This window comes from Panthera leo, chromosome B4 (assembly GCF_018350215.1).
Source record: "Panthera leo isolate Ple1 chromosome B4, P.leo_Ple1_pat1.1, whole genome shotgun sequence".
NCBI lineage: Eukaryota > Metazoa > Chordata > Mammalia > Carnivora > Felidae > Panthera > Panthera leo.
In genome coordinates this window covers 2,714,094-2,854,956 of record NC_056685.1, presented here as the reverse complement: position 1 = coordinate 2,854,956, position 140,863 = coordinate 2,714,094, and the positions used below count along the sequence as shown (strand labels likewise).

Here is a 140,863-nt window from a genome sequence, read left to right as displayed (position 1 = left end):
CACTAAAGATACTGGACATGCCTGTGTGTACTTACGGGACACCTCTTGGGGTCAACCTGTATGACGTGAAGTGCCCTCCGAGACGTCATGGGACTAGCACTTCCCTATGTGAATTGAACGAACTCGCAAGAAGAGCAAGGTGTGGGTGAAGTTGTAATAAAGGGGGAAGCTTGGCTGTGGAAGATGTTTTCTTGACTGTAGACCTTGGCAGAGTTTCCTGCTGTGGGTTAAGAGCCGTGATTCGTGGCAAACCCTGAAGCTGGATAGTATGTCCACCGTAAACAATGTGACAGACATAAAGCGTCAGGAGAGAGAAGTGACGACCAAGCAAAGGACGTTCTTACTCTTTTTTTTTTAGAGAGAAAGAGAGAGAGTACAAGCAGGGGAGGGGCAGAAGGAGAGAGAGAGAGAATCCCAAGCAGGCTCCATGCTTAGCACAGAGCCCAACAGGAGGCTCAGTCCCACAGCCCTGGGATTATGACCTGAGACGAAATCAAGAGTTGTCTGTTCAACCGACTGAGCCACCCAGGCACCCAGCACATTCTTATTCTCGTGTGAGACCAGGGTGTGTCCTGTCTGGAAAATTCCAGGGGGCCCTGTATGTCCCATCCCAGGACACGCAACAGAGACCCACAGGAGCCGAGCGGTCCAGAGGCGAGAGGAACTCTCACGACCAGAGAGCTTCGTGAGACATCTCGGTCTGGAAACACAACTGATGGGAAACATTTGGATGAAAGCTTTGGCTTGATCAGAGTGTAACTTTGGTGAAGGAGGGAACTTTAGATTTGAGAGGCGGTTGGAGGAATACCTTTCCATGCCACAGAAAGACGGTGGAACTTATTATCTCAGGTATCATATGGCTGAAAAGACTAATGTTCTGGAAGCACTGGAAGCTTAGGAGCTGGGGCTGGAAGGAGAAAGGAAGCACGAAGAACTCAGAGCTGGGCTACGCACTGATTTGTTACCATGACGTGCCTCATGCCCCTCTAATTGTAGCAGACAGCAAACCGCTGTGGCCAGAGCCACGAGTTGAATGTCACAATAGCACGTGGCCCGAGGGTCCGAAGCAAAACAGAGCACGTGAACTGCATGATCCCGCGTGCGTTACGGGATATAGACAAACAGCTTCTATGTCACGTCCAATTCATAGGTCTGTCACATCGATGTGGATTCATGAGTAATTAGACATGTATTAAATCTTTCTTCTTCCAGAATATGTTCTTTTCTTTATCAAGCCTCTCAATATGCTCATTAATCTTTGTCTTACACATTCCTGGGGTTTCCACTACCCCCCCAAACAAGTTTTCATATTTCCTTTTCTGTTTTCATGATACTTTCCTAGACCTGACCCCAGACTTGAAAGTGGAAAAGAGCCCATCAACGTCCATTGTAGGGAGGAGCAGCTGTGGACCGCTCATGTCAGGATTTCCGGTTCAGGGGTCCACTTGGAGAAAATACTCATCGTCTCCAATTGCAGAGGGGCACTGGGTCCTTGGGACAGCCCTTCGCTGCAACTCCGCACGGCACAAGGCACCTATCGCACATCGGAACAGGCTGGCCTCCCAGGAGAAGTGCCCACCGCATTACCGGCTGCTGTCCAGTACCTGTCTGACTCTACAGGGTTTCTGGAAGGGTACTATGTGTCCTGCAGCCCGATCTTCATGACCACAGGGTGCTTTGTCTTCCATTTATGTCCTTAAAATATGTCCTTAAAACACTCTCAGGCTGGGAGAGAAAAAGACCGTTGGAGAGAATTGCATTAACTTGCTGGGGTTTCAGAGAGTCTTGCCCTCAGGAGGAAGCCATAAATATTCATAACAAGTCTTACTTGCCCGGATCCTGATAGAGAAGAGGGCTTTGTATGTTTTTAAGACTGGTGTTTAAGACCATAGCTTTGGTTGGTAATGTATTTGTTGTTAATAAAACTCAACAAGATATATCTGTCTCAGCATCTCCCCAGGATATTATTTTAGATTTTGCTGCCGTTGTTTTCTTAATGTCTTTTCATAGACTAGAAGGAGAGGGGGGTATCATTCATTAGCAGAGAGAAAATTAGATGATCGGCCGCCTTTCTGGGGGGTTGTTAGCTGACTGGTTGGCTCTTCAGGATGACGTTCCCCATTTTGAGCTTATCTCCTTTCATTACTGCCGCGGTAACGATGCCTGATTTTTGTGTGACTCCCGTGGTTGAATCTTCTCAGGGTTTTTACTGAGGTCAAAGTAAATATTCCAGATATTCCCCTGCTATTGCCCAAGACAAACAGTCTCATTACTGTGCCTAACTTGGGATTCAGAACAATGAAACTTTTTCAAAAAGGAAGAAAAACTAGGAGACTTTCTGTGCTTTCAACTATGAGTTTCATTTTTAGTGGTCACTCCAGCACACAGAGTGTATGTCGGTGACAGGAATTCAAAGCGAAAGCAAACCAGCTTCTGAGCAGCATGTAAGGGGAACGTCTGGGAAGACAGCGTTGGCCTGAAACGCAGCCCTGGAGGTTGTGGGGCTCCCCGGGGCTCTCGCCTTCCCCCCGGTGACACTCAGTGTCGGCATTTTTGAGGTGGTGTCTCCAGCTGTCCCTGGAACCCTTTGAAGACCGTGGAATTATCGCATGTCAGATTTCATGGCCAATCTTTTCAAAAACGAAGCGTAGGTTCACCTGTGCTTCCATGTCGCCTATTTTATTCATCCTGGCTTGAAAGCATGTCCTATAGTAGCTCAGAAGGACAGTAAGGAGTGTATTCAGGGCCCTCGACAAGCATGGGCAAGGTGATGAGCCTTGAATGATGGCTGTGAAGTTCTCCGAGGAGAAGGTGGCCCGCGAGTCTGGGAGTGGGATGGGACAATCTGGTGGTGGAGGGGCACATGGCTGCAGCCACCACTCTGGGTAGAAAGTAACTTTGGGGCGCCTGGGTGGCTCAGTCGGTTGAGCGTCCGACTTCAGTTCAGGTCATGATCTCACGGTCTGTGAGTTCGAGCCCCATGTCAGGCTCTGTGTTGACAGCTCGGAGCCTGGAGCCTGCTTCGGATTCTGTGTCTCCCTCTCTCTCTGCCTCTCCCTGCTCACGCTCTGTGTGTGTGTGTCTCTCTCTCTCTCAAAAATAAATAGACATTAAAAAAAGTGAAATGTATGTATCTACTATGTGTGCAATATTTAGAGATGGAAGCACCTAGTAAGACAGTTGACTTTTTCACACTTTACTGTGAACCAGATGACAGATTAAGCTGGAATGTGACGTCCACTCACCTCCACTCCCGGTTTCTTGCCCGCTGTTTGCTTGGCTTCGATCTTTAAGCATTGATCTGAGTGCATCAGGACAGTCAATCTCCCCCGTGACCTCTGTGTTCCCGCTTGTCACCTCTCCGTCCCTCCCAGTCCTGTGGATGCTGAGACACTTGCTCTGACCCGAAATCATGTTGCAAACATCCAACAACTTAGCTCCTGCTGGACTCTTGACCGCTGACTTGACCTTCACAGCAGAAAGAATCAACAGTCCTTTGCACGGTCAAGGGCGCTCTGCATACTCACCTGCTGCCCACAGCGACCATGCGAGATGAGCAGCTCTGTCTTCAGCCCCTGAAGGTGCAGTCTGCCCTCCCCTCCACTGCCCCCCTCTCTCTCTGCCCCCGCAGCCCATCAGAGAGCCCCAGACAACATGGGGAGCGGGTAGAACGAAGATTCCTCAGCTGCAGCTTCTCAGCTTGAACACGTCTCTTGGGGTGAGCCCACACGTGCCCTGGGGTGAGCCCACACGTACCCAGCAGACCCAGGCAGGAGGCTAGGTGCTCCTCTCTCTGGATTCCATGGCCAGAAATTCCATGGAATTTCCTGAGGGCAGCTCCTTTACCGGACGTGAGGAGGTCATCCGTGATGGGCCAGGCGCCGTAAGACGTGAACAAGATGGGGCACCGGGGTGGGGGGTGGGGGGGCTCGGTCAGTTAGGCATGTGACTTCGGCTCAGGTCATGATCCCACAATCCGGGGTTCAAGCCTCGACTTGGGCTCTGTGCTGACAGCACTGAGCCTGCTTGGGATTCTCTCTCTCCCTTTCTCCCTGCCCCTCCCCTGATTATGCTTTCTCCCTCTCTCTCAAAAATAAATAAATAAACAAAAAAGAAGTGAACAAGAGGGACCTTGTCCCAACTTTAGGGACATTTCAAGCAGGGCAGGAAACACAGACAAGGCAGCTGGCAGATTTGCAGGCTGTGGTCAGTGTTGATGTGCCAAGGCCAGCACGGGAATCCACTGGAGGCTGGGGCCCGTGGTGGGGGCACCGTGGCGTTTCCCCCCCGTCCCTATCTCACAGCAGAGCCCGTGGGAGGCCAGTAGAGGAGCGTTAGTGTCTGCTTGCCTGGGCTCCCGTGTCCTTCCATTATTTAGGACACGAGCCAGGATTCCCTCCTTGGGAGCCACTACCTTCTCGGTGGGGGTCCGTAAGTCCACAGGGGGCCCATGCCACCTGCCAGGACCGCCAGCCATGGAGAAAACAGAAGGTGGGGAGAACTACACAGGGGCAGAGTGGCCGAGATGTGACAAATGGGATAGAGGTGAGCATATTATGAGATTCCCACTGGCTCCTCTTGTCCTGCTGTCTCCCTCCACGTCCCCTCCTGTGCAGTCCCCGGGCCCGTCCCCACTCGCACCGACCCCGCTGGCACCCAGGCCCATGGTGGGAGATCCAGGAGAGCAGGAGGACACCACAGGCACCCGTGTAGCCACCAGAGCTTGTTTTGCTGAGTCACCTCCTTGTGCATAGACATCAGACGGCAGGCTTCTGGAAGGTGGGTGGAGGGGGCTGAAGAAACACTGCTGGAGGCTCGTTATGCCTTTCACGGAGTTTTAGGAACTAAAATAGAAAGTTCAGGTTATTTTCAAATTACTTTGGCTGGACAGAATCCCTTCCGCTAGGCAGAACCCCACTCCAGAACCCAACAGTGGGTCTTACTGACTGTGCCTTGAGCAGGGGCTAACGGAGCCCCGCCCGGATCTCCTGGCCCCTCTGGCCGCATCTCAGCAGCTGCTGTCGGGGTGTGAGTGCCATCCCGCCTGGACAGAGCCCCCCCCCCCACCGTCACCGCCAACGCCCTTGATTCTGGCCATCACCCTAGTTCAAGCATCTCAGCCGTGGTCTTGTTCTAGAAAACATTTCCCTAAACTTCCGATGAAAATTTGTTTTGAAATGAGTTTACATAAGCTTCCTATTTTTTGCTACCTGTTCTCTCAAGGTGGTTTTATTTCCCCTGTCACTCAACTTTTCCCAAGACAAGGCAACATTTCTTTCGGGAAAGCACGAAATATATAGGAAGGGTGCAATATTGATGCCCCCAGATACTATTTTGATAGGCAAATATAGACTAATCAGCAAATGTCTAAATATGCATAGAACTAGATATAGCACATCGGACAGGACCGTGCAGAGAGTAGAACTCTCCATATGATGGTCAGATTAATATGACCAAGCATCTGACAGATGTCCCTCATTTTGCCCAGGAAATAGGTGGGTGCGTCAAACAAAAACAAATACGCTTTTTGAAGCATAGTTGATTCCTGCTTTGAAAAGCGTAAAATCTGCCACCATAGGCACGTTCTGTCTGCGTGTGGAATAGAATTCAGTTTATTCTTTTTTAATGTCTATTTATTTTTTGAGAGAGAGAGAGACAGACAGACAGACAGAGCATGAGCAGGGGAGGGGCAGAGAGAGAGGGAGACACAGAATCCGAAGCAGACTCCAGGCTCCGAGCTGTCAGCACAGAGCCCGACGTGGGGCTCAAACCCACGAACCGCGAGAGCCTGACCTGAGCCGAAGTCGGACGCTTAACCGACTGAGCTACCCAGGCGCCCCAAGAATTCAGTTTAGAAATGGGGGTGCACGTAAGTACGTATCCATGCAGATTTGAGCAGAAGGCTGGTATTGTACTACAGCGATGGATTTTTATTTTTAAATATAAAGAAATGCAGCTGAGGGAAAGAGAGACAATAGTCATAACGGGCGGACAAAAATTGAAAAGTGTTGTTAGAGATTCCATTTTCTATTGTAACAGGGATAAAAACTTGGAGATGGAAATTGCCGCAGCGTTTTCATTAATAGGGAATCTTTAAGTACCAAAATGTTAACTCTGTTGAATTGTAATCACCTAATATTCAATTCTCATTATCATCCTCTAGACCCGACTCCCAGGAGATGCTTTTGCAAGTTTGATTTTGGAAAACAGTTTGCAGTGCACCAAAATATTCAACACAAAGTCCAATCGTATTAATAGAAGTGCCCGGAATGACTCACTGCGACAATGGGGGACATGAGCGGAGAAGAGAATTCTGTCCTCCTGACCCAGAAAGCGCGGGCACCAGAGCAGGCCTCCCGCCAGCCCAAGGAGGAGCCGCCACGGGATGCAGGCGGGCATCGCTTCTGTCCGCAGTCACGCAGTTCGACTCACTGCGAACGTTCGATCCCCTTGCGATTTCCTGTTGGAATATTTTCTCCCCAAAATAATTGCGATTTGAGGAGCTCTTTATGAAAAGGAAATGTATCTTATGTTAGAAAAGCCAGAAAAAAAAAGAAAAAAAAAAAAAAGAAAAGCCAGGAGCTTCCTAGGGGAATTTAGGGTTATTTTTAATATTGAGAGAGAGGCTGTGAATCTCCAGATGAAAATGTTCTTTTGTTTTTTAATGTGTACTTATTTTTGAGAGAGAGAGCACAAGTGGGGAAGGGGCAGAAAGAGAGGGAGAGAGAGAAGCCCAAGCAGGCTCCGCACTGTCAGCACAGAGCCTGACTCGGGCTCGAGCTCACAAACCATGAGATCAGGACCTGAGCCCGAAACCCAGGGTCAGACAACTAACCGACTGAGCTGCCCGGACACCCGCAGAAGAAGATGTTCGAAGAGATCAACTAATGTTCAGCATTTCTGACAGCAGAATGGCAGAAGGGAAGGCAGGGCGGTCTGATTGTGGGTCAGTGAGGTTCACAACGCAGAATGTGTGGGGACATAGGAGTGTCAGCAGGGAGAGTGTGTGAAAAACCCAGGTCTCAGGGCACAACTTCATGTATAAGCATATCTTTAGAAGCAGGTGCATAGGCCTCACGCCAGTCAGAGTGGCCAAAATGAACAAATCAGGAGACTATAGATGCTGGAGAGGATGTGGAGAAACGGGAACCCTCTGGCACTGTTGGTAGGAATGCAAATTGGTGCAGCCACTCTGGAAAACAGTGTGGAGGTGCCTCAAAAAGTTAAACAGACCTACCCTATGACCCAGCAGCACTGCTAGGAATTTACCCAAGGGATATGGGAGTACTGATGCATAGGGGCACTTGTACCCCAATGTTTATAGCAGCACTCTCAACAATAGCCAAATTGTGGAAAGAGCCTAAACGTCCATCAACTGATGAATGGATAAAGAAATTGTGGTTTATATACACAATGGAATACTATGTGGCAATGAGAAAAAAAGAAATATGGCCTTTTGTAGCAACGTGGATGGAACTGGAGAGTGTGATGCTAAGCGAAATAAGCCATACAGAGAAAGACAGATACCATATGTTTTCACTCTTCTGTGGATCCTGAGAAACTTAACAGAAACCCATGGGGGAGGGGAAGGAAAAAAAAAAAGAGGTTATAGTGGAAGAGAGCCAAAGCATAAGAGACTCTTAAAAACTGAGAACTAACTGAGGGTTGATGGGGGGTGGGAGGGAGGGGAGGGTGGGTGATGGGTATTGAGGAGGGCACCTTTTGGGATGAGCCCTGGGTGTTGTATGGAAACCAATTTGACAATAAATTTCATATATTGAAAAAAAAAAAAAAGAAACAGGTGCATAGGGGAAACCTGGAGGTAAAAACACCCAACACTGGCAGGGGAGGAGAAAGCGCTGAAGGCTTAGGGGGTTGGTCAGGGATGCTGCCACAGGCGAGGAACGTCCTGCAGGAAGGGGGCAGGGAGCACAGTGGTCTGGAACAAGCCCACCCTGGGTGAGGGGAACAGCCAGCATAAAGCCCTGAGTGTCGGCTGCTCTTGGCACAGGACGTTGACCTGCCCGTGGAGTTCCTTTGGAGACCCCGGCTGTTCCCAAGAAGTCACAACGCCGATGGTGGCTTTCGGGCGGTCAGCCAGCCAGCAAAACTCAAGAGTCCGTTCCGTAAAGAGATGGGGCCCCAGAAAACCAGGTCCCCACACAGAAAGGACACACCTGAAGTCTCTCCTCCCGTCCCCCTGATCTCCCTCCACCTCCTATGTGATGTTAGGTGCTTAGGCCGGCATGCAGGATCAGTGCACAGATAAACCTGAGTCAAACCTCCCCCCCTGGGTTGGAAAGATGGACATGTTTCCGTGAGGGTGATGGAGCCCCGTCCGTGAAGTCTGCTACGAAATTCCCAAGCCAACTAGCGGGTGTCTCGTGCTATGACCCACGCCACACCAGGGACCTCAACAATGCAAAATGGGTGAAGGCAGCCGTGGGGTGGGCGGGCATCTGCAGGAACAAGGCACCTGCCCAAGATTACAGTGAGAAGGCGGCCGGGTCAGGACGGTGGCAGATGAATTCTGACTCTGTATCTCCAGAGGCTGGGGTGTCAGCAAGAGACCCTCGCTGGCTTAAAACGATAAAGGTGTCAAAACCCCGGAGTAGAGAGAGCCTCGGGCAGCACAAGGGCAGGGGGAAGTGGGGGGCCCGCTCTGCTCTCTGCCGGCTTCATGTGGGGAGCCAGAGCGAAGAAGGCAGCATCTTCACTCTGAGTCCCAATCTGAGATGGCTGTACGTTTGAGTCACTGTCACGAAAGCAACTTCTGTCAAAATAAATAAACCGCACCAAGGATGCATTTGCTCACAAGCAGGAAGAAGTTCAAGGGAAAGGCACCCTCTGGTGGCCGCACTGCCCACACACAGGTTCTCCGACACCTGACCCGAGGGTTTGGGAGCCGCTCTGTGGGGGGAAAATTACCTTATTGGCGAGAGGAAGTAAGGTGTCTGAAGCGTGGACACTATTCTGCGCTTGTATTATTTTTTATTTTTTTTAATGTTTATTTACAGTTTCATGGCATTTCCTTGCGTCTGTGATCACTTAAACCCTGCTCCTGGTTTACTCCCGGAAGCTCAAGTCTGCAGCACATGACTGGTGCCGTCCACGCGTCCACGACCACGGTATTTCAGTGATACAAGCAGGTGTGGCTTCCTTCATGTTCCTAAGACCCAATACCACCACCACGGGCTTGACTTGCACAGCCACTGAGGTACGTCCTGGTAACATCACAGTAAGTAGAGAGGACAAGCCCCCAAATTATCATTTTATGCTATCATATCATCTCATATGAAAGAAAGAGGGACTCTTAAAAACTGAGAATAAACTGAGGGTTGATGGGGGGGTGGGAGGGAGGGGAGGGTGGGTGATGATCATTGAGGAGGGCACCTGTAGGGATGAGCACTGGGTGTTGTATGGAAACAAATTTGACAATAAATTTCATATAAAAAAGAAAGAAAGAAGAAAGAAAGAAAGAAAGAAAGAAAGAAAGAAAGAAAGAAAGAAAGAAGAAAGAAAGAAGAAAGAAAGAAAGAAAGAAAGAAGGAAGAAAGAAACAAAGAAAGAAAGAAGAAAGAAAGAAAGAAAGAAAGAAAGAAAGAAAGAAAGAAGAAAGAAAGAACAGTTTACAATGGCATACAGGTGTAATACAAATGAATAAAAAGTAAAGCAAGGATAACATTTTCTTGGGTTGCCTGGGAGGGGATGCTCTCTGGGAACAAAATTGTTCTTGTCACATTTTAAAACATTGCAAACACACAAATGTACGTTGTGACGGGTATTTGTATGATCGAGTCTATCCATCTAGTCTATTTCTCAGCAGAATTTTTGTCGTGTCTGATGTGAAACCAGGCGTGAGCTTCTTCAGGAGGGATGGAAGGGACACGGGGGACCGAGATCTGTTTTCTGCTGATGTTTGCAGGTTTCCAAGAAGAGAGGGGGGTCCTTGTGTGTAAGCTGGAGTTCTTCCCAGCATGATCGTTGCTGTCCAACAAATTCCTCGAATAACAGAATGTTAGAGCAGAAAGAGACCTTGGAGGTCTGCTGGAACCTCTTTATTTTGTAGACAATGCAACTGAAGCCCAGAGAAGTTATGTGCTTTTCCCAAAGCCACACAGCTAAGTGGAAACCAGGCCTCAACAACCAGCCCAGAGCTTGTGAAGCACACTTCTCTGCTGCCTCCCAAACACTATTCAAGACCAGAATTATGTCCCGGCCCTTGTTCTGTGCGGCCTTGTTGACATTCAGTTGAAACTTGCAAAATGCCTGCCAAAAGCCTGGGAAAGAACAGTTTATCTGTGAAATCAGAAACAGGACAGACGCTATTTATGGAACAGCTTTATTTTGTCCGGGAACTGAACAGAACTGATGGCACACAGAAAAGACTTATTTTCCTTATGAAATGTTTCGTTAAATTGTTTCCACCCTACGGATCCATTGGCATTAGATCGCTTATATTAGAGTTTGATATAAACTTTTTTATTAGCAGTCACAAGACAGGGGCTCCTGGGTGGCTCAGTCGGTTAAGTGACCGACTTTGGCTCAGGTTATGATCTCACGGTCCATGGGTTCCAGCCCCGCGTCGTGCTCTGTGCTGACAGCTCGGAGCCTGGAGTCTGCTTCGGATTCTGTGTCTCCCTCTCTCTCTGCCCTTTCCCCATTCACACTCTGTCTCTCTCTCCTTCAAAAATAAATAAACATTAAAAAAAATTTTTTAAAAACAATCACAAGATATGTTTAAATATTCCTTATTGAACTGTGACAAAAATATCACTTTGGAAAAGAGAAAAAACGGCCTATGATATTCAATATTCATGGAAAATAAAACAAAATGATACCAAACGTGAAGAACCAGGTAATATGTGGTCAATCTCGACCCGCCATTTACATTTTAAAACACGTTTTTAAATGCTCACCATTTTGCTTTTAAAGGTGCACTAAGGTTTCATCAAGGAGAAAGCGTTAAGGATTTGCATTGCCTAGATTTTGAAAAACTTGCAACTTTCGTTCAGAGTGAAGAGGACGTATGCTCTTGTGCCCTTGACTGACTCAGCCCTGACCTTTGATAATTGGTTCAGCTTGCCTATGTCGATCACAGGGGATAGACGCACTCAGGCTTGATTATGTAAGGATGCGTCGGCTTGAGTGCCCGTGAGAGGCAATGAGGAGATTGAACCTCAGAGAAACTTTTAAAAAATCATAAGAGTCCCGGCTTGTATGGAGGTAACTGCATTATCACCCAAGGCCACGCCAAGATCCCACAAGGAGGGACCCTGGGACCCCACTCCTCATTAACATAATTCAACTACTCGGTATTCTACACCTCCCTTCCCTTCCTACTGGCTTGGCCTTTCTTTGGTTTCCAATATAATCATTAGGAGAAGGCTTCAGTAGACTCAGGTGATAACATTGATTCATCACATCTGAGTGGAGCCTTGGGCACTGAGTCGTATCACAGACCCGCAGGCAGCCTGTGAACCGGCCGTCACTGGCTGAGGGGCCCAGCCTGGGCTGAAGGATCTGGTGGTGGGACTCATTGTAGCTGACAAACACTGGCCGCCCCAGAAATGGTGGCTGTTTTCTTGAGGGGCTGTGGATACACCAGGCCCTGTGACTGAGTTGTCTCACATGTGTGTTAATTTAAGGAAGTGCATTGCGCATTCCCTGTGGAAATGCGAGAATAAGCCTTGGGGAGCAACGTTTCGTAAGGGGCATCGCTCATCTGGCCTCTTGGAGAGCATTGGTCTGGTACCTGTGTGGTTCAACTAGTATCTCTTAAGTTCAAAAGTACTTTTGTAGCAATACGTTGAAGTATATACAGTAAAGAACTAGCCATACCCAGAGAGGGCTGGCCTTTGTCCTGGGCTCCTGGAAGATGGCTTCTAAGCCCCTGGAATGTTCTTCCTGATAGGACTATCTCTGTTTACCTGAGGCCTCGGGCCACACTGATAGTCTAAGCCTGATTTAAGGTGGTGGCTGTGGGCCATGTGGTATCAGTCAAGTTCAAAAGGGTCTGGAGACTAAACGTCAGACAGGCGGACAGTCAATTATGATGGAATCCTCATAAAAATTTCCAAATACAAAGGCTCCAGAAGACTCCCTGTTTGGCAAAACTCCATGGGTATTGTCACTTGTCATTGCCAGGAGAAGGCAGCCCCGGCCACAGTTCCAGGGGACAGAACACTGCCCCAGGGCCCCTCTTCCCTTGGCTGACTTTGATCTCTATTCCTCTGTCGTAATAAAACACAACTATGAGCAAAACAGCTTTCTGCGATTCTGTGAGTCCTTCCAGGGCATGGTCAAGTCTGAGAGTGTCTCGGGAACTCCCAAACTCCGCGAAGCCTTGTTGTCCTTTATTGAACTTCTATCATTTCAACGACTAAGTCAAATGCGTGTGCAATTTAGCCGAATGACAAACATACACGCAAGCAGGATAAGCCGAGCATCACATCTCTGGCATCATCATCCAACCTTGCTGGGGAAGTGCCTTCATCCGAGGCGGCCAGGGGCTAAGAGAAACATCCCTGGCCCTGCCGACTTTTCTCCGTGCTCTTGTTCCGGCTCATTGGAAGTCCTTTTCCGAGATCCATGCCGTTCTGTGTGGACATTGTTACTTTCTTGTATTCATCCCTCTGCAGTTGCCGGGATATTTAGTGTGGCTCAGGGGTGCACTGGAGCTGGCTCGGGCAGGGTCCTGTGGAGTCACCCATGATGACACCCAGGGGAGTCTCCAGAAGCTGCAGATAGGGCTTTCCCTCCCTTACCCCCCAAGGCAGTTGTCCAACATTGACCTGCAAATCACAGTCTCCAACAACTCATTTCCACCTCCTTTTGTGGCCTTAACCACTGACTATAAACCAGCAGCTACGCCTCCCTTCTAGACTAGAATCCCACCTCTGCCCAGCACACCCCGACCTGGGTGCTTGTATGTCTCTGTTCCAAGCTGCCTCTCTTATGTCACACTGTAGGGAAGGAGGTATGTAGACCGTGTCTTTTTCAGGAGATAAGTCACCTGCAGGTGGCTGGGAGACCCGTGAATGAGTGTTTCCCATTGTGCTCACATGTCAGTATTTCCCAAACTACCCTCGACATGGGACCGGTTCTGTGTTTCTTTGATTTCCAGTTCTGGTGGATTGAATTTTTTCTAAAATAAAAAAAAAAAAATCTTAGATAAAAAATAGGAACCCTACATTTTCATCTTATGTATTATTTATTTATTTATTTACTTATTTATTCATGTATTTATTTATTGAGAGAGAGAAAACATCAGAAGGGAAGGGGCAGAGAGAGGGAGCGAAAATCCCAAGCAGGCTTCACGCTCAGCGCAGAGCCCGACGCGGGGCTCGATCTCATGACCGTGAGATCACGAGCTGAGCTGAAATCAAGAGTCGGATGCTTAACCAGCTGAGCCACACAAGCATCCCAGGAACCCTACATTTTTAATATGCAATTCAAAGAAATAACATTTCTGTTAGAATGTCATAAAAGTTTCTAAACTTCCTAACCCAATTTCTACACTCAACTTTTGGAAACGTTTTGGTTTCCAAACTCTTGATTTCAATGGTTGACCCTCTGCACGCTCTGGTTTTGGACTGAACTTGCTATAGGCCAGAAACAGACTGTTGGTGGACCACACTGAGCAGCCCAGAACACACTTCTTTGTGATGATGTACGAATGCGGCCAGAGCAGGGGACCGCTCAGCCGTTACCACTGCTGTGCTCCCATTCGGGAAGGCTCCACGTTCATATCTCCCGTCATCAGAGACCAGGCCTACTGAATGAAAGTAAATCACAATTTGAAATTTGGTTTCACTTCACATAATACCTGATCACGGACAAGCGACTGAATCCCAACCAGGTTTTCCAATTAAGTACATCTGTCTGTACACCCACCGTGTCTGACCTGGAGGCTGGCTGTAGAAGGCAATGTACAAACGAGCTCTATTGGAATTCACAGAGATAATTACAAGGCAATTGATCAGATCGCCAATTAGTTGGCCCAAATCACTTAAAATGACAACCAAGACAGCTCAACGGGTCCCCTGGTTACATCTATACTGTCTCTGAAGTTTAGCTTGATGTTCCTCTTATAATATTCTAAGCATATGAATATTCAAAAGGTCTCCTAAAAGCCAGAATCTGTGTTGAAAAGGTTTATCCATAACTTATGTTGCAAAAAGAAAGCCCCAGGTGGGATATATTCATTCGGTGGTTAGATGATCTAACACAAATGAATGCATCCATGTACGACAGTGAGCACGAGACGGCATTTAACGGAAATTAGTGGAGACCGTTACAATGGGCTGCACCTTTATTCCTAGCGGGAAAAATTTTGTTAAATCGGGTAATTTCTAACTACACCCTTCTGTGGTCCCATACAGTTCGTGTTAACATCATAACCAAAGTGTCAGAAAATCCTTTGGAAGCCTTGCTAAATGCACTTCCTGAGTGGACACCCTCTGGCGTGGCCGAACCCCTGGAAGAAGGGTGCGAACAAGGACTCCCAACGGCGTTCTCATTAGGGGACAAATACAGTACAACTACAGGAGCGATTTGTGGGACAATTTGATTTGCACTTCAGATACATTATCTCCTTAAATTTCCGCAAAATTGCATGGCGTGAGTTCTAGTGCGATTAGACCCATTTTATTTTTCAAAGGAGGGTCGTTTTATGGAATGTAGTTTCAAGGGCTACTCACATGTCTGGAAAAGTCTATTGTAATCTGTTCCTTTGGGTTAACGACAACTATCTCTAGAATATCGAGTTCAATGTAAGTATTTCCAAGAGAAGGAAGATCTTCAGCATTTGTCAAAATTGTGAAGGAACAAAGAATCACAAGCAGTTGTGCTCTGTTTATGTGGATTTTAAAGAGGCATTTCTTAACTAAGGAGTAGACCCTGTAAGAAATCTGTTTGGGATAATTTAGATTATGGGGAGGCCAATTATCATTATAGCAGTATCAATGGGTAAGCAGCTCTAAAGCTGTTGAAGTACCATTTAGCCTTCCCGGTAAGAGAAATAGGCTGAATATTTTATATTTTCTGTGAGATAGGTAACAGGAAACCAAAATGTTACGAATTCAGGTGATGAGAAAAAAAGGAATTTAGGTGATGTGCTGAAGGTCAAATCGTTCCTAAGTGGTGGAACTTTTCTGACTATGAAAGTGTATTCAATAATCCTAAGAAATTGGTGGGAATCATATTTTATGCATTCTGCTCAAAAGCAGTAGAGTCCGATGAAGAAATGTTACATGAATAGAGGCAATGAAGCAACGTGGGCACAGAGGCACAGGGCATCCAATAGCGTCTTCCGGTCTCAACGGAAACAAGACAGGATGGGGAGGATGGGGAGGACGAGGAAGAGAAAGGAAAGAGAGAGAAGGAGAAGGAAAGAGAGAGAGAAGGAGAGATGAGAGAGAGAGACAGAGAGAGACAGAGAGAAGTGACGCAAAGGGCATAGAGTTGGGGAATCGCTCTAGGCTTCCCTCGGTGTTTTCAGGGATTAGCAAAACCCCCAACGACAAAAACACCAAGCCCTCTGTACATGCTAGAAACGGCCCTGGGAACGGATGGCACGAATACAAATTAGACCCAGTCCCTGCCTTCAAGGAGACCCAGACAAGTGGAGGAATACAGTTCTTTCCCAGGAAAATTAACACAGAAAAGCAAAAGGTGTGTGCAGCATACTTTAAAGTCACACGAGAAAGGAGCTGCGTGAAAGCCGGAGGCTTATCTGTTTCATGGTTCCCATGAATCTGTTGGGGAGCGTGTCTATAGAAATAGTACGCACTTACTTGATGTAACTATTGTAGTACATACACATGGAAAAAAGTTTTAGAAACGTGTAAAGTGAAAGATAAATGTTCTCTATCCCTCACATTCTTTCCACCCCTACAGATAACCATTCTTTTCTAAAAAAAATTTTTTTTAATGTTTATTTATTTTTTACAGAGAGAGAGAGAGAGAGAGAGACAGAGCATGAGCAGGGGAGGGGCAGAGAGAGGGAGACACAGAATCTGAAGCAGGCTCCAGGCTCCGCGCTGTCAGCACAGAACCCGACTCGGGGCTCGAACTCACAGACTGTGAAGTCATGACCTGAGCTGAAGTCAGATGCTTAACCCACTGAGCCACCCAGGCGCCCCTCCCATTTTTATTTTAATTTTTGTTTCTTTAGTCATATCTTTGAGGGTCTTTCATTTTTTTATTGGTCACTTGTAATTCTATTTTTGAAATAACTCTGCCAGTTTTTTTTATTGTTTGCAGTTTTCTTAGAGATTTGTAGAATTTATTTGTGTACTAAGGACTTCTCTGCCATGTGATTTGCAATTACTTTTTTTTGGTTTGTTGGGTTTTTTTTTATTTTATTTTGTAATGATACTTTTGTTGTACACATATTTTAAATTGTATGTTGACAAATGGACCAGTTTTGTTTTTTTTTTTTTCCGGGATCCTGGATCTTTATATCATACTTATACACAATTCCTAAATTGCGTTTTAAAGTTACCCATCTTTCTTTTATGTTTTTATGAGCTCATTTTATACTAAACTCATTGACCTATCTGGAATCTCTTTAGCTGTAAAAGATGGGTTGATTTGAACTGACTTATTGCAACATCATTTCTTAAATAATCTTGACTGACTTGTATGATTTAAAAACTTTTTTTAATGTTTATTTATTTATTTATAGAGAGAGACACAGCACGAGGGGGGGAGGGGCAGAGAGAGAGAGGGAGAGAGAGAGAGACAGACAGAATCCGAAGCAGGCTCCAGGCTCTGAGCTGTCAGCACAGAGCTCGACACAGGGCTGGAGCCCATGAACCTTGAGATCATGACCCGAGCCGAAGTTGGACGGTTAACCAACCAGCTGAGCCACCCAGGCGCCCCATTACTTGTGTGATTTAAAATGCTTCCTTGGGGTGCCTGGGTGGCTCAGTCGGTTGAGCGTCTGACTTCAGCTCAGTTCATGATCTCACAGTTCGTGGGTTTGAGCCCAGCGTCGGGTTCTGTGCTGACAGCTCGGAGCCTGAAGCCTGCTTCTGCTTCTGTGTGTCCCGCTCTCTCTGCCCCTAACCCACTCACATTCTGTCTCTGTCTCTCTCAAAAATAAATAAACATTAAAAAAATTTTTTTTTAAACGCTTCCTTTATCATAGATGAAAGCTCCATAGGTTCTGTTGTCTTTTTCCGGGCAACTATCTGGGGTCCCTGAGATCAATCTGTCTGTTCCCTCTTAAGCAGTAGCCACCTGTGCTGGGTTTCTGGGGCCACCAGAACAAGGGGCTCAGACAGCAGACTTTATTGTCTCCCCGTCCTGGAGGCTGGGAGTCTGAGATCCAGGCGTGGGCAGGGCTGGTTTCTCCCGGCGACTCTCTCCTGGGCGTGTAGACGCCGTCCCCTTCCCGTGTCCTGAGGTGCTCTCGTCTGTGGGAGTCTGTGTCCCAATCTCCTCCTCTTAAAAAGGCACCAGTCAGATTGGATTAGAGTCCACCCCAGTGACCTCATTTCACCTCAGTCACCTCCACGGAAACCCCATCTCCAAATATAGTCACATTCCGAAGTCCTGGGGGTCCTGGGGGTCCTGGGGGTCCTGGGGGTCCAGCATACGAGGCTGGCTGGCATCTCGTAACACCATCTTATAACCAGAGACAAAAGATAGCCCCAGTGGAAAGATAAAATCAGTAAGAACATAAACGCCCGTCTGTGTGAACCATGACGACCCAGCTTGCCCGCCGTCTGCCATCAGAGCTTTGCCAACGACCACAAATGTATAGCCCAACCTTTGATTTCTCTAGACATATATCAGACAGCAACACAAAGTCAGTAAGGGGTCTGTGAGTCAGAGGGTCCAGCACACCGGACATCTGCCTCCAGCTCGTCTGAAAGGCCGAACGTCTGTAGCCATGCCCCCTGCAAGCTGGGGCTGGGGCATGATGGAAGAGGAGACTGAGTACTCACTTGTGATGTGCAGAAGTCCCCCAGGGGCCCACGCCTGGTTTCTGGCTTCTCTCATCCAGTTCCTGATTCTTAGTTCTCTCCCCGCTGGCATTTGGACTTAATATTTGAGTTGAGACCTTCCCACCTTTGTGTTTTCAAACTCAGGCCCCCTAAAGATGCGTTCGTTAGAAATGGGGTCATCCTGCAAGGCCAGATCCTACCCGTCGTGATCCACCTCTGGCACAAATGTATTTGGCTCTTGACCCAAAAGATCTTCACGGGTTCCCCAAGAAGGGTATGTCGGCAAGGAAATGACCCCCTCGTTGTCAATATTATCAATAAAGGAGTGATTAATTACAATGATGGGGAGGTTGAGAGATGTGTTGAAATGAACCTACTTTAACGATGATATGTTTTCGGAGTTAAAAAAAGAACCAATTCAGAACACCTTTTCCCCCATGAGCTTTATGTTGTATAAATATGCTCTTGCCTCTGGCTTGTTTCCACTAAAAAGACATTTCGCTAATGAATATTTATTCCACTGCCACGGATAATAATGCACAAAAATGCTAAATAAATGCTGTCGTGGGCATTCTTTCCCCTCCCCCCTCCTCTGATATGTGCCTATTTGTTCTTTCTCTAACTGACAGGTATTTGTCTCAAAGCTCCAAAAAGTGATGTCTGGAAATTCAATTATAATATTCATTTCCTTCTATTTCTGGCATGTCAAAACTCTCCCTTCAAACAAATAAACTAGACTATTGTAGAATGTTCTGCTGAAAAGACCAACAATTTGCAACAAAACTTGAGACTTGTGCTGTGAAATCATGATTCTGACCAGTAAGTGAAACTCAAGAAAGAGCTCAGGGGAAAAGCCCTGGGGGGGAGGGGGGGAAGCCCTGGGGGGTACTGAATGGGTAGCCATCGAAGTCCTCTCTTTAGGATACAAACCTGACAATTATATTCTAATACAACAACAACAGATTAGCAAGATACTAATCTTAACGATAGAACATAAACATCAGTATTGTAAAGATTCTTCTAGTATTTCTAATATTTAGTCAATACATCAATTTATTTTAACCTTGTGGGAGGCAACGTAATGGTCTCCAGGTGTGTCCACATCCTAATCCCGGGAATCTGTCAACACCAGGATCCATGGCCAAGAGGATTTAAGGTATCGGATGGAATTAAGGTTGCCAATCAGATGATCTGAAAATAAAGAGACTACCTTGGATTATCTGGATGGGCCCATCAGTAATCACAAGGGACCTTAAATAGGGAAGCAGAAGGCAGAAGCATCAAATACAGAGAAATGGCATTGGGAGAAAGACCGGACCAGCCATTGCTGGCGTAGAAGATGGAGGAAAGGGCCACGGGCCAAGGAATGTAGGTGGCCTCTCCAAACTGGAAAAGGCAAGGAAACATCCTCCCCGGAGCCTCCAGAGGAAGTGCCCCTTTGGGCTTCTTGATTTTAGCCCCGCGAGACTGGTGCCATTTCTGGCCTCCAGAACTGGAAGAGAATTAACTCGCGTTGTTTTAAGCCAGAAAACGTGTGGTCATTTGTTACAGCATCTGTAGGAAATAAAGATGAACACGTTACACTGTGATTAACTCACCCTTTGGGGAAAGTCCAATGTGTCCCCTTCTCGAGGAGGGCTTCTCTGAGCCATCATTTGCTGATAGAATCTTCACCTTGGCCGTCCCAGAGGCCACTGCACCGGATGACACAGTAATTTTCCATTTATTTTTCTGTAACCTGTGCTAGACCAAGGGTTCCGTAAAAGTGGGGACTGTCTTTAATCTCTGCTTGAAGAGCTAGTTTCTAAACCTTTATCCAAAATTTAGCAGCAGCTAAGTAAGTAGCCTGTCCTAGGAGGTCAATAAATATCCAACCAAAGTGATGATGGACCCATTGCACTCCTACCTGGAAACCAGTTACAAACATAAAGTGTTAAACGTTTTATGAAATGACTTGTCATATGAAAGCTGTAACCCATGACCACAGAGCAGATGAAAGGTCAAACACAGAGCCTGGACCTGAATAGTTCTGTGTTGTAACCACCTGACAGCTGTGGGTTAGTAACACCAGGGACGAAGTCATTCACCTGGAAACAGTAGCATTTGAGTTGCAGTTAAAACATCAGAAATATACAAAGTGATTAGAATGTGAAAAACGGCCAGCCTTGGAAAAGAAACATTTGCAGGAAATAATCGTGGCTTTGGAACTTCCCAGGGTTTCACTTGCCCTCTTCGTTTTATCGTTTCTACCTGGTGAAATCCTTCCATACTTACCACCTCTTTTCCTTTTCAGTAGTTTCTTCCTGCCCACCGCTCAACAGAGGTCATTCGGTCTCAGTGTGAATTTAGGGGAATGAGCATTTGCACTTCAAGCATCTTGCCCGATTTGGAACTTGAGTCTGTCTCCTACTAAAGTGTTTCTGGCACCGGTAAATTACATGCTAAGGACGAGATGGGGTGTGGGTATCTTTTCTGCCTGGGTTCCACCTCTAAGACCTTGGGGGGTCCAGTCTAATGACTCATTCTGTAGTCATTTTATTTATTTATTTATTTATTTATTTATTTATTTATACATTTTTTTTTCTTTATTGAGAGACAGAGACAGGGCATGAGCAGGGGAGGGGCAGAGAGAGAGGGCATCACAGATTCCGAAGCAGGCTCCAGGCTCCAAGGTGTCAGCACAGAGCCCCACACGGGGCTCAAACTCCCAAACTGTGACATCATGACCTCAGTGGAAGTCGGAGGCTTCACCCACTGAGCCCCCCAGGCGCCCTACAGTCATTTTCATCTTGAGGATTTCTTTATTACAGGAAGCAGAAACAAAACTCAAATCGTGTGTATTAAAAGCATAGGTGAGAAAAGTAAAACTTCAAAGCCCTTTGAAGAGACACAGTATCACTATTGCCTTGGGGTAGGTACAGAGTGACTTTAACCAGAAGTTCGGTTTTTCTCAGATAAACTACAAGACTTATTGAATCTGTTCTCCACTGACCTACTTCTAGGTGTCTATTCCCGGCTTTCGTTATAGTCCTTTAGCCTCCCTGCCCTTCTCTGTGCTAATATTAACACACTGTCTTATTTGCTACAGCTTTTTATAGACTTAGTAAGTCTAAAAGTCCTTGCTGGTAAGATTTGTCTCAATAGCTGCTAAAATAATTTCCCCACATTGTCCCTCTTCAAAATTGCTATGCAGGGTGCCTGGGTGGCTCAGTGGGTTGAGCGCTTGACTTCAGCACAGGTCACGAGCTCATGGTTCATGGGTTTGAGCCCCGCGTCGGGCCCTGTGCTGACAGCTAGGAGCCTGGAGCCTGCTTCAGATTCTGTGTCTCCCTCTCTCTCTGCCCCTCCCCTGCTTGTGATGTCTCTCTCTCTCTCTCTCTGAAAATAAATAAACACTAAAAAAAGAATTTTAATTGCTTTTCCTGTTCTTGAATCTTTTCTCCTTCATCTGTATTTTAGGATCATTTTGTGCTCCTGATCTGTTGGGATTTTTATTGGAATTGCATTGCATTTTTTTTTTTTTTGCAAAGAAATGTATCTTTATCATACTGTGTTTCCTGTCTATGAACATAGACTGTCTTGCCATTTATTAATTCTTCATAAATTTCTTTTATCAAAGTGTTATGTTAAGCATAATCAAATCACAACTAAAATCTCCTTTTGACTTGTTCCCCTCAAATGGGAGTATATTTTTCTCACTCAGTGAGAGCTTCACCCCCATCTAGCTTTTTTTTTCTTACTAATTTGTGGTATATATGTGAAAAGTAACGTATATCACTGTTTTTAGTATCTGTGCAGTATTTAATTATATGGATGTGTTATATTTTATTTAAGAAAACTTTTCTTGGTAGACTTTTTTCAATATTTGCTAAAGTTAAAAATGCTGCAGAGAACATCTTTACTTATACATCGTGCTCTTGTAAGGATACAGCTGTAGGATAATTTTCATTAAGTGAAATTTCTGCTGAAAGAGTACACTCGCTTAAAATGTGTATAAATAGTGCCAAAGTGTTTTCCGAAAGGTAAATATATATATATATAGAGAGAGAGAGAGAGTACCACATAGTACCCAGAGCATAAAAGTACCAGATCTTGGGGCACCTGGGTGGCTCAGTTGGCTGGGCGTCTGACTTCAGCTCAGGTCATGATCTCGCGGTTTGTGAGTTTGAGCCCCGCATTGGGCTCTGTGCTGACAGCTCGGAACCCGGAGCCTGCTTCGGATTCTGTCTCCCTCTCTCTCTGCCCCTCCCCTGTTCACAGACTGTCTCTCTCTGTCTCTCAATAATAAATAAATGTTTAAAAATTTTTAAATAAACTAAATAAATAAATTAAAAAGTACCAGATCCCCAGAACTTCACAAGACTCCCTTAGGTTTTATCAACTTGTTTTACCTGATAGATAAAATAATATCCCGTTTTATGTCAATGTACCTTTTCTTTAATTATGATCAATCCTGGACTTTTTTCACATCTATATAGATAAATGTGTAAAATCTCTAAAAATTATTAAGATTCTTAAAGGCACTAGCCAAGGGACACCTGGGTGGCTCAGTCAGTTAAGCGTCCGACTTCAGCTCAGGTCATGATCTCACGGTCTGTGAGTTTGAGCCCCGCATCGGGCTCTGTGCTGACGGCTCAGAGCCTGGAGCCTGCTTCAGATTCTGTGTCTCCCTCTCTCTCTGCCCCTCCCCTGCTCATGCTCTCTCTCTCTCTGTCTCAAAAGTAAAAATAAAAACATTTAAAAAGAATGTTGTATAAAGGCCCTAGCCAAGAGGAAATCTCAACAACATCTGAGGTTTTCTGAGACAATGGTTCAAAACACCTGAAATCAAACTCCATTCAAGGGGACAGCTTATCTCCTCAAAGGTGGATATCGGACAGCAACCCTAGGAGCAGAAATGAAACTAAAATCTGCCAAATTCATCTGAATTTCTTCCTTCTCTTCGTTTTAAACACGCAGAAAAAAATGAAGCTGAAGGCTGGAGTCCATGCCGTACCGACGTCACAACAACCTGAAGTAACAAAACCTTGGAAACGTAGGGTTGAGAGGAAACGAGCGGAAAATCGCCGCCCGGTTGTGCAAGTTCAGCAGGAAGATGAAAAAGGCTTTATTCAAAGTCATTGTGGCAAAGCTCGGGCTGGCAGATAGATGACACTCAATAACAACCTGCTGAATGGCACAAATGAGTCCTGGCACAGAGGGCTCGCTGGTTTTTGGACGGGGTTTGTCGCCTTACTCCGTGCTGTTAGCATTGTTTGCTGACATTGTATACATTTCTATAATTTTAAAGTTGGAGGTGCTGAGCTGATCTCTTATCTCACGTTTCCAAAACCTGCCACTCGTGGTTTATGACAGACTCAGCAACAAAGGATTTCCGAAAAGCATGCCTTCTGTCGAGGACATGCCATCCTGGAAGACAACATATGCAGCCAAAGTACTTTGTGTCCTTCTTCGGGGGGGTGAAGGAACCTTGACTTCTCTGTCTTAGCTTGCTGGGGCTGACATCCCGCGGTCCCGGAAACTGGATGGCCTAGAACAGCAGAAATGTCTTGTCTCATAGCTCTGGAGGCCAGAAGTCTGAGGTCGAGGTGTCGGCAGATAGGCTTGTGCTGAGGCTGTGTCCGGGAATCAGTTCTCTCCTGGCCTCTGGGGCGCCCAGCCATCGTTGGTGCTCTTTGGTTTGTAGAAGTATGACCTTGATCTTTGCCGTCCCCTCCACGTGGCCTCCTCCTATGTGTCAGGGTCTCCAGGTTTCCCCTTTTTATAAGGACACTGGTCACATTGGATCAGGGCCCTACCTAACAACTTCATTCTAATTTGATTACCTCTGCAAAGACCCTCTTTTCTTTCTTGTTTTAATCTTTTTTATGTTTATTTATTTTTGAGAGACAGAAAGAGAGAGAGCATGAGCAGGGGAGGGGCAGAGAGAGAGGGAGACACAGAATCCGAAGCAGGCTCCAGGCTCCCAGCTGTCAGCATAGAGCCCGACGGGGGGCTCGAACCCAGGGACAGCGAGATCATGACCTGAGCCGAAGTGGGACGCTCAGCTGACTGAGCCCCCCAGGCGCCCCAAGACCCTATTTTCAAACGAGGTCACAACATCTTTCTGGGGAGATACAGTCCAATCTGTCACACTCAAACATTCCCTTGATTGCCTTTCTGCATCCCAGACACCACCTATTCTGATCATTGCTCCTCTGATTAAAACAGTGAATTTCAGGGGCGCCTGGGTGGCGCAGTCGGTTAAGCGTCCGACTTCAGCCAGGTCACGATCTCGCGGTCCGTGGGTTCGAGCCCCGCGTCAGGCTCTGGGCTGATGGCTCGGAGCCTGGAGCCTGTTTCCGATTCTGTGTCTCCCTCTCTCTCTGCCCCTCCCCCGTTCATGCTCTGTCTCTCTCTGTCCCAAAAATAAATAAAAAACGTTGAAAAAAAAAAATTAAAAAAAAAAAAAAACAAAAAACAGTGAATTTCATTGGGGCTTTGGAGGTGGTTTCGAAACATAGGATATTGCATAAACAATTATTTATTTTTAATTTCTACATTGTAGTGATTTTGAACATATATGGAGATTACATGTGACTTAAAATTATATCGGGCACTGTTCAAAATAATTATCTACAAATTCTTAGTGTGTGTGTGGGTTGTATCCTGTGGGAATATACCAGTAAGTGACAATTACTGGATGGATGTGGCATATCCATTCTTCAGAGAGATCAAAATACTGTAACTTCCCAGTGCTCATTTTCCTAAACACTCACAGCAGGGCTAATAACACCCCACCGCCCCCGCAGGGTCACAGAGGTGCCGTGGTGGCCCAGTAACCTTTATCACCCAGCTTCTCCATGCAGTAAAGGGACATGCACAGAGTTGCTTCTAACCATCACCTGTTTGCTCTGGTTCAGCTGGTTTCTCCTCTGGTTAAAGAGGTACTGGGTTACTTGCAGAATCCACAGCACCGTGAAGAGCTTTGGGGAGACTTTTGGTGGATTTTCAATGCAACGTTACCCTCCCCATCATTGCCAGAGCATTTATATATTCAAACAGATGGCACCTGTCTACTTAGGAGTCTTTCTTCAGAGCCCAGAAGCAGAGTCAGGGAGATTTGAGTCCATTTGCATGGGGTCAGGGGAAGGAATGAGGGAGGAAAAGAACAGAGAAGACCAGGGCCCTGTCAATCAATGCAGAAAAAGCATCTGACAAAATCCAGCATCCTTTCTTAATAAAAACCCTCAAGAAAGTCGGGGTAGAAGGAACATACTTAAACATCATCAAAGCCATTTATGAAAAGCCCACAGCTAATATCATTCTCAATGGAGAAAAATTGAGAGCTTTCCCCTGAGATCAGGAACACAACAGGGATGTCCACTCTCACCACTGTCATTTAACATACTGTTGGAAGTGCTAGCATCAGTAATCAGACAACAAAAGGAAATCAAAGGCATCAAAATTGGCAAAGATGAAGTCAAGCTTTCATTTTTTGCAGATGACATGATATTATACATGGAAAATCCGAGAGACTCCACCAAAAGTCTGCTAGAACTGATACATGAATTCAGCAAAGTCGCAGGATACAAAATCAATGTACAGAAATCAGTTGCATTCTCATACACTAATAATCAAGCAACAGAAAGACAAATAAAGAAACTGATCCCATTCACAATTGCACCAAGAAGCATAAAATACCTAGGAATAAACCTAACCAAAGATGTAAAAGATCTGTATGCTGAAAACTATAGAAAGCTTATGAAGGAAATTGAAGAAGATATAATGAAACGGAAAAACATTCCGTGCTCATGGATTGGAAGAATAAATATTGTTAAAATGTCAGTACTACTCAAAGCTATCTACACATTCAATGCAATCCCAATCAAAATTGCACCAGCATTCTTCTCGAAGGTAGAACAAGCAATCCTAAAGTTTGTATGGAACCACAAAAGACCCTGAATAGCCAAAGTAATATTGAAGAAAAAGTCCAAGGCAGGAGGCATCACAATCCCAGACTTTAGCTTCTACTACAAAGCTGTCATCATTAAGACAACATGGTTTTGGCACAAAAACAGACAGACCAATGGGATAGAGATTCCAGAATTGGAGCCACAAATGTATGGCCAACTAATCTTTGACAAAGCAGGAAAGACTATCCGATGGAAAAAAGACAGTCTCTTTAACAAATGGTGCTGGGAGAACTGGACGGCAACATGCAGAAGAATGAAACTAAACCACTTTCTTACACTGTTCACAAAGATAAACTCAAAATGCATGAAGGAGCTGAATGTGAAACATGAAACCATCAAAATCCTAGAGGAGAAAGCAGGAAAAAAAAAACTTCTCTGACCTCAGCCGCAGCAATTTCTTACTTGACATGTCTCCAAAGGCAAGGGAATTAAAAGCAAAAATGTACAATTGGGACCTCATCAAGACAAAAAGCTTCTGCACTGCAAAGAAAACAATCAACAAAACTAAAAGGCAACTGACGGAATGGGAAAAGATATTTGCAAATGACATATCGGACAAAGGGCTAGTATCCAAAATCTGTACAGAACTCACCAAACTCCACACCTGAGAAACAAATAATTCAGTGAAGAAATGGGCAGAAGAACAAATAGACACTTTTCCAAAGAAGACATCCAAATGGCCAACAGACACATGAAAAGATGCTCAACATCGCTCCTCATCAGGGAAATACAAATCAAAACCACACTGAGATACCACCTCACGCGGGTCGGAATGGCTAAAATGAACAAATCAGGAGACTGGAGATGCTGGCGAGGACGTGGAGAAACAGGAACCCTCTTGCACTGTTGGCGGGAATGCAAACTGGTGCAGCCACTCTGGAAAACAGTGTGGAGGGTCCTCAGAATATTAAAAATAGACCTACCCTATGACCCAGCAATAGCACTGCTAGGAATTTACCCAAGGGATACAGGAGTGCTGATGCACAGGGCCACTTGTACCCCAATGTTTATAGCAGCACTTTCAACAACAGCCAAATTATGGAAAGAGCCGAAATGTCCATTAACTGACGAATGGATAAAGATGTGGTTTACATATACAATGGAATACTACTTGGCAATGAGAAACAATGAAATCCTGCCATTTGTAGCAATGTGGATGAACTGGAGGGCGTTATGCTAAGCGAAATCAGTGAGGCAGAGAAAGACAGATACCATATGTTTTCACTCATATGTGGATCCCGAGAAACTTAACAGAAGACCAGGGGGGAGGGGAAGGGGGGGGGGGGAAGTTACAGAGAGGGAGGAAGGCAAACCATAAGAGACTCTTGAATACTGAGAACAAACAGGGTGGATAGGGGGTGGGGGGGAGGGGGGGTGGGTGATGGGCATGGAGGAGGACACCCGTGGGGATGAGCATTGGGTGTTGTATGGAAACCAATCAGACAATAAATTTCATATTAACAACAACAACAACAAAAACCCAAGAAGACCAGGGCCCTGAGGATCTACGGAAGGAGGCAGGGCCTCTCCCCACCCCTGCAGGGCCCAGATGGGGTTCATCCCAAAGGCCTTCCACCCCCACAGCCACAGTGCGCAGATCCGCATGATCTGCACTCCTGTTCCAGAAGGGCCCGTGGGTACTTTGGACCCTTAGAAGTGTAGAGTCTTGGGGCGTCTGGGTGGCTCAGTCTCTTGATTCCAGCTCAGGTCGTGATCCCACCAGAGTTGTGGGATCGAGTCCCGTGTGAGGCTCTGCGCTGACAGCATGGAGCCTGCTGGGGATTTTCTCTGTCTCCCTCTCCCCCGCTTGCTCTATCTCTTTCTAAAATAATTAAAAAAAAAATAAAATAAATAAGTGCGGAGTCCTCCCAGACACGAAATGCAGGTAGGGAAAGCGGTGAGTCTAAGCACCCTTGCAGGCGCTTTGTTGGGGGGGGGGGGACGGTGGTCCTGGGGTTCCCTGGGGACATCCTGTACCAGACCAGTCTTGAGGACGATGATGTCATGGTACCCCGGCCCTGGAAATCTACTTGCGCAGGCCTCGGGCCCTTTCCACAAAGCCAGGTAGCAAGGGGGTTAAGACGCCTGGAGGACCTACTCTCACTTAACTGCTCCAGTTAGACCTGTGAGCGCCCACAGCGCAGGCGCACAACCTTCTCCAGGAGACGACGCCCACACGGAGGCGTGAGGAACCGGCCTCCCACCCGGCCGGCGTGAGCCCGCCCCTCCCCTGCAAGGCCCGCCCCTCGACTTTGCAGTGTACGCCCGCCCCTCCTGGCCCAGCCCCAGCCCCAGCCCCAGCCCCTCCCGTGCAAGGCCCGCCCCTCAACAGTACAGTCCCCTCCCCTTCGTAGCGCAGTCCCCTCCTGTTCCACGCAGTCTCCGCCCCTCGACACCATTGTCCCCGCTCGTCCCCCTCAAGCCCCGCCCCTCCCCGGCATAGTCCCCGCCTCTCCCGGCCCAGCCCCCGCCCCCCCCGGAACGGTTCCCCGCTCCTCCCGGCCCAGCCCCCGCCCCTCCCCGGCACAGTCCCCGCCCCCTACCCTGCACGCTCCTCCTCAAGTCCCGGACTCCGCGCCCAGCTGCCGCCCTCCCTCCCGCCGGACTCCACCCCTCTCCCGCCCAGGACTCCTCACGCGGGCCCCGCCCCCGCCGCGCTCCGTCGCTCCGACGCCCGCGACGTTCCGCCCCCTACCGCCTTGGCCCACTCCGTGCCCACCGCCCTCGAGTCCCGCCCCGCCGCATCAGGAGCCCGCCCCTTTCCTCGGCAGCCTATTGGAGAGAACGTCGCCGTGCCCGTTGACCAATGGCAGTCGCGGCGGGTGCGTCTCACCCCCGCGCCCTGCGTCGGGATAAATCAAGCTGCGTCCGGCCCCGTGTGCTAGTCACAAGCCATGTGGCGCGGCGGCGTGCGGACGCGCAGCTTGCTGGAGCGGCTGAGGGGCGGGTGAGAGCAGGCGGGTGGGAGAGAGGGAGGAAGGGGCGGTCCCGACAGCGGGGAGACTCCGGGAGGCTCTGTGGTGTCGTCCGAGCCTTGAAGGGCCGCACCACCGCTTCCTTTTCTGGGAGCCCGGGCCCCGACCGAGACCCTTCCCCTTGGGGAGCCTTGACCCCAGGGCCCATCGTCAGGGAGCCCGACCCGAAACCCTTCGTCCGGGAAGCCCGGACCCGGAGGCCCTTCACCTGGGGAGCCCGGAGCCTGGCCCTGAGGCCCATCGCCCGGGGAGCCGCGAGCCCGGGAGACCTTTCTCCCGGGGAACCCGGAGACCGACCCTGAGACCCCACTCTCGGGGAGCCCGGACCCGGAGACCTTTCTCCCCGGGAGCCCGGAGCCCTACTCTGAGGCCCATAGCCCCGGGATCCTGAAGCCCGACCCAAGAGTCTTGCAGAGCCTGGATGAGGGACGGCACAGGCATCCTCCCATCGCTTCTCCCTAGCAAAGGAAAGAGGTTCCTGTCCAGTTGCCAGGGTTGGGACCTGCAGCCTGAAGTCTGGGCAAAGCGGGTCCTGGCCCAAGGAGGCCTTACCCCTGGGACCTTGGGCGATCCCAGAGTGGGTGGCCCTGTGTGCGGTTGTCGGGGCTTTTGAAGTGAAAATGGGCATTGATGTGGATTTTAATAGGCGTGATTAAAGTAATTGGCGGCTTGCGGTTCTCATTAACCTGGCTGCCCCCATGTCACCAGTTGTTGTGGGCAGGGAGTCCTCGAGACACCTGAGGCTTCCACACGGAGTTCTTATTTAAGCTGCGGTGTTCTTTTTTTTTTTCTTTTTAATTTTTTTTAACGTTTATTTGCTATTGAGAGACACAGTGTGAGCAGGGGAGGGTCAGAGAGAGAGGGAGACACGGAATCCGAAGCAGGCTCCAGGCTCCGAGCTGTCGGCACAGAGCCCGATGCGGGGCTCGAACTCACGAACCCGTGAGACCATGACCTGAGCCGAAGTCAGATGCTTAATTAACCGCTTGAGTCACCCAGGTGCCCCTGAGCTGCGGTGTTCTTAATACAGCTGTAGCTTCCAGAAATGGACTCGGTTCATGGAGAAAAGATCCACTCCAACCTTGAGTGATGGTGGTGCGCCAGGAGGGTGTAGATGAGATCCCTGCTGATTCGCAGAACCCTGTGTGAAGGGTGGTGCGGTTTAGAAGCATGGGGGTGTCCTGGTGCCTCGTGTGAGTATGGCGGCAAGAGCCTCACATGAGTCGCCGGTGACCAGAGAGTACCGAGGTGCTGGGCTGCTTCTGCGTGCCCGGCGCCAGCATTTGCTCTTTGTGGCTGTGCTCTTGATGGTAAAGAACACCTGCAAATCCTCTTCTGTGATCGTGGAATCGGCTGAGTCAGGAAGGTGACGGCTCATCTTGGTGGTGTTGCCTGATGGCGACCGACTCAGCGTTGTTGTTGTTGTTGTTTTCCTTTTCTGCGCGTATCTCAAAGGAAATAACTTGTGTCAGACAATGCTGACGTAGAAAACTCTATAAAGCAAGCATACGGTGCGGTCGTGTCACCGTTACCCAGATCGCCTCCAAACGACTGACTCTCCCGCCCTCTTAGGTGTGATTGCTCTCTGGTCTGTTCCTGCTCCTCTTGATACGTCTACGTGTGTGTGTGCATATACAAAATTAAGTTCCAGTCACACAGTAGCTACATGGCAGCCGCTGTTTTGTTTCACTCACCCCCACCCCCTCCTCTCGGGCCACCATCAGTTCTTGGTTTTTTTTTTTCTAAGTGCGTTATTTTGAAAGATTATTTATTTATTTTGAGACAGAGAGCAGGGGAGGGGCGGAGAGAGGGAGAGGGAGAGTCCCGAGCAGACTGTGCGCAGTCAGCGAAGAGCCCGACCATCCCACCAACGTGAGACCATGACCTGAGTGCACGTCAAGTCAGATGCTCAACCGACGGAACCACCCAGGCGCCCCAGTGATTCTCATTTAAATGATGCCAAATGTTATTCCAGGATTGTTACCATTTGCACACCTAATTGCGGTGTAGGAGCTCCCCGTGAAGCGAGACTTCTTGCTTTTTACCAGTTCAGTAGATGTGTAATAGGAGTTTGAGGCCACATCATGTACCTACATGGGAAATGTCGTGTCATGTGAGAATGGTTTTTGGTGCAGGTGAGGGAAATTGGTATCGTAATCATGTTACAGTTACGAGCGTTGACGTATAAAAGGCTTGCAACATGCATTTATTAGCTTGATATAGTGAAGCTTCAGCTGAGTTAAGACAAAGGTCTTAAAATTGAAAGCACTTTACTAAAAACTGCAGAAATTCGTTTTCTGAGATGTTTGGAAAATGTAAGGCTTACTTTTTCTTTGAAATGTCTTTGTCCGTACAAATGCCCTCATGATGTTGCAGAATTACGTTAGCCACACAGCGTCCTGCAGAAGCGTCTAACCTCGATTGCTTTCCTTCCACGGGGCAGTGCCAGCCTGGGAGCCCGGAGGAGGAGGGGCACCGCAGCCTGTGAGCGCGCCTTGCAGCACGAGGTGGGGGAGCGGATCCACGGCTTCACCGTCAGCCAGGTGCGCGGGCCCGCCTTGCTGCGCCACCCACACACCCTTGGGGTCTCTGTCCCAGGCCCTGGCTCGCCCAAATCACAGTGGGCTCGACCGAGTGGAGTTTGCCAGCGAAGGGATTTCCCGATGCTTCGATAAGTGCAGTTCCCCGGCCCTTCCCTGATCCCAACCCCTCCAACCCAATGCCTCTTTAGGTTTTAGAAAGTGAGTCCAGCCCATTGATGTTTCTGCACCCAGACACCTGACTGTTCTCTGCGCCGAGTGAAGACGGCCCACGTCTGTCCCACGTGTACGTGGGGCTGCGTGTTCCTAGCACGAGTTTGTTCCGCACTTATGCAAAAACTTTGGTTTCAAGCCATTGGGGTTTCAGAATTATAGAAGATGGATTGTGGTCCTGCATTTATTTAATTTTGTGTTCACATTTGTTTTCTTTTTCTTTTACACAGTGATCGAAAACAATGTATTTCACATCATTGACTGGCCGTCGGCCTCATGCTGTGGGTAGCACTTAGCACAGGGAAGGGCGGGCAGCTCGCAGCCCAGGGGGACACAGGTGCAGCTGTGATACAACGAGAACTGGCTGGGCATCCTGGTGGGAGTGCGGGAGCAAAAGGATGGGGGACGGGAGGGGGCAGGTTCCGGGAGAAGGGAGTGGTGTGTAAGGACAGCTGCCTCCCCGTAGGCTGGACACGCAGGGACAGCAGTTCCCCGCAGGGCTCGGGAACGGGCAGTAGTGCAGCTTGGGTGAGGGGCTCCTGACGCGGGCGAGGGAGGGCCTTCGTGCGGTCCAAGTAGTTACTGTTCTTGAGGACCTCATTCAGAGTTCTTTCCTCTATTTTTCAGGTTTTATAGAGATTTATGATAAAATCTGATCCTTGTTTGAGAAGCAGTCACCATGAAAGCTGTTAGGGGGCAGACAGTTCACATAGTGACTGATTGTAAACACATTGATCATCTCTTACAAAGTAAGATATAAATAATTTAATGGTTGTAAACTCAGCAGGTAGTACAGGCCTCTTTAAGCAACGTCATTTGCGTGGGCGGTCCACAGAACACACTCAGGACACCCGGGTTCTAATCTCTGTCCTGCTGGCAGCTTGCTGTAAGCACAGACAGCCCCTGGAAAGTGGGGGTGATAAACAGTGTGGTTGTCATAGTGATGCTCTATTGTGATTGGGGGGGAGAGGCCCCCGGCACAGTGGGGACGATACAGCCGTTTCTGAAGTGCCTTTGTGCAGGCTTTCATAGATAGGAGACTACCATCTTGGGGGTGAGGATGCGTTTGTTTTTTTCCCTTAAAATTTTTTAATGTTTTATTTATTTTAGAGAGAGAGAGAGAGAGAGACAGTGTGAGCGGGGGAGGGGTAGAGAGAGAGGGAGACAGAATCCGAAGCAGGCTCTGAGCTGTCGGCACACAGCCCGACACGGGGCTCGAACTCATGGACCGCAAGATCATGACTTGAGCCGAAGTCAAAGTCGGATGCTTAACTGACTGAGACACCCAGGAGCTCGAAAATATGCACAAGTTTAAAAAGGAAGAGCCTGTTTTTAGCCTGTCAGGGGAGGAGGCAGGCATTTGGTCTGGTCTTCTAGAACTGCAGATGCTTGGAGGGAAAATTATCTAGAAGTATTTTATGTAAGAACTTATTCTTTTGTTATTAAAAAATGGTTATCCATTTTGAGAGAGAGAGAGCGAGAGAGAGAGAGAGAGAGAGAGAGAGAGAATCCCAAGGAGGCTCCATGCTGTCGGTGCAGAGCCTGACAATGAACCTGTGAGATCATGACCTGAGCCAAAATCAAGAGTCAGTTGCTTAACCAACTGAGCCACCCACCCGGGTGTCCCAGGATGCGTTTGTTTTTATCGGAGGTGATTGGGACCCTCCTGGACCCTCCCGCTAGGAGCAGGTAACTGGTCCTTAGAACTCTGTGAACCAGACACAGCAAAGTTCTGTCCCAGGCCGAGGGCGCTCCAGCACTGAGCTCCCAGCAGGGCCATTGTGCGCTTTCCCGAGCTGGTGTGTGTAAAAGGAAGCCACACAGTGGGCATTGCCAGTGGGAGTAGGACTCCTCCAGGGCGGCCTGGTGTGATGGACGGAGTTGGACTACCGCTCTGTGGCCACAGCGCTGTGCCTCAATGTTTTCGTCTGTAGATGGGGCTGAAGATCCCTCTCTCACAGGATGACCCGTAAACTCTTGGGAAAATGTCTCGCAAACAGTAAGCGTTCAGAAAGAAGAGATGCATAGGATTGTCAGCCCTTGGCTTGTTCATAAGGTTTAGGGTCTGAACGAGGTGGTTTGTGATGTGCCCCCAGCCCCACCGTGCCAGCCTCCTGGTGCTGCCTGATTAAAGGCAGTCAGGCCAGGCCCCGCAGTGCAGTGAACGTCACTGCCCTGAGCGCTTTTCCATCTGAGTCTAGCTGTTTGCGTATTTATTCATTCAGGTAACGGACATCCCTGAACTGTCCCTGACCGCGGTGAAGCTTAGCCATGACAGCACAGGAGCCAAATACTTGCACTTGGCCCGGGAAGACACAAACAACTTGTTCAGGTGTGTGGTGCATCTTGGGAGCACGTTCTCGAGCGTCTCCACCGAGAACGTCTGCCGTCCGTTACGTGGTTAAAGGTCCCGGTTCACGAATGTTTTAGTTTTGTTGGCTGCATCCTGAAAACATGGGGAGAAGGTGAGTGGATTTGTGTCTAGAGCCACAGCTGGTGCAAGTTTGCAGCCTGAATTAGCGATTTCGTACGCTGTGGTCGAGACTGTTTTCGCGAAGGGTTACGATGTTACGGTGACCAGGTCTGGTGGCCACGGGTGTCCCAGGCTTGGAAAGTGTGCCGTGCCACCCGCCTGACCTTGCCGCCTGCCGTCTGGTCTTTGCCGCAGCGTGCAGTTCCGCACCACCCCCCTGGACAGCACCGGCGTCCCGCACGTCCTGGAGCACACGGTCCTGTGCGGCTCTCAGAAGTACCCGTGCAGAGACCCCTTCTTCAAGATGCTGAATAGGTCCCTGTCCACTTTCATGAACGCCTTCACAGGTCAGCTGGCGTCTGGGACCGGGGCCGCGCTGGGCCTGGCTGCCGCACCCACCGGGATCCTCGCTGGAGAGAGGGGAGCCGGCAGCTGTGGACCGGCACGGATTTGCCATTCCCTAGCCTGCTGGAAGTTTAGTCTTCCAGGAAAGCCGCATGGGGGTCGGTTTATACAAACTGGAGTCTTCGGGGAGGGGCAGCTGAGAGGTTTCTGGGAAGTTTGCTACAAAATTTGACATCTGTAGCGTCACGTTAATGCCCTGGTGGCGGGGCTTGGAAACAGGGCAGCCAATAGACCGATGGTGTGCGGGGAAGTGCGCTGAGGGCTGCGGCGAACGCGCATGGCATCGGCTCTCTGTGGATGAGGTCGTCTTTCTAGGCGCGTGAGGTGTGGCCTCTGCGCCCTGGGCAGTGAGGGGTCCCTGTTGGCGGGGGGCGGGGTGGGGGGGGGAGGCTGCAAGTGGCCAATGCTCCGGGCATCTGGCGAGTTTTAAAATCTTTTCATTTGTACCCAGCTAGCGATTATACTCTGTACCCGTTCTCCACACAAAATCCCAAGGACTTCCAGAATCTCCTGTCTGTGTACTTGGATGCAACCTTTTTTCCCTGCTTGCGGGAACTAGATTTCTGGTGAGTGAGGACAGATGGATTTGGACTTCAGTGTTAAGAGTCCCTGTCACTGTGTAATCATTGATTGTTATTTAGGCAGGAAGGATGGCGACTGGAACACGAGAATCCGAGGGACCCCCAGACACCCCTGACCTTCAAAGGAGTCGTCTTTAATGAGATGAAGGGAGCATTTGTGAGTTTTTTCCTTTTGTAAAATTGTGTAGAAATGATATGTCCGTCTAAAATATCGGAACATAAAAGGGTCTGGGGGAGAGTCGACGTTCTCTCATGTCATTTAATGTGCTTACGGCGCGGGCCCTGTTGAACTAGCCAGGGGACTGTGCAGTGAGCACCGCCCATAAGACGAGATGGCCAAGCTCCCGATTTTCTAGGACCCGGTGTTCCAGACCAGCAGCTCCCCCACTGCGGTCTCGGGCCCTGGCATCTGGTCTGCGGGAGTCTGGGAGATAAAAGTGCGCGCGGCAGTGCTAGGACATGGCCATTTTTGCTCGTTCTTGCCCAAGTGCAGTTCCCGAGCCTGTGTTACGTGTTGTGTGATGGCATTTATCGGATCCGGAAGCAGATAGGAAAATCCAGCGGTCTCCTGTTAAGCCAGACATTAAGAAGATTTATTTGCAGAATGTGCAGAAACAGTGCTATTCTTCTCAGTGATATTTCTGCTTTGTTAAAAAATGTTTGCTAATGTGTAGTGATGGGTTAAGATCATGAGTGAACAGGTAACTTTTTTAAGAGGTCTCAGCTTTAATTTGTAACGGAAAGACTATGTGTACACACACTCCTATGTAATCAGGAAACCCACCTCATGGAAAGCTCTTTGGGGGCCTCCCTGAGTTTTAGGATATGAGGCTCTGGAGACCAGGTGGTGTGAGAGCCTCTCTCCGGGCCCCGTCCTCACAGCCTTCCAGCACTTTGGAGTTCTGCCCTGACGCGGGCTGCTTTCCTGCCCCGTGCTGCTTCCTTAGCCATTAATACTTGGTTCGGGCCCCGTGCCTTCCAGCACCTTCTGGAAATTCAAGTTAGAGTGACAGCCTTTGCTCCGGAAGCCCACAGACACCCCCCCCCCCCCCCCCCCCACTGTAGCTCGCGGCAGGGACTCTTGAGCACTGTTGTGCACACCGCTGCCCGGGGCTCCGCTGTGCACTTGCTGTGGGCCATGCACACTGCATAGTGAGTTTTCTTTTCTGAGACACGTCATCCCTGGGTCCTGTGCAGAAACCCTGGGTGGACTTTGTTAGACAGTGTCTGCACCCACGGCCTTGTTTCCGTCGTCACAGTTTGGATCACAAGGTGTTACAGGTGTATCGCCCAGAGGGTTAGTAATTTGCTGTGTTGTAATGTAACAGTGTGTGTTATTTTACACTTCTGTGTATAATTTTTTTCATTTGAAGACCGATAACGAGAGGATATTCTCGCAGCACCTTCAGAACCGACTCCTGCCTGACCACACGTACTCGGTCATCTCCGGGGGCCATCCGTTGTGCATCCCAGACCTCACGTGGGAGCAGCTTAAACAGTTCCACGCCACCCATTATCACCCTAGTAATGCTAGGTAATGTTTCAGTTTTAAAGCTGAGTTAATGGTGGGTTGATTCAGAGTTGTTTGCGTACAGTAAAGGACACGGCTTCTCTCACGTGTGGCCAAGAACTGTTTGCTCAAGAACTCTGTAAGGTTAGATGATTCTTAATGGATTGCCCCACTCATGTACATGGACGCTCATTCTGAAAGTCTGTGGCGAGAACTTTTTATCGTTATCTTTTTTTAAAGTTTTGTGTTTTTTTAATTTTTGGGAAAGAGAGCGTGAAAGCAGGGGAGGGGCAGAGAGAGAGGGAGACCCCCAAGCAGGCTCCGTGCTGTCAGTGCAGACCCCGACGCGGGGCTCAGTCCCACCAACCGTGAGATCATGGCCTGAGCTGAAATCGGACGCTTTAACCGACTGAGCCACCCAGGGGTCCTGGTGGTTTACTTTTAAGAGTTAAGTTTGTGTCCCTGGAGCACAAGGATGTGCCCTGCTGAAGTACCGAATCCACATTAGCTGATGCTTGCCTGAAAGCACCGAGTACTTCCTTCCGGATTTTCAGGTGGTCGCCAGAATGGTCGTCCGGCCCAGACGAGGCCCGCGTATTTTGTACAGCTGGTTTTCTCCGTGTAGACACATCTGGCGGGTTGGTGTTGTGGGATCCTGTGAATATTCTGTTCCTTGTCTGTGCGTTTATTTACTTATGGACTGACCCATGTTTATTGCCTGGAGCACTTCCTTTCGTAGAGTTGGCAAAGTTTTCCGAAGAACTCTCTAATTTCTTTTACGTTTAGCAGCTGGACCTCGTGAGGAGGCACTTCCCTCCTCAGTAGGGGCCGCCGGGTCACCCTGAAGTACAGTCTGAGGGCAAGGGCGGGTGCCTGCTGCTTCCTCGGCTGTTCTAGGGGGAGATGGTGACGTAGCTCCTCCAGGGATGACGGAAGAGGCTTTGTTTTTATAAATGTTGGCCTGTTTTGTTGTAATACCACGATGACCTCATAGAAATATTCTCGTATATGTGTATAGTTGAGATTATATAATCAAATGAATCTGTTGTCTTTTTTTTTTCCCCTTATGCTCAAATTGTTTCAACTGTGGCCCGAGGAAAGTCATTTAATTGTCTTCTCTTTCTTACGGCTTCTTTGGTCTTCAGTACTAGCTTCTGTCCCCCTGCCCTGATCCAGGCGCGTCCTGCTCCAGATCTGTGGTCAGTTCTTCGTGTAAGGAGCCCTGCGGCTGCATGGAGGCAGCCATGGCCTTTAGGGCCCGGGGTCTCCATGGACGCCAAGGTTGCTGCTGCTTACTGGTTGTCACTCTGGAAACCACGAGTGGAGAGTTCCAAAGGATCTTTCAGATATTAGTTCTCAAAATCTGATTTATTTATCTCATTGGGATATAGCTGACAGATGGCATTGCATTAGGTTTAGGTGTGCAGCAAGGCGGTTTGGGTCACGCGGGTCACACGCAGTCCGCTGTGGTGACCTGTGGTCACCATGCTGTCCTTTATATCCCGGGGACTCACTCGCCTTACAACTGCAACTTTGGACCCCTTTGACCCGTTTCGCCCACCCCCTCCTTCTGGCAGCCACCACTCTGATTTCCGTATCCGTGAATCTTCGCTCGGAGAACAATGTACTAAAAAAAAAAAAAAAAAACAGATCAACTCTGTCTTTGTGCCCTTTGCCCCCTGGATGAATGTGGTGTCTTAAAAACATGTAATCTGGAATTTGTAGGCTCGGTCTAAACTTTGTGAACTTCTTCAGTTGTCAGCATGACGGAGGACTGCATTCCTGTAGCTAAGGCCGTGAAACGTTTTAGCGTGCAACTTACTTCGTTGTTGGAACACCTTTATATAGTATGTTTAAAATAAACTTTTGGCAGGTTTTCATTTAACTACATCTTTCTGCATGATTTATGTTGTGTTTGAGCCACGTATCTTATAACAAGATCAAAAGCCTGTACTTGGTCTTTGTAGTTATAAAGTAAGTGAAAGAAATGTGTTTTTATACAGACTTCATCTCAGTATGGGACACATTCGTCATTAGCCGCTCTCGGTGCATAACTTCCATTTTTACATTTCATTTTAGTTCTACTCTGGTCAACGTCTCGTTGTAGGAGTTTCAGGCAGTTCCACACATCAGTCGGTGCCCATCGGGGCTCCTGTCACCCCTTTCACGCCCAGCCACCTCCCCTCTGGCTACCGTCTGTTCCTTTTCTGCCGTTAAGACTTGTTCTGGTTTGGGGGTGCCTGGGGGGCTCAGTCGGTTAAGTGCCGGACTCTTGATTTTGGCTCAGGTCGTGATCTTGTGGTTTGTGCATTCGAGCCCCACGTTGGGCTCTTTGCTGACTGTGTGAGGTCTGTTTGGGATTCTCTCTCTTTCTCTCTCTCTGCCCCTTCCCTGCTCACATGCAAGCGAGCTCACCCTTTCCCTCTCCCTCTCTCAAAAGAAACTTAAAACTAAAAAAAAATAAAGACCGTTGTTTTGGTTTGTCTCCTTTTTTTTTTTTCCCCTTTGTTCATTTGTTTTCTTTCTTAAGTTCTACAAATGAATGAAGTCACATGGTGTTTGTCTTTCTCTGACTGGAGTATTTTCCTTCGCATTATTTTCTCTAGCTCCATCCGTGTCGTTGCAAATGGCGAAATGTCATTCTTTCTTATCATTCCATTCTGTGTATATGTGTGTATTAATATGCACACTGCGTTTTCCTTATCCATCTGTCGGTGGACACTTTGGGACTTCCATAAATAATTATGCTGCAATAAACACAGGGGTACCTACCTATATCCCTTTGAATCTGTTTTTGTATTTTGGGGGAAATAATAGTGTTATTACTGGATAATGTATGGGGTTCTTTTGTGGTTCAATACAAATTTTAGGATTATTGTAGTTCTCTGAAAAATATTGGTGTTTTGATAGGGATTGCATTAAATCTGTAATGGCTTTGAGTGGTGTGGACATCTTAACAGTGTTCTTCCAATCCCTGAGCATGGGCTGTCTTTCCATTTGTTTGTGTCGTCTTCAATTTGTTTCATCAGTTTTTTATATTGTCTTTGGAGTACATATCTTCCACTCCTTGGTTAAGTTTTTTCCTAGGTATTTTATTATTTTTGGTGCAATTGTAAATGGGATTTTCTTAAACAAAATTTCTTTTTCTGCTATTTCGTTATTAGCGTGTAGAAACGCAACAGACTTCTGTATGTTGATTTTGTGTCCTGTAATTTTGCTGAATTCACGTATCAGTTCTCGCAGGTTTTGGTGGGGTCTTTAGGGTCTTGTATTGCATAATGTGTCATCTGCAAACACTGAAAGTTTTGGTTCTTCCTTAGCAGTTTGGACGCCTTTTATCCCTTTTGCTTGTCTGAGTGCTGTGGCTTGGACTTCCAGTGCCGTGTTGAATAAATGTGTGGTGACCAGGGTGGACATTCTCATCCTGACTTTGGGGAAAAAGCTCATTCAGTATGACGTTAGCTGGTGGTTTTTCATATATGGCCTCTGTTATGTTGAGGGGTTTCCCTGAAACCTGTTCTGTCGAGGGTTTTTATCATTAATGGATGTTGTTCTTTGTCGGATGATCTTATGGTTTTTAATCTTTTTTTTTTTTTTTAAGTTTATTTTGAAAGTGAGAGAGAGTGAGCACATGCGTGAGTGGGGGAGGGGCTGAGAGGGAGAACCCCAAGCAGGCTCCACACTGGCAGCGTGGAGCCTGCTGCGGGGCTTGACCTCATGAACCATGAGATCACGACCTGAGCTGAAACCGAGAGTCAGACGTTTAACTGACTGAGCCACCCAGGTGCCCCTTTTATCGTTTCTCTTACTGATGTGTGATGTAGCACAGTGATTGATTTGTGAATATTGAACCATCTTTGCATCCTGAGAATAAATCCCACTTGATCACGGGGAAGAATTTTTTAAATACATTGTTAGATTTGGATTGCTAATACTTTGTTAAGCATTTTTGTGTCTGTGTACATCAGAGATAATGGCTGTAGTTCTCTTTTTTTGTGTGTGGTATTTTTTTCTGGTTTTGGTATTGGGTAATGCTGGCCTCATAGAATGAATTTGGAAGTTTTCCTTCTTCATCTATTTTTGGGAAAAGTTTGAGAAGAATATTTATTAACCCTGCTTTAAATGTTTGGTAGAATTCGCTTATGATGCCATCTGGTCTCAGACTTTTGTTTATAGGGGGTTTTCAGTTACTGACTCAGTTTCTTTCCTGGTTATTGGTGTGTTCAAATTTTCTGTTCTGTTTTTGGTAGTTTATATGTTTCCAGGAATTTATCCATTTTTTCTAGGTTGTCCAATTTGTTGGCATATAGTTTTTCATAATGTTCTCTTATAATCCTTTGAATTTCTGTGGTGCTGGTTGTTACTTCTGTCTCGTTTCTGATTTTGTTTGAGTCCTCCCTTTTTTGATGAGTCCATCTAAAGGTTTATCAGTTTTGTTGATCTTTTGAAAGAACCAGCCCTTGGTTCCATTGATGTATTCTATTTTTTTAGTTTTGTGTATCATTTATTTCTGCTCTAATCTATTATTTCCTTTAATCTGCTGGTTTGGCGTTTTCTTTGTTATTTTTCTAGCTCCTTCAGGTGTAAGGTTAGGTTGTCTGTTTGAGGTTTTTCTTGCTTCTTGAGGTAGGCCTGTATTGCTATAGACTTCCCTCTTAGAACTGCTTTTGGTTTATACCAACCAAAGGATTGGACCATTGTGTTTTCATTTTCATTTGTTTCCCTGTCTTTTTTGATATCCTCTTTGATTTCTTGGTTGACTCATTCATTTTTTAGTAGCACATTATTTAGCATCCATATATTTGTGCTCTTTCTGGTTTTTTTCTTGTGATTGATTTCTAGTTTCATAGTGTTATGGTCAGAAAAGATGTATGGTATGACTTCAGTCTTTTTGAGTTTGTTGAGACTTGTTTTGTGCCATAATATGTGATCTATTCTGGAGAATATTCCATGTGCACTTGAAAATAATGTGTATCCTGCTGTTTTAGGATGGAATGTTCTGAATATATGTTATATCCATCTGGTCCAGCATATCATCCAAAACCACAGTTTCTTTTTGATTTTCTGTTTAGATGATTTGTCCATTGATGTAAGTGGGGTGTTAAAGTTCCCTACTATTACTGTGTTACTATCGATTACTTCCATTATGTTTGTTATTAGCTGCTTTATGTATTGGGTGCTTCTGTGTTGAGTGCATTAATATTATAGTTGTTATATCTTCTTTAAAAAAAAATTTTTTTTAACATTTATTTTAGAAAGACTGCAAGTGGGGGAGGGACACAGAGAGAGGGAGACACAGAATTGGAAGCAGGCTTTAGGCTCTGAGCTATCAGCACAGAGCCCGATGCGGGGCTCGAACCCATGAACCGTAAGTTCATGATCTGAACCAAAGTCAGACACTTAACTGACTGAGCCACCCAGGTGCCCCTATAATTGTTCTGTCTTCTTGTTGGGTTGTTCCTTTTATGATTATATAGTGCCCTTCTTTGTTTCTTGTTACAGACTTTGTTTTCAAGTTTATTTCATCCAATGTAAGTATTGCTACCATGGCTTTCTTTTCACTTCCATTTGTATGATAGATGTTTCTCCTTCCCCTCACTTTCAGTCTGCAGGTGTCCTTGAGTCTGAAATGAGTCTCATGTAGGCAGCATATAGATGGTTTTTGGTTTTTTATGCATTCCATCACCCTGTATCTTTCAATTGGAGTATTTGGTTATGTATATTCAATTATTGATAGGTATGTACTTACTGCCAGTTTGTTACTTGTTTTATGATTATTTTTCTAGTTCTTCTCTCACTCTAAGTTGGTTTTCTTTAGTGATATACTTGGATTCTTTTTTGTTTGTTCTTTTCACATCTGTTACTGGATTTTGATAAACAGTTACCATTAGGTTTGTATATGTCCTCTTTAGCACATAGCAGTCTATATTAAGTTGATGGTTGCTTAAGTTTGAACCCATTTTTTATCCCTCCCCCATATTTTGGATATATCGTGTCATATGTTACATCCTTTTATGTTGTGAGTCCCTTGACTGATTTTTACAGATATACTTGTTTTTACTGCTGTTGTGTTTCTTAATTTTCCTACTGTCATTAATGGTCTTTCCTTTCCACTCAGAGTCCCCTTTAACATCTTGTAGGGTTAGTTTAGTAGTCATGAACTTCTTTAATTTTTGTTTATCTGAGAAACTCTTTATCTCTCATTCTGTTATGAATGATAGGCCTTTCTGGACAAATTATCATTGGCTGCAGATTTTTTCCTTTCAGCACTGTTGAATACATCATGAACCTCCCTTCAGGCCTGCAAAGTTTCTGCTGAAAAATCCACTAATGGCCTAACGGGGTTTCCTTTGTATGTAACTTTATTTCGTGACTTTTAAAATTTCCTCTTTATCACTTTTTTTTTCTATTTTAATTACTAGGTGTCCTGGTGTGGACCTCCTTGGGTTGATTATGTTTGGGGCTCTCTGGGCCTCCTTGATCTGGATTTCTTCCCCCAGATTAAGGAAGTTTTCAGCTGTTATTTCTTCAGATAACCTTTATGCCCCCTTTTCTCTCTTCTTCCTCTGGAATCCCTAAAATGCAGATGTTAACTACAGTTGATGATGTCACTGAGTTCCCTAAGTCTGTTGTCGTTTACAGAATTCTTTTCTCTCACCCGCTCAGATTGATTGATGACTTTCCATTGCTCTGTCCTCCAGGTTGCTGATTCCTTCTTCTGCTTCCTCCAGTCTGCTATTTCTTCCACCTAGAATAATTTCAGTTTCACCTGTTGTGCTCTTCATCTCTGATTGGTCCTTTCCGATCTGTGCTGGGGCCTCACTGAGGTCTTCCTCTCCTTTCTCAAGTCCAGGGAGTGTCTTTATGACCATTACCTTCAATTCTCTAGCAGTCACGTTGCTTTTCTCCATTTTGCTTAGGTTTCTTGCTGTCATTTTGTCTCATTCTTTCAGTTGGGACACATTCCTGTGTGTCCTCATTGTCTCGCTCTCAGTATCCGTTCTGTGTGAAAGTCAGCTGTGTCCCCCGCTCTTGAAAGTAGTGGGCAGGTGCACACTTTTAACGAGGCGACACTGGTCCTCTGCCAGAGGGGATGTGCTGCCGTGTGGGAGACCGGGGTCAGTTGGGGAGATCTGCAAAGTGCGCGTGCGCGGGGCATGCAGTCTTACCAAGGTGTGTGTCCTCCGCTGGAGGTGATCGGCTGCTGTGGCTGCCACCCCTGCAAAGCATGCATTTAGGAGACCGGTGTTGGGAAGGTGTGCCCTGGGCTCCTGTGGGAGGGGATCCCCAGCACTGGGGCTGAGGTGGGCGGGGGGGGTCGGGGGGCACAGTGTAAGCAGGTCTTTGCTCCTGGGGGAGTCTCCCGTCATCTCTGTCCCTCGGGACACGCTCTGACACCCTCCTGCGTGCCCCTCTGTTTTTCAAGCTGCTGCTTCTTTGCATTATCTCCACTGGCTGTTTGTTATGCCCTCTCTTCAGGGGCAGGGACTCCGCTTCCTATCACCTCCAGGTTCTCCCAGAAAGAGCCTGCCAATTTTTAAAGTTCCAGGTTTAGGTCTCGCTAGTTGTAAGAACTCGTGAGATCCGGCCCCTCTCACTTTCAAAGCCAAATATTACGGGGATTCATCTTTCCATGTGCTCTCCCCGGAGTGACAGTCTGTTTCTGTCCCCTCTCCCCGCCCATGGGCCCTTCCTCCAGCAGACGGTCTGCTGGTCCATTTAGCTCCCCACAGCGACTCTGCCCCTCCTTCCCTCTTCAGTGTGTACTCTTCTCTGTGTTTAGTTGTGGCGTTTGTTCTGGCAGTGTGTGCGTGGTTTCCCGGGTTATTTACCTAGATGGGACTGGATTTGGTTGTGTCTGTGGGATGAGGTGAGCTGAGGGTTTTCCTACTCTGTGTACCTTCCATTTTATACGGAAAGACATCTGTGTAGATTCCCAATCGTGTAAACTGAGCTAGACTGATACATTCTCTCAACATTTCAGGTTCTTCACTTATGGCAGTTTCCCGTTAGAACAGCATCTGAGACAAATTCACGAAGAAGCACTGAGTAAATTTGAGAAAATTAAGCCAAATACTGCAGTGCCCACTCAGAAGCCTTGGGATAAGCCAGTAAGTGCCCCATCCAGAGAATAGACACTCAGTACAGTGAAATGGAGAGCCAAACTGCATACTAATCACAGGATTTTCAAATGTTGAGGGCTCTGCCTTGAACGTAAGAGCTTCTTGAGCCTAAGGAACAGTTATGTGTCTGAAAAGAAAGTTAATTTAGTGAAAAGCATCTCCTGGGCCACGTTATACACACACAGGGAACTTACTAGATTAAACCTAGTCTTTCCTACTCTGTCCCTACTTAAAGCATCGTGTCGCTTTACAGAGGGAGTTCCAGATAACATGTGGCCCAGACGCACTGGCTGCAGATTCCTCTAAACAGACAACCGTCGGGGTCGGCTTCCTCTTACCAGAGTAAGTGTCCGCTGTGAACTGGGGAAAGTGCAGGTTAGCAGCTTTGGAGGTGAGTTCTCCAAGTGTAAATGGGTCGGTGGTTGGGATTTCCAAGTCCAGCCGGTGGATGTCAGGGAGGGCTTTAGCAGCATCTGGGATGGTTTGGGGGAAATCACTTTCACTAGCTATCCAGAAAAACGTAACTTCTCTTCTCGCTGCATTGTAAAGCTTATTTCTGTGGAGAAAGGTGGCTCGGACAGCGGTTAACATTTGTGGGGTGGGATCCCCGGTGCCATTGAGCGGGAGAGGAGCACAGCGAACGCTGGCTTGACAAAAACATACGACACACACAATTCTGTAGTTGTGGAGACGTGGACACGTGGGGCACGCGGGCAGGAAGGGGTCCTCCGCCGTGCTGCTCCTGTCGAGGTGTAGACAGTGCAGTTGTAATTGGGATGATACAGGTCGGAGTGCTTGGCACACTGCAGTATGATAGCATTCGATACGCGGCTAAATCAGCTTCATGTTTTCGGACCCCAAAATAATGCGGTTTACTAGAACTTTGCAAACCAAAGAATAATTATTCTCTCTTATCCATGTAAGTTAAAAATAGAGGTTAAAATGTAAGAATTCGTACTAGGTCAGCTTTGGAAATGAAAGTCGATTTATTGGTGATTTTAATGATTTTGAAAACATTAATGAGGGCCAGCGGTTTCCCTTTTTCTCCCCTGCCCTTTGCATTAAGCATCACTGATACGTTTGAAGCCTTCACGTTAAACCTTCTGTCGTCACTCTTGATCAGTGGACCTAACTCCCCCTTCTACAAAGCATTAATTGAATCTGGGCTTGGCACAGACTTCTCTCCTGATGTCGGGTAAGTTTCACGATCGGGTCAGTAGTCGCAGTCGGGGCCAGTTTTGACATTTGACGGTGTCTGGACACGTTTTTGGTCGACACGACTAGGGAGGGGTGTCGGCACCTGGTGGGTGGGGTTAAGGATGTAGGATGCCTGACACCTCACAGTCACGGGACGGTTCCGCTCCCGCCCCAAGCACAGAACTGTGCCTTAGATTGTGGGTCCAGTACAGATAATTCCGTCTCCTGGAGGGGACGTTTGGAAAAAGAGAAAAGAAAGATCGCTTGTTCAAGATCTCAGGATGGCATACTGCTGCCCGTTTGAAAAGCCAGGTTGTTGAATACTCTTTCAAATCTTAAAATTTTGTAAAAGTGCAGCAGTCCTGTTTTTAGATTTAATTTTGCCATAACTCTATAAAGTTCAGATTGTATTGGTTTTTAGAAATGTTAAGTGGACACGCGTGTGACAGCGAGCACGTGTGTGTGCGGACCAAATGTCCGAGAGCACCGCTGTCACTGGCTTTGCGGTCGAGAGCGCGTGATCTTCCAGCGAGCACACCGCGCGCGGAAGGTGTCCGCGGTCTGCCGCACGGTCTGCCTTTGTGTCGTAGGTACAACGGCTCCACGAGGGAGGCCTACTTCAGCGTGGGCCTGCAGGGGGTCGCCGAGCAGGACGTCCAGGCCGTCCGGGACATCATCGACGGGACCATCGAGGAAGTACTCCAGTGCGTGTGGCTGCCGGCCGCCGCCGGGCCGACCTTCTCCATCCCTCATGCTTTCCACGCGGGACCCCCCCTCCCCACCCCAGCCGCATCGTCGGGCTTTTTTCCTCCTAAAACGCGTATTCGTCCGCTTACGGTTGTTTAGTGCCTCATTGCAAATCATCCTCTCCGTTCTCTGTTTTTTAGGAAAGGATTTGAAGATGATCAAATAGAGGCTCTTCTACATAAAATCGAAATACAAATGAAGCATCAGTCTGTCAGCTTTGGACTCACCCTGACGTCTGTGTGTAATTTCTCATCTGCCTCCTTCCTCTCGTGGTCTGTTTGTGGGTTTTGTTCCGCTTTAACTTTCATGACCAATGGGTATTTGACGGCTGAGGATACAGATACTCACAGTGCCTCTCATCTGAACCTTGAAAGCTGTGCCATTTTGGATCGGATATGTTTACTTTTAACTTAGTTTTATGATATGCGGTGTCTTTTTACCCGTGTAATTGGCTTTTTGATATCTTATGTTTTAAGGCAAGATAAGTTGACACAGAATACTTACGGATAGAGGTTCCTAACTGTTGATTGTTGGTAATTATGTTTCTAAAAATTATTTCAAGACCCGTTCTTTATTAAGAAAAAACGGATCTGAAATTTTCCTGACCCAAGAATGACTTAATCTTTGCGTTGGACTGTCATCTGTGGTATTTTTAGACACAGAAACTGGTGTTTTAGCAAAATGTCCCGTTTGCTGTTGACTGAGCAAGCGCAGAGCTCACGGAGTGAGGCGCGCTGTGGCTTTGGAATTCTCGGTTGCAGTACATTGCTCCCTGCTGGAACCACGACGGGGACCCGGTGGACCTCCTGAAGCTGGGAAGTCAGGTGGCTCGATTCAGGCAGTGCCTCCGGGAGAACCCAGGGTTCTTGCAAGAAAAAGTAAAACAGTATTTTAAGGTAAGAAACTTGGAGGATTTGCGTGAATGGGGACAGCCTTTCTTAATTATTAATTAATGCTCATAATAACTTAAAAAACGTAGTTTTCCGGATCCTGATGCAAGTTGGCTTTTTACGTGAATACCTGAGTGTGTTTTTTACAGAGGAATCCATGTGTGCGTGTGTACTAATTAACAAAACATCTGCGGGCATTTTTTTCTGTTTTGTCGAAAGAAAGATTAGACCATCCACCGCAGTTTTTTGGAAAGTTTTGATAAGAATTAGTGTTCCCTTGTCATTCAGAGTTTGGTGGAGTTCACCGCGAAGAAATACTCTACTGGGATTTTCTTCATTGGGAGTCTTTTGGTTTTTATTTTATTATTTTTTAATTTTTTTTGGTAAACGACTGACCGTGTCCTCGGTAGTTACTGATTTTCTCAGATTTTTCTGTTGCCTCACACTTCGGTCTGGGGGGGTGTGGCTTTAGGAATTCGTCCATTTCTTCTAGGTTGTCCAGTTTGGCGTGTGATTGTCCGGTGTTCCCTGGCATTCTTATTCCCTGATCTTTCTGATTCTGGTACTGTTGGTGCTAAGGCACCCCCTCCGTCTCTGCATTTCCTTGAGCCTCCCTTTTTTCTTGTCCGTCTAAAGGTCCGTCACGTCCAGCAGTCTGTGTGAAGAAGTCTTAGCCGTGATCTAATTTTTATCGTTTCCTTTATCCTGCTAGCTTTGTTTTGGGTGGATCCCACTTTTCTGTTTTCTGAATGTGTAGTGATAGGTTACCCATTGGGCTTTGTGGCCTTTGTTTTCAATGTACGCGTTTACTGTGTACACATCACTCTTAACGCGATTTGTGGGAGCCTGTAGTTTTCAGTATGTTCTGCCTGTAGGCTCCCCTGTCTCAGGGTATTTTTTCTTTAACTTATTGGTTGTTTAAGAATGTGTTGTGTAACTCCCTGTATTTGTTGATTTTCCAGTTTTCCTTCTATAAGCAATACCTTAGAGATACCGTGTGTATGGTTCCAGATCACGGCCGTAAAGTGAATATTGAAATAAAGCGAGTCAGGTGAACTTCTTGGTTTCCCAGTGCATGTAACAGTTATGTTTACTCTACACTGAAGTCTATTAAGTGTGCAGAAGCATTATGTCTAAAAAAACAGCGTACATGTCTTAGTTAAAAACACTTTATTGCTAAAAAATGCCAACCACCTGAGCTTTCAGGGAGTCCTAATCTTTGCTGGTGGAGGGTCCTGTCTCCATGGTGATGGCTGCTGACGGATCAGGGTGGCGGTTGCCGAAGGTTGGGATGGCCGTGGCAATTTCTGAAATAAGATAGCTGATGAAGTTTGCCACAGCGACTGACCCTTCCTTTCACGAATGATTTCTCTGTAGCAGGTGATGCTGTTTGATAGCATATGACCCACAGTAGAACTTTCAAAATTGAAGTCAACGCTCTCAAACCTGCTGCTGCTTTACAACTGAGTTTGTGTCATATCCTGAATCCTCTTGTCATTTCAACAATCTTCACAGCATCTCAGCAGGAATAGATTCCATCTCAGGAACCCATGGGAAGCAGCAACTCCTCATCCGTTCAAGTTTTATCCTGAGATTGCAGCCATTCAGTCCCATCTCAAGGCCCCACTTCTGATTCTGGTCCTCTCGCTGTTTCCACCTCATCTGCAGTGACTCCCTCCAGTGAGGTCGTGAGCCCCTCGCAGTCATCCACGAGGGCTGGAACCAACTTCTCCCAACTCCTGTTATCCTGTGAATGTCGATATTTTGACTCCTTCCCACGAATCATGAGTGTTCTTAATAGTATCTGGAATGGAGAATCCTTTCCAGAAGGTTTTCAATTTACTTCGCCCAGATCCATCAGAGGAATGGCAGTGATAGCCTCATGGAATGTATTTCTTAAATAATAAGACTTGACAGTTGAAATGACTCCTTGAGCCATGGGCTACAACATGGGTGTTGTGTTAACAGGCATGAGAACAATAATAATGCCGTTATCCATTTCCATCGGAGCTCTTGGGTGACCAGGTGCATTGTCAATGAGCAGTCATATTTTGAGAGGAGTCGTCCTGAGCAGTGGGGCTCAGCAGTGGGCTTAAAATATTCAGGAAACTACGGGGCACCTGGGTGGCTCAGTCAGTTGAGCGACTGACTCTTGGTTTTAGCTCAGGTCATGATCTTGAAGTTCATGAGTTCGAGCCTCACGTCGGGCTCTATGCTAACATTGCAGAGCCTGCTTGGGATTCTCTCTCTCTTTCTCTCTATGCCCCTCCTCTGCTTGTGCTCTCTCTTCATTTCTGTCTCTCTCTAAATAAATAAAAAAATGTTCAGTAAGCCATGTTGTAAACAGAAGTGCTGTCATCCAGGCTCTGTTGTTTCATTTCCAGAGCACAGGCAGAACGGATTTAGCATAGTTCTGAAGGGTGCTGGGCGTTTTGGAATGGTCAATGGGCATTGGCTTCAACCCAAAGTCACCAGCTGCATTAGCCCCTGGCAAAAGTCACCCTGTCCTTCAAAGCTTTAAAACCAGGCGTTGACTCCTGTCTAGCTATGGTAAGTCCTAGGTGGTGTCTTCTTCCCTCCATGGCCATTTCGTCTACATTGATCATCTTTCATTTAGTGTAGCCAACGTTAATAACTTCCTGGTTAATACCTAATATTTATCTGGGTAACTCGCTCCTTCCCCTTGCGCTGCCGTGTTTGGAGACGACTTTTCAAAGCTCTGCCTGCTTCAAGCTCCTGCAGCTTCCCCTCGCCTGTCAGCATTCCTAGAATTGAAGAGAGGTCGGGCCTTGCCCTGGGTGAGACTACGGCTTAAGGGAATGTTAGGACTGGTTTGATCTTCCATCCAGACCCCTCAAACTTGTCTCTGTATCAGTAGTAAGGTGATTTCATTTCTTGTGTGTTCCCTGGACCAGCACTTTCCATCTCCTTCGAGAACTTGTCCTTTGCATTCACAGCGTGGCCAACCGGTGCAAGGGCTGGGCTTGGCTTCTCCCAGCTCTCAACATACCTTCCTCAGTAAGTTAATCATTTCTAGCTTTATTTTATTTTGAGAGAGAGAGAGAAAAAAAAGAGAACGAACGCACAAGCAGGGGAGGGCAGAGAAGGCGAGAATCCCAAGCAGAGTCTGCACTGTCAGAGGCCGTGTAGGGCTCCATCTCGTGGACTGAAATCATGACCCGAGCAGAAATCAAGAGTCAGACGCTCAACCAACCAAGCCACCCAGGCACCCCTAATTGTTTTGAGCTTCTTTGTGAGAGATGTGTGACTTTTCACTTGAAGACTCAGAGGCCGTTGTAGGGTTAATGTTTGGCCTAATTTCAATACTGGTGTGTGTTGGGATAGAGAGGCCCGAGGAGAGGGAGAGAGACCAGGGAATGGCGGGTAGAGCAGTCAGAACACACACCTTCATCGATTAAGTTCACCGTCTTGTGTGGGTGTGTTCATGTCTCCCCAAAACGTTACAGTAGTAGCCTCAGCGATCACCGATCACAGATGAGCATAATAAATACAAGGAAACCGTCTCAAACATGGCGAGAATTACCACGATGTGGCGCAGAGACAGGAAGCGAGCAGATGCAGCTCAGCGCAGCGCTGAGACCTTCAGTTTGTGCGAAAAATGCAGTATTTGCAAAGCTCGTTAAAACGGAGCACAAGAAAATACGCCTGTGTAGAATACAAAACAGTCCCCCAACTCTGTGAACATTCTGGTTATTTTTATGCAGGTTCTTTTCTTTTCCCCGTAAGTGCAGCTACCGTCTGTCACCTGCAGTGCAGTCACAGTATTGACTGTTCCCCATGCTGTTCCTTCCATGCTCGTGACTTGTTCATTGCATAACCGGAAGCCTTGACCTCCCACTCGTCGTCACCCGTTTTGTTCATCCTCACCCCTCCCCCCTCACGGCAAGCATCAGTTCTCTGTATTTATGGCTGCGTTTCTGCTTTTTTTTTTTTCTTTTTTTAATGTTTATTTACTTATTTGGAGAGAGAAAGAGCCCATGCGAGCAGTGGAGGGGCCGGGGGGTGGACGGGGAGAGAATCCCAAAGAGGCTCCGGCAGAGCCGATCCTGACACGGGGCTGGACCTCATGAACCATGAGATCATGACCTGAGCCGAAATCAAGAGTCGGGCACTCAACCACCTGAGCCACCAAGGCACCCCTGTTTCCGCTTCTTTTGTTTTTTAGATTCCACATGTAAGTGAAAACACGTCCTTTGTCTTTCTCTGACTTGTTTGATTTAGCATAATGCCTTCTGGGTCCCTCCATGTTCTTGCAAATGGCAAGATCTCATTCTTCATCGCTGAGTAACATCCCATTGAATGTATAGCACATCTTCATTGTTTATCAGTGCACATTTAGGCTGCTTTCCTTTCTTGGCTGTTGTAAATGAAGTAAACACACGGGCTCGCAGGTCTTTTCAAATGAGCGTTTTCGTTTTTTTCTCTGTAAATCTCCAGTAGTGGAATGACTGGATCATAGGTTATTTCTATCTTTAGTTTTTTAGGGAACCTCCATACTGCCTTCCGCAGTGGCCACCCCAGTTTACGTTCCCCCCAAAAGCGCGCAAAGGCTCATTTTTCTCCACATGCTCGCCAACACCTGTTATTTCTTTCTTTTGAGTCCGGCTATTCTGACAGGGGTGAGGTGGTACCTCGTTATGGTTTTGATTTGCACTTCCCTGGTGGTGAGTGATGATGTTGAGCATTCATTGTGTCTTTGGAGAAGTGTCTCTCACTTATTTTTATGCCAGTACCGTAATGTTGCAGTTGCGCCTGCTTTTGTAATATGACTTGAAGTCTGCAATGGCGATGCCTCCAGTTTCCTTTTTCAAGGTTCCTTTGACTAGTCAAGGTCTTTTGTGGTTCTATACACGGTTTAGTATTGTTTGTTCCAGTTCTCTGAAAAATGCTGTCGGCATTTGAACAGGGATTGTATTCAATCTGGAGATAGTTTGGGGCGGTATAGACATTTTAACACTATTTGTTTTTCCAACCCATGAGCATGGAATGTCTTTCTGTTTCTTTGCATCGCCTTGAATTTTTTTTTATCCGTATTTATAGTTTTCCAAGTGTGGGTTTTTCAACTCTTCAGGTAAGTTTTGTCTTGGATATTTTACTGTTTTTTGTGCAGTTGTAAATGGAATAGTTTTCTTAATTTCAGTTCCTGTTGCTTTATTATTAGTATATAGGAATGCAGTAGATTTCTGTATGCTGATTTTGTATCCTGTGGCTTTGCTGAATTCATGTATCAGTTCTGGTTTTTTGGTGGAGTCTTTAGGGTTCGCTGTATGGTCACATGTCCTCCATAAATAGTGAGTTTACTTCTCCCTTACCAATTTGGATGTCTTTTATTTCTTTTTGTCGTCTGATTGCTGTTAAGGCCAGGCCTTACAGTACTGTGTTGAATAAAGTGGTGAGAGTGTACATCTCTGTCTTCCTTCTGACCTTAAGGGAAAAGCTCTGAATTTTTCACCATTGACTATGATACTAGCTGTGGGTTTCTCATATAAGGCCTTTATTATGTTAGGTATGTTCCCTCTCAACCTGCTTTGCCGAGGGTTTTATCATGAATGTGTGTTGTGCTTTGTCGAATGCTTTTTCTCCATCTGTTGAAATGGCCACATGTTTTATCCTTTCTCTTGCTGATGTGATGCATCACACTGATTACTTGCAAATATTGAGCCACCCTTGCTTCCCGGAATATATCCCACTTGATTGTGGTGCGTGATTTTTTGTTGTTAACTTGCTGAGACTTGTGATCTAATATGTGATTCTGGAGAATGCTCAATGTGCGCTTGGAAATAATGTGTATTCTGCTGTTTTAGGATGGAATGTTCTGGATAATATCTGTTAAATCCTTCTGGCCCAGTGTGTCATTTCAAAGCCACTTTTGCTTGTTGATTTTCTCTTTTGATGATCTGTTCATCCATTGTTATTGTATGATTGTCGAGTAGATCCTTTATATTTGCTATTAACTATTTTATGTATTTGGGTGCTACCATGTCGGGTGCATAAATATTGACAATTTTGACATCTTCTTGTTAGATTGTCCCCTTTAATATCATATGGTGCCCTTCTTTCTCTCTTGTTAGAGTCCACTCTAAAATCTGTTTTATCCGATGTAAGGATTGCTGCCCCAGCTTCCTTTCACCATCTGTTTGCACGACAGGTGTTTCTCCATTCCTCTTGCTTTCAGTCTGCAGGTGTCTTTCTGTCTGAAATGAGTCTCTTGCAGGCAGCATGTCGATGGGTCTTATTTTTTTTTTTTTACTCATTCTGTCACCCTGTTTCTTTTGATCGGAGTGTTTAGTCCGTTCACATTCAGAGTAATTATGGGGACACCTGGGTGGTTCAGTCCGTTAAGTGTCCAATTCTTGAGTTCAGCTCATGTCCATGATCTCGTAGTCGTGAGATCGAGCTCTGCATCGGGCAAGCCTGTTTGAGATCTTTCTTTCTCTCTGCTCGTTCTATACTTGTGCACACATACACACATTCTCCAAAAAAAAAAAAAAAAAAAAAAAAAATCAAAGTAATTATTGATAGGTGATGTGGGAAACAGAGGCAAATGAAAAATGAAATGTCCTTACTGCCTACAGTCCATTGACCATCTTCGACACAGGCAGAGTGACCTCCCTCTGCTGCCTCGACAGTGACACTTTGCTAAAGGGCAAAAGGCAATCTAAGCTTAACATTATCCTGACCTCCAGGATCCTGTAAGTCTACTTTAACATATAAAAATTATTTTGAAAACTTCCTTTATCTCTGCCAAATATATGTTAGCAATCATTCCCCAAGCACATGGCTCACTGATGTACATCTCTAGGGTCTCATGACCAAGGTTTACTAAACAGTAATAAATGATCTTTTCCTAACAGTAGCTAGTCCCCTCAGGGTCCTGGAAACCTTGTTTCCAAAATACCTTGGAGGTTTGTGCTGTCCCTGATCCCCTCCCAACCTGAAGGTAGTCAGTCACCCGTCACAACCCCGGTGGAGCTTTCTGCCCGTGGGTCCCACCCCTGGGCTTTAATAAACCAACTTTTTGCACCAAACACACCTCATGAAATCTTTCTTGGCCATCAGCTTCAAACCCCAACATTGTCTACATCGATAGGTGTGTACTTCTATTTTGTTACTTGTTTTGTGGTCGTTTCCATAGATTTTCTCTGATCCTTTCTTCTCGTGCTTTCGTGGTGTGTTGACTTCCTTTAGTGACATACTTGGATTCCTTTTTCTTTGTGTTTGCGTATCTATTACTGGTTTTTGATTTGTGCTTACCATTCAGCTTGTGTATACCATTTTCTGCATTCAGCAGTCTATATTAAGTTTACTTGTCACTTAAATATGAACCCATTCTTTAACATCTCTTTCCCTCACATTTTAAGTATGTGGTGTTGCACCTCTTCTTATTTTATGAATCCCTTGACTGATTTTTGCACAAACACTTGTTTTTACTGCATTTGTGTTTTTTACTTTTCATAATTGCACTTGGAGTCCCCTTTAATATTTAATATTTAATATCTCTTTGCAGGGTTGGCTTAGTGGTCATGAACTTTTTTAGTTTTCATTTTCTGAGAAACTCTTGATCTCTCCTTCTGTTCTGAATGATAGCCTTGCTGGATAGAACATTCTTGGCTGCAGAGTTTTCTTCTTTCAACTGTGAATATATCATTCCACTCCCTTCGGGCCTGTAAACTTTCTGCTGGAAAACCCATTGATAGCCTTGTGGGGATTTCCCTTGTGTGTAATGTCTTTTCTCTTGCTGCTTTTGAGATTTTTTTCTTTATCACTACTTTCTGCCATTTTAATTACTGTGTATCTTGGTGTGGACCTCCTTGGGTTGATTTTGGGTCAGAGGGGCATCTTTGTGCCTCCTGGATCTATCATCTGTTAACGTCCCCAGATTAGGGAAGTTTTCAGCTACTATTTCTTCAAATAAATTTTCTGCCCCTTTTCTGTCTCTTCTTTTGGGATCCCTATACTCTGTTGGATGGGAGTCACTGAGTTCCCTAAGATTATTCTCAATTTGCATAATTTTTTCCCCTCTCCTGTTTATCTTGGTTACTTTCCGTTACTCTGTCTTCCAGGTCACTAATTCGGTCCTATGCTTCATCTAGTCTGCTGTTTATTCCATCAGTTGTATTTTTTATTTTATCTGTTTCATTTTTGTCTCTTGCTGTGGTTTGGTCCTTTTTCATTTGGGACATATTCCTCTGTCTCCTCATTTCGTCCAACTCTCTGTATCTGTTTCCGTGTGTTTAGAAAGTGAGCTACTTGTCTTGCTCTTAACAGTAGTGGCCTTATGAAGATGCCCTGTTGTGCCCGGCAGTGCAGTGTCCCCTGCTCTGCAGGGCCTGGCACTTCAGGGGGTGTCTCCTAGGTGTGTTGTGTGCCCTGCTGTTGGGCACTGGCCTCTTCTTCCTTCAGTCTGCTTGTCTGCAGAGGCTCTCTCTGCCTTGTGGGCAGTGTTTGTTCTCCAGCAGGTGTGGGGCACGATTTAACAAGATATGCAGTGGTTTGCTTGAAGAATGAGTCCTTCCCCTGCTGCCACTGGAACTGAGGTCCTTCAAAACACGTGGGTCGGAGATGTGGTGTTGGCAGGGTTTGTGCCAGTCCTCTGGGGGAGGAGCCCACAGTGCCAGGACTGAGGCGAGTGTGACTAGGAAGAACAGATCCCTGGAAGCACGGGGGAGGCGTGGCTTGGTGCAAGCCAGTTTCATAAAGAGTGTCAGTGTGCTGCCGATTCCCATAGGTGGCCATTGTTTGTGCTGGGGATGGGAGAGGAAAATGGTACCGGTCACCTCCCTTGTTCCTGGAGGGGTCTCCCTTGATCCCTGTCTCTGGGCCTCGCTGTGAGTTGATCACTCTCCTTCCTGTCTGCCCCTGACATTTCTCAAAGTGCTGTATTTGCAAAGACTTTTTGGTGTACTGTCTCTTTAAAGGTGGGAACTCCACTTACTAACATCTTCTCATACTGATTTTTAGAATTACAGGCTTCGGGCGGTGCCTGGGTGGCTCAGTTGGTTGAGTGTCCCAACTCTTGATTTCAGCTCAGGTCACGATCTCATGGTTCATGAGATTGAGCTCTGCATCAGGCTCTGTGCTGACAGTATGGAGCCTGCTTGGGATTCTTTCTCTCTCTCCCTGTCTCTCTTCCCCTCCCCTGCTCATGCACTCTCTCTCTCTCTCAAAATAAACAAACAAACAAAAAAAAGAATTACAGGCTTCAGATGCCTGGGTGGCTCAGTCAGTTGAGTGTCCCAACTCTTGAATTTGGCTCAGGTCATGATCCCAGGCTCATGGGATCAAGCCCCATGTTGGGCTCCATGCTGAGCATGGGCCCTGCTTAAGATTCTCTCTCTCCCTCTCTCTGCCCCTCCCCTGCTTGCACACACTCTCGCTCTGTCTCTCAAATAAAAAAATATTTAAAAAAAATAAATAAAATTCCAGGCTTTATGCCCCACTAGGTGTAAGAACTGACAATTCTGCCAGAGTCCAGGTCGTTCTCTGGGTTATGTGCACTGATGTGGGTGTTTTTTCCTTGTGTCCCTGGGACCGAGTGAGCTTACAGTCCTCCTCCTCCGCCATCTTCCCAGCCGACCTCATGCTGTTTTGATGACTACAGTTTTGGAGTAAATCTTGAGATCTAGGATTCTATGTCCAGCTTTGTTCTTTCTCAAAATTGCTTTGGCTATTTGGGGCCTTTTGGGTTCCACAAACATTACAGGATTATTCTAGTTCTGTGGAAAATGCTGTCGGTGGTTTGATAGGGATTACACTGAATCTGTAGAGTGCTTTGTAGTGTAGGCACTTAACAGTGTGGTTTCTTCCAGTCCGTGAGCATGGTGTGTCTTTTCTGTGTGTGTCGTCTGCAGTTTCCTTCATGAGTGTTTCCGAGTTTGCAGAGCACAGGTCTTTCAACTTTTTGGTTAGGTTTATTTCTGGGTATTATTCTTTTTGGTGCACTTATAAATGGAACTGTTTTCTTAATTTCTCTTTGTACTGCCTTTGTATTGGTGTATAAAAACACCCAATATCTATGTATTAACTTTCTGAATTCGTTTATTCTCATAGTGTTTTTGGTGGACTCTTTAGGGTTTTCTTTGTATAGTATCATGTCATCTACAAACAGTGACAGTTTTACTTCGTCCTGCCTGATTTAGATGCCTTTATATTTCTTGTCTGATGGCTACAGCCAGGACTTCAGGACTATGTTGAATGAAAGTGGTGACGGTGGACATCCTTGTCTTGTTCTTGATCTGAGAGCAGAAGCTCTCAGTTTTTCCCCTTTGAGTGTGATGTTAGCCCTTGGTTTGCCGTACGTGGCCTTCGTCATGCTCAGCTGTGTTCCCTCTAACTCCACTTTGTTGATAGTTTTTATCATGAACATCTGTTGAATTTTGTCAAATGCTTTTTCTGCCTCTATCAGCGAGTCATCATTTTAATGTTAGTGTTGAATGTGGTTTGCTGATAATTTATTGATGATTTTGCATCTGTGTCTATCAGGGATACTGGCCTCCTGTTTTCTTTTATGTAGTGCCTTCTGGAGTAGTTTGAGGAACATGGATGTTAACTCTTTAAACGTTTGGTAGAATTCACCCGGGTGAAGCCTTGACTTGTGTCGAGAATACAACAGTCCCCTAAACGTGTGGGTGTTTTGGTCTTTATGATGGATTCTTTTGATGCTTGCTCATTTGTTTGCATTGCTTCAGGGCGTTGTACTTGGTTTGTGTTCCCTGGAAGATGACCACGAATGTGGTGGGACTTAGGCTCACCATGGGGCTTGGAGTGTTGTGTAGTGAAGGGTCGCTCGCTTGTGCACATATTTTGGACGAAGGGCGTAGGTCGGCCACTCGACCTGCCACTGCCATCTGTTACTACAGGTTACTTTGTGTAAAGTTTGTATTGTAGTGCGGTTCTCTCTCCTCTCTGTAGTGTTACAGACAGGTGTGCTGTGTGCGTGTGTGTGTGTGTTTAGTTGTTGAGTGAGAGACGCACATTAAATAATCTAACATTTTTACATGAGGTGGATATTTATTTTGTCCTCATAATTGACAAAATCCTGAAGAATTTAGTTCTAACCTTTGAGAAGTCTAGATAAACATTACATTAGTTTCTTCAGTTCTTTTTGATTTAGACTAAAGTCAAAGATTTATAATGTCCAAATGTACAAGTAAGGTATAAAGAGAATGTTCAGCATTGATAGGTTCCTGGTTTAGACATAGTAACCGTAACAGTAAGCACCCTGTAGTGAGAAGAACGGCGTGTGTGAGGGTGACGGCTGGGGTCTCACGCGGCTCGTGCACTTTCCGTAGGACCACCTTTGAGGTGTGTTCTGTCGTCATGGCTATTCAAAACGGGTGGTGCGCCTGCCGGCCCATGGAATGGCGCTAGCGGCTCGTCAGCAGGTTGGCCTCCAGTGAAACTTGTTTCAGCTTCGCTTTTTGTTGCTGTGCCTTTTGCAGAATAATCCGCATAAGCTGACTTTGTCGATGAAACCCGACGACAAGTATTTTGAGAAACAAACACAGAAGGAGACAGAAAAACTGAAGCAAAAGATCGACTCTCTTTCCCCGAAAGACAAGAAGCAGATCTATGAAAAAGGTCAGATGTTGAATTTCGTCCTAATTCTCTAGCCTTCCCCCAACCCCAGTGAACTTTGTGAAACGAGCGGATAGTTGGAGGCAAGTATCATTTGAACTAACACGTATCTATTGGGCACCGACAAAGGTCACAGTTGGATGCGATGGCTTCAGCCCCAGTAGGATCGCCCTGTTCTCAGAAGCTTCATCCTGTGGGTGAGGAAAGGAGGGGCGCTAGAGAAGAAAGGCATTGTGGTCCCCGCCCCCCCCACACACACCCTGTGACCCACGGTCACCCGAGGGCTGGAAGCGATTCTGCTTGTGCGTTGTCAGAGCTGTGTCATGGTGCCTGCATCTGTCATGTCTTTCACCCACAGCACAAGGACGCATTTGGAGAGAGCCAGACGCCGCGTTCACGTAACCTTTCTTTCAGTTTATCGTTGTCACTGCTCTGTGTCGCCATCGGTTGTTGCCACTCTTGCTGTGCCGAGTTTGTGAGTCGAACTTGATCGTGCGTACGTATATACAGGGTTTGGCTCTGCCGATGGTTTCAGGCATCCACTGGGGAGTTCAGAACATACTCCCCCCGGTCGTGACACACGGCGGGGGGCCGGGTGGCGCAGGCCTGGGTGCAGACAGAGACGGGTACCCAATCCCTTCCTGGGCTAAACACACCCTAAGGCCCAGTGGTCTCCTCCACATGATGTGCCCAAAACAAACGACAGCACGTGTCCACACAGACTGGAAACCACTCACATTTCCATCAGCCCGGTATATCCGTGCAGTGACAATACCGTTCAGCCACAAAGAGGAGCAAAGTACGACGCACTTCGTAGTGACGAGAGCCTCAAAAGCATTGTGCTAAGTGAAGTTAGCCAGGCCCAAACAGTGCCTGCTGCCCAGTGAGTCATTTACATGAAACTGGAGAAGCAGTGAAACTATACTGACAGAAGGCGAGTGAGCCCGGGGGGTGCCTGCAGGGAGCCAGGAGGGAACTTTTGGGGGGCGGAAATGATACCGCAGTGTGGTGATTATACAACTTCACGCGTTTGTAGAATTTATTGAATTGTATCTTTAAAACTGTGGGTTTTATCGTAGGTAAATTACACGAATACATAAAGTCTATCAGAGTAGATCTGCAGTACACAGGGACACGGCCACCCCGCCAGAATAGCAGTTGGCTGGGATCACGTGAGGGATTATCAGGTTTGTCGGGCAGCGGAGTTGGCTTTAGGTAGGAAGTCAGTAACGCTAAGGTTCAGATGATTTAGTCTAGTAAAGGTAACTTGAGCATGTAACTTGTTACTCTTTACCTTGGAGTTCTGGTTTTTGCATACAGCTCTTTTAAGCTCTTCAGGAATGTAGCCAGCTAATTGTGAGTAATATAATAATAATTCCTTCTGTTTTATGAGTGCTGGTCGTCAAGTTCCGTCTTCCTTTTTTAAACTGAGGTATAATTAATTGATTGCTTCTTGGCCTTTTGGCTGAGGTCAGCTGTACTGTCTGTTCTGATACGTTTAATATCTGATATGTTCTCTGTCCGAGGACAGTCTTGTAAATGGATGTATTAAGTTCATAAGGAAGAGATACAGTTGGTGTAGCATTATTTTAGCTTCAGGATATAGCAGTGAGTTGACATTTGTACATCTTGCAAAATGATCACAGGGCAGCTAGTCAGCACCTGTCCCCACACGGTTGCAATTTGTCTTTCGTGGGATGGGAACTCGTGACATCTGTTGTCTTAGCCACTTTCACACATGCAGCACAGCGTTCCCACCTACAGTCCCCGTGCTGTGCGGTCCGTGCCGGGACTTTAGACTGTAAGTTTGTACCTTTTGACCCTTCCACCCATCCCTCACACGCCTCCCACCAACCTCTGGCATCCACCAGTCTGTCGTCACTGCGAGCTTGGCGTTTGCTTTTTCAGATGCCACGTGTGTGTGAGATCGCAAGGTGTTTGTCTTTCTCTGCCTCATTTCACTTAGCATGATGCCCCCTGTATTGTCATAAATGGCAAGATTTCATTCTCTGTTTACAACTGAATATAATCCATTGTACGTATAACCACATCTTCCCCCACCGATGGATACCCAGGTGGTTCCCTTACCTTGGCTGTCGTGGACAACACTAACGGACGTGGGGGTACGGACACCTTTCAAGTCAGAGTTTGTTTTCCTTAGTTAAATGCCAAGGGCAGAATTGCTCGATCCTGTGATGGAATGGGACCTCCGTCTGTTTTCCACGGCGGCTGCCCCGCGCTCGGTCCGCCAGCGGTGCCCGAGGCTCCCCGTTGTCCACACCCTCAGCAGCCCGCACTCCTGGTCTTCCTGATTCTGGCCACTCTGACAGGTCGTGGTGGTTTTGATTTGCATTTCCCTGGTGGTTGTGATGTTGAGCATCTTCTGATTTTGGCCTGTCGGCCTTCTGGATGACTCCTCTGGGGAAACGTCTGTTCAGATCCCCTGCCCACTTTTAATCAGGTTATTCAGGCTTTTTTGCTGTTGAACTGTAGAAGTTCTTATATATTTGGCTATTAACCCCTTATCAGATGTAATTTGCAAATATTTTCTCCCATTCCGTAGTGCTTTTCATTTTGTTGATAGCTTGCTGTGAAGAAGCCTTTAGTTTGCTGCAGCCCCACCCGTTTTCCATTTTTGATTAAAGCCCTTTGTGGCCCAGAGCGTAATTGTAGGCCTAAGCAGCAGGGCCTGGTACATTCCTTGAGTTGCCAGACTCTTGGCCTGGCCGCAGAGATGTGCTCGGTTCTGAGAAAACCCACGAGCTCTGGTCCACACTCGCGTGTGAGCGGATGGAGGCCCACATTACGGAAACGTGTTTTTGGCTTGCGGATCACTGCGCAGTCCCGTTAAGTGTCACACGGTGCTGGGGCACGTACGTCCCGGGTGTGGACTGCGGCTCGAGCGGTCTGTGCGTCCGCGGTTACTCTGTAGAGGAGCGCGGTGGGAGCGGTGGGGCGGGACACTGACTCGGAACGGTCTTCCACTTTGGGGTGTCTGCGTCCCCGGTCACGTGCCTCGGCCCCGCCGCCGGGAGCCGGGAGCCGGGAGCCGGAGCCTGTCGCCGGACAGAGGACGGGCTGCCGGAGAGTTCTGTGCTGACCCCGGGCACCCTGGGAGAGCAGCTGCTGAGGCGAGGGTGCCGCCCAGGACCAGGGGGCCCTAGACCTGGACGGGGCGGGCTCCTGAGCTCCCGCCTGCAGACCCAGGTGACGTGGAGGGGCAGGGTGGGGGAGTCAGCCCACAGCTGGTGGGGGCCTGGCAGTCTGCGGGAAGCCGCCAAGAGCCCACTCCTTGGCATCTCCCGGAGCGAGGGCTGTGGGCCAGCCGCGGCAACGGTGCTGTGCCGGGGATGGGCCCCCAGGGGACAGTCTGGCAGTCTGCCGTCAGGTGTCGGGACCTCGGGGGTAGATGCGGAGGCCAGGTCCACTCAGCTCCTCGGACGCGTGAGAAATGAAGCTGTTTGTTTGACGGAACTGGAGACCGCGCAGTGTTTTTCCCTCGCGCACCGTTGCAGACTCTGCGCCGAGCCTCTGGGGTTCCCGCCCTGACGGGCTGCGAGGTTCTGTGACTCCGGAAGGAGGGGCCTCTGCCCTGTTTCGGGAGCTGTGAGAGGTCAGGCTGAGAAAATGTCTGCTGGAGCATTTGCAGAACGTGCGAAACCCGTGGTTGCACACGCACCGTGCTGAGGCCGGCACGGCTGGAAGGGGACAAAGCAAGTGCGAAAGTTACGAAATTCCGGTCCAGCAAGGAGTGGGTTGAAAGTCTGAAAGCAGCGGGCTGAGCATTCAGGCTCTAGTACAGTCTGGTGGGGCGGAGAGGAGCCTGAGCAAGCCCGGCCCGCAGCACAGCTCTCCGTTCACGTCGTGGGCAGGAGGGCACTTAGGAAAGCTCGGCCTCCCGGGCGGGCTGTTGTGCCGAGTTGGGTTTGTTCGGCAACGGCAGAGCTGGCAAGCCGCGGTGCCCCGGGTGGCTGCCGTCCGCGTGGGCCGGCCCGAGCGCAGGCGAGCGGGTCGTCAGACCTCCCAGCTCCTGCCCTGATTGCTCGTCACTCTGCGTGGTTTTAGGTCTGGAATTACAGACTCAGCAGAGCAAAGCTCAGGACACGTCTTGCCTGCCAGCGCTCAAGGTGTCGGACATCGAGCCCACCATCCCGCTCACGCACCTGGAGGTGGCCCTGGCAGGTCAGCGGGAGGCTCGGTCTTGTTTCTGTGTCCACGCCGGCACCCTCGTGCCCAGCCAGCCCCGTCCGGGGGAGGTGGCAGGCCGCGTGGGGAGCCGGAGCGCGTGGCCGTGCTGGGAGTGGGGCTGTGGGGGGGCGGCGATGCCCCCTGCCGGCTCCTTCCCGTCTCGCCCACTTTGCCGCTCATGGGCAAGTGGGGGCACCTGCCCGAGCAGCCCACACGTGGGCTGTGTCACTCGGGTCATGGGATCACCTTGATCTTGAGAAGCACCCTCGCTTCCTCTTTGTCTTAACGCGGCTCCTTGTGTTTACCACCACCGGGTAGTGTGTGTGCACATAAGTGGACGAGGCCTCTGGGAAGCGGGGTTAACGTCCCCCATGTCTTCACCGCGGGACGGGGGGCACATGGGACGGGCAAGGGAGCGGGGTCGGGTGTTGCCAGCCCCCCCAAGACCGCGCAGATGGCCGCACGCAGCGGGGGGGGGGGGGGGGGGGGGGGGGGGGGTGGTGGGCAGGGCAGCCGCAGGGCCCGAGGAACGCCCCTTCCGTCCGGGCCTGGCCGGGGGCGTGGGTGTCCTCGGTGGGGAGCGTTTGAGGAGGGCATACCGAAGAGTGAGGAGGTGACTGAGAAGTGGGCTGCTTGTGCCCCCGCAGCCGGCGAGACCCCCGTGCAGTACTGCGCCCAGCCCACCAACGGCGTGGTGTACTTCAGAGCCTTTTGCAGCCTGCACACCCTTCCCGAGGAGCTCCGGCCCTACGTGCCCCTCTTCTGCAGCGTCCTCACCAAGTAAGGGCCTGGGGTGGGTCTCTGCACCGACGCGCAGCTGCTGTGCCTCGGTGCGTCAGAGATCAGCTTTTAGCGAGTCGTTTTAGTTTGGAAAACCCCTAGTGCTTTTGCGAAAACGACGGTGTCCTGATCGGAAAACATCCGCACGTCGGCCACGTAGGCGTGGGGTGACCCGGAGAGGCCGTGTGGCCTCCACTGAGCTGTGTGACGCCATGACCCCTGGTAGAGCGGGCGTCCGGGTGGATTTGATATCACGGCAGGCTGCACGTGGCCCCACGGCCCGCTCCTCTTCTGGGTCTCCGTGGCTGGCCGTGGCGGGGCCACAGCTCCGTGTCCGTGTGCCGGGACACCAGGGGGACGGAACCCTGTAGCAAGTAGGCTGGTGCCCCCGTCACACACGTAGGCTTCACGTCAGAGGACACAGGTCCCGTGCACCCTAGCGGAGGTCATGGGAAGACACCTCCGACCTTCGCCGCGTTCTTGCCCTCGCTTGAACACAGCCCCCCCACTTGTCCTTCACGGCACAGCCGTTTCTGGGGGGCCTCACGGGTGTCACCGTGGCCTCTGTCCTCTCTTACCTTGGGAGCTAGAGTTAGGCTGTTTCTTCCAAAAGCATCACCCGTGCCGAGAGGACTTCTTTTCTTAAAAGCTCACAGAGGCCGGTTCTCCAGATCTCCTTTCTGAGACCGAACACTTGAGCAGATAAAATCTGGGCCAGAACGTTTTAGAAGCAGAGAGAACAGGAAGCATTAAGAACGCGGGGAAGCTCGGCCTCGCAAAGCAGGGCTTAGGGTTCCGTGCTTAGCGCCAGGCAGTGGCCGCCTGTGGGCTGGGCGGGCGGGATGCCGCTGACTGGAGTCCCCGCACACGTCGTGTCCGCCTGGAACGGGGCGCGAGTGGTGGGCAGGTGTGGTTAGGGGTGTGGACGCGGGTCGCTAGAGGCTGTGGCCACGGTCGTGCCAGGGGCTCACGGCGGAGGGTGGCACGGCCCAGACCACACTGGTGGTGGGGGAACCCTTCTTTGCTCTGACAGGCTGGGCTGCGGCCTTCTGGACTACAGACAGCAGGCTCAGCAGATCGAGCTGAAAACGGGGGGCATGGCCGCGTCGCCCCACGTGATCCCTGATGGCACGCACCTGGACGTGTACGAGCAGGTAGCGGTTCCCTCTGTGTCACTGGGTGCTCCACGGCGTTGCTCCAGCATGTTCTTTGTCCCTGAAATTAAGTTGTCATTTCTTCCTTTTTGCATGGTTTAGGGTGTGCTGTTTTCATCCTTCTGCCTTGATAGAAACCTGCCGGACATGATGCATCTGTGGAGTGAGATATTCCACAGGTAACTACCTGTAAAGACCTTCCTCCTGGGGCTTGATCAGAGGGCTGAGTCTCCAGTGTTGTGAAAGTAGGAGTTTTTACTCATTTGTCGTCTGTGGTTTCTGCCTGCCTCTTAGTCGTCATTCCTGTGGACGTGTAAAATTTCCGACGGTGTTCGCATCGTCTGGAAACCGACATTTAATGAACTTTCCGGATCCCGAAAGGGGTGTGGCCGGGTCTCCAGGAACTGAATACGTTTTTATTTTCCCCGAAGCCCATGCTTTGAAGAAGAAGAATATTTCCGAGTGTTGGTTACGATGTGTGCTCAAGAGCTGTCCAACGGAGTGCCTGACTCGGGGCATCTGTACGCGATGGTCCGAGCCGGCAGGACCCTGACGCCGGCGGGGGACCTGCAGGAGACCTTCAGCGGGATGGACCAGGTGACTCACCGGCCAGGGCCTCCAGCGCTGGCGCCGGACTGTTGTGTCCCAGGAGAGCTAAGTCCAACCGATCGCATTTTACGGGGAAAAATTCCTGTAATTCACCTTCTTCCCCCCACCCACCACCCCCAAGCCTGGCCGGCGAGTCCCACACACGGCACGGCCAGATTCTCGAGTCGGGGTTTGGCTTCCGGACGGGCAGGGGTGCCTGGGGGCCCGCGTGCAGGTGTGGCTTTCTCTGGCTCAGGTGAAGCTGATGAAGAGGATGGTGGGCATGAGCGACGTCAGGCAGGTCCTGAGGAAGCTGCCTCACATCACGAAGCACGTGCTGAACCGTGACAACATGAGGTGGGGCTCCCGCCGGCTTCTTGGCAGCCCTCCTCCCGCTCTCCCCGTTCCCCAAAGCGCGACCGTCAGACGTGTCTCCCTCGAGGCGGCAGCACAAACCTGCCTTCCGCTCGGCCGTCGCGTTCTAGCCCTCACGCCCTCTGATAACCAAGAACGCGTTCTTCACGGGAGAAACGTACTTGAGAATAGTAACAGCTGTGGAGGGTGGGGAGGAAGCAAGCTAATTTAACCCTGCAACTGCAAAGTAGAGTTCTTGCACACGTTTAGTTACGGTGGTTCCAGAAGTAAAACTGCAGATGCTCCGTAAGCAAGCAGTCGGTGAGCCCGAGGGAAGGTCCGCTCGCTCGAGACCAGAGTAAACACGCAGCGTCTCTCGTGAGAACAGGTGCCTGACGGGATGAGGGAAGCCGTGGCACCGGTGACTGTCAGTCGGCCCTGAGCATGAAGGGAATTTTAAAATGACTGACACGGTGTATTTTTGGCATCTCACTGTCAAGGACACAGATCTAGATTAGCCTCTAGTTCTTTCTAGAGCTCCCCAGTGTCTTCCCCTTTGGTCCTCAGGAATCACGGCAGGTTCTCCCCGACCACTGGGAAGACAGTTGTCCTCAAAAAAAATTGTCTTCATGTTTATTTACCTTTGAGAGAGAGAGAAAGAGCACAAGCAAGGGAGGGGCAGAGAGAGAGAGGGAGACACAGAATCCGAAGCATCTCCAGGCTCCGAGCTGTCAGCACAGTGCCCGATGCGGGGCTCGAACTCGAGGACCGTGAGATCATGACCTGAGCCGAAGTCGGACACTTAAACCGACTGAGCCACCCAGGCATCCCTGGGAGGGCAGGTGTCTTAAGCACTGTGACCACTGGGACCTTCTGTTTCCTTCTCCATAAAACACTGCTTTGCGTATTCATGGCAGGGAATGAACGACTGTGTGCGAAGCAACTGGTGTAGCGTCTGGGACAGTTAGCGCCGATCCGGGTGTCCCTACTGTTAGTGACAGTAGCTCAGGGGCTAGGGTCCAAAGGAAAAGAGGGACAGCGTCTGTGGTCTGGACCTTTCACGCGACCGGTACGTGATAGCAGGGTTTGTGGTGCCGTGGAATTGAGACTTGTGTGAGAATCGTTTGGGAGAGCATGGTAATTCCTTGGCAACTTAAACTTCTCCGCTTTAATGACCGGTTCATGTTTTCAAATTGATTTTCCTCCTAGACAGTAATTTAGGTTTTCCACTTTCAGATAATGTTAGCCCTTGGCAGATGGCGATACGTTGTGTGTTCTCCTTAAGGGACGAGGACACAGTTCAGTCAGTGTCAGGCGTGCGGTCACTATGTCCTGACAGCTGGTCCCCACCTGCAGCACTGAAATAACGGGGGAGCCTTTTTGGAGAAGGCGGCTCTATTACTTCTGTATTTGGCTACTGTTTCTCTTTAACAGTTGAAACATTATTTGATACAAAAAGTAAATACGTAGTATTCACTCCTTTGTGTTATTCATACAAAACGTGATGAATTAGTAAAAGTGTTTTATTTTTTCAGTAAAGCTTTCCTACATATATATGGCTTTTTGAACAGATGCTCCGTGAATGCTACGCCTCAGCAGATGTCTCTGGCAGAAAAAGAGGTCGAAAAGTTTGTTCGAAACGTTGGTCGGAGTAAGGCAGAGTGGAAGCCGGGGCACCTGTCCGTGGTCGAGGTGAGCCCTCGCTGGGTGTGGGCCCCGGTGCTTACATCTGCAGCTGCCCCCGTCCTGAGTGTGGACACCCTGTCCCGTTGAGGGGAGGGAGCAGAGGACAGCAGGGTTAAGTAGCTTGCCCAGTGTCAACCCAGGTGAGAGCTTAATTCAAACCCCACAGTCTGGCCTTCCATCCTGCGTTCCCTTCTTGTCACTTGGGCCTTTGCAGTGGGCGCTTTCCTGATGCGGAAAAGCAGTGGGTTTGAGAGCCTCTGTGCTAGCGGGAGAGCAGCCAGAAACCCTCCTGCTCAGGCGGGTCTCCCGGCTGCTGGCAAGGCCCCTCAAGGGGACTCTGTATCGCGCGGACGTTTGTCCCGGCCTCCCAGGCAGAGGCCAGTCTGCTCTGTTAGCCTGCAGAGTGCATCTTCGTGCAGGGAAGGGTGACCATCCACAGGCTTTGCAGACAGGACTCTTCGCCGTGTCCCTGTGTCCCCCTTCGCTGTGTCCCTGTGCCCGTTCCCCGGTCAGGACTGGTCAGCCTGTCTTCCAGCAACAGCCTTGCCTCTCCCTGAGGCTCTGAGAACCTGCAGACATTACACTGGTTTAAAACACTTAGCATGTGTGCCCTCACGCCTGTCACTGGCTCTGAATTTTCGTGACCAGACCTGAAGTGTATCAGGTGAGTTTGGGGGCTTTCTCACTTCTCTTGGAAACTGTATTTTCAGAAACCCGCCCCCAGTGGGTCCAGTGGAAGCACGCACATTAGCGGCCCCCGAGTCCTAAGGAAGCTGATCACGGTAAGTTCACACGGCCCCGGTCACCTGGGAGGGGCAGCGCGGCTTGTGCGTGCCCTGCTGGTGTGGGGGACACGTCCCGGGGGTCTTGTGCTCCTGTGGCGTCCCGGCCGGCCGCCTTCACCGCGAACTGTGCAGCCGGCGCTGCGGCCCCTCCCACGCTGCCTTAGCGGCTGTGACGGTGGTGTGGTTCATCACAGATACGAAGACTTAACGTGTTTCTGGGGACGAATGCAAAGACGGGGTCACGCAGCGGGCTGGGTGGAGACCACGTAGGAGGGAATGCTCCTAGTTGAGGAACTACGTGTTCCTTGGGTCGGGGTTGGGACATTTCATCGTAAAGCAAGAGGCTGTGAGGAGTGACGGGGGTCAGCGCGCTGCCCTTGGCCGTGAGCCTGCGAGTGGGAGCCAGCACGGCCACGCCTGTCTCCTCAGGACCCCACCTTCAAACCACACCAGATGAAGACACACTTCCTGCTCCCCTTCCCCGTGAACCACGTGGGCGAATGCGTGAGGACTGCCCCCTACACGGACCCGGACCACGCCAGGTGCGGGGGCGGGGAGGGCCCAGGAGGGCGCAGGGCTGCTGCTGGGCTCGAGGGAGAGGGGGGTCTACGTTCGTAGGAACTGAACTTGTGCTCTGTACACTAAGCCACGCAGACCAGGCCACGCACTTCTACTCTTAAGTACATTTAAAGCACGACCATGTTGTAAGCACTCTTGGGGAGGAGGAGTATCGTTTTTCCCCTTTCCTTTGTATTTTACAGTTTTCCAACTGTGAACTTGTGTTCCTTATATAACACAGAATATTTGACAACACATGGGGGTGAACCCCTGGTCCCTGCTGGGATGCGGGGAGCCCGTCTGCCCAGGTCTGGCCCGGAACGCCCACGAGGCGAGCACCTCCCCCACCGCTGTCCGGGCGGGGCACCCTTTCACTTCTCCAGATAACGTGTGGAGGGCCAGGGGCTCCGGGTGTGGCCGCTCTCTGTCCTGTGAGGATGCCTGCTGGAAGCTTCCAGCTCGCTCTCCCAGGACGTGAGCCCCCAACAGGAATGTGGGACCCACTGGTAGAACTCGCTCTGTTGGAGTGTTTTCTCAGGGAGGGTCCCCGTAGAAACGTACTGAAGAGATCCCCGTGTTTCGGGAGAGAGCGAGAGAGATGGCAGGTGGGGGTTTAGATGAACGAGGGTCTGTACGTGTGCCCGAGCGATGAGGTTCGTGACCTCACATGATGAGACCTTCAGTGCCCCCTGTGCGCTGTTCCAAGTCGAGAGGGATGCCCCCACCCCTCTCCCCACCTCTCCCCGCAGCCCCCGTTTGAAAATTCATGTCAGATTTTTCTCCCCGTGTGTGTTCTCGGCCTTAGAGAAGGGGAAGGTGTAGCATGTCTCACTGTCTGTTAAGTGAGAGCCTTCTGGCGGGAAGGGTACGGTTGTAACACGCGGTCTTCAATCCGTCTCAGCCTCAAGGTCCTCGCGCGTCTCATGACGGCCAAGTTCTTGCACACAGAAATCCGAGAGAAGGGCGGCGCTTACGGCGCAGGCGCTAGACTCGGCCGCGACGGGATGTTCACGTTTTACTCCTACCGGTGAGTGGGCCCCGCGCTCCGCCACCGGCGCCGCTCACCACCCGAGGGCTGCGCGTACGCGGCGGGCGAGCCTCTGAAAGAGAAGCGTTTCCCCTTGTTTCTCGCTTCTTGGACGCAAAACCACACCCGGCAATGTCCTCTGGGTTGTTCGTGTCTAGGAGACGCAGTAGTGACGGGAAACCTTTCGGCTTAAATACTGCGGTTACCCAAGATCAAGATTTAGTTACCGAGGACTGGAGCTGAGAGCTTTCCGGGCTCCCAGCGATCCCAGAGGCCCGGTGTGGGTGCCGGGCGTGGAGCTGTCGTGCCCTGACTGCTCCCGCCCTTTCCTTAGAGCGGTTCCTGAGTTTCTGCGGACCCGAGTTAGAAATCTGCTGGAAGGAGGAGTTTGCCGCCCCCGCCTCTCCCAGGTCCCGCGGGGCCTCAAGGACTTGTGCGCAGAGCGGGGAGGGCTCCCCGGCTGTCCTTGCAGACTGGCCCGCTTACGGCTGCTTATGAGACATTCTGGGTGCTCCTTAAGGAACTGAGGGCTTTATCCAACCATCCTCAGCGTGTCTGGTCTGCGTGAGCCTTCTTCCCCGTCCACGTGGTTTCCTCTGTTTGTGAATTCGGGGGGTAAGGGTGAAGGGGCGAACGCATGAGTCTCTCTGGCCTCCTAGGGACCCGCATTCGACAGAAACGCTCCAGTCTTTTGCGAAGGCCGTCGACTGGGCTAAGGCTGGGCGATTCACACAGCAGGACATCGACGAGGCCAAGCTCTCCGTCTTCGCCTCCGTGGACGCCCCTGTGCCTCCTTCAGACAGAGGTACTTGCCGTTCCTGACGGACACGGTCTGAGCTCTGCCAGGTCCCCGCCTCCTCGGTGACACACACACTCGGGCGGGGGCCGGGGGCTCCATCACTCCAGGGCTTGGGTGGTCTGAGGCCCAGGGGTGCCGGGGGAGGTGCCAGAGGGGCACCCCCCCTCAGCGTGGCTTCCGCCCCTGGCGGGGGGAGAGGCTTTGCGGGAAGGGGCCACGCAACAGCTTGACCTTTGCTGGAAGAGTGTCTGCCGGGTGCCCTTGGAGCAGGTCAGCGCGGGAACTGGCTTTTCTGATGCCCGCAGGGCTGGAGCACTTCCTGTACGGCGTCTCGGACGAGCTGAAGCAGGTGCACCGGGAGCGGCTGTTTGCCGTCAGCCACGACAGTCTCGTCGCCGTGAGTGACAAGTAAGTGCCGCGTGACGAGTGTCCAGAGCCTGCGGCCCGCGAAGGCTCAACGTGTGGCCATGGCCCTGACCCTGACCTACCCCTACCCCCCCTCCAGGTACCTCAGCGTCGGGAGGGGCACGCGTGGCCTGGCCCTGCTCGGACCGGAGAACGCTAAAATCGCTAAGGACCCGTCATGGATAGTCAGATAACACGTCCGTGCTTGGGAGTGGGACGGGACGACAGGCAGGCACGGCCCTTGAAGGGAAGCCTGAGCTAATTTAACTTGAAAGGTGGGAAAGTTACTGTCCCTCCCTCCCCCATCTTGGTCATGTGTCACTCTTGTGTGGCCGGTCAGACCAAACTCCTCTCTTAGAAGGAAAGACCTGATCATGATGGTATATTCAGTGCTAGAGACACACAGATTATAACTCAGAATTTCTCATCGTCTAAGTGCTTATTTCATCTACAAATCATGGAGTATTTATTTTAAAAATTTAAAAATAAAGGGCAACTCTGACTCACCCGTACTTTCTTTAGTCATTATTTTAAATGACCTTTTGCTACAGGAGCTCCTGGGGCCCTTATTAAAAAATGAGTAAGTGAACAGAGGTATCCGACGTGCATTGATGTGTGAACCAGTGTGGTCACAGCCAGGCCCCGTGGAAAAGTCTGGAACAGATGGGTGATACCCAGGGCGGCCTGGTAAGCATTACCCTTCTCCCACCGTCTCCCGTGTTGCTCACTGTGCATATTTCAGACAGAAAGCGCACTGGGTGCTGGTCCCCGTCTGCCTCTCCGCCCCTCAGCAGATCTCCGGACGATGCCTTTCCTGCATTCGGGTCTGTAGCCTGGGTCATTTCGCGTCTCTAGACGACAGAACAGGCAGGAATGCTCTTCACTGAACACAGATGTGAGGTGACCATCTTACTGCCCTCAGGGAAGCAGGGCCGTCCCCGTCCCTCTGCCTGTGACTGCCCACAGCCCCGAGCGTGGGTCCCACCGGACACTGACTTGCTTCTTCGGTAGGAGAACCTTGGCGTCAGTGTGCGGCTGGGAATGAAGTCCGCTGTGTGAGCTCACCTCGTTCTGAAGACACATTCCCAGTTTCTATCACTTACTCCACGTGTGGAGTCACTTTGGGACTTGGGCCACCTCCACGCACCTGGCAAGGGTACCGTGTGTCAAAGCGGCATCTCTGTTGCCCGCGATGACTTGGAACGTGCACTGATCCCTGTCAAAACACTCCGTCAATACCTGCCCATGAAACTGCCGACAAAACCTTTATCCTGAGGATTTAAGTGCCTACCTAAAAAACTCAATTGAGTCCCATGGTTGGAGTTTTAGCCAAACGTTTAATTCTACTGGATACACGTTTGAAAGCGGGAAACAGTAGGGGACGCAGCAGACAAGTCGTGCTGGAGCTTTGGGGTCCGCGGGGAGAGGGAGACAGGACGGGGGGCTCTGTGACCGGGTGTTAATGTCAGCAGAACTCACGCGAAGTGCCGATAAATAACTTAAGTGTTACAAAAACGGGCGGTAAACGGGAAGTCGGAAGCCGCGCCAGCCGGGCGGTGCGGGCCGGCGGCGTCTAGATGGCGGCAGGCTCCTCGTGGCCTCGGTGGTGCACGTGCTCCAGCTGGCCGGGGTCGGACACCTCGTAGCTGGCCTTGTACTTGGCCAGGATCTTCATGAGCGGCCGCAGCTTCAGCCACCACTGCTCCTTGGGGATCCGGTGCCTGCGGACGGGAGGAAGCGGCCGTGAGGACTGCCCGCGCCAGCCGAGGCGGCCCAGGGAGGCGTGGACGGTCGAGCGGTTTCATGAGGTCCGCGAAACCGTTCTATACGCTCCTAGAAATCCTGCCGCTTCTACGTCTCGTGTTAATTCCGAGTCACTTACGATCACGAGTTGTTGACCTTGACCCCAGCAGCGGTGTCCCTCTGTCGCTCACGCTTCTAAGGGCAGTAAGGTTTACGCGCGCGGTTTTATTTACTTACTCAAAGTCCGTTTCCTTCTTCAGCTGTGCCACAGGTTGGAAAAGAAGGTTTCTTTTGCTTATTCCCAGCACGCAAATGGAATCATCGGTCACAAACCTTTTTCCTGTAAAGTAAGTGGTGTCAGAGCAAACGATCCGTCACATCGAGGACAGAAGGAGCAGCGAGGGAGGAGGGGTGCGGGGCAGAGAACTGATGCCTGGTGCCCCTACCCCACCCCACCTCTGAGCAGGAGGCGAGGCCCCCGATCTCTCGCAGGGCTTCTGACGAGGTGGGACAAGTCCTGGGGGACCACTGCACACGACCGTGCCAGGGGCGGAGGGCGGAGATGAGAAAGTGGGTGGGGGCGTGGCCTCCTCTCGCACACTCAACCCAAGCGCTGCCGTTACCTGCACTTAGCGATCGCCCCCAGAGTGCAGAACCCGGAAGGGAGCGCCCTAAGAGTTGGGGCTGAGTGTCTCCCTAAATGCTGGAATCGGAACACTGGCATCAACTGCAGAAAGTTGTTTCACCCACGGCCTGGGTGAAATGTTACCGGGAGGTGGAGGCTCACGAGGGCACCTACGAGACCAGCTGGAAGTTAAGGGCATGAGCGTCCTCAGGGGACTGGGAAAAGAAGACCCCAGACAAGAAATGTACGAAACCGACGGTCGTGGAAAGAACCAAAACCGGAGTCGGTTCTTTGAGACTAAAGCCAGGCTGGATGTATTTGCATTACTGGTTCTTAAACGTTGGTAATAAACGCAGAGATCTAGTCAGCCTGGTCAGGAAGACGGGGCGAGGACAGGCACCCACACAAGGAACCAGCATCTGCAGTAAAAGGGGGTTATGAGCGCCACAGGCACCAGAAAATTCCTAGACTAGAGCTTCCAGAACAGATTAAAGACAGCAGGAGCAGCTCTGTAAACTTCAGGGAAACCGTGCTCCACTCTCCCTATGACGGAAGCAGGAGGCTTGAGGGGGTGGGGTCTCAGCCCTCCAGAAAGCAGGGCAAAACTCCCGTCTCTGATTTCTGCAGGGAGCCCCCACAGCCTCCTACGACAGAGCAGGCTGGCACCCCGCACCTGCCGGGGACAGGACAGCAGGGACATCACCGAAGGGGAAGGCCATCACAGGATATTGCACACCGGCCTGTGCAGGGCCAGGGAGCAGGAAATCAGGTGCAAAAAAGGCACGCGACGACCTCAGTCTACACAAAAGTGTGTGCAGCTACCCTGCTTTTACGAAAGACTGCGTTGGTACCTGTTTCCGTTAACTAAAAACCAAAGATTTTTTCTTTTACAAAAAAAATGACAAAAAGTGCAAAGAGCGTTGAACTTTGTTTTGCAGGGAGTGGGCAGGGGCAGCGAGACTGGTGCCACCGGGCGCCTTCCCTGGGACACGCACACGACACCCGCACACCAGCCATGCGAGCCTTGAGCTGTGTGTCCTCTGGGCTTCACCTCAATTTCTTTCGTGCACCCTTAGCAGCGTGTGTGTCCTAAGTGGTTGGGGGTGGGGGTGGGTCTAGGGATGCTCAGGAATTTTCTGGCATAAATGAATCGCTTCTTCACTTTATACCATTTTGGCTTACGAGATGGTTTCATAAGATACGAAAAAGGCAGAGTATCCTTTTGTGACCAAACGAACACGTAGTGAACACCAGTAGCCTCAAGTATCAGAAGTTTACCAAAGACCAACAGCAAACGTTAACTGCAGAGAGACCTCAGAGGACAGTGATGCTTCGTCAAGGAGCACTGACAGTGTCCCCTGTTCTCACTGGGGCCGAAGCCTTGGCAGGAATCCCGCCATCACAGCAGCTCTTCAGAGTTCTCTGGAGTAAAACGCACACCCGCGAATGTAAGTTTGTATGCACACGGAAAGATGTCCATGGATGTGAAAAACAGACCTACGATCTAAGAGTGTGAAAAACATTACTGATCATATGCTCCGTTTACAACAACCGTATTTCTGTAGGTCAGCAATTCGTAAAACAAAAAAAACAAAACCTTACATTTTTTTAAAATATCAAGAAGTTAAGAGTAAACTTAGCAGAAGATATGCAAGATCTTTATGCTTTAATAAGAGATAAGCGGCGCCTGGGGGGCTCTGTCGGTTGGGTGTCCGACTGTGGCCCAGGTCATGATCTCACGGCTCGTGAGTTCGAGCCCCACATCGGGCTCTGTGCTGACAGCTCGGAGCCCGGAGCCTGCTTCGCATTCTGTGTCTCCCTCTCTCTCTGACCCTCCCCCGTTCATGCTCTGTCTCAAAAATAAACGTTAAAAAAAATTTTTGTAATGTCAATTCTACCTGCAAATTCTTGATTAAATGTAATTCTCTCAAAAAACCCCACAGAGTTTTTGGTGGGCCCTAACAATCGGATTCTATTTCTGTGCCAGCTCACAAGGCCAAGAATGGCTGGAAAGTGGAAGGAGGACCGGCTTATCCGTAATTGTCCATAAACCTGAACGCTGCAGGGGTCAGTTACCGAGTGCCCCAGGGTGACTCCAGTAACCCAGATGGTCCCGGTAAGTTTACACATAGCTGGTCTGTGATGGAGACTAGACCCTTCTCACATGGCACCCACGTGACTCTCCACACGAAAATGAACTCAGACCTGACGCTTCCTATCAACTCCAGTGGATCAAACACATTGACGTAGAAGGAGGCTTTAGAAAAAAAAGCTCAGATCGTAAAGGAAAAAGTATACCGGCTGCATAAAGATTCGGAGGACTTCGTTAAGAGACGAAAGTACTGAAAGCCCACGGAACAGCAAGACCTTGAGGTAAACATGAGGGAACCGGGCATTTCCTTCATCGCTTTGGAAGGTCGCCTCGACGCCACAGCAAAGCTGCCTCGTACCCACAGCACAGCCGTCGTCCGCAAGTGACGGGGAAATCGCACACCCCGAGGGTGAGCCTGTGGCTGGCGAGCACGTCTACCCTGCCGGACCGTGCATGCCAGCGGGACCCGGGGGCGGGGGCGGGGTTCCAGCGCCGGAACCCCAGACACGCGCACACCCACGCGGCAAATCTGCAAACCCCAACGCGACATCAGCGGGCCACGCACGCTGTGGGCTTATATGCGCCAAACTACGAGAGCCTTTGAAGGTTTCGTGCCAGGTGGCGGGACTCCAGGAAACAATGGTTCTGCGATCCTGAGGCCTCCCCCTGGTGGGAGGGAGTGGACCGTGCGGGAAGGACACACTCCGGCTTTGAAGGCGCAAACGGCCCAGGCACCTGCCACTTCCTGGTTTTCGCCGAAAAGAACGGTCACGACTGAATCCAAGTCTCAGGTGTGCTAAGTACAAGCCGGATCAGTGTCGGAGACACAAGGGAGGGTCAGGTGCTGGGGCCTGCCACCGCAGCCCAGCGTGTGCGCGGCTCTCCGTGGCTGTGGCGGAGGGAGGCCCCACGGCCACCTGAGCGCCTCCGCCACTCCCCGGCAGGGGACAGCATGGATTCGGACACCCCTGGTCACGACCCCGACGCCAGATGGCTAGCGGGGAGTGTCGTGCGCGGCTCGAGGCGGGACGAACCGAAGCAGGAGAGGCGCCCCCCTCCCCGGCGCGGGGTTCCGCCCTCCCGCCGACACTCGGTACCTTTCCCCTGAGCCTCCTTTAGCTTTGTGCTGAGCCACTGCATGGCTCTGGCGGAGATCTTGGTTCCAAAGTTTCTGTCAAACGGTGAAGGCGCTCCACCCTGTCGATCAGAGTCACAGGAAACGTCATTTTAAAACCGCCGTGAGAGCCGCGAGTATTGAGCAAAACTGACATCGTATTTTCAGGAGACTGTGTAAGCAGCACTTCTGGGGGTTTCTGTTTTGCTTTTGCAAGTTTTTACCTCCTTGTGTGTAGTCGGGGCCTGTAGCCGGAGCCCAGCCTGTGAGGCGGCACCCCAGTACTCGCCCCCACCCCAGCCTGGGCTGCGCAACCCGGGCTTCATTATTAGAATCTTCTTTCATTCAGGATTTCTTAATCGTATTTGGGGATGGGGAGCGGGTCACGGTTTCCTTTAAGAATGTGATCCCCTCTGTGGGACAGTAGCGTCCACGAAAATACACAGATGGGCACCAGGTCGCCACGTCAGTTGAGGACGGTGACGGGCCCTTTGGAGGAATGAGTAGACCCGAAGTTAAAACCCCTAAGACGGGGGCCTGGGTGGCTCAGTCAGTTAAGCATCTGACTTCGGCTCAGGTCATGATCTCACAGTCCGTGAGTTCTAGCCCCGCGTCGGGCTCTGTGCTGACAGCTCAGAGCCTGGAGCCTGCTTCGGATTCTGTGTCTCCCTCTCTCTCTGCCCCTCCCCCACTCACGCTCTGTCTTTCTCTCTGTCTCAAAAATAAATAAACATTAAAAAAAAGAAAAAAAATTAAAAAAAAAAAAACAAAACCCTAAGATACCGGTGGGGGTTTGGGGGGTGGGGGGTGGGGGGTGTCGGGACCAGGACAGGCATGCTGCCCTTGGTCCACACCCGCCTCCAGCTTTGACCTCTGGGGCATGCCTGCAAATCAGAGCCACCCCAAGACTCCTCGAAGATCATTCTGACTTCGTGCAAACCTCAAGGATCGGTTGATCCATAAATAGGAAGGCCCGGTGTTGAGGGAAGCACTTGACTGTATGAAAGTTGATAGCTTTCCCTACAGCACCCTTCCCCCCCGTACCCAACAGAATTCCTAAAGCTGGTGGTGTTTAGTACAGCTTTTCAACAGAACATCGCTTAGTGAAGGAAGCGCCAACGGGATTAAAACCACCTTCCAAGCACACATTCCCCACCGCGGCTCAAACAAGGCCTCCCTGTACAGAGCCTCCGGGGCCGCGGCCACATGTCGCCGTGTGTCCCGGCCCCACCTGCTGCATGTGGCCCAGCACGTTCTTCCTGCAGTCGAACACGCCCTTGCCCTCCTCGGAGTAGAGGTGGTAGATGAAGTCCGTGGTGTAGTGCTCGCTGCAGCTCTCGTTCCTGCAAGGGTGTGGGGGGAGGGGCTCCTCAGCGGGAGGGCGTGAGGGGGTGGGTGTGGGGGGTGTTCAGAGCACACGGGTGGGGGTGGGGGGGTGTTCAGAGCACACGGGTGGGGGTGCACAGCGGTGGGTGGGTGGGGTGAGGGTGGGGGGTGTTCAGAGCATGGGGTGGGGGGTGGGGTGAGGGTGCGGGGTGTTCAGAGCAGGCGGGGGGCGGGGAGGGGGTGCTCAGCAGCGGGGGTGGGGTGGGGTAATGGTGTGGGGTGTTCAGAGCACGCGGGTGGGGGAGGGGGTGCTCAGCGGCAGGGGGGTGGGGTGAGGGTGCGGGGTGTTCAGAGCACGCGGGTGGGGGAGGGGGTGCTCAGCGGCAGGGGGGGAAGAGGGGGTGGGGTGAGGGTGGGGGTGTTCAGAGCACGCGGGTGGGGGAGGGGTGCTTAGCGGTGGGGGTGGGGGGGTGAGGGTGGGGGGTATCCAGGGGAAAGGGGTAGGGGAGGGGGTGGCTTGGCTTGGAGGAAGGGGTGGGGGAGGGACTGCTCAGCGGCAGGGCATGAGGGGTTGGGTGTGGGGTGAGGGTGCGGGGTGTTCAGAGCATGCGGGTGGGGGAGGGGGTGCTCAGCGGCGGGGGTGGGTGGGGGGTGTTTAGAGCATGCGGGGGGTGGGTGGGGGGGTGTTTAGAGCATGCGGGGGGTGGGTGGGGGGGTGTTTAGAGCATGCGGGTGGGGGAAGGGGTGCTCAACGGCGGGGGGGTGTGGGGTGACGGGAGGTGTTCAGAACACGCGGGGGGGGGGCGGTGGGGTGAGGGGGGGGTGTTCAGAGCATGCGGGTGGGGGAGGGGGTGCTCAGCGGCGGGGGTGGGTGGGGTGAGGGGGGGTGTTCAGAGCACGCGGGTGGGGGTGGGGGGTGTTCAGCGCGGGGGGGGGGGGGGGGGCGGTGACCGTGCGGGGTGTTCAGAGCACAGGGGTGGGGGGGGGCTCAGAACACGGCAGCGGGTGGGTCAGGGCTCAGGGTGTGACCCTGCAACGGCAGCCGGTCCCGTTGCGCTCCACGCGCCCTTCCCTGCAGATGCCAGGGACTTAAGCACATACTTGACTTGGTGAGATCGTAAACAACACAAAGCAAACTACAAAGCAAAAGTGAATTTTTAAAACGTGCCCTTCAGTGACTTTAACGCAACGCGCAATTACTACCGCGTTTCTTCGGGACCGTGGCAGAGACCGGACTGCTGCCCCTGCGCGCTCAGACCGTGAACCCGGATGGTTGTGAGAAGCCGGGGCGGGGGGCGGGGGCGAGGAGGCGGCGTCCGTACCTGAGCACGAGTCCCCTCTGGATGGTGGTCTTCATTTTCTCGGTCAGGTGCTCCACGTTGGCCTAGGGAAGAGTGTTCCGTTCGTCAGGCGCCCTCCCTGTCGCCCGCGGCGGCCCCGTGGCACGGACGCACCTGCAGATCGCGGATGTCGAAGGGCTCTTCGAAGATGTAGGCGGCGTCGGCTCCGGCGGCGAGCGCCCCCATGTTGGCCAGGTAGCCGCAGTAGCCCCCCATGGTCTCGATGATGAACACGCGGCGCTTGGTCCCGCTGGCCGACTGCTTGATGCGGTCACACGTCTGGCCACAGAGGAGGACGCGGGTCATCCCACCCACCCCCGGGGCCCTGCCGCTGCCCACCGCGGGGAGGGGGGGAGGGGGCGCCTGGGACCGGCTCACCCCCGCTGCCCACGTGGCCCCACGGGACCCGGGCGCCCTGACATCTGAGGGGCTCAGTGGGAATTTCTGTTCGGTTGGTTTCTTCCGAAAAGCTCCCCGTGACATTTGGGTTTTGGGCATCGTCACTCTGTCTGTGAACGGCACGTCACGCGAGGGCACCTGTGTTCTGGGTCAGATAGCAGCTCCCCGACCGAGGTCCTGAGGCCGCTTACAGACCCTCGGCCTACAGGTCTCCCACGGGCCCTCCTCGAGACACTGGCTCAGGGACCCCTGTCCACCGCCTTCCCACTGCCCCACCAGTCCGGACCACCACGCACACTCCGGGGGCCACAGCGCCGCTCACCGGGCCCGCCCGGGACAACCGCTCCGATCCAGCGCTAGCCTTGCCGGGCCCCAAAACGGCACCTTTGAGTACCGGTCAGGGCCCCTCTCCGGGCTCCCCAGGCCGGCCCTGCTCCCGGGGTGTGGAGTCTGGAGGACAGGAGCCCCCAGCGTCACCGGGTCCCGACCCCGCTATTTCAGCCCGCCGCCCCCTCCCGGGTTCCTAAACCAGCATGGACAGCAGCCCTGTCCCGGGCTGGTGGTACACGCGGGGGGCGCTCTGCCTTGGGTGGGGAGCAGGAGGAATCCAGGGGTGCTGATACACCCCCTGGCCTGCTCACGGTGGGAACGTCCCCTCCCAACCGTGGGCGCCCCGCAGGGGCAGCCGGAAGATTCTCCCAGCGCGATCCCTGGGCTGGTCCCGCTGGCTAACATTTCGCCTCACCGGGGCTTCAAGACCACACATCACGTGGAAACAAGGTGGAGCCGAGAGCACAGTGAAGACAGAAAAGGGCCCGTGGACCTGGGTGTGAGGACGCGGTCCTGCCGGGCCCAAGAGCTAGGAGGTTAGACAGCCCCCAGGACGAGGCGTCTGCTGAGCGCGGCTTGGGGGGACCAGACCCGGCGGGGCAGGGGCGTGGTGGGTCCCACCCAGCACAGACCCCTGGCGGAGCCACGTGAGCACCAGAGGCCCGACCCCCGGAGCCTCGCCGCGCTCCGTGGCCGGTGGCCGCTTCGTGGCCTGCCCGAGGGCCTACCGTACCCGCGGAGAAACAGAACTCCAAGCAGGTCACGGGTGGGAGCCGCCAGCCTGGGAACGAGCCTCTCGGGGGCCGTGGCCCTACTTCCCTGCTCCCCTCCCAGCAGCAAATTCGGTGAGCAAAGGAGCACGACACTACGGTGCACGTGTCACGAGCTAAAGGCTGCGGCACAGCGCGTTGGGGACGGAGGCCCGGAGACAGCCGCCCCCGTCCCCTCACCGTGATCCAGCTCCGAACCGCCAGCCGGGACCCAAGCTGCCGTGTGCCCGGGGCCTCCGGCAGACAGGGGGCTCTGTGTGGCAAGCGCGGGAGCCCGGGGCACACGAACGTCAAGGACGCGGCCGACCCCGGGCCACCGCCCCACACCAGCCCGCCGCTGGGCGACAAGTCCTCGGCGAGCACGGACCAGACGGGGCCAGGGCAGAGCCCGCCGGACCCTCCGGCACGGGACACCCTCCCTGGGAGCAGCGCCCCCCACTGCACAACCACGGGCCACGGGTGGTTCCACGCCGTGGCCGTGCCCCGCTGCCCCCGCAGCGCTCACCCTCGCAGTCCCCTGACCCCCGTGGCGTGCCCCCGGACTCCCGCCAGGCCCTCCCCGGACACCACGTCCGGGCCGGCTGTCGTCCTGAGCGCGAGCACAAACCCGCGCGACAGCAGGGCCCCCGGGGACTAGGGGTGCAGACCCCACCCAGGACACGGGAAGAGGCTCCCTGTTTAGCCGATGAAGGTCAGCCCTCCCCACCACAGGGAGGGTCACGCAGCCGTGGAAGGTGTGACGTGAACTCCGGCCCGCGGGAAGTAACGGGAACTGTGGCTCGTTACTCCTGCAGGCCCGGGGGGGTTCCTCCCCTTGCCCCGCGTGTCCGGGCAGGAAGAGGAAGTCCCTAGAATCTGGCCTGACCGGCAGTGTCGCCAGAGGGGCGACAGGGCCCTCTTACCTCTACCAACACATTGAGGCCAGTGTCAGAACCCATGGAGATGTCTGAGCCTGGGACGTTGTTGCTAATGGTGGCCGGCACGGTGCAAATGGGGACGCAAAACTCCTGGTGGCTGTCACGTGCCTGGGCCAATAGGACCGAGCCCTCGAACGCCTGAAGCAGTGGGGTGGGCAGTCAGCGGGGCGTCCCCGGCACCTCCCTGACGCCACCGGGCGGGGCCGCGTCCTCGTGGGCCAGGGGGATGTCCTCACGGGCCAGGGGGCGGCAGCTCGGGGGCCTCAGTGGGGTGAGATGTGGGAGCGGGGACACCCACGGGCTGTGGGGCGTAGGGTGGGGGGCCTCCCGGAGGAGGGGACGCAGGCAGGTGGCAGCAAAGCAGGGGCCGGCGTGTCAGTGGGGGACAAGCAGCCAGTCCCTTCTTGGTGTCTCGGAGGCGGCGAGGGAGGCCGATTGGGAGGGGGCTTAATTCAGGGCCCGCCTGGCAGCTTTGTGCAGCGGGTGGGGGTGCAGGGCCCGGCCAGCGAGGCCTCCACGATGACCCAGGTCACTGGAGCGGGCCGCCCCTGCCCCGAAGGTGGCCGGAGGGCTTGGGCGCACCTCTGCTGGTCCCCGGGCCCTTGTCACAGGGGCGGGGAGCCCCAGCGCTGCTCTGGAACCACAAGGTGAAAACGTTTGCATCTGATGTCACAGAAGGGAGCGGTTCTCAAGGAGGGGGCAGGCGCTTGCGGTCCCTGCCCTGGAGCGTTAACCGGAATGTTCGTTAGCGGCCACGGGCCCACCGCCCACCGTCCCCGAGGCCCCCAGGCTCGCCGAGCGGCTGGACACTCTGGCAGACCACCTGCGGGCGAATGGACCCCCGGACGGTCTTTCCTCGTCCCGCCTGCAAGGCCCCTGTGCACCTGCTACAGGGACGTGCACGTCTGAGGGCGGCGGAGGGGGACCCACGCCTCCTGGAAAGGCGTGTGCTCTCTGCTGCCTTGTGTCTCCCCCGAACACATAGGGTTCTAGGGCGGCTGTGGCCCGAGGACACGTGGATGGTGGGCCCGTGGCAGGTTAGTTCGGGGAGCGGCCCCAGTCCACCTCAGACCACGTCAGTCACACGGGGCACCGGCAGGGGTCACGGGGAGTCACGAGGGGCAGCCCCTGAGGCCGGGAGGGCTCTCAGCAGCAATAAATGGGGTGTCCGTAACCGGAAGCACCTTCCACGTTCTGGTTCCTGTTGCTCCTTTTTCCCTCATGTCCCGAGAAAAGGAGGGGGACCCTCCAGCGGGGACGGGGGGACGGGCCAGCGGGGAAAGCGAGCGCGCAACTCTGGGGACAGACGTCCCGCCCGAGGTCCTGGGGGCAGGGACACGGACGTCCACTCCGGGCGCGTCTCACAGCACAGCACCGCCAACCCAACCCGGGCGCTCGGAGGAAAGGCGAGACGTTCTGGGGGCGAATAACACTGCAGCCGCCTTCTCGGCGTCCGCGGCCACACGGGGCTCAGCCGCCCTCAGCTGTGGCTCTGCCCACGTAGGAACAGCGTTCAGACCCCTGCTCAGACGGGGTGCTGCGACGCATGACACACAGAGATCCGTCGGGACAAAGACGAAACAGCCAAAGGACAGGACCGTCACAGTAAGATGGCCTCTGGGACCCCCGCGGCGGCCGGATGGCCAGACCCGTCCCTGGGCACTGCCGACATCCCCTGGGGGCAGAATCTCAACGAAAGGGAGGAGGCTGGCGCTAGAGATGCCCCCGGGGCATCTGGACACGAGGCTTCAGGCCCGCGGGTGGCCCGTCCGGGAAAGAGGTGTCCTGAGTGCGGGGGACGGGCCCACACGGAGCCCACTCTGGTCCCGGATCCCCCGAGGCGGGGCAGGAGGGACGTGGGGCGCCTGTGACTCGTCACGTCGGCCCCTCAGCGGGCTTCCGGCCCAAACCCAGACCACACCACTTCCTTCTGGCTCTCACGACCACAAGCGGCAAGAAACCAAGCGACGCGCGCACTCCGGACGGAGTCCCTACACCTCCAGGACACGGCGAGCGGGGCGGGAGCGGGCGTCACCCCGAGCGCCCGGCTCACCACCCGTCACAAGCCAGGCCCGGCGCCGTGGTGCCACCAAAGCCACCTGCGGATCTGGAGCTCGACGCACACGCACACGGGCTCGCCCGCTGCGGCCCCGACCGCGAGCCGGTGCCTTTGTCACCGGTTAACTGGCTTTGAGAGACTCCGCGAGAGACCAGCTCCAAACGGGCATACGCCAAACTTCCGCATCCCGGGGAAGCAAGCGGGTAACCTGGGGTCCCCCCGCCTATTCTGGTTTTCGGATTGTCGGCAACACACGAGCATCAAATCTCTCTAGGCCGTAAGCGGTTTCTCGTAAGCAGAGGGAGCCTGGACGGACGAGTGAGAGATTTCGTGCCTCGAGGCGCACATCAAATGTCACGGGGAGATACACCCCACCCGGGGCCCAGACGTGCGGGTGACAACCTCCGGAGCCCCCACCCCCACCCACCCCGAAGAGGGGCTCCAGTCGGGTGACCGTCAGGGAACACGAGCTCCCAGCTGCTTCCACAGAGCGTAAGCAGGCGCAACCTCCAGCCAGGGCAGGAAAAGAGCGGGAAGACAGTGACGAAGGTCACGGCCAGCGGCCCTTCAGTGCACAGGTGAAGCCTGATCGGGAGCTGAATCGGGTCACAGCAGCAAAAGCAGGGCGGCTTGGGTGACGGCCCGGCGGGGTGCTCCAGCGAGGGGACGCCGGACACACGGGTGGGGCTTTTCAGTAAAGAAAGCACACGAGGTTTAAGAAGCTCAGGAAAGGGAAGCAGAAATGCAGTGCTAAGCGTTACTTACTTACCACGTGTATTTTATTTGAAAAGCGTTTCTTTTATTTGCCAGCACTAGAAACAAATTTTTGACGCCGTGGGTTTAAGAAAAAAAAAAAACCCTAGGAAAACATCGATGGGATGGGTGTCTCACAAGGAAAATAAAGACTCGTGAATTTGCTGAAAAATCTTAGACGCCAGATGAAAAAGAAGAAACGTATTCTGTCGGTGGCTGTGCTTTAAGCTCCCACGCCGTTTCCCAAGTGTGGTTTTCACACATGGTAACACGGGCGTGTTTCTGTTGCGTTACTGCCTTTTGGCAGATGAACTAACGTAGTATCGGTGTTGTTTTCAGATGCGACTGAACGTGGCCAGGGTACAGCGGGGGAGAATGTTGCTAATGGCGACAGCCAGAAGCAGGACGGATGTACCGGCGGACTCAGGGGGGTGAAAAAAATGACACAAAACGGAGCTCGGGATCCGTCCCCAAACATCCACGCGGGGGCCACCGGACCCAGGATCCATCATACTAAGTTACGTTACGGGAGCGAAGTAAATTTGGCCCGGTCAGAAAAACGAACGGTCGCGATCATCCAAATCACGAAACCGTAACCCGCAACGACGGGAGTGCCACACGCTCCCCGTCAGTGCGCCCAGCAGGGACACGTCGTCCTGGCCGAGGCACAGGAAAAGGGGCGCCGGATTAGAGATCGCCGGACTTCAAAACAAAAAGAAAACAAAATACTGCTGTTCCGGAAACAAACCCGGGTCTGGTTTCCGTCTCTAGTGCACTGGCAGATAAAAGCGGGCCAGGAGGCGCCCTCCCACTCAGCGTCCGCGGCACCCGCTTTGCTGGCCACGCAGACTCACGTCGGTGATGGTGTTCAGGGCGGTGTCCGCGCCGATGCTGAAATCGGAGCCCGGCACGTTGTTGGACACGGTGGCGGGGACCATGACCATGGGGACACAGAGCTCCTCGAACTTGTCCCGGGCAGCTGACAGTTCCAGCAGTCCCAGGTAGGCCTGTCAGGCGTGCGGTTGTGGGGAAGGAGGGAGGGGAGCAGAGGGGCCGTTAAAAAACACCAGAAGGCGTTCGCGTCACCGGGGACCAGCAGTTCTGTGAGCGCAAAGGAGCCCAGAGGTCAGCGTCACGCAGAAGAGACACCGAGTCTCCTGTTCGCAAGGGTCTCGTTACTCGAGGCCCTCACGTTTTCTTTAAGGCAAACGGAAAGCTCATCGGTCGAACGAAAGAAACATGAAGGTCTGCGGTCCGACGCGCGATCAGAAATGACGCGGCCACGTGACTGCCCTGCTCCCTGACGGCCATCAGGCCTCGGATTCGAGAGACGCCGTCACTTCTGCAGACTGCAGATGCGTGAGGCTCACCGACAAGGTGCCCCCCCCGTGGGGAGCCCAGCTCTGGCTCCCCCATCCAGCTGCTCCGTGGGAGCCGGGGAAGCGTCCCACGGCAGCACGACGACTACCCAGTGGCAGCTGGGCCCGGGGGACCACCCCCCCCCCCCCACGGCCCTGTGCTTGCCGCAAGCCTCCCCCCTCCAACCGACGGCCCTGACGAGCCCGCAGGTGCACAGAGACAAGGACGTACCTCAAATCCACCAATGATCAACAGCGCGTTGATGCTGTGGGTCCGCATCTGCTCGGCGATCGCCTCCAGGGACTTCCCGGGCAGCGTCCTACAAACAGTGCAGTCACACGTGAGGCCAGACGGACCTCGCGCAGCGGACGGACCCCGCCGGCACCCCCACCCCGCTCCCCGGGCCGGGCCCCGCGGCTGGACGGCAGAGCCGGGAAATCAAGTCTCCCGGGAGCGTTGTTTAAAAAAGGAGAAGGGGCGCCTGGGTGGCTCAGTCGGTTGGGCGTCCGACTTCGGCTCAGGTCGTGATCTCGCGGTCCGTGAGTTCGAGCCCCGCGTCGGGCTCTGTGCTGACAGCTCGGAGCCTGGAGCTGCTTCGGATGCCGTGTCTCCCTCTCTCTCTGCCCCTCCCCCGTCACTCTCTGTCTCTATCTCTTTCTCTGTCTCTGTCTCTCTGTCTCAAAAATAACCATTAAAGGGGCGCCTGGGTGGCTCAGTCGGTTAAGCGTCCGACTTGGGCTCAGGTCATGATCTCGCGGTCTGTGGGTTCGAGCCCCGCGTCGGGCTCTGTGCTGACGGCTCGAGCCTGGAGCCTGTTTCGGATTCTCTGTCTCCCTCTCTCTGACCCTCCCCTGTTCATGCTCTCTCTCAGTCTCAAAAATAAATAAATGTTAAAAAAAAAAAAATTAAAAAAAAAAAGGAGGAAAAAAAAAAGGGAAAGAAACGCCCATCGTCCAGTAGTTGGGCCTCAAAAGAACCCCAGTGCCTCATCAGAAAACAACAACGCGCCCCAAAAGCTCGTGAGCGTTCACAGGAATTGTTTGAACAGAAGCTTCCTGTTTCCGAGTCCGGTGCCAACAGCTCGCCCGACCTGATCTCCGCTCACGTCCACACGCGTCCACACCTGCTGGTCTTCTCCTGTCCTACCTCCTGGTTCGAGCCCCACGGCCCACGCGTGGAACCAGACAAAGCACCGCCGGCCACCCCGCGCCCCTCTCTTCCCTTTGTGCCGACTTCGCGTAACGTTCACCCTTCCGGGACGCTTACGGGGACCCTCAGGGCAAACCCTCGTGATGTCAGCGACAAGGTCGCCCCGTGTCTACAGTGAGCTCAGCCCAGAGCCATGGCTGGGGCTGGAGAAGCAGACACGAGCGGGTGTCGCAGGAGCTCGGGAGGGGCTCAGGGCTGGGGGGGCAGGCGCCCGCCTCCGAACGGAACTTTGCCGCCCAGATGGCTCGACGGCCAGCAAGCCGCTTCGGAGAAGCAGTGAGCTCGCGAGCGGCTGGGTACGTGGGCACCCGCCACGCTGGGGAGGCTCACTGGAGGCAAAACCGCTCCCAAGTCATCTGCCTCGGCTCTGGTCTGGGGCCCAGCCGTGGGCTCCCCGAAACGTGACCCGGGTCCCTCGTGGGGTGGGCTGGGGCATGGATTCCTTCACAGCAAGGGCAAAGCAGCAGCTTCTGGGGTGTCGGCTGAGCGTCTGACTCTCGATTTCAGCTCAGGTCGTGATCCCAGGGTCGTGGGATCGAGCCCCGTGTCGGGGTCAGTGCCCAGCGCGGATTCCGCTTGGGATTCTCTCTCTCTCCCTCTGCCCCTCCCCCGCTCACGCGCTCTCACCCTCTCTCTCAAAACAAATAAGTAAATTAAAAAAAAAAAGCCAAAAAACCAAAAGCAGTAGGTTCTGCACCAGCTGCTCTGGCAGAATGTGAGCTTTCTCCTCCCAAAGAGCAGGTCAGAGTCCAGACGGAGAAATTACCGTTTGGTCCCAAGAATGGAGCCTCCTTGGCCGGTCCAGCCTCCGACATCCGCCCAGCCGATCTCCTTTATCTGATGCGCAAACACAGAGTCAGACGGCAGAAGGGACAGAGGACGGGGTAGCTTTGAGGCCGGCTCCCAGGCCTGGAGCCTCCAGCGGGCCGCTCGTCCCGAAGGGCCCGCGCACCCCTCGGAAGCCGCTCCCGTCGCGACACCGAGCAAGTCACGTGCGTCCTGGGGTGAACCTGGAACCCAGGCCGCCAGGGCCCCGCCCTCCCGCCGCGGGCTCCAGAGCCACACTCCGCGGGCCACACTCTACCCATGGGAACTAAGGAGCGATGGATATTGTTGTTTTTCTAAATTGATGTAACTTCTTTAACTAAAAACTGACAGGCATCTAAGGAACCCAGCTGAGGCCCGCCGGGCACGGCCTCCCTGGCCAGCTCTCCCCTCCCTCCCTCAGAGGGGAGCCCGTCACGCCCACGTCCTCAAAGACCCCAGCACACAGCCGTCTGCTCCCTGGACGCCTCCCCCAGGGCGTCCGGTAGACACACGCCTCCCACGAAACCACTTGCCACTCGGGCCACAAATGGAGTCATTCTGGCTTCCTTCTCTCATACCTGTGTCCATTCCGGGGGTGAAGCCCATTGGCCCTGCCTTCAAAACGCAGCCGGTGCTGCAGACGGCTCGCCCACTCCACCCCTGCCAGACGGGACAACCGCCCTGGCTCGGCACCTCCCCCTGCATCATCTCCCCCTGCCTCAGCACCTCCCCCTGCGTCATCTCCCCCTGCCTCACCACCTCCCCCTGCATCATCTCCCCCTGACTCAGCACCTCCCCCTGCATCATCTCCCCCTGCCTCAGCACCTCCCCCTGCCTCAGCACCTCCCCCTGCATCATCTCCCCCACCTCAGCACCGCCCCCCGCCTCAGCACCTCCCCCTGCCTCACCATCTCTCCCTGCCTCAGCACCTCCCCCTACAGGATCATCTCCCCCTACCTCACCATCTCCCCCTGCCTCACCATCTCCCCCTACCTCATCATCTTCCCCTGCCTCAGCACCTCCCCCTGCATCATCTCCCCCTGGCTCAGCACCTCATTCTGCCTCACCATCTCCCCTGCCTCACCATCTCCCCCTGCCTCAGCACCTCCCCCTGCATCACCTCCCCCTGCATCACCTCCCCCTGCCTCAGCACCTCCCCCTGCCTCAGCACCTCCCCCTGCATCATCTCCCCCTGCCTCAGCACCTCATTCTGCCTCACCATCTCCCCTGCCTCACCATCTCCCCCTGCCTCAGCACCTCCCCCTGCCTCAGCACCTCCCCCTGCATCATCTCTCCCTGCCTCAGCACCTCCCCCTGCAGGATCATCTCTCCCTGCCTCACCATCTCCCCCTACCTCAGCACCTCCCCCTGCCTCAGCACCTCCCCCTGCATCATCTCCCCCTACCTCAGCATCTCCCCCTGCAGGACCATCTCCCCCTGGCTCATAGCAGAAGCCCCAGCTCATCTCCCTGGTTCTGCGCCTGCTTTTGGTCAGAGACCCTCAGCATGCGCTCACACAACCCTGCTCAAAGCCCTGTCTGCTCCCGGCACAAGCCCAACTCTATAATCACCTACGAGCCACCTGCCCCCCGGCCGCCTGCACCTCCCGACTCTGCTGCTGCGGCCGCGTCCTCTGTCTGTGGTCTGAGTCCCCGCGGCTGACCCCTCCTCTGTGGGTCTGAGCAGCGACCACGCCCTGTGAACCATCTGTTCCCTCAACGTCCTCTCCCTCCTGAAGGCGCAACCCTGCCGAGCGAGGCTTTGCCTTGTCCCTAGCTGGATGCCCCCCGGAAGAACTCCGCGCACTGTTATCATTAAATAACGGGGGGAACAGACGCTGCCCTGCAAGATACGCTGGGTTACGGGGGGGGGGGGGGGGGGGGGGGGGGGGGGGGGGAGCCTGCAGCCTCCCCGCTATCTGAGCTTCTGAGTCGTGTGACCTCGATCAAGTGAGCAAAATGGTGCTGACATGGCCGCTTTGCTGCGAGATTTAAGTGGGTTAACGTGCGGATCCCGTAGGATCAGGGAGTGTATACAGCAAGCACTCAAGAAGCGCCCGCTCTCTCCGGCAAGGCTTTCGTTCGGGTGCTTGCCGTTCTTGAGCACTGGGCCTGCAGCATCCCCCACGTGGACAGCCTCAGGCCAGCGTCCACAGGCCCCACGGGCGTCACTGCCGACTGTCCCCTGAGAAAACCGGGCAGTGCGTTCCTTGACGAGCGCCACGTGGCCTCGGACGTGCGCCTCAGGGCGGATCTGGGCCCCGCGTTCGTCACATGACACAGCCCCAGGTTTCAAGCCTTGGAAGGGAGGCCCCGTTCCCCACGATGCCCCCCGGGACTCACCTGGCCCTTGGCGAAGCCCTCGAAGCCGTCGTAGATGGCAAACATCTTGTGCCCTTCGGAGATGCCCACGCGCACGGCCGAGCGCACGGCCGCGTTCATCCCGGCGGCGGGGGCGCCCACGTTGATGACTGCCACGTTGCAGTTGCTCTGCAAGACAGCGGAGGGCTCGCACGCGGGGGGCTCACAGCGGGCACGCCGCCCGGGAGCCCAGGACGCCAGGGTCCGCAGGGGACACGGGGGGGCCTCACGGGAGCGACCCGCGGCGGCACCCACCTTGGGGATCCGGTCATCTGGCATCTTGATGGCGAGCCGCTTGTAGGTGTTCAGATTGCTCTCGAAGCTCCTGGAAGGAGAGGCCGCCGTCGGGGCCAAGGTCAGGGCGCGAGGGGCCGGTCACCCCACCTCCCGGGCCCTGGCGCGTCCAGTTACGTAGGAGGCACGTCGTGTCCGCGGCCAAGGAACCAGGCCTCTCACACGCTCGGGTTTCTTTCTCAAGATGCCAGCCCCGTGCCACGTCCTGTCCTAACCTCGCCAAGTCCTCAGCAACCCCAGCAGCCGGGACACAGGCAGCAAACTGCTCCCGCCGCTCCCCATCAAGGCCTGCAGGCGGCAGAACGCTGCCCGAGGCCGGGCTCGGCCTGACTTCCTCGGCTGGGAAGGAGCACCGCCCTGGAGCACGGCTGAGCACCGCTGAGGAGCGAGGGCCCCAGGAGAGCAGCGCCCTCGGGAGAGTCACCTTCCGCGGAGTCGCACGGCGTCCTTAAATCTCCTCTCGTCCATGGCCTTCTGCACGTCCTGGGTCTTCAAACCAGTCAGAAAGGAAGAAGGAACACGTCAAGACCCCGACACCGGGTCCTTCCCTCCCCGCCCTGCGCTCCGTCCGACCTTCCAGGCCGGCAGCCCGGGGTCAGCGAGGCTGCACCTGCGCCTGCCCGGCTGCGAGGGCCGAGCCCAGGCTGCCGTGATAAAGCAATGCCGGGGCCACAGACCCTGGGGCCCCAGGGACAGCAGCACAGCCGGGGCGAGGTGGAGTTCGCACACGGCCTTGTGGGCAACCCCCCGTTCGGGGGGGGGGGGGGGGGGCCACCCGGGGAGGGAGCAGGGGCGGGCAGCCCGGGGAGCACCACTCACACCGCCTCGGCCCTTTCAGCCCGAGGACCTCAGGCAAGTTATTCACGCCTCTGAACTCCATTCCCTCATCTGTTCCCTGAGAAAAATAGCCCAACTTCCAAAATTATCTGGGTTGTAGGAACGTGCGGGACCCTGGGGACAGTGCCTGACAGACACCGGGTGCACACACACGCACGTGCAGCCAGGCACTCGTATACACATGTGCACACACACGCAGCCATCCACACTCACACACACAGGAACACGCACACGCAGTCGTGCCCACTTGCACACACAGAAACGTGCACACACAGCTGTGCATACTTGCACACAGACACATACACACACGTGAACACACGCAGCCGCACACACTTGCACATACAGAAACATGCACAAGCAGCCACGCACACTTACGCAGAAACATGCACACATAGCCACGCACAGGTGCACTAGCAGAAGCATGCACACACATGCACACATGTAGCCACGCACACTTGCACAGAAACATGCATACACGTACACACGTAGCCATGCACACTTGCACACACACAGCCATGCGCACACAAACACGCACACATACACACACAGCCATGCACACTTGCACACAGAAACATGCACACGCAGTCGTGCCCACTTGCACACCCAGAAACATGCACACACAGCTGTGCATACTTGCACACATAGAAACACGCACACACGTGAACACACACGCAGCCGCACACGCACATACAGAAACATGCACAAGCAGCCATGCACACTTACACAGAAACATGCACACACATGCACACACGTAGCTGTGCACACTTGCACACACACAGCCATGCACACACAAACACGCACACATACACACAGAGTCGTGCCCACTTGCACACCCAGAAACATGCACACACAGCTGTGCATACTTGCACACACAGAAACACGCACACACGTGAACACACACGCAGCCGCACACACTTGCACATACAGAAACATGCACAAGCAGCCATGCACAGTTATACAGAAACACGCACACACGTGAACACACACGCAGCCGCACACACTTGCACATACAGAAACATGCACAAGCAGCCATGCACAGTTACACAGAAACATGCACACGCATGCACATACGTAGCCGCGCACACTTTCACAGAAACATGCATACACGTACACACACGTAGCCATGCACACTTGCACACACACAGCCATGCACACACAGAAACACACACATACACAGCCGTGCGCACTTACACACAGAAACACACACACGCAGTCGTGACCACTTGCACACACAGAAACGTGCGTACACAGAAACATGCACACACGTGAACACACGCAGCTGCACACACTTGCACATACAGAAACATGCACACTTACACAGAAACATGCACACGTAGCCACGCACAGGTGCACAGCCAGAAACATGCACACAATATACACGTGTAGCCGTGCACAAACACGCAGCTGTGCACACATACACATACATGCATGCACACACTGCCATGCACACTTGCACACACAGAAACATGCACACACATACACACACGTAGCCATGCACACTTGCACACACATTTATTCACTCCAAAGCCTTCTGGCAATTACGTTTCTACGGCCACTTGCAACAAGTCCAAGACTGAATTGCTTCATCACCTCTCTGCACAGGTTATAAAGTACAAACGCTTCAGAGCCACCGGGAAGGCCAAATAAAAGGACAGTAACAAACAGGCCTCGGAAAAGACAAGACACTGACAACATCTGATGCAGCTCGCTGCCGCCTCACGTAGTGCCCAATGGCCTCGAAAACCCCAGCCCGCTTTGCTGCGTGCGGGGGCCCCACCCCTGGGGCCCGAAGGAGGCCGGTGCACCCCAGGATGTCACCCCAGCTAGCCATTCCAGCGCCACGTCTCAGATGGGAATGTCCTCGGGGACAGAGGGCAGGGGCAGCTGCCATCGGAGGGGCTCCGCCCCGTCCACCGCACCCCGTGAAGCCCCCCCCGGATGCCTCACGGACCCGCGTCCCGACACATCTCGTCTTGTTGGCAGAAACGGGTGATGAGCACACGCTCCTTCCCGACAGACGGAGCTCGTCTTTGGGGAGGTTCCGCTGCGCGCTGCCTCCCTCCTGGTGTCACCGAGCCCCTGCCTCCCCCACAGGGCAGCGGCCGGCGTCCCGGGCCAACTCACCATCTGCACACACTCCAGCAGGGGCAGGCGGACGGCCTGGTTCCCGCTCAGCGACACCACGCAGGCCGGGGTCTCTGGGGTGGCCTGGAGAAGGGCGACCACGGCCTCCACCCCCATGCGACTGGCCTGCAAGTGACAATCGCGAAGGTCAAAGGCAAGGTCGCGGGTCCAGGCAGCACGTCCACCAGCTCCGGGGAGGCACGACCGTGAGCAGACACACCCGTGAGCAGAGGCCTGGCCCGTGTTCAGCCGGACCCAGCGTGCCCCCGTCCCCCCGTCCCCCTGGCATGGGTCCTGATGAGCTCCTTACGGTCTATCCTATCACGTTTAACCCACCGCCAATGGGGACATTTCGACGAGATTTCGACCCCACTAGGAGGTGGCTGGCGGGGGGCCCTGAAGGGGGCTCCGAGGTGCAAAAAGCAACCAGACCGATACCCACGAGTCTGGACTGGCCTCTGCTGACCCTGGGGCCTGCGTCTAGAAATCTGCATGCGTCCCCCTCCCCCTCAGCACCCCGTGTTTGGGGGTCCCCCAGCGTCTGGGTGACGGGGGACCGAGTGGGTCTCCAGGACGAGCCACGGGCTCCGCAGGCAGGGACGCTCTTCACCGGATGGCCACCGGATGGCTCTGTGAGCGTCGGACTTCCCGGTAACACGTTCCGTCTTGCTCGTGGGGGGAGGCGCCCCACGACGTCTATCCTCACTCACCAAAATCCTGTCAAAGGCCGAAGGAGTCCCGCCTCTCTGCACGTGTCCAAGGATGGTCACCCGCGTGTCGTACCCCAGCTGCGTGACCACAAGCTGTGGGAAACAGAGCGACACAGGACGTCATCTCGTGCTCTGTGCCGGGGCTGGGGACTCGGGAGTCCTTTCCTCGGACCTACGCGGGGGAGACTTCCAGTGTCTAAAGTTCGCTTCCTAGAGGAACGTTTAGGTGAATGGTGAGTTGAGATCAGGGCACATCGTTACTAATACCTTCTGGAAATGCAGACATTTCCCCGCCCCCAGTCACCGTAAGTCTGCACAGCTGTAAACGAAAAGCACAGCGTGGACGCCATGGTCAGCCACGGGGTCCCCCCAGGGCGGCCCCACGTGAGCGTCGCCGGGCCGGGCTGCCATCCACACTCACCCCACTTACTCCTGTACCAGCAACGGGCCAGGCCAGGTGGCGCCTGTGGTCCTTCCTGCTCTCGTATCCCATGATTCAATCTCAACTTTGATTAAGCGGGAAAAGGAAAGTCTCTGATCTTATTGATTACTTCTTGTCCACAATGGCAGATAACTTTCCCAGACAGATCCCCCTGTTCTAATACTCAGCTGCACGGCTGGTCTGGGAAGGAACGAAAGGCAGGACAGAGAAACCAGTTCGCGAAGGCAGCCGGTAACGTCCTTTGCCCTGATGGACAGCTTCAACCGGAGGCTGCCTGCCCGTCTGTCTGTCTCCCCCGCGTTCTGTCCAGACATGAGCCATCGCCGGCCTAACGGGAGAGCCGGCCCATCCCTCCCGTCCGGGGTCCTTGTGACAAGCCAGCGCCCTCGGGCGAGCCCTGCTGCAACAAGGCTGCCCTGGAGGCCGGACGCAGCACGGGCGTGAACCCAACAAGGCAATCTTGTTTGTGAGAACACTGGGGCCCGACCCCTGTCGCTGGCGGGCAGCTGGAGCCCGGAGCCGGGACCCCCCGTCCCTGTCCCTCCCCTGCTGCGTTTCAACCGTCAGGGCGGCTCCCAGGCCTCTGGGGATATTGAGGACAGTACGCGGGAGCCGCGGAGTCTCCTGCCGTTAAAAGTTATGAGTCATTACCAAAACATTTTTAAACATCAGGAAGAACAAAAAATGTTTTCATGATAATAACACAACGTTCCAAACGCGAACCCCACCAGCCTTGTTAAAATCCCCCACTTCTAGGCTGGCGCCTGAGAATTACGAAACCAGACACACTCACCTCCTTGATTTGCTCAGAGGTAATGGGTTTATTTTGGGTGTCGATGGCGCCTTCCGCCACAATGATGATATTCAGTCTTTTCTTCCGGGCACGGTTCTAGGAAAACAGGACACCAAAATCGTTTTTAACAAGAGACAAACCCAGGGCCCTTTGCCCCAAACGCACTGGCCTCTTTCCAGGTAGAGATCTTCACCCAAGTTTGCACACGGGTCACCGACTACCGCGGGCGGGTGAAGGCGCTCTGGGCGAGGGGGGTCGGGGTGGGGGGAGGCTGGTCACCCTGGACACAGGCCAGCATCCAGGTGACCCCAGGCTGGGGACCACGCTCGTTTGCCATCTGGTCCCAGAAGGCGGTGAGCTCAGCCATGGGCCCCAGCGACGCGTCTATACCGCAAACCAGGCTTCTGATCTCCTCCTGAAGCCAGAGCCTCCCACCCACTCACTGTGAACCTGGCAGGGAATTCCTGCCCCTGCAAAGGGAGCACGGAGCCCCAGGCCTGGGCGGGCAGGGGGAGCACAGAGCCCCAGTCTTGTGCAGGGGTGGGGGGAGGGGAGCACGGAGCCCCAGGCCCGTGCAGAAGGCGGGCGGGGGGGGGGGGGGGTGCCGCACAGAAAGCACGCACGTGGGGAAGCCGCACCTGTGCGGGACCGGCCAGCCTGGCACTGAGCCCATACCTGCTGTCCCCGCAGCCCCCTGGGGGGGAGGGGGGTGTCACCCAGCGATGTGCTGAAACCACGGTCAGCAAGGACATTGTCTACCGAGTCCCAAGTTAAGGACCCTCCCAGGGAGGCCGGGAGACGTCACACAGGTGGGCAGTCCCTCTGGGGCGGGGGGGGGGGGGGGGTGTCACAAGGACACAGGCTGTTTGCTGCGGGGTGGTCTAAGCGTGCGAAGATGTGGTCGCAAGTGATTACGACGTGTCCACGAATACGGGATTGGCCACGTGGCCACACGCCACCCACACTCACGTGGGGAGGGAGGCCCCGAGCCCCGAACAGGGCACGGCAGGAGCCCTGGCTCCCCACTGGGACCCGTGCACCCACGAATCCCCCCGGGTCACTAGGGGCCGAAGCATCTCCCCGCGGCACAGCGGAGGATCCGGGGGCCGCGGCCCGAGCCCGGGTCTTGCCTTGGGGCGGCCTTTCCGATCTCAAACCCAAGTGGCCAGAATCTGGCGGACGCCGTGAGGTGTGCTTCCCGGGCCCGTTTATCGGACGGGACATTTGGGGAAATGCTCCCAGCGCCACGTTCACGCCCGATAAAACTTCCTGCGGACAGAACGATCAGTGTTTCGCCCTCAGTCTCCCGACACCTAACGCGGGGACCCCACCACGTTCTCGTCCTCGTCCCAGCTCGCAGTGCCGTTTACAAAGTCTGAAACCCAAGGACGTTTGCAGAGAAGACCACGCGGTTACGGAAACGACGGGCAAAGCTAAACACGAGCGCCCACCCCCCAGGTAACAGCCTCACCGCTGCCCCTCTGACCCGCTGTGCGCGGCCCCAGAGCAGGCCCGCGTCTCCTCGTCCCGAAGGCCAGAACGTGGCCCGAGATGGCGTGGTCCTGGCCAGGCCGGGGGCAGGGGGACCGGTGGTGGGCAGGGACGGGTACGGCCCCTGGGGGCGGGGGGCGGGGGTGAGCCACGCAGAAGCACTGTGCTTCTCACGCAGCCAGCCACATGTGGCCCCACGCCAACGGGCCGGTGGGGGTGCCTCACACGTCCCCGGGTCAGAGGCGAGAAACACCGAGCGTGTCTGCTACGTCACTGGTAACGCCCGTACCCGGGACATCGGTGGCTTCACCAGTCTCCTGCCTAAACTTCATCTTCCTACGTGCGGGGCTCTTCCCGGCAAGGGCGCGGCATCTGTCAGGAGTTTCTTACGCTGTTTTTAGGTCAGAGCGTACTCGGTCTGTTGCCCAGAGTCCTTTCTCGGAACCCATCACGTTGAAGGTGACGGCAATGTCTTAGCGCACACGTGTCCCTGGTGCACCCTCGGCCCAAGTGTCTGCTAAGTATGACCATCAGTGGCCTACGCCATACGCTTAAAGACATCCCTGCAGGGCAGCGGTGACACAGCAGGGAAATTCACCAGGCACGGGGACTCTGTCCTGAGACCTGACCTTGTGGGCCTCCCCGGGGCTAGTAACGCACAGCAGGAGCCACAGACGTCAGACACGAGGACGGGAAAAGCCTGGTTCTGGGCGACCGGTAAACGATCCAACCGGAGGCACGCCCAGAGGGGCGGGGGCCACAAGGGGCAGCTGGGGGGCTGTGACCTGGGCCGCACGGCGTGTGCGGAAACGGTCAGCGCGCAGGTCTGTTCACGCTGGTAAGCGCAGGAGGAACAGGAAGCAGATTTCCTCCCCAGGTTCGACTTCTTTTACGGCCACGGCCTCTACCACCTCAAGCATCAGCGGCCGCCGTGCAGGGAGAACAGCGTTCTGGGCGTTTCTCTCCCGCACTCTGCATCGCTGGGGAGCAGACGGGGCCACGAGGAGCCAGCAGACCCTATGTCCTGAGCTCAACGTCGCTTCAGAGCCCCACACTTCCCACGTGTCTCCAAGTCCGTCCCAGCCGGAAATCCCACGGCTGTCACCCGTCACGGTTAGAGCGGTGTGACCGGAGCCACCGCGAGGCACGGGAAACAGGACGCACGTTACCTCCGAGAGCTTGATGCACATGTTCTCCTGCCAGCCTTCTTCCGGGGGAGACTCTGGAAGGAACACCCAGTCTGCCCCGCAGGCCAGGGCGCTCACCAGGGCTAGGTACCTATTTGGAAAGAGCGGTGGCTTCGTAAGGCAACTGCGGGCTCCCGCGTGGACCGGCCAAGGGGCCAGGCTGAGGGTCCTCGCCACGCAGACGGCACCCGCACATACGTACCCGCAGTGTCTCCCCATGACCTCAAGCACAAAGGTCCTCTGGTGGCTGCAAAAGACACAGAGGAAACATCGACTTACCACCCCTGGGAACAGCATGAAAAGCACAAAGAGAGGCACTGCGACAGCCAAGTTAGAAGCAAAGCCTGCTTCGTGCCGATGGCAGTGCCTAAGTTCAGAGAGCGCCCACTTTCTACAAAATGCTACACCGCAGCCCAGAACGCACACCAGGGGACCTCCCGGGGTCGGGACTGAGGTCCACACTGCAGCCCAGAACACCCACCAGGGGACCTCCCGGGGTCGGGACTGAGGTCCACACCGCAGCACAGAATGCCCACCAGGGGACCTCCCAGGGTTGGGACTGAGGTCTACACCGCAGCACAGAACGCCCACCAGGGTCGGGACTGAGGTCCACACCGCAGCACAGAATGCCCACCAGGGTCGGGACTGAGGTCCACACCGCAGCACAGAACGCCCACCAGGGGACCTCCCAGGGTTGGGACTGAGGTCTACACGGCAGCACAGAACGCCCACCAGGGTTGGGACTGAGGTCCACACCGCAGCACAGAACACCCATCTGGGGACCTCCTGGGGTCGGGACTGAGGTCCACACCGCAGCACAGAACGCCCACCAGGGGACCTCCCGGGGTCGGGACTGAGGTCTACACCGCAGCACAGAACGCCCACCAGGGTCGGGACTGAGGTCCACACCGCAGCCCAGAACGCCCATCTGGGGACCTCCCGGGTCGGGACTGAGGTCCACACCGTAGCACAAAACGCCCACCAGGGGACCTCCTGGGGTCGGGACTGAGGTCCACACCGCAGTCCAGAACACCCACCAGGGGACCTCCCGGGGTCGGGACTGAGGTCCACACCGCAGCCCAGAACGCCCATCTGGGGACCTCCCGGGGTTGGGACTGAGGTCCACACCGCAGCAAAGGACGCCCACCAGGGGACCTCCCGGGGTTGGGACTGAGGTCCACACCGCAGCCCAGAACGCCCATCTGGGGACCTCCCGGGTCGGGACTGAGGTCCACACCGCAGCACAGAACGCCCACCAGGGGACCTCCCGGGGTCGGGACTGAGGTCTACACCGCAGCACAGAACGCCCACCAGGGTCGGGACTGAGGTCCACACCGCAGCACAGAATGCCCACCAGGGGACCTCCCAGGGTTGGGACTGAGGTCTACACCGCAGCACAGAACGCCCACCAGGGTCGGGACTGAGGTCCACACCGCAGCACAGAATGCCCACCAGGGTCGGGACTAAGGTCCACACCGCAGCACAGAACGCCCACCAGGGGACCTCCCAGGGTTGGGACTGAGGTCTACACGGCAGCACAGAACGCCCACCAGGGTTGGGACTGAGGTCCACACCGCAGCCCAGAACACCCATCTGGGGACCTCCTGGGGTCGGGACTGAGGTCCACACCGCAGCACAGAACGCCCACCAGGGGACCTCCCGGGGTCGGGACTGAGGTCTACACCGCAGCACAGAACGCCCACCAGGGTCGGGACTGAGGTCCACACCGCAGCACAGAATGCCCACCAGGGGACCTCCCAGGGTTGGGACTGAGGTCTACACCGCAGCACAGAACGCCCACCAGGGTCGGGACTGAGGTCCACACCGCAGCACAGAATGCCCACCAGGGTCGGGACTGAGGTCCACACCGCAGCACAGAACGCCCACCAGGGGACCTCCCAGGGTTGGGACTGAGGTCTACACGGCAGCACAGAACGCCCACCAGGGTTGGGACTGAGGTCCACACCGCAGCACAGAACACCCATCTGGGGACCTCCTGGGGTCGGGACTGAGGTCCACACCACAGCACAGAACGCCCACCAGGGGACCTCCCGGGGTTGGGACTGAGGTCTACACCGCAGCACAGAACGCCCACCAGGGTTGGGACTGAGGTCCACACCGCAGCACAGAACACCCATCTGGGGACCTCCTGGGGTCGGGACTGAGGTCCACACCACAGCACAGAACGCCCACCAGGGGACCTCCCGGGGCTGGCAGGGACATGTGCACCGCGGCCCGTCCCAGCCGAGCGCCCGCTCCCCAGCTCACCTCTGGGCGGTGGTCATGATGGCGTCCACGACCTCGATAATCCTGTGCAAGGCGGAGTCAGTGCCGATGGTCATGTCAGTGCCGCAGAAGTCGTTGTCGATGGAGCCAACCATGCCCACGACGTTGAGGTAGGCGTGCTTCTGCACCTCCTCCCTGTCGATGTCGCCTGCGTGGGACACAGACCGCAGGCCCTGAACACGGGCCACCACTGACCCCACAGGCACACGGCCAGCGAGAAGCAGGGCGTCCCGGGGAGACAAAGCCGCCACTCCGCCCCGGTTTCCCACATGTCGTTGTGTTTTCTGAACAAGCTCAGTCTGCGCGCTGAGGGCACGGCAGCCAGCCTGCGGCCGGGAGATGTCACCAGCCGGGCACAGGGGCTCAGCGCAGAAAGGGAAGGGGGAGCACGCTGCGTCCGGCTTTAGTAAAACCCGACCTCTCTCCGTCGGCGGCCTCGGGCAGGCGTCCCTCCGTGTGAGGGGGTGTCACTCGCAGAGACCCGGGAGCTTAGGGACGCTGCGCGGGCTCCCGCGGATTTCTCATCGACGTGGGGGGCGGTGGTGGGGACCCGCTTCCGGGTCTCGGGAGAGAGCTGCCGAGGGGGGCGCGGGCAGGGACTCGGCGGTGACCCCCCTGTGCCGCCAGAGCCTGCTGTGGGCCCGAGTGCAGCGGGCGGCAGGTGCCGCGGGACCTGACGGCCGCCCTCCCATCCATGGACAGACGGCACAGACTTGGGGCCCCTGCTCCTGCCAGCTTCCCACCCGCCAGAAGGGGCTGTCCCTTGAGGCCATGAGCTGCCGCGGGCCGTGTCGGATGCCAAGCCTCACCTCCGCATCAGCACCCTTCCAAGGTACGGGCCGCGGAACACAGAAGGTCCTCCGCTACAAGTCACCTCAAGTCTCGCAACAAGGCAGACACCGGGGGGCCCCCGGCAGAGCCGGACGCACGGGGTGGTGGACACCCGCACCCTCACCTCCAAACGCCCCGCGACAGTCAGCCGGGCGGACGCCTGAGTTCAGAGCGCTCCGACGGGAACGGCAAATGAACGGAGGGAACAGAAAACCCCCCGGGGGACAGGCGGGCGCACAGACGTACCATTTTCGGCCAGCTCTTTGAGCAGCCCGCTCCACTCCTTCCGGAAGATGTTGGCCCCGGTGAGACTTCCGTCCCCGCCGATCACACACAGGTTGGTGATGCCCCGCTGAACCAGGTTCCCAGCGGCTTTCAGCCGACCCTCCCGGGTGCGGAAGGCCTTGCAGCGAGCACTGCCTATGATGGTGCCTCCCTGGAAAGAAACCAGACCACGTGTCCGTGCCTTCTCCCCGCAGGAGCTGACACGGGGCGTTACCAGCGCGTCAGTGAACACGCAGAGAACGCAGGAGCCCGCAAGATAACCCAGTCGTCCCCAGGCCGGGCTGAAGCAGGACGGCGGGGCGGCCACGCCCCCCACCCACCGAGCCTCCCACGGGCGGGCGCGGGCCAGCAGCTGTGACCGGAGAATGGGCACGGCCAGCCGCCCGGGCACCAAGGCCCCCGTTCTCCTGGAGCTCCCCATGCGGGCAGAATAGAAACCTGTGAGCCAAAGACATTTGTGTCTTAACATCTCCCCCCGCTCCCCCCGCCCTTTTTTAAAGGCTAAGTTGTAAGAAAACTTCAGTTGGATCACCCACATTTCCAGGAGAGACAAGTCAGGGCTTTTCACACTTGGTCTCTCAAAACTGAAAGACCCCTAGTCACGAGTTAAAAGAAAGCAGGGGCGCCTGGGGGGGTTCAGTCTGTGAAGCGTCCGACTTTGGCTCAGGTCATGATCTCATGGTTCGTGAGTTCGAGCCCCGCGTCGGGTTCTGTGCTGACAGCTCGGAGCCTGGAGCCTGCCTTGGATTCTGTGCCTCCCTCTCTCTCTCTGCCCCTCCCCCGCTCACGGTCTGTCTCTGTCTCTCAAAAATAAACATTAAAAAAAAATTAAAGAAGTAAAAAATAAATAAAAGAAAGCAGGATTTCTTTACATACATCGTGAATTCACTTATAACACCTCCATTTGCACACAGTCCTTCACGTACAGGCTCAGTTCATAAGGCACAGTGCTCTGCACCCCAAGGAGCCCGTGCGACTGACGGGAAGTATGGCGGAGACAGCGGCACGGTGTGGCCCAGCAAAGGCGAGCCGGGGCGGAAGGTGCTGGGCAAGGACAAAGAGGGACTGGTCACTCTGATGTGACCGAGAGCGACTCGAGGGTCCTGGGATTGCTGACAACTGGAGGTCAAGCGGGCACAGCCCATAAACACCGAGGGGCTCGCGGGGCCTCAGGAGCTAAGGCACAACTGAGGATCGCCAACGAGTCGCCCTCCGCGCCCCGCACAGCCCCGCCTGGGTTCCTATCTCCCTGGGCGGTCGCGGCACCAGACCGGAAATGGTCCTGTCACACGTGGGTTTGCTGCCTGGAATTCAGAAGACGCGTCCTCATTTTTTGCAAATAGCGTTCTAAGTGCTGACGGCTGTAAAAGTCCCTCCGGCCTGTTTCCGGGGAGGGCAGAGGATAGGACCTACGAGTGTGTAACCAGCCGTACAACGTACACCCGGCGATCCTCTCCCCACCGGGGGCCACGGAGATGTAACGCACCTAGAGCATGATGTAAGTTGGGGCGCACAACGTGCTGATTTGATACATGCACGTGTTGCGAAGGGATCGCCACGAGAAGGCTCACTGACCTGCTTATCCGTTCACGTTCGCTTTCTTTTGTGGTGAGAGCGTTTAATATCTACTCTTGGCAACTTTCAGTATCATATCATACAGCGTTGTTAAGAGTTTTTAAGGCCTAGGACACGGTGATTCAACACACATCTACACCGTGAAATGATCGCCATAACCAAGTTCATTAACACCTCCATCACCTCCGTAACCTCTGTGCGTGCGCGTGTGTGTTGAGGACGAAGATTTACTCCCTTAGCAACTCTCGAGTGTACAAAACAGAATTATTAAGCACAGCCACCATGCTGTACGTTAGGTCTGGAGGTTACTCACCCCCAACCTGGGAGTCTGTGCCCTTGGACCAGCGACTCCCCGTTTCCCCCACCCCCAGCCCTGGGCGGCCACTGCTCTGCTCTGTTTCTGCGGGTTCAGCTTTTCTAGATCTCACCTGCACGTGAGACCATACGGACGTTGTCTGGGTCTGACTCATCCCCCCTCAGCACAACACCCCGAGGTCCGCCCGTGCTGTCCCGAGTTGCGGGATTTCCTTCCTTCCTTACGGTGAATACGTTCCGCTCACAGTCAGACACCATCTACTCCGTCCGTCCTTCTGTCGCACGAGCACCTTCAGCGAGAGTCTATCAGTCTGGTTTCTTTCTACTGAAAAACGCTCAACATGAGCGACACGTTAACTGGTGTGGAACCACCAGTAAAGACCTGTGTTGTGAAATCCATTCTTTCCCTGCCATCCATTTTCCACCGGTTCGGGCCTTCACGGAGCTACCGTGTTTGGGGAATTCATCAGGCACAAGACATCCGGGCAGGCTCCTTTTACGTTCTGGGTCGGCACCTGTCTTGCCTACAGCAGCACGGTCCCACGGCTGTGCACAGCCAAAGCCAGCAGCCACATCTGGCTCAGCCCGGCACAGGGAGCTGTGTTCCCACTGAATCCCGCAGCCCTCGGAGGCCGCCAGCGGGAATCGTTCCCGGGCCCGGTGACTCTCGAAAAGCCAGCAGGCACCAACAAGCTGAAGCTGCCTCAACATTAATCCGGCCTTAAAAAACCAGGAACAGGGGCGCCTGGGTGGCTCAGTCGGTTGAGTGGCCGACTTCGGCTCAGGTCATGATCTCGCGGTCCGTGAGTTCGAGCCCCGCGTCAGGCTCTGTGCTGACCGCTCAGAGCCTGGAGCCTGTTTCGGATTCTGTGTCTCCCTCTCTCTGACCCTCCCCTGTTCATGCTCTGTCTCTCCCTGTCTCAAAAATAAATAAAATGTTAAAAAAAAAAATTAAAAAAAAAAACAAACCAGAAACAAACCCGAAATCCACGAGAAGGTCCACAAGTGAACCCCTGCTGTCACGCGTGACTCTCCAGTGCAAGAATAATCCTCTGCTGGCACGATGCAAAGCGTGTTAAAAAGTTCAATTAAGCCACCGATTGAGGATGTGTCCCTACCACAGAAGTGGACCAGGATGGTAATGCCAGCCGGCACGTTAACGCGCCTCCGGCATCACCGGAGCCGAAGGACCAAAGCTTTCCCACTACAAGAGTGACCTACTTTGGAGACACAGGGAGCATGGGAAGTGAGCACATACCACTTGCAGAATGCTGGAGACGCTTTCCCAGTTGGCTTCCACGATGTTACTGCCGCCATCAACCATGCCTTGGTAACCCTGCGGAAAGAGGGTGGACATCCTCGTAAAAAAAAAAAAAAACAACACTGGGTTCAACTCTACTGAGACAGCAGATCCACCTGTACATCCTGTGAAAAAGTAAGGCGAGGAGTGAGGAAGGACTCTGAGCCCCTAGGACCCGGGCGGCTCCGAGCAGGGCACCACCCGTGCTGCTTCTAGGCGGCAAATGTGCACAAAAGCTTCCTCAGTCTAACCCCCAACAAATGGGAACTTCTTGCCAGACTCGTCCGGGGCCCTACGGGGACTAAGCCAGTTTGCCTGTCACCTGACAGCTCCATGCAGGCTAAAAGGGGAGATACTTCCCCTAACACTGATCGTAACGTGACAAACTCACGTGCAAACAGTGATGTCAATCGCTGCGCGTGCAAGAAAGCATTCCTGTCTGGGCCTCGGTTTCCCCGGGCCGCTATCCATGCCGCTCTCGACACACACACCGTCCCGTGTTCGGCTTCCGAAAAGCACGGCTGAGGATCACCGCAGCCATCGGTCCGCCTCACCCTGTGCTTAGCTGCATCTGACTCGCCGGAGGGGGCGGTGAGCCAGCGGGGGTCAAGGCGCCCGAGGACCAGGACCTTCCGGCTCTAAGGGCATCTCGCTTTTCCCCGAAGACCGCACAAGATCGAGGAAGACAGACACACCCGTTTACATCTTTCCGCCCAGACTCTCTCCCCAGGACACTTAACCTTAAAAAGGAACAGGCACTAAGCACTTTGAAAGTTGATCATAATAGATGGTTATGGTGGATTCGTATCTCCTACCTTCGTGGAGGTCAAGAGGAAGGAAAAAAATAAGGATTTTTTCAAAATGAAATGGCCCACCGAGTAGGGACCGTGTGTGAAAGTTAATCAACAGGGCAGGAGCCTTTACGGGCAATCACTGCGTGAACCTGTGCTTATGAGTACAGATTCCCGTCAAAAATATGTTCCCGTATGATGTAACGTACGGTGTTAATACACTGTATCGTAATAATATATGATAGACGTTAACATATTATATCGTATACCATGGCATACGATACATTACTGTTATCTTTACATCCTGAAACATCGTATTATAGAACTTATTATTTCTGTGTTACACAGCGAGAATACATTCATGATGTATGTCTATAAATTATACAGAATGAACCTGCCTTCAACCTCTCTCTGTTCTATTTCACTCCAGACCACCTCTCTCTTTCCTGTTTGTCACACACATAACACCAGGCTATCAACACACACCTGTGTCTGTGTATATATTTTTATAGGCTATATAGATACACATTGTACGTAACACGTAATATGTTGTGTACAATATACAAGCATATATATTTACAAAATAGCGATATAACTACAATCATAAATACAGCAAATACATACTTTATATGTCACACAGAACATACGTTGTATATAACCTATTACAGTCACATAGTGTTTTACACCACATAGTATACGAACATCTAAATACACATACACCCATGCATGTGTCACAGTCTGGTGTTCTGTGTGACAAACAGCAGAGGGACAAATGGAATGGACTAAAGTGGGGCAGAGGAGCCGTGAGCAGATTCACCTTGGAGCTGGCGGGCCTCCCCCACGCCTCCTGTACTGAGGACGTGACCCCCGGGCTCAGGCTCCCCACAGCCCCCCAGAATAGGCCGTCTTCATGGGGCAGCGACAAAGCCTACCGGGTGTGCGTTTGTAGCCCTGTCCATATAACGTATGGGGCCGCCGAGGATGTCTGTGGAGGGTGACGTGGGCCAGGCCCGGCCCCCGGAAGGGGGGCTCCTGAGAGGTGTGAGTTGTGCTGTGCCAGCTGTGAGTCACCAGCCACACACGCTGCCCCGGGACCAATGCAAAGGCAGGCCCTCCCTGCTTCTAAGGGACTCCCAGGGACAGTGAGCAGCGTGTTGCAAACAGGTAGAGAGACGGGCAGCTAGACGGTAGACAGACAGACGACAGACAGAGAGCAGGGAGCGGACGCAGAGGGAGGGAGTCCCCGGCCTCAGGACTGCCTGTCACCGAGCCCTGCCAACTAACTCCCCAGTTTCTGCTAAGAACTACCCCACCCCCCACCCCCCGTCACCCTGCACGCACCACACGCCATGCCATTCCTCAGATACGGGAACAGCACTCAACGTCCGTGGCGGTGCCGGCTTTCCGAGCTCCGTTCTCTGAAGCCTGGGATGCAGGGACACAGCACGTGTCACAGGACACAGGCCTGCGCTGAACTGGACCCAGGGCACAGCACAATGCTTCAGCCCCAAACCCGCGCGGGCCTGACGACGAGAGAAAACATCTTCAACGAGGCCAGAATGGCAGGTGTACACCAGGGCCGTCCCGCGCACGGCAGGGTGACATGCGCTAACCCCTCGGGAACACCCAGAAAGCCAACACCCCGCTCCCCCGCTCCGACGGCCGCCAGAGTCATGCCGGCACCCTCCGTCCTGAGGTCACCAAGGACACCCAGGGGAAGGGGCCGCCCCGGGCGCCCCGGTGCCGGCGAGGACGCGGAGGCCGGGGCAGTGTCCCCAGCTTGTCGAGGGCTGTCTCCGCTGCACCTGGCTGGCGGCACGGACCCCTGGACAGTTCGGGCAACTCGTGTGCCCCGCACGGCGCCTCTGTGGGGAATGCAAAAGTTCCCTCTGCCTGTATTGTCACCGCTCAGCCTTAAACACTGACTCAACAAAAACATTTCCGAATCCCTTTGCTCCTGGAGTAGGAACGTGGGAAATCCTCCTAGAAAACACGACACACATTTGGAAAGGCAGAATATCCTCCCAAGACGGTTTATTTCGCGCGGCACGGCTGTCTATGGGAAAGGAAGCACCCGTGGGCTGGGCCGGAGGAAGTGACTGGCAGGGGTGGGGGGCTCGGGCACATCTGACCGCAGTTTTAAGCCGTCCTTCACTTCCCAGGAAGACGTGACTAAACCAAGAAGGCCGGTTTTACACAAACGTACCATAGTTTACAAGCTCGGACGAGCTATTTTCTACTGAAGCCTCTTTGGAGGTTTGAATGCCTATTCCAATACAGCCAAGAGCCCAAAATATGTTCTGCCATCCTCTTTGGAGTCTGACTTCAGAGCGAGTTCCATGACTCACACGGGAGTAAAGGCACGCAAAAGCTGGAACAACCGCGCTGAGTTTTTACCCCAGACTAACGCTCCCCGCCTGGCTGGCCCTCGTTTGCACGGTGTTGAGCCCGAGAGAGACCCTTCGCGGCTGCACCAAGTGTGACGACCTGTGGAGGCTTCAAGCGACACCTCTTGGTGACGTCTCCAAACGTGGCCCAGACTCTGAAGTCAGTTTGACCCCCTTGGAACCGTCCTGAGCAATGTCCAGGGAGGCCTGGGGGCTCAGTCTGTCCCCAGGACCCCGTGCTGCCTTCAGAGGTCACTCTGACCTGCATTTTTAGGCACCTGTTAAATCGGCTCTGACAAGAGTCGGAACCAGTCCACGGTGGGTGGCTTCCTCTCACAAGAGACCTCATACTGCGTAATTTCTTTTAAATAAAGGCCCAGAAGGAAACGGGAGTCCCGTGCTATGGGAAGGACGCTTTGTGATTTAGAAGGCTCGTGTTGGAGGCGTCCACCCTTCTCCGCAGCCGGACGATCCTCCTTCCGGATCCCGTTTCTGGCATTTCTCGCCCAGCATCTCGCCGTCTGAGTGGCACACTTCCAGCTACCAGCGGAAACACGGTAGCCAAGATCGCGACCGCGAAGCGTTTTCTAGATGTGACCACCGACACCAGAGACCTCTCCCGGGCTTCTGCCGCTTTGCGTAGATACGTGTTTTGGTTTCCCGCTTTAGTCCTTGACAAACGAGAGCACGTCACCGACAGGACTTCACGGCAAGCACACACGAGGTGATCTCTCGACCGCTGGAGGCTTTGGAGTCAGGAGATGCCATCCTGCTAAACCGGGTGGGCGTGAGACAGCGGCGGGCACGGGTCCTCCACGGTGGTGCCTTCGAAGTCCAGGAACGTCGGCTGTTTTGCTACAGGAGATTCTGGGCGGACCCCCCGGTGACACAGCCGGTCCTCCCAGACCCAGCGCCCAGTTCACCGCCCCCCCCCCGCCCCAACCCCAGGGCTCTTTGGGGCCTGGATGCCCCAGCCTAGCGGGCCTGAGAGCGCTCAGGGCGCCAGGACCTCGGGGACGATGCCCCAGAGCCGCCTCCGCACGTGTCCCGCCGAGCTGCAGTCAGACTCTCGAACTCTAAAATTGGTTAGAACAGGACGGGCCCCAGCGGAGCCCCGCACGGTGTGCCTGTGGAGACCGGCCGGTCCACCAGCGTGCTGCGTTAGCCCCCTGGCGTTATCGGATGTCTCCACACCGAAGCGGGTAACACAGAGTCCCAGGCCGGTCACAAAACCCACGGCCACAGCGGGTCACGGCAAATCAGCATGACACGGCCCCGCGGTGATAACGCAGGGCGGGGCAAAGGCCCGGAAGGAGATTATATTTCCGAGATTAAAACACTAAACTGGGAACCAGGGCAAGGTCGTGTCAAGCAGGACCAGCGTGTAGACGGTCCGAGGACAGGTCACGGAGCGGGCCCTCAGCGGGAGAGACGCTCAGCCCTATGCCCGTTACCTCTGTCATCCGGCTGCGTGCGGCCACAGGACCTTTGTGAACCCAGTAACCATGCGGACAGGCCTGCTGGAGCCGGGCAGCCGACCCCGCAAGTCAGCTGCAAGGGACACACACTTGACTGCTCGTTCGGGCCATCCTACTACTGTTTTTAGACAGATGCTTTGTGGGTTAGTAGTTCTGACTCTAAGGAAGTTAAAATGTAGAAACAGTTAAGTGTCAAACCTGTAGGAGAAGAGAGTGTGATTCTGGTCACCTGGCCTTCCCAGCACTCGGGGTGGAGAGTGGGGGGAGGCAGAGGCAGGGGTGGGGCAGGTCCGAGCAGGCCAGCACGTCCCCCCAGAAGTCACCCTGGGCATCCTGGCCTGCTCGCCCCCTGTCAGGAGCACGGGGGGCACCCACGTCCCACCACACCCGGACGCCCCACGCCCAGCAGAGGAGGGCGGGTCAGGAGGGGACCGCTGCTGTCCCACCCGGCCTGGCTGGAAAGTGGGGGGTTGGGTGGTCACTGTCTTTCTGCCCCGAGCATGACATTTCTTGCTTAAAGACGGTGAACGCAGGCAGCCCGTCAGAAGTCACGTGCCCCGTGGCAAACGGGGTTTCTGTTCGGAAGGGGAAAATGACACCACTCTGTGAACAGACACATTAAAGCTGGTTTATCAGGGTATTAAGTCAGCTCTGACGAGCAGGGTCTCCGCCTGCAGCCCAAGCCGGCCAGGCCAGGGTCACGACTCTGACCTGGCCGAGGCCCCTCTCTCCAGGAAGTCTGACTACCGCGTCGACATCTTTTAACAAGAAGGTTGGCTGCTGAATGTGCCGGGAATCATTCCTGCCTTTATTCAGGGTTCGGAAGACCAGAGACGGGCCTGTGGGTATTTCCAGGTCTGGGTGCCCGTGCCCAACTGGTAAGCGTTATCTCAGAGAGGAGAGACACCGGGCGCCTGGGGTGGGGGCTCAGTCCGCTGAGCGTCCACCTCTTGGTTTCGGCTCCGGTCATGATCCCAGGGTCGTGGGATCGAGCCCCGCGTCGGGCTGTGCGCTGAGCAAGGAGCCTGCCTGGGATTCTGTCTCCCTCTGCCCCTCCCCAGCTCCCCGCCTCTCTCCGTAAAATAAAAAAATAAACACACGAAAAAGAGGAAGGACTTTTAAGTGAGTCATGTTTAAAGAGCTATAATTTCTGTAAATCTGCAGAAAAACCTTCTGCTAATAGGATTTTGAGTCTGCAGATTATATGAGACAGAACTGGCCTCCTGTTTCTACCAACCAAAGACAGGAGGAACAGAGGACTTAACGGCCCTCCTCAACCCCGGGACCGCGTCCTGGGCACAGTCCTGTGAAACCATGTGACGTGCTCGTCATCGCCGTCCCCGAACAGCTAGAGACACCTGTAGGTCTCTAAGGAAAAACCCGAGCCCGAAAGGAAAAGGAGAAAAAGCGACAACTGACTCACCAGGTGGAAAGAACGGGTTAATCGGCCACCCGCCCCCTCCTCCCCAGACGGTGCCCAAGGGCTCAGCACAACAGCACGTGGTCCTGGCCCGGATTTACAGCAGTCCCGGCTGCAGCCAGACAGAACAATCCGGGTGCCAGACCTGGAGCAGGACTGCCAGCGTTTTCCCATCAATACACTTCCCACAAACTTTCTGCTGAGGGAAAAAAACCAAAAACCCTTCCTTTATGTAACACTAACCCGTTTAACTCTTTAGGCACGTGGGGAACCTCGAAAGCTCCAGTCAAGCTCCGGGGGGGTGGGGGCGGGGGCGATACACACCGACAGGCAGCTGGATAGACTGCTGAGTGAGGTTTTGGAGAAAGAAAACCAAACGTCTTGTAAATCTGAGCCCCAAGAGGTCTCGGACGGCCGTCCCCAACGGGGTGACTGTGCCCACCAGCACCACTGCCCACGTCTGGAGACACTTCTGTTACGACTGTGGGGAAGGGGGTGGTTCCGGCCGGTGCCCCCTGCCCGTCCCAGGGACGGTCACACTAGGTGGGCGGGTAAAGGATGAGCATTCTGCTGCCCAAATGAATTAGGAAAAAAACCCAGCAGATTTCAGAGTCGGTTGGATTTCAAAGACAGGGTCCTTTACGTGGTGACAAAGAGCTGATGGTACCTGAACGGATTCACTTCGATGACATGCTATCGGTTCCCAGTGCCAAGTCTGAGGGTGGGAGGCGACAGAGTTTTGAGTGAGCCCAGGACGGCCCCCCATGGGGACAGAAAGGACAGGCTGTTCCCTAGAATTCCTCTTTTGGGGGTGGGCGGGAGGGGTGTCACGAGAAGCAAGGCGTCTTCTCCAGACAGATGCCTTCGGTTCAAGGGAGCCCCTCTCCAGGCTGCCCCCGTTAGCTCCCCATCGCTGGGACTCACGGGCCAGCCGTTCCTGGGGCCGAGCCACAGACACTGCCCTCTGCTCTTGTCCCCGGCACCTTCTTCCCGAGGTGCCAGTCACCAGTAAAGCAGTTATTACACCACCCTGCACACAGACCCTCCCTGAAAGAAATGGGATCTGTTCAGACTCAGGACTCCGCGCTGCCCATCTGCGGGGAGGGGCGGGATGCCAGGCTCGCCCAGCCGACAGGACCCCCACCCACCCCACCCCTTCAGGGAGGGCACCAAGAATACGGCCCAAAAAGTGGTCGGGACGAAAGCGGGCAGCGGAGCCCATGATGGGGAGAAGAAGTCTGGTTCCCTGTGTCAAGACTCTTCCAGAGAAAACCCAAGATGCTCTTCTCCCAAGGAACCCACGTTCCTGGGGGCAGGCATAGCTGATGTGCCCCAAGGCGATTCCTGAACTGGGGACACCGTGAAGTCTGGTGGTAGAGATCTCAGCTGACTATCCCATCTCAATACCCCCAGGACACAGGGCCAGTGACAACAAACAAAACCACAACAGAACTCTTAAACCGGACAAGGATTAATGCTGACAGTTACTAGGCCGGATTCAACACCCAAAGGTTTGGCATGCACACGGCCACCAGGCCCACCCCACGCCCTCCGCCTGTTGACCTCGGCAGTGTGGACATTCGGGGCCAGATAACTAACTCCCTGTTGTGGCCGCTGTTCTGGGCACCGCAGGGAGCTGAGTGGCTTCCCTGGTCCCCAGGCACCACATGCCTGGAGCCCTAATAACGTCACAGCCACAAAATGTCTGCAGACATCAGCGTCCCCGGGGGTAGTAGGTCCCATCCCCGTCACCGGCCGGATGGGGGACTGGGGCTTTCTCCCCAGCTCTGCCCGTGACGAAAAGACACAGAAAAAGCAAAGTCTCTTTTTTTGAAAGACACACACCAGTCAGTTTCTTCAACCATGAAATAACGGAAATGACTTCCTTCCCCTCCCTCCAGCACCTGCAGTCACCCTCCAGACCCAGTGGCCGCTGGTGACAGAGCTGGAGCCTGGAGAACCCCCACAGCGTCCCCAGCGAGGGGGACAAACACTGTGGGGCCCGCGTGCTGCACGCCCAGAGTCCAGGCAGAATCGCCTGCACCGAATCGAAAACACGCTGTCGGTCACAAGAGAGGAACCTGGTCCGAGTCCGCCCCAGCCCCCAGCAGGCAGGGGAGGGGGGGGGGGGGTCCTGGCTGGAGCTCCAAGGCAGAGGCAGCCCCTCCCCAGGGTGAAATGGAACCAAATGGAAAGGCAGAGGGCATCTGTGCGCGTGCACGCGGTCCCCGGCAGCGGCAGGAACACACGCGGGCAGCTGTAGCAAGCTAAACATCCATCGGGGGGCGGGGTCTGTCCACACCAGCGCCCCGGCCCAGGGCCAACGCCCACGGGGGTGACGTGACCCCGAAGGCACCCCAGACAACAGTCTGGAAATGCTTGGATTGGGCCCATCCTTTTCACAGCACCCAAATCGGAGAGACGCAAACCCCAGAGCCACAGAGCCGCAGCTCGGAAGAGCAAAGCCAAGAACGGGGCAAAAAAAACACCTTTCTAGCAAACAATACACAAACTGTTATCCAGCCCGACGAGCAAAGGCTTGTGACCTGCCCCTTCCCAGAAGGAGGAGAGCCCGGGCCAGCTCTGGGGGGCCAGGGCAGGGTGGGGGGGAGGTCAGGGCCTGGAGCCGGTTTCAGGAACCACTGTGGCAAAATACCGCCCCCCCACCCCCCACCGTCCCTGCCGCACAGGCCATCCCGTCGGCGCCCTGTGCTGGGATCAAGGTAATCACACAGAACACCTAATGGCTTCACACACCATCACGGGTCTCCTGTGTCAGAACATTTGAAAAGTGGAGTGTGACCTGACTGGTTCAGTCGCACGGGACAGGACATTTGAAAAGTGGGGTGTCACCGGTCACACGGGAGAGGAATGATCCCGCAAACGAGGGGTCACGTAAATGGGAGTCCCCAGTGGTGGGATATCGCAGAAGTGTGGAGACGGATCGTGGCGGAAAACACTGCACAAAATATATTTGCTGTAGTTTTTTTTTAATTTTAAATGTTTATTTTTGAGAGAAAGAGAGAGAGCGTGAGCAGGAGAGGGGCAGAGAGAGAGGGAGACACAGAATCGAAAGCAGGTTCCAGGCTCTGAGCTGTCAGCATCGAGCCTGACATGGGGTTCGAACCCATGAGCTGTGAGATCATGACCCGAGCCGAAGTTGGACGCTTCACCGACGGAGCCCCCCAGGCGCCCCCTATTTGCTGTAGTTTTTGTAACATTCAGATCCCCTTCTAGACTTTCACATACAGTCTTGGGGAGGATCAGAATAAAAGACGAATGTGCTCTCCTCTTTCCGCATTTTCCGCTTTGTTAGGTTTCATAAATTTAAAACCTAAATAGAGATTATTTTTCCCTCATAGTTTTTGACGTAAACGCCCTGGTCCAAACTACACGGGCGCCTCCCCTCCAAACCTCGCCTACTGCTAAGTGGTCAGCCCCTGGAAAGTGGGACATTACAGCCCGTGGCCCCCGGCTCACCTCAGACTCTTCATTTGAAGTTGGTACGTAAAGGGTTGTCGGGGAGGTGGTCTGGGTTTCCCGGTGACGACACAAAGCTCAAAGTGGCCTCTTTCTCCCAGTTACCTCAATGTTTATTTGCGTTCAGCCCCATAATGAGTGACAGATCACTTCCGTAAGGAAGGAGGGCTGCAGACAAATACGGTCATCCCACGGGGCCAGCAGGTAGGCACGAAGCGGCATTTTGCGCCCCGCGTGCTCCCCCCAGCCCCTCACCCCTGGCACAAACCTCACAGACCTGCACCCAGACCAGGAGTGTGACCTCCCCACTCCCTGCCCACCCCCCCCCCCCCGCCCCTGCACACAGGGCCTGCTCTGGCCTGAGGGGCGTGCCCACCACCCGTCATCTCGTGTTGGGTCAACAGCATCCGGGCAAGCGTGAGGCACGGGTCCCCGAGTCAGAGAAAGCGGGAGGGAGACGCAACACTGACCTCATAGATAAAGTACACCTTGGCCCCCACGTATATTCCCATGCGCACCACAGCACGGACAGCAGCATTCATACCTGCGGAAGGAATGGGGACAGAGTCAGTGACCAGACTGTGGCGATTCGGGTGCTGCCATTTAACCCGCTGTGACCACGGGGGGAACCACGAGCCCGCGCGGCGGGCTCCTCACACGGACGACGGGCCTGGCGTGCACGTCCGGGGTCAGGGCCAGGCGGCCGGCGCGCTGAGGGCACACGGCCGGGGCGCGTCACTGTCCGAGAGCCCGGGGCACCCTGACGGTCACCGCAGACAGAGGCGGGACACCGGCCCGGAGGAGTTGGTAGGCAACACAGCTCATCAGCGAGACACCAGAGAGACCGGGGCTTATCTGTAGTTAGACGGACTCAACTTGACACGGACGAGGACTGCCTCTGCGACCGGAGGAGGAAAATCGTTATTTCGTTAGCAGCTGGCGGTGTAAAGAATGTCTCCGTGAAGGCCCTTAAATTCAAACTAAGTCACGCCATTTATTAAAAGAAAAGCCAGCCCCATACGGTATGAATAAATACCTATTTAAGATAAATCTCGGACATGCTCCACACTTGCCCAGAGGACGCTACCTAAAGGGGATTAAAGCGGTTTTGTGTGACACGGCCTCGTGCTCTCACGACACCCCGACTCGCTCTCCACGGGAGCCCCACTTTTGAGCGGCGCACCTGGGCCGGGTAAGCCCTGGGGAGAGCGGAAGGAACAGGAAACTGCAAACCCTGTGTCATCACTAAGAGGGCGGCCCGCGAGGCCAGGATTCGGGAGGGGACGGTCGGTCCCAGGCCTCGAACAGGCAGCTCCCGGCTCCCAGCTGACATGCGGGACACCGGGTCGTTCCCCTGCCTCCCCCGCTAACTCACGTTTCAGACACAAATGTCAGGACTGCAGAGGCTGGAGAACACGGGCCACGAAGGAAAGGCCACCCCTGGTAATACACGGAAGGCACCTGGCTCCCAGGAGCGTTACAGACACGGACACGAAATTCGTACGTACTGGGAGGGCAAAGCCACTCAGAAGACAGGCAGAGATGGTCAGAGCTGAGCCACGTCTGAGACCCGAGAACACGGCTGTTGGCTCTCAAAGGCTACAGTAGTCACGTGGCTGGACGAGCTTGGGGCCCAGACCTTAGAAATAAGTCCACGTTTAACGCACACGTACAACATACACGTCCGTGGACACGTGCACATCTGAGAGCCATCACTTCCCGGTCGAACCCCGTTTGAGGACCTACAAATTAACAGCTGTTCGGTCCTCCAGACCCTCAGACTCTGCACATCGGGGCACAGCCTCCACGCCCCCCATGTGCTGCCTTTCCCGTACGTGCTCTCCGTGCTGCTGCCCACGCTGGACCCACACACCACGACAGCCTCTGCCCTCAAAACTGGCATTTCTCCCCACGTTTGCCCCACATCCTGCCGTGTGCCTCTAACCTTATCTACACCACGGCCAGAGGACTGAAACGGCTTTTTGTCTTTGGTTAGTTACGACACAAGTAATTTATAAATACGTTCTTCTTCTTAAAAAACTACGGGGCGCCTGGGTGGCTCGGTCAGTTAAGCAGCCGACTTCGGCTGAGGTCACGATCTCGCGGTCTGTGGGTTCGAGCCCACGATCTCGCAGTCCACGCTGACAGCTCGGAGCCTGGAGCCTGGAGCCTGCTTCGGATTCTGTGTCTCCCTCTCTCTGCCCCTTCCCCTGCTCACACTCTGTCTCTCACTCTCTCAAAAATAAATAAACATTAAAAACAATTTTTTTAAATATTACAGGGCGCCTGGGTGGCTCAGCCAGTTAAGCGTCTGACTCTTGATTTCGGCTCAGGTCTTCATCATGGCTCATGAGATTTTGGCTCTGCGGGGTCAGCAAGGATTCTCCCTCTCTCTCTGTCCCTTCCTACCCCCCTCCCTCTCGCTCGCTCTCTCAAAATAAATTAATAAGTTCATTTATCCATTTAAAATGTTTATTTATTTTGAGAGACAGAGCATGTGCACACGTGCACGCGCGCACACACACACACACACACACACACACGTGCACATACCGGTGGGGGAAGGGCAGAGAGTGAGAATCTCAAGCAGGCTCATGCTTAGCACAGATCAGTGACATCATGACCTGAGCTGGAAATTAAGAGTCAGATGCTTAACTGACGGAGCCCCCCAGGCGACCCGGGGTCTCCTGCGTTGGCACCCACAAACTCGGATATGCCCATGTCCCTGCCCTCGATTCGACAGGGCCTGCACGCGTCGAGCCAAACTCCTCAGGGACAGGTTGTCCAGCACGGGGACTCTATCTACCTGCTTGGCCCCACCTGCATGCTCGACCTTGAATCTCACGGTCGGTCGTCTCCACAGCACAAGCCCACAGCTCCCCCCGAAATGTCACGGCGTCCCTGTCAGACATGCTGGATGCCCTCCCTCGACCTGCAGATGGGGCTCCAGACCCCCAGAGAGACTCCCTGCGAGCCCCCACCCCCCCTCGTCCCTGGAGGAGTGGCACAGTGTGGGCTCTCACACCTGTGTGGGCGGCCTGTGTGTCCCCCGCGGCCGTGTCAGGTGGGCGGCTGGGGGGACAACACAGCTGCTTAGCGTCCCCCAATAGGCTCCAGGATTCCGGGGCTTACGCTGCAGCCACTGTCACAGGGAAACTGACCCCGAGCCCTTCAACGGCACCATCACCGGGTGGGAAGTATGATAAACACCGACTTCCGGGCCGTCACCCTCCTGAACGCCCCTCCTTTACGAGGCGTCATTCCCAAGGGGCCCCTCACACAGGCACGATAAATGGGGCTTTTACGCCATGTAAGTGGCTGAAGGAAGGAACTGTGACAAGTAGACATGATCCGGAGGGGACGCCCCCGAGTCCCTGTGGGATAAAAGCCTGCCCCGACTGTAACCTGTCATGGGAGGCCCCCTGTCTGCATCCCGCCCCTGCCTCCCACCCCTGCAGTCACCTCTGCAGTCACCCCTGCATCCCACCCCTGCCTCCCACCCCTGCACTCACCTCTGTGGTCACCCTGCCTCCCACCCCTGCAGTCACCCCTGCAGTCATCCCTGCATCCCACCCCTGCATCCTCCCTCTGCAGTCACCCCTGCACTCACCTCTGCACCCCACCCCTGCATCCCACTCCTACACTCACATCCCACTCAGTGCCCACCTAGCACTGGGTATCCCCCTGGGCCCTGGCAGAGTTCCTGGGGGCTTCTGGGGGAGGGAGGAGCCTGAGCATTTCCACCAAGTTCCCGGGGAGGGGGAGACGGAGAACAGTCCGGCCAGTACATCCTGAAACCCCCCTCCAAAACTCACTGGGCTTTAACTCACTTACTTGCAAGTGAGTCATCTAGTGAAGCCAGCCGGCCTCTTGCCACAGCTCGGAGCTCCGCCTGGGGCCTGGGGAGGGGCCATGCCTGTGGCTAATAACGAGCTGGGGTGGACGCTCACAGGAAGCCTGTGGGGTCCGGAGCCCCCTGGGCAGATGAGGAAGTCAGGCTCCGGGCACAGAAACTGAGAAGCCAAGGGAACAAAACTAATAAAGGGCACAGCCGGCGGGTAAGCCTTGGCCTCCAGTCAGACTTAGAGCAGCAGGAAGTCTGTGCTGGAATCCCCAAAGCCAACCGCGAGGGATCCAGATGCCCCCTGGGCCCCAATTCCTGTCTAAGTGCTCGGGGCGGGGCCTGTGGGTTAGTCAGCCCTCGTGGGTCCTCCTCCCACCGGGCGGGGTTGGGCCCGGCAGGCGGCCGCCTTCCAGGGAGGGGACCCAGGAGGACAAAAGCCAGGGAAACGGGAAGACACCCCTGCTCCCCAACAGCCTGCATCACAGGGTTCCTTCCTCGTGCTTTCGCTTTTGCTTCGGTGGCCACATCGGGGAATTAAAGCAACTCTCCTAATTGTTATCATGGGGAAATGTTATCTTGCTGCCGAGTCAGAATCTTAGTGCTTCGAGAGCAGTCGCCTCGTCGTTCGCAGAAATGTAAACCCGGCCTTCAGGGAATGTGGAGTCTGGTTACGGGCACCCAAAATGACGAAACCTTGGGAAAACGAGGGGGCAGCGAGGTGGGAAATGTGTGCTGGTGACTTGAGACGCAGCAGAACGATCGGACCCTTAAGTTGTTCTGATCTTACGTATTCGCTGCTTCTCACCAAACCAGGGTGCAGGTAAGAGCGTCTGGTCAGATCTTCCCTCCCTGGAGGTCAGGGAGCGCCGTGGACCTGTTTCCAAATGCTTCCTGAGGTCTGTTCTGATGACGTTTAAACTCTGAGGAATCTTGGGGCGCCTGGGTGGCTCAGTCGGCCAAGCGTCTGACTCTCGGTTTCAGCTCGGGTCCTGATCTCAGGGTTTGTGGGATCGAGCCCTGTGTCGGGCTCTGTGCTGACAGTGCAGAGTCTGCTTGGGAGTCTCTGTCTCCCTCCCTCTCTGCCCCTCCCCTTCCCCCCCATCTCAAAAATAAAAAACAAGTAAACTTTAAAAAAAAAAAAAAGAAAAGAAAGTTCAAGTCATCTGTAAGAAGTAAGGGATATGCTGATTCTAATAAAACGAGTGGGGCTCGGCTTGTGTTTCCCACGTGATCAGAAGAGTATAATCAACCTCCTGACTTAACCCTCTTAACAGTATGGAGCGATTTTCCCCACTCGTCACCTTCCCTTCACTAATTAGTCCCTACTTAAATTCCTTTTGGAAAAATAAAGCCCAGCTGTTCGGCCCTCTCACCGGCCTCTGTCTGAATTCACGCGCCTCTTTGTACCGAAGCAGCCGTCAGCGTGTGTCAGAAAACAAGCTAAAGCACCGTTATCTCGCTCCTGCTCCTAAGATTCTCCATTAAGCCTCCCCGTTTAACAATGTAGGTAGGAGGGGCGAGGGGGGGGAGGTCACAAGGAGAGCTGTGTCCAGGGGCTGGCTCCCCCGGGATCAGTTGGCAAGCTGGGAGCTTCCCCGCATCCTGTGCTATCCACATCACTGAGTCCCGCGTGAAAAGTCGGGGGAAAACGTGGGCACGCGTTCACTCGTCCAGCCGTCCGGTGCACACGGATGGGGCATCGTCTCCTCGCCAGGCACTGGTGCCCTACATTACTGGCCAAACAGGACGGTTCCCGGGCCCGAGAAACCAATACACTGCCAAGGAGGAGAGCGCGGGCAGAGTGGGGCTGGGGGACTGGGTGCGGGGTCCGGTGGGGGGTGGAGCAGAGCCGGCGTGCCCGCCCCGGGGAAGCCTGGGTGACAGGGAGCGGGAGAGGCCAGGCACTCCGAGCCTGCCACACGCCGCGTCCCAGTGCCCACCACGGACACCGAGACCACAGCCAGCAGTCCCCTGCACGCCATCCGAGCTTCCACACAAAGGCTCAGGGGGGACCCTTTATATCCAAGCGGCCACGGCCACTGCGGGGGCTGAAGCCCCACTGTCCCTGGGGCGGCCCCGGACTGTGCCAAGATGCACTGTGGCAGATAACAGAGCGCATGTCAAGGCTCAGCACGGAAACAAAAAAGTGAAACGTCCTATTAATGGTCTTTATATTAATGATGGACTGAAATACTAGATTGAATAAAATACACATTTACAATTAACGTCTCCTGTTTCTTTTCCCTTTTTAAAATTTGCTTATGTTTATTTATATTTTAGAGGGAGGGAGAGAGAGAGAGAGAGAAAGAGAGAGAGCAAGCATGAGCAGGAGAGGAGCACAGAGAGGGAGACACAGAATCCAAAACAGGCTCCAGGCTCCGAGCTGTCAGCACAGAGCCCGATGTGGGGCCCGAACCCACGAACCGTGAGATCGTGACCTGGGCCGAAGTCAGATGCTCAACCGACCGAGCCCCCCAGGAGCCCCTGTTTTCCCTTCTGTAATGCGGTGGCTACATAGTGACATCCATAATGGGCCTCATGTGGGAGCCTGGTTTCTATCACACGGCAGTGGAATCTACTTCTGACTCCACACTGTAACAGTGGTGTGGTCTCTTGCCGGGAGCATCAGAGCAAAGCTCCTTGGGAAGGCGGAGAATATTCTAGGCACCTAACAGCTCATCCCCTGCTGATGGGTTTTCCCTGGACCTCCCATTGTTCACTAGTCTAAGCAAGGCTATCAAGAACATTCTACCAACCTGCCTGCCTCCACCGCTGCTCCCGGCTCTGCCTTTCTTCCTGCCCTACTGTGAGCTCCTACCTGAGGCCAAACCCTCCACCTGCAAAGTCACCCGACCCTCCTGAGTCCCCGCCATAGGGGCGTCTTGCCAGGGGCCCAGCTCCAGTCCTGCAACCCTCCAGCTATGGCCCAATCCTGCTCCCCATGAGACCCTAAACTTGGGCTTTGCACCCGCACCTCAGGTGGCTTCCCTGAACCCACAAGGCAAATCCAAAGTCCTCACTGCCTGCCCCTCCCCGGAACCTCACCCACCTGGCCCTGACCTCTTCCCCCAGCTCCTGCACGCCCCCCCCCCGCCCCGTCCCCATGCCAGGGTACTGTGCGCTGGTTCACCCCTCAGCCCCCCATGGGGCATGTGGAGAGTCTCTGCGCACAGGTGTCCCGGGCCTTCCAGAAACAGGCTCTCTGCCGGGTCCGGCTCCCTGACAGAGGGCATCCGCCGTCTGCCCCGGGCATCACTCTGCACCCAGGCAGCCTCGCTCATTGATGGGAGGAGGACATGGGAAGGGGAATCTAACCCCAGGAATATTAATCCAGAGCTGAGCCGAGGAGGAAGGGCCGCGGGCGGCCACCGCACCTGCTCTGCCAACCGTTTCCCAGTCGAAGACACGTCCAGCCACATCACTTGTTTACACGCTCTATGCAAGGAGTCCTATGCGTAACCCTCCCAGTCAAGGTTCTCGTCCTGATGGGCCGAGCTGCCCCGTGGACCCCGACTCCAGCGTGGCCCTGAGCCGACCAGAGGGACCAGAGGTGCGGTGCCCAGACCCGCGACACCAGAACGCGCCTCAGCAAGACCCCTGGGTGGCTTCTGCGAAACCAGGGGGACAAAGCTCCAGAGCCCCCAGGGGCAGGAGGGCGGGGCAGCGTCCCTGGATGGAAGACCCTCACTGGGGAGGAGGGAAGAGGAAGGGGGAGAGGACAGCAGGTGAGCGATTCTGTGGCTTTGTTATGCAAATGAGCACTGGAGGCCCCGCCCAGGGGAGAGTGGGACCCTGGCAGGACCCTGGTGGAGAGCAGGAACCAGGCTATTCACCCCCAACAGCCCCAGGGTTCTGGGAGGCCCGGGGCTCCACACTCTCGTCCTGACAGGCACAACGTGTGTAATTCCAGGCACGCTAAGTACATGGCGGCAAAGACGTCTGGGATAAAGGGGTGGGGGGGGCGGACACCAGGGCCCCCGGGCAGGTGCACCAAATACAGACAGAGCGCCCCGCTGAGCTTGCTGAGAAGAGGGAGGTGGACACACAGCACCCGACCATTTTTAACATAAAGCCCCCTGCCCTCTGTCCAGATACACCCTCCTGACCTAATTACAACCGCAGCAAGCATACAGTTTTGGGTCCCCACGTTTGCTGTCACCCCGGCCCGGCCCGTCTCTGTGTTTCTAACGGTGATGGCTCCTGGTGGCCCCTCTGGTGGGCAGAGCGGCCCCCGGGGGCCCCCGGCTCCCCCTGATGAAACGTTTCAGTTCCGAGCCAAAGCTGTTTGCTTCCCGTAACTGGGTTTGAGTTTTTCTGAAAGGCGACCAAGTGTCCAGTGTCTAAGTCACCTGGGTGTGCCACACGGTGCGTGTGCCACAGTTCCAGAAAACGGTGCGATGGCTGATTGCTCACGGGGTTACCGCTGTGATTCTAACACACCGCTGCCAGGACGCAACAGTTTTTGCTAAATTAATTATTACATCTTAAGTGGAAAATAAACCCCGTTACAGAACGTATGCGGACAGAGTTCCAGGGCAGTGAGGGGCCCCAGAGCCCTCGGAGACAAGATGCCCACCGGCCCCCGCTTCCCTCTGCATCGAGCTGGGCTCCTGGCGCGCACAGAAGGAACCCACCCGAGCAGGGCCCAGTGCGGTGTTGCGGCTTCGCGTGTTCAACGGCAGGACCACCCTCGTGCCCGAGGTCCCCGAGACCAGAGCCTCACGTTCCCGACTACGGTGCTCAAGTTCGAATCTTCGAGGCCTTGGCGTTCCCAGGCACCGCTCTGCAGAAGGACTGCTTTTGATTAGTGAGGCTCAGTCATCGAAATGACTTCATGAGAAAAGGAAGGAGCCAGAACTCCAGTCGCCTGGCATTTTGCGACAGGGAGTGGCCCACAGGCCTCAGTGAGAGTCAGGGGAACCGTGCAGCAAACACTTGAGAGCCTGCCCCGTGCCGCGTCCTGTGCTGGACCCCAGAAATGCACTTGGGGAGAGACACTGGGGTCCCCCTCCTCCCGTGCCCTCTGCACCGCCGCGGCCCGGCCCTGTCTACCACTTAGAGCTGAAGGCAGGCAGCTCCCCACAAAGCCCGCTTGCCCCCGTGTGCACTAAATTAGCTCAGAGTAGCGCCTGCACGGCCCAGAAGGTAGGTACTCATCCTGCAAGTTATTCTTGCTGATGCTGGAAAGGCTGATCCAGACTCCGTTCATGTGAGCTCCCCGAATACTGTACTCGTGCCTCTTTGCCTCAGGTGAAAGAGGGACTCAGCCTTCCTAGCCTCGCTGCCCTGGGTTCCTGCACCTTCTCAGCTGCACCCGGCCTTCCGGAGCCCACACTCTGAATCATGTTTGGTGAGTGACACAATCTTGCTGGAGGGTGGCTGCTTAGTCATGGAAAGGCTGTCCACCCAGCAAGGTGGAAAATCAGTTTAAACTTGCAGACGTCCTTGCGACAACAGAAGAAACCCAAAGAATGAGAAGAACAATAAGGTCTAGAAATAGCCTTCCTTAAGGGGTGGGGTGGGGGGCTGTGGGAATACAGATGAGGGGATTTTTTTTTCTTTCTTCTTATTTTTTAAATAATTACACGAAACTCGAGTGGAAAACAAAAGCACTCCATCACTCTGGTATCGATGTGGGACTGCTTCGGCTACCCCAGTGCTATCACTGTAAACAGGCGTTTTCTGCTCCCCTCACAAAGCTGTGGAAAAATCATCTGTATAATGTTGAGCAAGCTGGGCTTTGCACACTTTGGAGCGTTAACTTGGACCTGAACTTTACAGCCTCACCGAAGAAAGGCCCCGGAGAGCACGGCCTGCTGGGAAGTACTGGGGATTGAGGGCTCACAGGGCTTTGCCTAAATCCTGCCAACTGCCACATATGAGCCACGTGACCTGAACGAAGTCACTCGCGAGTCTGTAGGACCTTCTCCCCACCTCGAAAATGAAGACATACGCACCGTGGAGTAACGTAATGAGGCCTGGAGACGGGAAGCGTAGCGCTCCCGGCCCCCAAATAGTAGCCATGGTCAGTCATCTCCACGTGGAATCCAACCATCATTCCACACCGTATTAGGAAACTACCTTGTGGGGCATCTGGGTGGCTCAGCTGGTTAACCGTCCGACTTCGGCTCAGGTCATGATCTCTCAGTCCGTGAGTTCAAGACCCGCGTCGGGCTCTGTGCTGACAGCTCAGAGGCTGGAGCCTGCTTCGGATTCTGTGTCTCCCTCTCTGTCTGCCCCTCCCCCACGTATGCGCTCATGCTCTCTTTCTCTCTCTCTCAAAAATAAATAAAAAGAGGGGCGCCTGGGTGGCTCAGTCGGTTAGACGGCCGACTTCGGCTCAGGTCACGATCTCGCGGTCCGTGAGTTCGAGCCCCACGTCGGGCTCCGAGCTGACAGCTCAGAGCCTGGAGCCTGTTTCAGATTCTGTGTCTCCCTCTCTCTCTGCCCCTCCCCTGTTCATGCTCTGTCTCTCTCTGTCTCAAAAATAAATAAATGTTAAAAAAAAATAATAATAAATAAATAAAAAGATTTCTAAAAATTAAAGAAAAAAGAAAACTACCTTGAAATTAAGGCTTGCACATGCTCTCCTGGATCTTTAGCTATGAGCAAAATTCTCCTATCTTGGCTGATAGAATCTGGAATCAAGATAAAGTGGGAAAAGAACAGAGCGTCTTAGACAGCATCTCTAGGAACAACCTCCTCTAGGGGTCTGTAAATCTGCTGCTGCTGAGACTGACCGAGCACACGCCAGGAGGAGCTTTCTCAGACAGAAGCGGATCGAGACCCTCAGTCAGAGCTCAAAATACCAAAGCAGGAGATGCTGCTTCCCATGGAGTTCCAGACAACACGGGAGTCGAAGGCCTCAGCTCCGCCGGATAAATGCCCAGACCACGGGAGGCTCTCCCAGGGGCAGCCCGATGCCCACCTGAGAGTGGCAGGCATTTCCCATTAATCTGACACCGCCGGAGCGGCCTTCTCAAGTCTGGGTCTCAACGTTTCCTCTCCCAGTGACCAGCTGTGTGGACTCACTGGCCTCTTGTTACTTACAACTACTCACAGGTGGCTGAGCCAGGAGAAGTGACAGAAAATGCTGACTCTCCTGTGCCATCACCTCGAGTCCGTGCACATCACCTACCAGGTAGCTGAGCAAGCTTTTGGACGGGGGTTCAAAAGAATGACCCGTCCATGTATTTTCACCAGACACAGAGCCTTAATTGTAAAACCACCTTGAAACTCTGACCCTGAAGCCCTGTGGTTTAAAAGCCAGTTCGTCTTCCTGCCCAACGGTGCATCCCCCTGTCGAGGCCCAGATTAAGATTCACCCAGGATGCTTCCCAACGTGTGCCAGCCCACGTCTCCACACGCACGTGCTTTTCAAGCCGCCGGGTGACGGGGAAGCCACTCTGAGCCCCACGGCAACCCCACCCGGACTCCACGTGGCACACCTTGGGTGTTTACTTAAGCGACAATCCAGTGTTGCCCCGTGTTTCCAGGCCGGGCCAGTGCCCCATCACAACACTTCGCGCCTGCGGAATGTTTACTCCCGGGATCACTTTACTAGGATACTGGGTCACCGGGGGAACTGCTCGATCAGCCGGGGGTCCCCCCTCCGGAAGGGAAGGCGGGCCTGTGTGGGTGGGGGGAAGGGGGGCGGTGAGCAGCGCGGCTGCCTCCCAGGGTGGAAGAGGCGACTCCCGCCGGGACTCCCGCTCCGCGGTGCGGGCAGCACGCAGTCCCCGCGCCGGGTGCCCAGGGCCAAGGGCGCAGGGCGCGAGGGTGGCGACTGGCCCGGCATCACGTAGACGCGCGAAGGGCGGGGCTGAGGCCACAGCGCCCCAACCTGCCGCCCCCGCGCCAGCCACGCCCGGCTCAAGGGCAACGGGAAGGTCACGGGCGCGGTGGGCGGTGGGGGGGGAGGGGGAGGGGAAGTGCCAGGCAGCGCGCTCCAGCATCCTTCCGCCTCGTGTGGCCCAGAAACGCGCCCGCGTCAGGCTGGAGCAGGAGGGGGGTTGAAAACACCAGCAGACCCAGCTGGATGGGCGCCTGCAGCCCCGGCCATCTCTAGGCTGCGAGGACGCCTCGGGTCCACTTCCCAGCGGTCGGCGTGCCCCACCCATCGATGCACCTGGGCCAGGAAACCCCACCGTCCGAGAGCTCCGGTGGCCCCACGTGCACCCAGCGCCAGAGGCCGGGCGTGGCCGGGTCATCCCTCCCTTAACTATAAACATCTCTTGGGTGTCCGCGGCCCCGGGCTTGCGTCCCCCTCTCCCCAAGGCGGCCTCCACATGGTGGGGGTGGCGGGGAGGGCTGGAGTCCGCGCCCCGGGCGCTGGCGACGCCCCGGAGTCCGCGGCTTCCTGGTCCTTCCCCCCCCCAAAGGAGGCCGGCGGGGCGGGCCTAGCGACCCATTCCCGTCTTCGGTTTTGTCAGCGGAGCGGCGGAAACCGGGCCCGGGGCCCCCCGCGGGTCCCCTCGCGCTCCCCGCCGCGCCCCGCAATGCAACAGCGGGGAGCCCGCCCGCGCCGCGCGGGGACGCGAATCCGCAGGACGCGCGGCGGGGACCGGCCGTTCTTCCCGCAAGGGGAGGGGGGTCGAGGGGGAGGGAGCCGCGGCATCCGGGGGGCCGCGCTCTCCCCAAGCCTCGGAGGGGCATCGCCCCGCCCTACGACTCCGAGGAGAAATGACCTCGGGAGACCCCGTCCCCAGCCCCAATTTAAAACGTAAACGTGGGGGTGGGAAATTAACCGATCTTCCTGATAAAGCGTCCCCGGGCCACAACCACCCTCCTCCTGAACCCCACCCCCGCAGCCACCCCTTCCGAGGCCGCTCCGCCCACTCGTGCCCCGGAAGGCCCCCCTGCGGCTCCCGGGCGCCGGGGCGGGCCCCCACCCTCGTCTCATCCGCGCACCCCCTCCTCCTCGCCTCTTCGGGGCTCCCATCGCCGCTCCCCGCTCGCCCCGGGCACCCCGTCCCCGCTTCCCGGGCCCTCCTCCCATCACCCCTCCCCGGCCGGCCGGGCGGCCGCGCACCTTGGGCATCCCCGCCGCTGGTCAGCACGCCGATGGCCTTGCCGGCCCCGGAGAGGTGCTCCAGGAACTTTCGGAAGGAGCCCTTGCGGGCGGAGACGTCGTCGTCGTCCATGGCGAGCAGGCCGAGCAGTGCCGGGGCGGGCGCGCAGCAGCCTGGACCCCGCCCGCGCCGCCGCCACTCGGAACCGTCCGCCCCGGCCGCGCCGCGCGCGCCAATGGGCGGCCTAGGGCGGGCTCCGGGGCGCGGGGGCGGGGCCGGGGCGCGCCAGCCGCCGGTGGGGGAGCGCGGCAGGTGGGGGCAATCGGGGGGGGGGGGCTGGCGGAGCGAGCGCGGCAGGTGGGCGGGGGCAAGGCGGGGCGGGGGGGCCCCAGGTGGCACGGGGTGGGGGACGAGCTGCAGGTGGCGGGCGCACCGCTGGTGGGCGGGGCGTCCCGGGTGGGCGGGATCGCAGCGGCTGGGGGAGCCTGGCAGGTGGCCGCGAGCGCCGCAGGTGGCGGGTGTATCCCGGTGGGCGGAGCATCGCAGGGGGCGGGCGTAGCGGGCGCTGGCGGGGGCGGGGGGAAGGGAGAGGGCGGGAGAGAGCGCGGGGTGGGTAGGGGGCCCCGCAGGTGGCGGGACTGGCACCGCGGGTGGGCGGAGCGTCCTAGGTGGGCGGGATCGCAGCCTTTGAAGGGAGCGCACCACTTGCGGGGCCGGAACCCCGACCGAGGCGCTCCCCGCAGGATTCCTCCCGGGCGGCGCTGCGGGCGCCCCCGCTTTCTCTCGGGCTCTCCCTGCTTTCACCTGCGGCCCGGGGCGGGGGGACGTGCCGCGATCCTCCAGTCGGTGGGCAAAAGTGGGCAGCGCTGGCTGGCGGTGTCCGAGCCCTGGGCCCGCCCCCGGCTGGAGGAGAAGGAAGTGACCCCGCGAGGTGGCCTTAGCGACATCCTGGCGCCAGACCTGGATGTCCAGAAGCCAGTGGGGCTGGGGCGGGGGGCAGGAAAGGCTTGGGGTGGGGGGATCTAAGACCTAAGTTCTTACCTAAGGACCCCGACTAGCTCCTGCGTCGTCAGCCAGAAGCTCCCACACTCTGTTGGGAATGTCCAAACCTAAAACATTCCTATGCAGCGCGTCGGTGACGGATGGACCGGCCGACTTTTTACAGAGCTCAGCTCACTGCCAGTTACCTGCTTCGGATGTGGAGCCGGTCCATCTTAGAGGCCTGTGTGACCGGGCGCATGGCCCTGTGCTGGGTCACAGTTACCCCAAAGAAAACCGCTCACAGACGCCCATGGACCGTGCAGGGTGGGGAGATAGCACACGCCTGAGCCTGCAGCCGCTCAGGAAATGTTTGTCCAGTGGGTACAAGGTGGAAAAAGAGCCCCCGGACTCGTGGAGATAACCCAGAGAACTCTGTGATAGCAACACGAACAGCCATTTCTGTAGGCGCCCCCCCCCCCGCCAAATGATGGGGGTACACACCTTTATGGGGTGCCTGCCTCGCCCCAGCTCCACCCCAGCCCCTAGTTTACCAATCTGAGCATCAACACTGCATTGTAAAAGAGACGAGGCTGGAGGTCAGAATTACTGGTGAGTCCCTAAACCGCGGTCATCAGAGCCACCGGGCCTGGTTTCCCCTCCCCCAGCACAACCCCTGAGGCCCACCTTTGGAGTGCCGCTGGGAGTATGTATTTTTAACAAGCCCTAGGAGTGTTCTGATGATTGCCAAGTCTGAGTGACTGCCTGTGAGCCTGAGCAGGGTAGGGGCTGCAGAAAAGGAAGGCTGGGCCTTTGGGGGAGAGGCGGGTAGATGGCTGGTGGGTGCCCTTCACTCTCCCAGGGCAGAGGAGGGAGCCAGGCTGCACCCACAGGCCGTGAACCTCCAGCCTCAGGTGTGTGTTCTAGAATCACCCACCCCTTCCTAGAGCATCCTACGCTTCAGAAAGTTGGTGCACACTGAATTTTATTTTAGGCAAAAGCCCTTTATAGCTTCTTGTACAATTGATACTTTTTAAATTTGAAGTTAGAGATTGGTCATTGTCATTGAATTGTCTGCAACAGACAAAACAATAGAAATAAACTGAGTCCGGGGCGCCTGGGTGGCTCAGTCGGTTGAGCGGCCGACTTTGGCTCAGGTCATGATCTCACAGCTGGTGAGTTTGAGCCCGCATCGGGCTCTGTGCTGACAGCTTGGAGCCTGGAGCCTGCTTTCGATTCTGTGCCTCCCTCTCTGTCTCTCTGCTCCTCCCCCACTCATGCTCGCTCGCTCTCTCTCTCTCTCTCTCAAAAATAAATAAACATTAAAAAAATTAAAAAAGAAAAAAGAAAGAAACTGAGTCCAAACATGACAATAGGTTAAGTAAATTATTGTAAAAATATACACCTGAGGGGCGCCTGGGGGTTCAGTCATTAAGCATCAGACTCTTAGGTCATCATCTCACAGTACATGAGTTCCAGCCCCACTTCGGGCTCTGTGCTGACAGCCCACAGCCCACGTGGGATTCTCTCTCTTCCTTTCTCTCCCTCAGTCTCTCTGTCCCTCCTGCGTGTGCTCTCTCAAAATAAATAAATAAACATTAAAAAAAAAAAGCCACATGCCTCAAAAAAATACACACTGGAAGTTTTCAATTATTGTTACTATTATGAAGATAAATATCTATTGACATGGAAATATGTTCAGGGTATGTCATGAGAGACAAAAACCACAAGCCTGTGTGTGTGTGTGCACACGTGCGTGCATCTACATGTAAGCAGATCGAGATATTTTTATTTCCTTTTGCTTTATTGTGAGAATTCTCTTTTCCTGCAATGAGCAAGTGTGGTTTGGGAATAAACATGTGAGAGTGAATTAAAAAAGAGATAAGGCCGAGACTTGTCAGATCCCCCAAGGTTTTGTCTGTTTTGCACAAGCTGAGGTCTATGTGTCCAGAGTTATGGTTCATGTGGGTGAACATTACTCTTCCCCACCTGTGCTGGAGCTCAGACCCACCGCTCGGAGGGTCAGATCTCCAGCTAAGGTGGAAAGACAGAACCGCGTCTCCTTTCTTATTCTTTTGCAACACATGTATCTCAATAGTTTTTTTCAAACCTTCGACTGATTTTTTTTTTTTTTTTATAGCTTTGGCCTTAAGATAGAATCCCTGATAGGAGAGGGGAGATTGCGGGCTGTGGGGACCTCTAGAAGCACATGACCTGAGAGCTAGTTCCCCATCGCTGCCTAAAAGGAGCCCCAAACTTTTGTGGCATACCAGCACACGCTCACGTCACAGGAATAACTGTCCAGGGGTCAGGGATTCAGGCAGCTCTGTTAGCCGCTGCCCAAAGTCTGTCACAGGCTGCAGCAAGGCGTCGCCCGGGGTCTCAAGGCTCATCTGAGGCTCTGCAGGGAAGGGTCTGCCTTCTGCACACACACCCCTACGCTGCTGGCAGGATTGTTTTCCTTCCGGGCTGTTGGTCGAAGGGCCTCAGCCCTGCCCAGGCAGCAGGCTCTAACTCCGTCCCTCATCTTGGCAATTTCCTTCCTTTCCGACCATGGGGACAGCTTGGAGCTAATCTGCAAGAACACTACATAGCCATCACCCTTTTCCGCATGCCTCACATCGCTTCTCCTTCTCCCAGAATTTGGAAAGTCCGCGAACCAGTGCTCAGTCATCTGCTAGACTAGGGAATGCCTCGGCAGCCCCTTCCTCCCCCGGCCTGCTGTCTTTCTGTGTCCTTGTCCACGTTTAAAAATAATTCTGCTCTGAGTCTAACGGCCAAACTTTAAATTATATATAGAGCAGTTGGATGCTTTCCAGGACCTCGATGCAGAATCACGTTGCCCTGAGCCACTTAGAATATCTAGACGCTGGGGAAACCGTGGAAAAGAAGACGGTCTCCTTATGTCTGCCAGGTACAGAGTTTTGGCAGTGTTTTGGCTGTTCCGAGTTTTGACCCTTGAGGTAACTCCGTCAGGGAACTGGAGCCTCTCGCAGAATAACGTTTTCCTTCTTGCGACCTTGGTGCAGGTTGATTAGTGGAGACTTCCTTGTGCTTCTAACACATCAAAGTAACAGGAGGCCACAGTCCTGTGTGAGAGGGACGTGGTGACCGGGTGGAGGGTTTGACCCGTTCTTTCAGAGGCACATTGTCTTTGCACATCCGCGGTACCGGTGCGTGGATGAGGAGGGAGAGAGACAGCTTGAAACATAAGTCATAGCGGAACTTCCCAGCTGGAAAAGGAAACTCCAAGCGCGGTTACGGCCTCATGGGTAATTTTACGTGTCCCTTGAGTGGGTCATAGGCTGCCCAGATGTCTGGTTAAATATGACTCTGGGCGTGTCTCCGAGGCTGTTTCTGGATCCCGTTAGCATTTGAGTGCAGGGACTCAGTAAAGCAGATTTCCCTCCCGCTGTGGGTGGGCCTCCCCCAACCCGCTGAAGGCACGGATAGACTAAAAAGGAGGAGAAAGGGGCATTGGTGCCCTCTGTGTGCTGCGTGAGCTGGGACATCCGCCTTCTCCCGCGCTCGCGGTTCTCGGCCTGTGGGTTTGGACTGGCTGTCCCGGATCCCCAGTCCGCGCACGGGACAGGGGGACATCTCAGCCTCCAGAGCTGCCTGATGACACAGCTCTTCGCGTGTGTATAAGTATATCCCGCTGCTCCCGTCTCTCCGGACAGCCGTGACTAGTACACACACCAGGTCAGATACGTGACCTGTGGTCGCTGCGCGTTGCTAACCTGAATGCACCTTGGCATGTTGCCTACGCACACCTGTGTCCTCTGCGGGTGTCTGAAAGTTTGAATTTATAACGACTGGTCTCTAGGGCTCCTTACTATCGGAATGGAAGTGATTCGTGGCTGAGCCGGTCGGTGGAGGGCGAACACCGAAGTACCTGAGGCCAAAGCCATAAACAGTAACCGTTTTTCAGTTTGCAAACGGGCGCACAGACCATACGTGCGTCCCTGGCAGGTGCCAGCATCCAGCGGGAGGTTTTAACATTTGGGGGGTAAACTTTCTGAGGGTCTGACGCAAGCCACAGACCTCTTCCTCTGCCCCCAAGTGCGTACATGCACACGTAGCCGGCGCCCGCTGCAGACCCTCGAGGGGACTCATGGGCCGGGGGCAGTGGGCGTGGCCGGGCCCGGGATGCAGCTGGAGGGCACAGCCCTGGTCACCAGCCCCGGGGGGGACGCAGACATCTCTGAGTCCCGAGTCGTGGACGGCCTCTCTCCAGCTGCCCACCTGCAAGCACTCTTATATTAGGAGGCTGAGCTCAGCTGGAGATGTTTGAGCCCAGACCCAACGGGGACTAAGGGGTCTGGGAGGAAGCTGGCGGTCTTGGGCCTGAGTCTGTTGTGCTCAGACGGCGCCTCCTGCCCCCCCCCCCCCCCCCGCAGCCCAGCAGCCCCCAGAGCCACCTCGGAGCTCCCGGGTCTCCCACCGAGAGGGGACATGTGGACGCCCTTGGACTGACTAGTCTTCTGTTGGTGACCCCTTCCAGCCCTGAGCCATTCCCTCGGGCCGTATTTCCTCAGTTCAAGCACGCGTCCAGCAGAGCAAGGCTGAGCACCTCTGCACAGGCCGCGTCCCTGGGACCTGCCTGTCCCCCTCACGGCGGTCCCGAGAGGCGGCAGGCCCCGGGGGTCACTCCCCTGTTTCCCTGGCGCCCCACTGACCGGGGTCACTTAGGCCCTCTGCTGTCAGGGCCCCTGTGAAGGGCGCATTCTGGGGCCATTCGCTCGTCACGGGGACAAGTCAGCTTGCTTAGCAGAGGCGTCTGGAGGACGGACACAGACAGACAGACACACGGGCGGGAAGGGGGGGACTGAAGCTCACCATCTCTGGTTCCCTGCAGCCCAGGCCGGTGCCTCCATCACCACCAAACCTGCTCCGCCTTCTCCCACACTGCCCCTCCTCCCGTCATGCCCAGCCCCCCTCCCCTCCCCACCTCCACCTCCCGTCCCCTCCCACGCCGCCCCTCCCCACCTCCACCTCCCGACCCCTCCTCCCGACCCCTCCCACACCAACCCCTCCTCCCCTCGTGCCCAGGCCCCGCCCCTCCACACCTCCCCCTCCCGACCCCTCCCACACCGCCCCTACTACCGACCCCTCCCACACTGCCCGCCCACCTCCACCTCCCGACCCCTCCCACACCAACCCCTCCTCCCCTCGTGCCCAGCCCCAGCCCCTCCCCACCTCCACCTCCCGACCCCTCCCACACCGCCCCTCCCCACCTCCACCTCCCGACCCCTCCTCCCGACCCCTCCCACACCGCCCGCCCACCTCCCCCTCCTGACCCCTCCCACACCAACCCCTCCTCCCCTCGTGCCCAGCCCCAGCCCCTCCCCACCTCCACCTCCCGACCCCTCCCACACCGCCCGCCCACCTCCCCCTCCTGACCCCTCCCACACCAACCCCTCCTCCCGTCGTGCCCAGCCCCAGCCCCTCCCCCCTCCACCTCCCGACCCCCCCACACCAACCCCTCCTCCCCTCGTGCCCAGCCCCTCCCCCTCCCCCTCCCGACCCCTCCCACACCGCCCCTCCTACCAACCCCTCCCACATCGCCCGCCCACCTCCACCTCCCGACCCCTCCCACACCAACGCCTCCTCCCCTCCTGCCCAGCCCCAGCCCCTCCCCCCTCCACCTCCCGACCCCTCCCACACCAACCCCTCCTCCCCTCGTGCCCAGCCCCAGCCCCTCCCCACCTCCACCTCCCGACCCCTCCCACACCGCCCGCCCACCTCCCCCTCCTGACCCCTCCCACGCCGCCCCTCCTCCCCTCGTGCCCAGGCCCCGCCCCTCACCACCTCCACCTCCCGACCCCTCCCACACCACCCCACCCACCTCCACCTCCCGACCCCTCCCACACCGCCCCTCCTACCAACCCCTCCCACACCGCCCACCCACCTCCACCTCCCGACCCCTCCCACACCAACGCCTCCTCCCCTCCTGCCCAGCCCCTCCCCGCCTCCACCTCCCGGCCCCTCCCACACCGCCCCGCCCACCTCCCCCTCCCGACCCCTCCCACACCGCCCCTCCTCCCCTGGAGCCCAGCCCCCGCCCCTCCCCACCTCCACCTCCCGACCCCTCCAGACACCCAGCAGCTGGCTGTGCAAACAACCAAGAAATAAAGGAGCTTTTGAACGTACTGACCCCACTTCTTTTTTCTCGGTTGTTGGAAACCATGTGGGGCCATGTGGTACCCCCCCCCCCGTCCGCCCCCCCCCCCCCCTCAAAACCTTCTCTGTTGCCGGGTTCTGTCCCTGTTGCTCTGGTACATGAATTAACGTGAAGATAGAACACCTCCGGGCACCTGGGGGCTCAGTCGGTTGGTTAAGCGACCGACTCTTGATTTCAGCTCAGGTGGTGATCTCAGAGCTGTGAGTTCGAGCCCCGCGTCAAGCTCTGTGCTGGCAGCGTGTAGCCTGCTTGGGTCGGTCTCTCTCTCTCTCTCTCTCTCTCTCTCTCTCTCCCCTGCTCTCTCTTTCAAAAATCTCAAAAAATAAATAAATAAACTAAAAAAAAAGTCTATGTTAAAAAAAACAACACATGGGGTGCCTGGGTGACTCAAGTCGGTTAAGCATCAGACTTCGGGTCAGGTCACGATCTCACGGTTTGTGGGTTCAAGCCCCGCATCGGGCTCTGTGCTGACAGCTTGGAGCCTGGAGCCTGCTTCGGATTCCGTGTCTCCCTCTCTCTCTGCCTCTCCCTCTCTCTCAAAAATAAACATTAAAAAAAATTTTAGGGCCGCCTGGGTGGTTCAGTCGGTTGAGCGTCCAACTTCGGCTTGGGTCATGATCTCACGGTTCGCGAGTTCGAGTCCCGCATCGGGCTCTGGGCTGACAGCTCGGAGCCTGGAGCCTGCTTCGGATTCTGTGTCTCCCTCTCTCTCTGCCCCTCCCCCACTCATGCTCTGTCTCCCTCTCTCTCAAAAGTAAATAAAAATTAAAAAAAAAAGAATGACACAAAATGTTCTGGTGATGATACAATAAGGGAAGATCAAACCATCTCAGGAACGTTCTATTATTCGTCACAGACGTGGTGGGACTGATTTCTTTTTATGGGCTCCTGGGATAAGCAAGTGTGAGAAGCCTGGAATTTAGTTCTTACTTTGTGGCATATACAATGCCAGACAGTAGGCACGAATGTCACGGCGTCTCCTTCCATCCCAATGTTGGGTCCACGTTTTATTTTCATTCCCCTGGGTTAGTGCTGCCTGCTTCCTGTGTCCCAGAAATTTCTGGAAGGAATAGCATTCGGGAAGCCCCGATTAGTCCCGGGCCGTCTGTCAGACAGAAGTTCCTCATCGACATCAAGAAGGTGGCTCTTTCCCACAAGGAGGGTGTTAATGACTCAGCCCAGCTCCTGACAAGCCCTGGAAAAGCTTTCCGGGTGCAGATGTCCCCTGAATAGCACAGCTTTCAAACTCCAGGCCCCAGAAAACAGCCTCGAGAGCACAGAAGAGTCGGCCCTGATTCCTGCCACCTTGCCGAAAACTTCCCTCTCAGTCCCCCCTCCACCTGGGCTCAGGCCTCTTCCCAGCTCCCTCCTAACTCGCTTTGGAATGACCCCCAAGAAAACAAATGTCTAATGATTAGAGTTGACGTCCAAATTCAGGAAAAAGAAGAAAACGCTCACAGGCATGGGAGTTTTCAGGCAGAGGAGGGCAAATTCTTAGGACCCCACACATCGATCCCATGAGTCTCTGTCTCGGGTCCGTGCTCATGATATTCTCCCTGAGCATCTACGGATTTCCAGCCCGTCCCTCAAGATGCGACTCAAAGCGGAGGCAGCTAATTCAGTCCCCCTTCCTCTCTTCTAACGAACCACACAGACTGAGCCAAAGACTGCCCTTCCCAGGCTTCTTTGTAGATGGGCCTGGCCGCCCTGGGACTCTGTTCTGGCCCAGGAGGTGACAGTGGGATTGTTGAGGAGGACTTTCAGAAAGACTGCTTAAAAAAGAGTCAAACTACCAGCCTTTTCCCTCTTCTTGTTGCTTGGAATGCAGATGTGATGGCATGATCCAAGTCACCGCAGTGGAGCATGAGGCACTCTCAAAGATCATCAACAGGGACAGCAGAGGGTGCTGCAGAAGAGTCTGGGCTCTGAGATGTCTGTGCAGCAGATGCACGGGGTGGAGGGGTGGGGTTCGTGGAGCATCGCCTGTCTTCCGATCCTCTTGATGGGCCAGGATAGACCTTTATACGTATGAGCTGCTCTGAGCTGGAATTTTCTGTTACATGAGCTGAACCGGACCCTAAATGACACATGCCTCCTGCTTGTATTCTAGGACACTTTCTGATCTGTCGGGGGAACCGTGTTCTCCCAGAAACTCCTACACAGTGGAAGGGGCTTGCTCATTGGATGCGTGAGGACCTGAAGGCAGGGCGGGGTGGAGAAAATGGAATTGTGTGGCTTACACATCCCTTACCTCTTACTTCTTAGCGAGCGCTGAAATGGAACATCACCCCTGGCGGTTCGGGGTGTTCTTAGCAGAGAAAACACCTCGGTTAAGAGGGCTTACCTACAGACACAGTTCAGTCCTGGGTCCTTGCTCCTGGGAGGCGTTCTTCCCCGCCCAAGTCCCGTGTGACGGTTTTGGGGGGCAGCACTCTGCCTTCTCGGAGCCCCTAACCACTCTGTGTCTGCTGTTTCATGGTTTATCACATTGTGACTCAGAATTACTGGTTCCTGGGACTTGGCCTCTCCAGCCCGGCTGCGCCTGCCTAGTTCTGATCTGCTCAGAACACCTGCGGGCGCGGCACCGGCTGATACGGGGAGAGCCTAACGGAACGAGTTCCGCGGCTCCCGCCCCCCGTCTTCCACAGGAAAGAACATACAGAAGGCCTCCCTTCCTCTGCTCTTATTAAGTAGAATTGTCTGCATTCTTTTTGCAATGTTTGCCCTTAAACTGAGCTCTACAGGCCCGTTGCTGGCTGCTTTTGATGCCAACGGAAGCAATTCCAGAGCCTCTTCTTTTGAAGAAAAGGTCTCGATTGAACTATGTTATCATATAGCATTTTAATTCTTTATTTTCTTGCCTCCTTGTTTACGGCGCCTTGGGAGGAGGAGACGTCCCTGCCACCCTGCAGCTACAGACAGGGAGAAAGAAGGTTCTTCCTACAGTCCAGTGCACCTGTTGGGCAGAGCCAGCCAGGGTCAAGTCCGCGGCTGCCGGCCCTGGCCTCGGAGAGCGGTGCGGAAGCCGGGCTGCGACCCCAGTGCCCGGATGGACACCCCTCTGCTTCCCTTTCCTCTGCATGCAAACCTGCCCCCGTTTATTTTTAACTTGTCAAATTGTCCGGCAGGAGTAGGAAAGGAACCTGCTTTTGTTAACACCCCCCCAAAAGCAATTGCATAAGTGACGGGGCACAGAAAAGGCCTACTTTTGCTAGTCTGACTGTGACCACGATTTCTCTCTGCCACGTCCCCTCCTTTCTGTTGCCCCCTTATCGTGCCCAGACTTCCTTTACTCTGAGGTTGAGCTCAGCGGTGTCGCCGCTGTCTGCCGGGCTTCCTGCACCCACCCTGGCATCCATCCTGGAAATAGCTGAGGTTCGACCCAGTAAGAAGGGCGGGACACCGGAGAAGAATCGTCGTCAGCAAGGAAGACCAAATTATCCCCACGAGTGGGGACCACCGGGGTTCCAGGTAAATGCCAGGGCTCGGTGTGGTCGGGACGGTGAGACGCGGGCCCTCACGGTGGCCCCGGTCCCCGGCGACGTGGGAGGAAGGTCTTCTCGGCATCAGAGTCTCCGTTCTCCTGGAGGAGAATCCCGTGGGCCTCAACCCCGCTCCGAGGCCATTCTGTGTCATCGCCTTGCTCGACCTCTGCCTCTCTGGCCAGAATACACTCCCTTCCGCTGGGGCCAGCGGAGCTGCACACAGAAACCTTTGTGTCCCCGCCGGCCGCCCGGTCCCGGGCCAGGACACTCCGCTCCCCGGCTGCCTGGCCGCGGGTGTTTGTTCTCCTTAGCTCCAAGATTCTGACCTTGTGGAGGGTTCAGAAACTTTCTTTTGAAACTTACTCTCAGGTTTGTTTTTTTGTTTTTGTTTTTTTTTTTTTGAGCCAGGCAAGTAAAGACAACTCAGCTGCAGGTGGGAAGCGTAGAGATTGACATGGAAAATCCACGCACGCTGACGGCTTCTGACCGGGGGGGAAATGTTCCGATTCTGTTTCACCGTAAGGTCTTCACGTTTTTGGATGATGTGTTTTGCAGATTTTTTTCTTCTCTTAACGTCTCGTGATTTTCAAGCACCGAAATAATACAACAGGACCTTTTACGAGTGGCGTGGGCTTTTTGCGAGTGGGCAAAATAATTGGAAACCAATGTGCAGATCAGGGGGCAGTTTGGTATATGGGAATGAGTATAAAGGATGTTGAATTATTTAACTTTTTTAAAAAAATTTTTTAATGTTTATTTATTTTTGAGACGAAGAGAGACAGAACATGAACGGGGGAGGGTCAGAGAGAGAGGGAGACACAGAATCTGAAGCAGGCTCCGGGCTCCGAGCCATCAGCACAGAGCCCGACGTGGGGCTCAAACTCACGGACCGCGAGATCATGACTTGAGCCGAAGTCAGAAGCTCAACTGACTGAGCCACCAGGAGCCCTGGATGTTGGATTATTTCAAGGGAGTTTCCCACCAAAGTGTTAACTTGAGAAAGAGAGACACAGAGGCAGAGAGACAGAGACAGAGAGGAAGAGAAGGACAATTATCACTTTTGCCCAAAGATCAGGGGCAGATCGTCCAGAGCCGTCCCTTGAAGCACTCTGGGTGGGGGGGATGCCGGTAAAGCCGCTCTTCTTCTGGGACATGACCATTCTCCAGCAGCTCTGTTCTGCTTTTCGTTCTCCACTTAAAAATGAGACTCTTATGGTTAGAGCTTATTTTCATGTCTTGTTAGCTATGTGTTGGTGACATTCCAGAAATGACTTTGATGACAGGAGCAAACAAGTCCTCCGATCACATTCTGTGAGAGGAGCTTCTGGAAATCTTCCCCGGATTTGGCTGACTCCTGATGGTGTTTATGAACGCCTGAGATCTCTCTCAAGTTCTCGTCTTCCCGGCTCGGGGGGCACGAGTATGAGCGGGGGTGGGGGATGGGGGTGGGGGATGGGGGTGCAGGTGTGTGTTCACACCCACACGCACCAGGCCAGACTGGCAGGCCCTCACCAGGCTGCCAGCAGCACCCAGCATGTGCCCCGGGTCAGTGAGCGCCGGGGTCCCAGCCCCTGAGCAGCCTGGTTTCTGGATCAGGGACATTGTTCAAGGACTCCCGTGTCCCAGCCCCTTCCTGGCCTTGGCCTGCCTCTTCCAAGGATTCACCTGCCCTATCTCTAGTGCATTGTTTTTTCCCTGGCTGCCGCCAGGCCAGGCCAGGATAGGGTCTGACCTGTGCTCAGGGAGGATGACCAAGTCCCTTGGTGGGTGTTTGAGGGTGAGACTCAATCCCAGGAGCTTAACAGGCTTCCAGAAATGATAATGTGACTTGTCACGAGAAGGACAGAGAAGGATGGGGAATATTCTGAGAACAGAGGGGAGAGAGGAGTACAGGGGAGTGCAAGGGAGTCAGGGGAGAGCAGAAAGAGAGAGGAGTGCAGGGGGAGAGCAGGGAGAGTGTAGGGGGGAGAGCAGGGAGAGTAGTAAGAGAGTAGAGAGGAGAGGGGAGTTCAGGGGGGAAGGAGAGCAGGGGGAGAGCAGAGAGAGGGGAGTGCAAGGGGAGGGCAGGGGGACGGTGGGGGAGAGCAGGGGGAGTGCAAGGGGAGGATGGAGGGAGGGCAGGGGGAGGGTGGAGGGAGAGCAGGGGCAGAGCAGGGGGAGCAGAGGGAGTCCTGGCTGACAGTGGCAGGGTGGAGGAGAGGCGGGCCCTGGGAGTTCCGGGTCTGCCCTGGCACTGAGTTCAGCGGGAGGCGATGGCTGAGTTAGAGGTGAAGGCCAGTCCTGGCTGTGCTCTGTGCTGGTGGACGATGGGCTTCTCCTCTGAGGCGGGAGCTGTCCCCTGGCCCCTGTTTGGTGCCCCGGGGGCCCGGGACCCTCCTCCCTCCCAGACCCCGGCCCCCTCGGCTCTTTCTGGGCTGAGAGGAAGGTGGTGGTCACCCGGTGGGGACCTTTGCACCAAGGACACGTGGAAGGAAACCTGGCCTGTGTGTCAGCGAGTCAGCGAGGTCACCCTCCCTCCCTTGTCTGCGAGGCCAGCCCTCCCTCCGGGGGACCAGGGGTGAAGTCATCGGGGCAGGGACTTCCTTGTAAGGCCAAGCCCTGCGGCAGGCGGCCCGGGCAGGGCTGGAGGAGCCAGTGATTCCTG

At 54.1% G+C, this 140,863-nt stretch overlaps 2 protein-coding genes, 1 long non-coding RNA gene and 1 pseudogene across 9 annotated transcripts; 3 read left to right on the top strand and 1 right to left on the bottom strand.

Annotated features, from left to right (window-relative positions):
• Nucleotides 1-28,762: 28,762 nt before the first annotated feature.
• On the top strand, nt 28,763-72,000 carry PITRM1 (pitrilysin metallopeptidase 1). 5 transcript variants are annotated; one of them, XM_042944740.1, is made up of 27 exons: nt 28,763-28,859; nt 31,331-31,430; nt 33,866-33,972; nt 34,309-34,460; nt 34,970-35,084; nt 35,160-35,256; nt 36,473-36,633; nt 44,594-44,720; nt 44,986-45,074; nt 45,799-45,927; nt 46,520-46,633; nt 46,817-46,913; nt 47,438-47,572; nt 59,029-59,167; nt 63,230-63,346; nt 64,000-64,132; nt 65,166-65,286; nt 65,389-65,465; nt 65,718-65,883; nt 66,131-66,231; nt 67,800-67,920; nt 68,625-68,696; nt 69,129-69,241; nt 70,159-70,284; nt 70,944-71,089; nt 71,389-71,491; nt 71,589-72,000. In XM_042944740.1, exons 1-27 carry the CDS (start codon nt 28,807-28,809, stop codon nt 71,680-71,682), a joined length of 3,105 nt encoding a protein of 1,034 aa, XP_042800674.1. In that variant the 5' UTR covers nt 28,763-28,806; the 3' UTR covers nt 71,683-72,000. The 5 variants fall into 5 exon arrangements, with proteins under 5 accessions (XP_042800674.1, XP_042800678.1, XP_042800675.1 ...); XM_042944741.1 differs by lacking the exons at nt 28,763-28,859; nt 34,309-34,460 and having other exon boundaries at nt 31,344-31,430; XM_042944742.1 differs by lacking the exons at nt 28,763-28,859; nt 31,331-31,430; nt 34,309-34,460 and adding an exon at nt 32,382-32,694.
• On the top strand, nt 60,610-60,722 carry LOC122225776 (annotated as a pseudogene).
• An 805-nt stretch (nt 72,001-72,805) lies between the features above and the next one.
• LOC122223808 (phosphofructokinase, platelet) lies at nt 72,806-127,783 on the bottom strand. 3 transcript variants are annotated; one of them, XM_042944746.1, is made up of 22 exons: nt 127,593-127,783; nt 115,188-115,261; nt 105,120-105,197; nt 101,933-102,122; nt 100,838-101,003; nt 98,772-98,816; nt 98,552-98,660; nt 95,892-95,987; nt 94,657-94,749; nt 93,947-94,072; nt 91,410-91,474; nt 90,947-91,016; nt 90,674-90,820; nt 88,291-88,361; nt 86,547-86,634; nt 82,130-82,282; nt 79,843-80,007; nt 79,711-79,772; nt 78,294-78,405; nt 77,046-77,145; nt 73,469-73,571; nt 72,806-73,209 (listed from the first exon to the last, which is right to left on the bottom strand). In XM_042944746.1, the coding sequence occupies exons 1-22, from the start codon at nt 127,702-127,704 to the stop codon at nt 73,062-73,064; spliced, it is 2,373 nt and encodes a 790-aa protein (XP_042800680.1). In that variant the 5' UTR covers nt 127,705-127,783; the 3' UTR covers nt 72,806-73,061. The 3 variants fall into 3 exon arrangements, with proteins under 3 accessions (XP_042800680.1, XP_042800679.1, XP_042800681.1); XM_042944745.1 differs by lacking the exon at nt 82,130-82,282 and adding an exon at nt 85,811-85,963 and having other exon boundaries at nt 127,593-127,782; XM_042944747.1 differs by lacking the exon at nt 82,130-82,282 and having other exon boundaries at nt 127,593-127,782.
• A 9,823-nt stretch (nt 127,784-137,606) lies between these two features.
• Nucleotides 137,607-138,838, top strand: LOC122225487. The gene is made up of 2 exons (XR_006205205.1): nt 137,607-138,205; nt 138,628-138,838. It is a non-coding gene; the product is annotated as an uncharacterized LOC122225487 (long non-coding RNA).
• Nucleotides 138,839-140,863: the final 2,025 nt, after the last annotated feature.

Coding starts and splice junctions, on each gene's coding strand:
- LOC122223808 (XM_042944746.1), bottom strand. CDS start 127,704: ATGGACGACGACGACGTCTCCGCCCGCAAGGGCTCCTTCCGAAAGTTC. Junction 94,750..95,891: donor CCTCTGAGCAAATCAAGGAG/GTGAGTGTGTCT, acceptor TGTTTCCCACAG/CTTGTGGTCACGCAGCTGGG. Junction 86,635..88,290: donor TCCATTCTTGGGACCAAACG/GTAATTTCTCCG, acceptor CACTGTTTGTAG/GACGCTGCCCGGGAAGTCCC.
- PITRM1 (XM_042944740.1), top strand. CDS start 28,807: ATGTGGCGCGGCGGCGTGCGGACGCGCAGCTTGCTGGAGCGGCTGAGG. Junction 46,914..47,437: donor TTGGACTCACCCTGACGTCT/GTGTGTAATTTC, acceptor TCTCGGTTGCAG/TACATTGCTCCCTGCTGGAA. Junction 65,287..65,388: donor ACCTGGACGTGTACGAGCAG/GTAGCGGTTCCC, acceptor TGCATGGTTTAG/GGTGTGCTGTTTTCATCCTT.